Source organism: Thermobia domestica, chromosome 1 (assembly GCF_964235325.1).
Source record: "Thermobia domestica chromosome 1, izTheDome1.hap1.1, whole genome shotgun sequence".
NCBI lineage: Eukaryota > Metazoa > Arthropoda > Insecta > Zygentoma > Lepismatidae > Thermobia > Thermobia domestica.
In genome coordinates, this window is record NC_137454.1 from 96,835,377 (window position 1) to 96,949,497 (window position 114,121).

The 114,121-nt window shown below is 33.4% G+C and overlaps 1 protein-coding gene across 1 annotated transcript; it reads right to left on the reverse strand.

The window, feature by feature from the left end:
- Positions 1-4,358: 4,358 nt before the first annotated feature.
- Positions 4,359-87,591, reverse strand: LOC145687573 (uncharacterized). Its single transcript, XM_081761040.1, has 24 exons — positions 87,441-87,591; positions 68,947-68,994; positions 66,363-66,523; positions 65,134-65,382; positions 63,536-63,708; positions 62,862-63,031; positions 60,035-60,266; positions 58,849-59,014; positions 57,130-57,390; positions 54,338-54,554; positions 50,888-52,537; positions 49,393-49,625; positions 47,652-47,876; positions 45,952-46,515; positions 44,488-44,651; positions 41,203-41,386; positions 23,991-35,116; positions 21,923-22,362; positions 19,305-19,446; positions 17,839-17,998; positions 14,876-16,019; positions 13,492-13,792; positions 6,781-7,348; positions 4,359-5,024 (listed from the first exon to the last, which is right to left on the reverse strand). The coding sequence occupies exons 1-24, from the start codon at positions 87,493-87,495 to the stop codon at positions 4,950-4,952; spliced, it is 18,708 nt and encodes a 6,235-aa protein (XP_081617166.1). The 5' UTR covers positions 87,496-87,591; the 3' UTR covers positions 4,359-4,949.
- Positions 87,592-114,121: the final 26,530 nt, after the last annotated feature.

Sequence of the window (114,121 nt, forward strand, 5' to 3'; positions counted from 1 at the left end):
CTTGTCTCTTCTGCCTTCTGCCATATGGATTCATAAATTCATGGTCTCGTCACTGTCTGGAAGTATGTCATACAGAGGGTCCATGACGCTTTCCTTGAAATAAGCTGCTTTGACTTTGGTATTGGAAGGCACATCGATGAGTAGCAACTTTCCCCAACTGCAATTTCCCGTCTCCATCAGAAATCCCTTAGAAAACTTCTTTTTGCACTACAGCACAAAGTCAGAAAGGCTCTTGTGATCTGTTGTGGGTTGTGTGCTGTCATCTGTAGAAAATAGGTCTAAATCTGTAAGTCTCATCTAGGTAGAGCCAACCATCATCCAGGATACACACCTATTTTCACTTGTCTCCTGCGTTTGTTCAGACAGTGTTCTGACGTTTTGAACTTCCTGGATGTGACGCTCAATGAGGAGTGACTGTGCTCTTAGTGACGCGCTTTCAATGCGAGGTTTAAAATACTGTGTCATATGGCCAAATTTCTCTGGGTTAAAGATTGCCCTGTATCCCTACTTTCCTAATGGTTCACATTGTATTGGAGCTTCGAGTAGGCTGGGGGCGTTTTTTTTTCACAATTTCTGGTCGACCACGTACTACAAAGGTCTGTTGTGCACATCGTCGGATGGTGAGACCCACTCTAACTATGTTGACAATAAAACCCTCTTCTTTGCACCGTTTCACTATTACAAAGGGCTATAGTGGGCGGCGGAAAGCAGAAATGAACCCTTTCCACAAAACTTTTACCTTCATCGTTCCAAGAATCGTGCTTCAGCGATACTGTCATCAACTATAGATACCAGTGTAGCCAGCAATGCATCGGGGCATAAATGCGTTGTTCGGTAGGGCCAGTGAAAGTCGACTATTGTTATTGTGGACAAGCTTCCCTATAACACAGCCAAACTTCGTATCAAGTCAAGTCCTTAAGAAAGTGAAGGTGTGATTGATAAAATCCAATTAATTTCCTCTGAACCGAGAGGCAAAAGAAAACAGCAGTCTTTCCTCGTAGTCAGAAGGTCCTGAGAGAGGTCCTACGGTTGACTGGGCTCACTGAGGATTTTTGTTTAGCTCGCTGGGGTGGCACTTTTAAGTACAGATTCGATACAATTTCCTCTCAAAATCCCTTTTACTTGTTTTGTTGCTGTGTCCGTGTAAGAAGATTTCACAACTACAGTATATATATATATATATATATATCAGGGTGTCTACTGGTCATGAAAGTCATGAAAGTCATGAAAAAGTCATATATTTTGCTTAGTGGTCATGAAAGCCATGAAAAAGTCCTTTATTTACCCAACTGGTCATGAAAATCTGAAATCTCAGAGTATATTTTTATACTTCATACTTTTATACCTCATACTACATGTACTGAAACAGTTGTATCAGGTCAGTAATTGTGAGAATTTCCCCCACCAGTTAGTGCTGGCTAACTGGTACTTTACTGTCTTCCTAGCTGCTCCCCATTTCATCTTCTAGTGTCTGTAATATAGTAACAACTTTTTACTGTCCAACTTTCTGATCTGCTATTTCTTTACTTCTAAGAAATGTAAATTGTGTATTTTTGGGCCTTTAGACTTATGCAAATAATATTATTCGTTTGAGTTTGCAGATTTTAAATTTGATGATCTATTTTTTAAAAACGAATATCTTTTATAATTTGTTTTGTCTTTGGACAGTTCTCTGAGTGCTTAATTTCAGACAAATTTCTGCTAGATGGATAATTATACTCAGAATTAAAACTTCAAATACAGTATAGAGTGATTCACTGGTAAGAGCAGGCCTGTATTTAGGTAAGTGCTATTCTGTGCTCGAGCACAAGGCGGCAGAATTTTAGATTCTTTCTTTAAGATTCACAATAAGTGATATTTAAGACTAGCAACCCGCATAGTTCCGATGCACCACTGATGGTAGGGGTTTATTATTACCAATGGTAAATTTTTATCGCCATGGTCATGAAAATTTGAACAAAAAGGTCATGAAAAGTCATGAAAAAGTCATGAATTTACTTTCTGGTATTCCAGTAGACACCCTGTATATATATATTTGGTCTAGGAATTAATTCGTGCGGTTGGTACGCACACATTGAAGCTGTAGTACAAACACAAAATACATAAATACCTTAAGAAAAATATTGTCCATCACTAGCCACCACTTTCGCCCATCTGTCAGGCAATGTACGGATTCCGTGGCGAAAGAAGTCCTCATCCTTGGAAGCGATCCAGTCAGAGACCCATGTTTCGATATCTTCTGAAGAAGTAAACCGCTGTCCAATCAAATCGTTGTTCATGCAATCGAACAAGTAGTAGTCCGAAGGAGCAACGTCTGGTGAATACGGCGGGTGGGGTAAAACTTCCCATCCGACATTTTCTAAATAGGTTTTGACCGGTTTTGCGACATGTGGGCGAGCGTTATCATGTTGAACAATAAGTTTATCATGTCTGTTCTCCCATTCTGGTCGTGTTCTGGCCAGAGCTTGCTTCAAACGCATTAATTGTCGTCGATAACGTTCTCCATTCATAGTTTCACCCGGTTGCAGCAGCTCATAGTACACCACACCTTTCATATCCCACCATATGCACAGCATAACCTTTGCACAGTGAATATCTCGTTTTGGTTGTGATGGACCTGGTTCACCTGGTTTCACCCAGGCCTTTTTTCGTTTAGGGTTCTCGTAATGGATCCACTTCTCATCACCCGTAATAATTCGATGCAGAAACCCCTTTCTGCTCAGTCGTTGAAGCAGCAATTCGCAAATGGTTTTTCGTCTTTCAACGTCTCTGTCTTTCAATTCATGTGGAACCCAATGTGACATCTTTTGAATCATTCCCATGGCTTTCAAGCGTTTGGAGACTGTTGTTTGATCAACGCCTAATGTTGCTGCAAGTTGTTCCTGCGTTTGACACGAATCCTGCTCGAGCAATGCTGTCAATTTTTCGTCTTGAATTTTTTTTGGCTGTCCAGCTCGCTCTTGGTCTGCCAAGCCGAAATCACCACTTCTAAACCGTGCAAACCACTTCTGACACGTTCGCTCAGCTAGAGCATGGTCACCATACACTTCCACCAAAATACGATGACTTTCAGTCGCACTTTTCTGCATGTTAAAGTAATGCAGCAGGACACCCCGCAAAAACACTTTATCAGGCACAAATTGCGCCATGTTCACTTAACTACAAACTGGTGTTGTTGACGCTTTAATCCACTGCCCTATACTACGAACGATACGCGATGACAGGGGTTTGCAACACATGTGTGGATACACGGAACTGTGGGACGCTCCGTTCGTTGCGCCATCTCTTGTCCACCCGCACGAATTAATTCCTAGACCAAATATATATATATATATGAAAATGTAAATAAAATGAAATAAAAATAGAAAATCAAACGTTTCTATCTTTACTGATTTAAATTTCAAAAAAAAAAATCACAAAGAAAAAGATCACAGAATTGCTTTCGGGATCAACTGCACTAAAGAAACGTTCATAATTACTGTTTCTGAATTCCTCCAAGTCAAATAGAAAATGGCATGTAAGATTGTTGATGGCATTGATTTATGAACAGCGGCGCAAATCTGTCTTCAACATTGGAGGGGACGGATAAGACTGCTCCCAATTTTTTTAAAGCGATGTTCAAATTATTTATGAAGTTGATAAACAATCCTGTGGAGGATCAGGGGAGCAGAATTGTCTTCAACATTGGGAGGTGGGCCAATTTGAGGCTTATTCTGGGAGACATCAATTTCATCTCACTTTCCTTTGTGGCATAAGGCACAAATCATCACATTTCTTCCCAAAAAACACATTTCAAATCGGATCGTTGGGGGGGGGGCAGTCTCCCCAGTTCCAAGATTGGAGGGGTCATGTCCCCCTCATCCCCCCGGGATTTGCGCCAGTGTTTATGAAATGCAAATACATCAAGATCCGTTTTCAAAAATAATACTTTAATATAAGAAAGAAGAGAAGGAAAATATTCAGTCATTAGTTTCGATACATTGAAATCTGTTGAACTCGAATTCGAAGGCTCTTTACCCCTATAGTCGCTCCAAAGTATATTACGTATTTAAAATATTGTTCCACGACGTTTTCATTTCTCTAGTAATTTGTACTCTATAATTTTGTTTTGTTAATTTCTTAGTAGATGAAAGTTTAAAATCTAATTTACACGTTTCAATTTTCAGCTTCAAAGTGGGTAGTACAATACAGTTTACCGAAAAATCTCACTACCGGTAATGAAGATAGTACAATTTTTAATGAAAATTATTGTATGTCAAGCTACGTGAAAATTGTCTAAATTTCTCCCTTGAAAAACAGTTCCTCTATTTTCAAAAAATGTTAAGGAACGATACAAATAAGGAATAAAATTAATAGCATAAAACCACAATATATTTATTTAATATAATTGTTCCCAAACAATATTCCTTATATATATGCTATTTCCCTAACAATTAAACTCCACTGGGTAAATATTCGCCTAGGAAAGAACCCAAAAACAATTATTTGTATTATTTTATTTTTATCCTATTAATACATTAATTATAATTTTAGTATAAGTTATATACACACACAATTACGTGTACAGCACTACAAGACTTTCTACAGTCACAGGACATCATCTTACATTCTAATTTTCTTCTTGAATTTACACAACACAAAATAGTTCATCTATACAAAAAAAGAAAGGGAAAAAAAAGGTTTTCAACAATAGGTAACTTTCATTTGACTGTCAATAAAGATTTTTTATTCGTTTGTATACTCACGGTATAATAAAAAAAAAACATTATCACAAGTTATTGTACTGACTATGATTTGCTTTCCTAGTATACACTCACACTCATAAAGAGAACCAAATAAATAATAATAATATTATATACTAACTACAAAATTCACATTTAATCGTTTTATTTTACAATAAAATTAGGTGGATAATTCATATTTTCTTGTTTCGTAATTCGACGGTATGGTTATACGTCTAACTCTGTAGAATCTTCTAGTAATAGGTAGTCATCATCATCATACCAAGCCATTTCTTCCCATTCCTAACAAAAGTAAAAAAAGAAACATAGTTTAGTGTTTGAATTACAAGCCCTTTTTCGAATATTTCTGTTATTTTATATAATGGTACTTTTAATCGCTATGGCTGATAATTATTATAGCACATCCCTATTGTATTATTAAAGTACGTAGAACAAAAGCTGTTTATTTTGTGAAAGAAATATAATGACTCACGTCATATAACTGAAACTATACATTTTACCCAATAATTTCATCTTTGGTAGTAAGAAAAGAAAATTTTGAGATCAAAATCTGTAGAAAGAGTATAAATCAGTTTAATTTCTTGAATTCGTAAAACCTTTCATAACTTTTTAGTATTTGTGTATATTACAGTACCACTATTATTATTATTTTTTCTTTCGAATCAGATTATAAAACTGATTATTTCTGCGATTCAAAAAGGAAATTTGATCGTAAATTAAGCAAATTTTATTTACGAAAATACTAAAGTGTTTAGTATTGAAGAACAATATTTCGATTGTGACACGCTTTATGAGAACTAATTTTTATGAAAACATAAATGGAGTAAAGTATGCGAACTCCGAGATTATACAAGTTGATTGTACAATTGAAGACTTTATCGAGACAGTTAAGTAACCCATATATATATATTAATACCTATTTTATGAAATTTGGATTGGAATTATAAAATAACAAATGATATATATAACATCTGTTTCTAAGGTTATTTGGCTTTGGTTCAAGATTCATATAGTTTAGTCTTATGTGAACATGAAACTACACAAATTGAACACGAAAATGCTCACCATTCAAATACATACATGCATGCATAGATGCATGTATATATATTTTCATGGAATACGAATAACAATTAGCAAGCAGTGGTAGTAAGTTCTAATTAACTGGAAAGTGTAATATTTATTTATTTATTTTAACTTTGGGAAGATTTTTGAAAATTTGGTTTACTCGAACCTTTAATAAACGGTCTTTCTTTTTAATTAATAACGTACGTATATGGTCAATGTAAACATCAATAAGTTATGAGAAGAGAAAAAGCAATCCAAGATAAGAGTAATAAAGGCGAACTTATTAAGTTGTAAATCTGATGAAGGGTGCATTTTGTCAACAATTTGACGAAGGGTCGTATCTCAAAATCTCACTTTTTCAGACAAAATGAAAGAAATAATAATTACATGGACAGGAAAGCAGTTGAAGATGTAATAACTCGTCACCTATTCCAGATAATTATGTGGAATTATTGATCAATTATTGCATATTTAACTTTATCCTCCTATGTGGAATTATATTTCTTTCTTTATGTCTGAAAAATGAGATTTTGAGATACGATGACCCTTCGTCAAATTGTTGACGATTTGTGCAATTTACGAGCAGATATGTTTAGGACAGCACAGTAGCTTGGTGGTAGAGCGCCTACCTCTAGTGTAAGACATATCTGGTCCGATTCCACGTCATATGAATTGGTGGTGAACAATATCGTGTCGGTGGGTTTTCTCCAGGTTCTCCCGTTTTGTTCCATATTCTCATCCACTAAAATTCTTTCATAATTATTTACTTTCATTAATCATCTTTCTCCTGTAGCCTAAACGGCATAGGCATAGGACGTAAAACTAGGCATTTTTTTTCTTTTCAGAAGAGTAATATGTTTACAATTAATTCAATAGAAAATTCCAATTTCAAAGATAATAATAATAATAATAATAATAATAATAATAATAATAATAATAATAATAATAATAATAATAATAATAAATTACTTACCTTAATGAACATCTCAATGGAAGGTGAAACACAGCGTTGGCATATGAAAGTTCCAACACCGTCTCTCGTCGGGACACAATCACAAGTCTGACATTCTGATGGCGTTGCTGTCAAAGCCACTCTTCGTGAAAACACATCCATGAACTTTTTAACATACTTATACTTCTGCGGTGTCATCTTATTCAAGTTAAACAATGTACCGTTACTTTCCATAGCCAATGGGGTGCAGAAGTCTTTAGGCATGACCATTTGACGCAATAGATCCTTGTTTGGTGTCAGATGTTTGACGTTCTTTGCCGAGTAAATGCCACGAGTATCAAATCCAAATATCTTCTTCTCTTCTTCCTTTCTCTCTCCCCTGAGTTTCAAATCCTTTGGCATTAAAATGTGGAGGGCGATGTCACTCTCGAGAAGCATGCTTAAGGTTTCGGCGAAGCTTTGGCTTTCACTGCACTCGTCACATAACACTAAGACGAATGTTTTGGAAACACCATCTCGGAAGGATAATCTAGATGCATACCAGATTGCATCATTGACACTAGTTTGCCCTACACCGTTATATATTTGGCTGAAAAAAGAAGGAAAGAAATGAGTTGATAATATATTATTAATAAAATAGTCGAACAAATTTAATATTTATACAAATAACATATTTATATTAATATATTCAATATATTATAGTTTCGAAATACACATATATAGTAGAAAAATGCATGTTTACTTTAGTAGTAGACACTTTCTAGTGCAACTTTAATCTTGTGAGGATGAAAAGAAGGAAACTAAACAACATTTTAGAAAAAAAATGTATGAACAAATACTTTTTGTCTAGTATTGACTGAAGGAATCCAAATGACCGCAGTTCTTATTTTTTAAAGTTATTTTTAGAAATAAGAAAATATATAGAAAAGCTTCTGTTTTGTTTTATCTCCTTTGGCAAGCGAAACGATAAGTACGTCTTCTGTTATGTCGTTAGTATGAAAGTAAGTTTTAAGAGCAATTTCCTATTGCCGCCCCACTATTCTTTAATAATATTCTCACTTTCTTGATATTTTCAGATGAAATATAAGTATGTACTTCAGAATTTCAACAAAAATTTGTCTGTTGAGTTTTACATTACAACATCAGCATCTTTTAATTGAAGCTATATCTAATATAGTGTAATATTGAATACTAGCGGACTGCTCGTTCTTTCCGTGGAAGTATAAGTTTTATGGAAAATATTTGAAAAGCATGTACATTTTTCTGGTTTTAAATACTTATCAATATAAGTTTGATTTCGCTGAAATTACGGTCACAAATGCTCACTAAATTGCTTCTAAATAACACTTTATTGTGTTAAGACCGGGTCAAGTTGTTTTCTAGCATTCGGAAAAAGAGTAAGTTCTTAGGCAAATTTTTAACCGATTTCCGCCATCTCCAAATATTAATTTTATGGCGTCTATTTTGTCAAAAACTATGTTGTAAAATCGCTTTGTTACACCCGAAATCGGAAGATTTTTTTCAGTTTTATATAATTTTTATTCGAAAGTTATATCATTCAAACTGAATTTTCCAATATGCAACCTTAAGTCTTTTTCCCAACGTTGATAATTAGCCAAATTGTCTTCTTGTATGAGATATTTATATTGTGTATGTCTAAATATATAGTATACAAATTTCATTGTTGTATGATGGACGTTTCAAAAGAAATTCATATTAATAATAATGTAAAACTTTTCAATAAACCTAAGTACGCCTCGAAGTATTAAAAGTTTTATTGAAAGAAAAAGGAAAGTTATAATAAGCATAGTAAAATTACAATAATACATTGGAAATTCCAAATGTACATAAAAATCTAGAGAGAGTGTAAGTAAACTATAAGAGTATAATGATACGATAATATAATAATAATAATAATAATAATAATAATAATAATAATAATAATAATAATAATAATAATAATAATAATAATAATAATAATAAACAAACCACTTGGTGTAACTGCCCATTTGTGAGCCTAAGTCTGCTCGAACTACGTCCAGTCTAACGGCGAGCACGTGGTCAGCGTGCTGCGACGCCCTGTTCCTAACAGGCGCATCAGGAGCTTTCTAGATCTAGTAGCCATCACGTCTTGTTTTCACTCCCCAGTTTGCCTCACGACACTGAGTGGGGGCCAAAAATTGAGAAGCACCGGCCAGGAATCGAACCCGGAACCGCGCGGACATGAGTCCAACGCTCTAATCACTAGATCACGGTGTTCCCCAATGATACGATAATATTTTTACTAAATAATAATAATAATAATAATAATAATAATAATAATAATAATAATAATAATAATAATAATAATAATAATAATAATAATAATAATAAAAGATTACTCAATGGAAATTGGCTACATACAAATTTTCTTTATTTACATTGTTCTTCATCTTTGTCTAAAGGAAATCGGAATTCCAGCTTTCCTATACTTTCACATACCTGGTATTTCAAGGATGATGGAGATTCGGATTTTCAGAAATCCCATTTTCCGGCCTCGAGCAATGTAACTCACAATATATTAATTAGAATATTTGCCTTTCTGTATAACATTAATGTTCAAATAAGCAGATGTGTGTGTGTGAATTATCAAATTTTGTAGAAAACTTCAACCTCCTAGACAAAGAATATGCCCCTTTTCAGCCTCCTTAGATTTCGAATCTCAGAAATTTCTATCTAGTCTAGAGTCTGAGGAAAACGTTTTTAGAAATTTTCAAGTACGTGGACTAAATGTGTTGGAAAATCTAATGAATGGCAATCCAAGCCCGCTTTCTTCCTTAGGTTTACTTCTCGTAAAACTTCATCCTATTCTTAGCCTAGGATTCAGTGAACAAATTTGTGCAAAATTTCAAGTTCTACGCCCAAGAGTTCTAGAGATCTAGTAAAAGTTGAGGGAAAGGTTTAAGGCACCCTTCTTCTCTATAAGAGTGTCATTTCGTAATATTCTGCATCACGCTAGGCCCTAAGATTCATGGAGAACATTTGTACAAAATTTTAAGTTCTTGTGCCCAATAGTTCCGAAAATCTGGTAAAAGTCGAAGAAAATATTGAAGAAACATTTAGACCTGTAAACCTTTGTCAAATCCTTAGTCTAGGGTACATGGGAAATATACACTACATCTTCAGGCTCTATGCCCAATAGTTTCTGAGATCTGGATAATAACAAAACACTTTTAAGCCTCCCTTTTCCCTCATACAGCCGCATTTCATAAAAAGGAAAGAAAATATTTTTTTAAAAAAAACGTCTCGTTACAGCCTTGTGTGTAAGGAGAACGTTTATGGGAAAAATCAAGATTTTATACCTAAAATTTTCTGAGATCTAGCAAACAACAATATATCATTCGAGCCTACCTATCCCCACTTAGTGGCCTCATTTCGCAAAACAATGTCTTATCTATAGACTAGAGTGTAAAGAGAACATCTATACAAAATTATCTTATACTACTTCTAACAGTTTTGGGTATCTGAGAAACGGCAAAAAATAATTCAAGCTCTTCTTCCTCCCTTAGGAGCGTCATTTCAAAAGGAGATCCTCTTACGTATGGCTTGAAATACGAGAACATTTGTACAAAATTTCAAGCTTCTGTCTAATAGTTTCGAAGATGGATTGATGAATGAATCCAATGAGCCAGTGGATTTACTTTTTGACATGTATATTTAAATAGATGTAGATATAAATATAGATATGGATTAGGTAAGTAAATAAAAAAAAATACGGAAAAATATTTGTGTTTATGTTATTTATTTTTATAATGAATCGAAGCCTTATCTGTGCCTAGTTATGTTTATTGGTATAAGGGCATTTTATAAGGACACTTTGTTATGCTCCAGCATCACAGCTATGCTGTTGTTAATGGTTTTCATTGTTTCTTATTTATTTATTTCAAGTGTTTCTTATTTAGTTCAAGTTTCAATTTATTTGTTCTTTTGTCCATGAATCATCAACCAATATAAATTTGATATTAAGAAACACATGATGTAACCAACATATTATTTATCTGCACCGATAAAAAAAATTCTAATGGAAAACACTAGAGGAACGTGGTCGTTTGTCTGTATCATATTGTAGAAAAAAGAAGAAAATCGATTTGCAGATATAACACTTCTGATTTCAGATGAAATGAATGCTGTAAATTAAATACAGAATAATTTAATGTTGGAATACGTTTGAGTTGTGCTAATTACTCAGTAAATTTATCTCTGAAGAAAATAATAATTAGTGACCTTTTCAAGGTAATATTAAATTTAATTTATATATTGTCTAAAGATATTTATTTTGTGAGTTACGAAGATGGATAAAATGTTTAACTAAGCAAATCTTCGGGAAGCTTTGCTTCCCCTTTTCCTATGCTACTGCATAGCCATGCCACTAATTAAATCCAGAATGCGCAAATACTAACTCCAAATCTTTTCAATAATCCAAAATTGCCAGTTTCTTGTTTTCATATTGGAATTTTACATAAATTGATGTGTTTATTCGTATTTTGCTTGTAATACATGACGATGAAGCACGAATCGAAAGGATATAACAAAATTAATTTCAGACACGTTAATTACCTACTGTGGCATAGCAATATTCACGATAATATTATGTTAATGAGGATCCTGTTCTAAATAATTCTTTTGTAAGCCTGTACTTTAAGCCTTTTCATGACAGTTACCGTAGAATCTGTGTGTAATAACAGGAATAGAGTGTGTATAATTGTTAAATGAAGTTAAATACTGTATTAATAGTTATACAGTTAATGGAATATGTATGGTGTATACATATTTTGAATTAATGCATATGACAAATAATTTAAATAATTATTTAATATAAAGATAAGAATTTTATTTAGAATGCACATTCGCCCGTTATGAAGACGCCAGAATCCAAAATTGCCAGTTTCTTGTTTTCATATTGGAATTTTACATAAATTGATGTGTTTATTCGTATTTTGCTTGTAATACATGACGATGAAGCACGAATCGAAAGGATATAACAAAATTAATTTCAGACACGTTAATTACCTACTGTGGCATAGCAATATTCACGATAATATTATGTTAATGAGGATCCTGTTCTAAATAATTCTTTTGTAAGCCTGTACTTTAAGCCTTTTCATGACAGTTACCGTAGAATCTGTGTGTAATAACAGGAATAGAGTGTGTATAATTGTTAAATGAAGTTAAATACTGTATTAATAGTTATACAGTTAATGGAATATGTATGGTGTATACATATTTTGAATTAATGCATATGACAAATAATTTAAATAATTATTTAATATAAAGATAAGAATTTTATTTAGAATGCACATTCGCCCGTTATGAAGACGCCAGACCTAACTGTATGAAGAAGGATTGGGTTATACTAGGCTTCTGAAGCAAATGATACATGATGACATGTTGCTATCTGAAGGTAGTTGTATTTTATGCCACATCTTCGGTAATCTAACGAACTAACTGCTTTATCTTTGTCTCAACATTATCATGTCTTTATTTGCACAGGATACGAATAACTATACAAAGTTTAATCTAAATTAGAAAATGCATGCAAAAACTGAATAACATTATATCAACTTAACCTAATTTAAACTCTTGAAAGCTTACTACAAAACTTCTGAACTTAACCTAATTTTGCTACATTTCGGAAGTGCACCACAATGATTAAATTTAAACTGTACCATGAAGGCTGCCGATATATGGAATTGTAAAAGAAGACAGTCAGATGTCTACCTTTTATCTCTGTAGTATTTCTTCTGTGAAGTTCAATTGTAATGTCGCTTTTCTGAAAATGTTGATTTCTTATTATGTTTCAATATTTAATGATACATTGCTATTGTTATTAATTATGTAATATCCATTGTACTTCAGCGTTAGAAAAGGGGAAGCAAAGCTTCCCGAAGATTTGCTTAGTTAAACATTTTATCCATCTTCGTAACTCACAAAATAAATATCTTTAGACAATATATAAATTAAATTTAATATTACCTTGAAAAGGTCACTAATTATTATTTTCTTCAGAGATAAATTTACTGAGTAATTAGCACAACTCAAACGTATTCCAACATTAAATTATTCTGTATTTAATTTACAGCATTCATTTCATCTGAAATCAGAAGTGTTATATCTGCAAATCGATTTTCTTCTTTTTTCTACAATATGATACAGACAAACGACCACGTTCCTCTAGTGTTTTCCATTAGAATTTTTTTTATCGGTGCAGATAAATAATATGTTGGTTACATCATGTGTTTCTTAATATCAAATTTATATTGGTTGATGATTCATGGACAAAAGAACAAATAAATTGAAACTTGAACTAAATAAGAAACACTTGAAATAAATAAATAAGAAACAATGAAAACCATTAACAACAGCATAGCTGTGATGCTGGAGCATAACAACTTTTCAGAAAGAAGTAATGAAATGGTCTTAAATCTTACGAAATTTGAGGTCAAATTACTTCAACAATCTATCCAGAACTAAAGTCACTCAACTATAAGCATGAACATGGACTATTGCCTATGAAGCGGAGAGTTGAATATTTTATCTGTTTTTCCACGTTGTCTTCATATTTGTTGATTTAAGCTTGGTACAAGCGGGTTTTCAACTAAAATATTGAGTATTAATTCTAGTTAATTCTAAAAATATTAGTATATGTAAAACCATTTTCGTACTGAAGTTCTAGTATTCTATTCAGGAACTTACCTATTAAATGCTTTCTGTACATTTCTCTTGTTCAACCAAATTTCTCCATCAGCAGTTTGTGTATGTGGTTGAGAGTAGACACCTTCTCCACCAAAGCCAACAACAGCGTAACGATTGCCTTCTAGTCCTGCTTGTCTCAAGCCGTAATCTAGTTTGTAAGCTAAGTCAGACAAATTCACTTCCTCTAAGCAAGGCTTCTGTTCAACCAGAAACACAACGTCAGACGATCGCCAGGCGTCCTTTTCATAGATTTTTACTTCACCAGCATTGAGAACCGTACCATCCATTAAGTTACACTTAACTGAAAGAAAACGAAATTGCTATTTAAAAATTTATCCATACAGGCTGTAAACTTCAGTTTTCTAACGCAGTCTAGAATAGATTTTATGTTTGTATTAATTTTATTCTTGAGTTTTTCATTATTGATTTGTTGATTTCGACAGTACTATACCCACGTGTTAAATGTGAAAAAATAATAATTTTGATCGTTTCCATGTGAAATACAAAAATAATATACAATATAAATGGACAGCTCGTCGGAAGACAATGGTATATCACACTGTCTAACTTCCAAGTAAACTGATGAAAATTTAACATTCCCATTCAATGGAATGCAATGGCACATATCAAACAAGTTTCCCCTGCCATCTACAGGTATATTTCAGAAATTAAAATATCTGCATACTGTTCTGTGCTCCGATCCCAACCTATTCCACCTAATAACTCAATTTCACCCGAAAATGGAACTTATCGTTGTCTTCCCGCGAGCCGCTCAAGTGTTTTCAACAGTAGATAATTAGTTTTATACCATAATCAAAATCTTATCACTTTATTCAGATTCGTCAAATGTCGTATCTAAAGCGAAATATTTTGTCTCTCGTTAACTTTTAGAGCAGAAATCACGAATACACATTTATCTGGATACATGTATTTCTAGAGTAATTTCGGCAACCAATTCTGTTGCCTTCGACGGCTAGTCAGTAATGAAGAAATTCAGCTTCACTTACAGGTGAATGTTAGTTAATCTTATCAAAATGTCCCAGGTGCTATCTGTGTACATTAAGCACTAATCATAACATTATTACATTAAGTAAGCTTTTTTGCCTTAGCTTCTAGGATAACATTTAAATGTTTACCTTTGTGTCTTCCCTCAAGAGGCGCCATTGATATTACTTCAGTGAAATATTGTGCAATATTTTAAAATATATATATCCATTTGTAATAATTCGAATTTAAACATTTGTGCCGAAGACTTTGGTATAGCTTTTCCGAAGACAATTTAAAAAAAAAAAATGCAAACTAGAAAGGTAATATATCATGCATATAAACAAGAACATTTTAAATTCAAATTATTAAAAGAAAGGGAAAAAAATGAACTACTTACCACATGTTTCAGGCATCCAAATATCCATACCGGCCTTCTTACACTCAGCAACATAAGCAGCTGCAGCTAAACATGCTCCTTTGTTTTCGTTTGGACTGTTCTTATAGGCTACCAAATCCAGCATGCACATGGTTCGGAATGGAGTTGGATCAACACGGGAGAAGCATGGATGGAAATTAGAATTGTCATCTGCAAATAGAGAATTGCAAACTTCGAGAGCTCTGTTGTCCGTGGCCTTAATTTCGGAAGCGTAGTTGGTCACAGTGCACTGAGAGCTGCCTACTTTCCAGCTGTTAGCAAAACTCTCAATACTCTTAATTTCTCTGGTTGGAGTAATAAAGTCGTTACTTGGCTCATTATCATACGTTCCGAAGAGACCTCCAGTTTTGCCGAAGTACCATCCAGAAAGCTGCATTGTGCATACATCATAGAAGAGATTGCATTCAACTTCCATACCGTATTTACTAGTAACAGTAATTCTCTCTCCTTCTCTCTTAATAATCGTGTTTCTTAGTTCTGCTGGCATTTCTATCTTCTTTCCATCCAGAGTGATGCCATAATTCATGCCAATGTCGATGCGATGTCCGTCAGTGATTACGGTGAGAGATTTTTTAGCCACACCTCTTTCCTTCGCTTCGTAGTTGACTATCACTGAGAATTTCTTGTTCATAAAATCGCTTGCAAGAAGGTAGCTACAATCTCCAGCAAATTCATAGAATTTCTTGTCGAATGTCATGTAATGTTGTGTTCCAGCAATCATAGCATGGGTGCCAAAAGGTGGGATCAAATCGGAGAGGCTAAAATCTGATGGATAATCATGGAAAGCATCCAGGATGTAATATCTGTATTTACTTACATCAATCTTTTCCATGTCACTTTTAAGTTTCTGAGACTTTCCAAGCAACGAGAATTGGTTGAATTTGGGCATTTCTGTAAAACCTTCCCATTCTACTGGCAATTCGTTCGTGAATTCAATGTAACCTTCTTCTGGTTTGTAAATAAAATTGCTTTCCAAAGATTCTCCTGAAGCTTGGTCTAATTCCATGATAACATCCAAAAGTACATCGTCAAGGTCGCGTAAGATTTCTCTGAGCACCTGTTTCAGCTTCTCTCCAACTTCCAGGTATCTCCATAACCATTCCATCTGAAATTAAAAAATAAAGTACATGTTATTGTTAACAATAATAGTAACCTCTTTCAACAGATTTGAACATAAACGTTATGCTATACTACTATATGGAGTTTGTAGCTAAAAATTGAAGTTCTAATTTTGGTTTTGTATTTGTTGTAAGCTTTCACATATAGAGAGTTTTTCAATTGTTTCCAAATCCAACACAAGCCCTACTATAGATTTACGTGTTATGTAGTGACAGAGACGGTACATCTGCAGTGCACCACAACCACTGCAGCTGCATGGAAAAGCAGCAGTTCCTTCACTGATTTGCATGTCAAATACATAGGAAGCTGTGGTAGCTTCGTGGCCTGTGCCTCCTTCTTTTAAAACAGATTAATCTATATGCTTTTTTGCCTTCCGTGACAATTCTGTCCTCTTAATCATAAGAGGATGAATCTTTGCCATGATTGTTAATAATCATACCAAGTTCTCCTTCATGGTTAGCGTTCTTGGAAGTATCATTATGATACTTTATGATAAAAGTAGTTGTGCCATCCCAAAAAAAGTACTAAAAATATTTCATTAGTAACCTAACATGTCATAATTCATTTGTTCTGAAAATATACCTAAGGGATAGTTTACTCTTGAGATGAGTTTTCCCGAGCGATTTTTTTTAAACAACTGAGGCGATTTTGTTCATATTTCCTAAATAAATTCCATTACTAATCTCACAATGTGGCATAAATAATTTACCTTGAAAAATACTAAAGGAGTAGTTTACTCTTGGGGTGAGTTTTTTCGTGTAATTTTCTCCAAAATGACTAAAACGATTTTGTTCATAATTCATAAATAAATATTTCTAAATATTTCATTACTAACCTAACAATATGACATAAAAAATTTATGCTGAAAAAAACACGCAAGGGGTACGTTATTCTTAAGGGATGAGTTTATCTCAGGCGATTTTTTCAAAAGTAACTTAAGCAATTTTATTCACATTTTGTAAATATATATATCATTAATAACTTGATAATGCGGAATTTTAATTTCTCCTGAAAGAACCCATAAAGAGTAGTTTACTCTTGAGGGTAAGTTTTTTCGGGCTATTTTCTTTCAAAAACGTCTCAGTCAACTATGTTCATATTTCTTAAATAAATGTTTCATTAATAACATCACAATACACTATAAGTCATTTCTCATCTAGTAATCAATAAGAGGTAGTTTACTTCGGGATAAGTTCTTCTAGAACTGTTTTTTTAAAAAAAAAAAACGACTCAAACGATTGTCTTCATATTTCATAAATAAATATTTCATCAATAACCTATAACGTTGCGTAAATTATTTCTTATGAAAATATCCACAAGGGGTAGTGTACTTTTGTGGATGATTTTGCTTCGATTGAAGTTTCCTTCGAAAATGCCTATAATTTTGTTCCTGTTACACTAATAAAGATTTCAGTTATAACTGCAGGATAATGTGATTTAGTTTAAGAAATTGGAGCGAAAAATTGTAGTACGGTGACCCGTATCCTTTATTTATTGTGGGACAAAGGTTACTTAACGGAACATATCTTTCTAGCCAAGGCTCACCAACTTTAATCAAAATATTTTAATTGAATTTCTTTAAAATTATCAAATTTGGCAGAAAAACGTAAAACTTCAATATGCCCAGTGCCATGTGTTGAATTGTAGAACTTTCTAACTACAAGGTAAGGATATACTATAACATACTCTGTCTTTCTTAATGATACTTCAAAGTTTTTTGAGACAGTCACGTATATTGGTACAGATATTTAACAAATTTCTCCTAAGAACAAAACATGGTTTATATCACTAATACACGAACGTACCTTTTGATATACTCTAGTGATGATTTTGTTGGCATAAGCAACTGGAGGCAAATTCATAACACTCTCGTAGTGTCCATGTAGAGCGTCTACTACAGCGTCAATGTATCCTTGGTAATCACCGGTCACTCTTCGGAACTCTTGGACAAACTCTTGAACAATTCTACAAAGAAAAATGCAAAAAAATACATGTTAGTTATAGATCTCTTTTTGCATAACTTTTTCCTTCATTTTAACGCTACAACTAATCGCAAATAAACATATCTTGTTTTATAACAAACGAATACAATTTTCCAAATATATCAATCTTGTAGAATATTAATACGATTTCATTGCTAATATTTTTAAAAAATGATATTTTTAGGTGATATTTTGAATAAAGCCAAAGAAAAAAATAGAATTTATTTCTAGTAGACAGAAAACCAACAAACAATGTTATAACATTTTAAAAAGGAAATGGACATAAATAAAATTGGGTATAGCGTAAATTTAAATTAAAGTAATTTGTAATCTTTATAATACAGCAAAACATTCTCTTTAGAAGCCATTTGAAAGAACCGAATGGGTAAATGTATATTGAAGAAACATAAGAGAAATTTCACGAAGTGAAACATAAATTGCTGAGAATGTATAAAGATCAGAGAAAGGTAATCGGGATACGATAGAAAGGGGAAAAAAAGGAAGTAGATGAAGTTACGAGAACAACTAAAAGATTCTTGTTTATACAACGGAAAACTAGGAAACCATAACTTCATTCATTAATTTGATCCTCAGGTAACCAATTCCCAATTGTCTTTTTAATTTTTCCTTCGAGCTTACTATTGCTGGTTCTCTAGTAGTATTTTATTCTTGAGTTTAGCGTCCCTTTCAGCACCGAGGCCATATGAGATTTGGACCTACAGCTTAAATGAAATGAAATCTTTCAGTTTTACGTCCTACGGTTATGCCGACCAGGCTAAAGAAGACTGTGATGATGAGAAATGAATGCAATGGTGAAATGAGTAAAGTAGGAGGAAACGGGAGAACTCCGAGAAAACCTACGAACACAGTGTTTGTCCACCACAAAGCCCACTTGGAGCGAGCTGGGATCGAACCAGGGACCCTACATACCAGAGGTGAATGCTTTACTATTGAGCCACCGTGCCCCACCTACAAATTTAAGACGAAATCGAACAACCACAATTTGTTCAGATTTTTCCAGAATCCTCTCACTGGGAATTGAAACCGGGCCCCGTGCACCAAAGACGTGTGCTGACCACAAGACCAGACTCAGAATAAATTTAATGATTGGTATATTATAACAATGATTTTATTTGTCATTCATTGGTAGACAATCATTCGATACGCATTATACATTGGATATCACTTTAGAATTGCTTGTTTGAACTATTATCATTTTAAGGTACTTACATTAAGTTAACTAATAAATAACAAATAATAAAGCAAGGAATTATCGTATATAAACTTACCCTGAAAAGCATTCTTTCATATAGTCCAAGTAATCCTGGAAATGAAATTCTTCAAACCAGCTGGCATACTTCTCATAAAATTCCATAATTGCCTTCACTTCTTCGATGCCCATAAGGTTTTCTCCAAGATTTCGTACAAATTCTGGTTTGAGAAAAATATATTATCAGCATATATTTAAAGAATGAAGAATAAAATAAAAATTACATTAAACATGAATATATAATCAGACAATGTTACGTGGTTTAGAAAAAGACCTTGAAATTAATGAATAGTTCATTGAAATGCTTACTTCTGCATAGCAAAATTAGAAGTTCAATCAAGTTGCATCAGAAGGACTTGCCTATAAGACATTTATATTGCAATGTTCTGGTTGAAAAGTCCAAAATAAGGTACTCGGGAATTGAACCCTTTACCCTTTTTATTATAAAATAATGTAATTTTTATTAAAATAATTATTATAATATCAAATTATTTAATAAATAATTTTTATTAAAATAATAAATTGTTCGTTTGAGGAGTGCTGCCAAACAAATGATTGCTCGTTTCTTCAGTTATACCGGACATGAGGCAACCATAGATTTAGAAAATCAAAAAAACTGTGAATGCTGAGTGGTATACAACAATTTGTTTGACAGAAGTCATTAATGAATTGTGTAAAACAAACCCAAGTCGTCGCATCATTCCTCACTACAGCAACGCCAGTTCCCACCCAGCACACCAAACTATTGATGATTTGCTCAGTAAAAATATCAAATTAATGACTCATTGTCCACACTCACCTGCTTTTTTTTTTTTAATCGCCTAATGACTTGTTTTTGTTCCCACATATGAAAAAATGAGATGTGTGTTGAGCAATTTGTGTTACCTGAAGAGCTGTTAACGCATTCCGAACAGCAGCATCAAAGTGGAGAAAATGCTACAAAAATTGGTTTGAGCGTATGCAAAAGTACATCGCTATTAAAGGTGAATACTTTGAAAACCAACAAAACCATTTCCAGAATTTCACATGTCTTTTCTTTTCACACTGATTGCAGATATTTTTCCAGCAGCCCTCGTCTTGTAAACAAACATTTTTTGATTTTACTTCTATTTTAAAGAAAAATCATCTGCCATTGCAATCAATGACCATCTTATATGTACATCTATGCTTTGGGTATAGTCTTCTGACTACGATTTCCGTAATTTCATTCATTCAAATTTTATTCTTATTTATAAACACAATTAAGTTATCTTTGATATTTTGTCATATTCTTGTAAATTTCATTAATTCATCATTAAAAGATACGACTAACTTTATGTGAGTTTACCCTAGCTAAATAATTTCGAGAGCTGCTAATGCTTGTACTTGGAGTGACCGAGGATGAGAGCAGTAGCAACTCTAGAAATGATAAGTTTGTAAAAAATACATTCAAGCTGTAAGGTTAGTCACATCATTTAGTTAAGAAAAGTGTGCTTTACGGTTTCTATATTTCATTAAGCCATCTTAACTCACATAGCAACAGAAAAAAAAAATGGAATTTTCATTCACTTTTTGTCTTCGTTTCGTACCTAGGAATTCTGAAAACAAAAGTATTGAGAATGCATGTGAAACTAAACTGTCTAGTTTAAAATAATAATATATATATAAAACTGAACAGTTTGGTTTAGGCTAATAATCACAATCATTTACTTTCTCTCAAGCCCTGTAGGAGTCTTTTCTGTATTTAAATTTTATATGCAACTAAAATAATTTTCTGTAAAATCTATTTCATGCTCACGAATCAAATAGGTGTAGGTAAAGGACTTCTACAAGAAAGAGAATTTATTATTATTATTATTATTATTATTATTATTATTATTATTATTATTATTATTATTATTATTATTATTATTATTATTAATAATAATAATAATAATAATAATAATAATAATAATAATAATAATAAATTGAGCTCCTTCGTGGTTAAGCGGTTAGCGTACGCGCCTTTGGCGTGGAAGACCCGGGTTCGATGCTCGGCGGGGCTCATGTGGTTCGGATTCCACGTTAATCAGTAGGTCCCGTCTCATATAGCCTCGAAAGGGACGTTAAACTCAAAATCAATTCAACTCAATAAAATTAATAAAAATATTTGTACGAAATTATATTTCATCTCGTGTATCTTGGTTAAGATCCATCAACCAAATTATTAATTATTTTTCTTCTTATTATTACTATTAATAATTAATAATAACAATAATAATAATAATAGATAAACAAAATATCAAGCCTTTTCACGTTATTTCTTATTTATTTAAATGTAATTTTATGTTAGGTTATGTGGCATTTACGAACATTTTGTCTTTAATTTGTGAAATTAAGAAATAATAAAAAAGAAGAAAATACCAGTATTAAGAATATTTTTGGTTGCTCGTCCTGCTGCACATTAGAAAGGAATCGAAAGCACATTTTCGTTTCATTGTTATTTTAGCGTTGCACTCTATTTATTATTTTCTTACTTTTGTTGAATTTTAGTAACATCTCAAGATAATAATAATAATAATAATAATAATAATAATAATAATAATAATAATAATAATAATAATAATAATAATAATAATAATAATAATAAAAGATAATACCATAAGCATATGTATTTACCTTGCACATTTTCCTGTAATTGTCGCACTTGCTCTTCAAATTGTGCAATCTTCATGCTGATTGCAACGATATAAGGCTCCATTAGTCTGGTGCAATGCTTCACATATCTTGCTACCTCTCTTTCCGCATTCTCTACCATCTCCATAACCGTGTTTTCAATGTTACCAGCAATTCGGTTCATTACCTCCATTGCTTGTCTGTACATGTCAATTACAACCCTCTTGATGTGAACACACTGAGCGTAGATCTCTGAAATTGCCGCTTTGACATGTTGACAGTATCGGGACAAGTCGTCAAAGAAGTTGATGTTGAAAATGTCATTCCAAGCAGGAATACTTTCATAGAGATATATCAAGAAATTCTCCGTTATAGTGTACAAAACCTTTACGACTTCCATTAACTGACGACCAATGCATGACAAGGTTTCTTCGGTGTATGTCCTACATTAAAAAAAAGAGAAAACTGTAATAAATGCGGTACGAATTGGGCGCAATATATTAATTTTAACATATCGAATTAACTATTTCTGTAATCTACTACATCAAGTTTGTATTTATATGTACATATTACTAATCTTACATTATTCTCTAAGTCAGAAATGTGTTAATTTTGGCGATGATTCGTGAGGTACAAAATTCAGTAAGGGCATTTTACTGTAATTATGCCTAGGTAATATGTAAGAAAAATAAGTCATCGTTTCAGAAATAATGTTCGAGAATCTCAGCACTTATTCTGTGAGGATTATAATGCACAAGAAAAATAATATCTTGCTATATATATCTTAAATATTCTATTTGGTCTTATCAGTGTTTTATCCAGACATGTTAGTTGGTGGAGTTCCAGCCCCCAAAATTCCTATAATCCCCCCATTTAAAAAAAATATAGATGTAGAATGCAGATGATTAATATGGTTCTCCCTAGAGTTTTAGATTTCCCCCGAAATCGACTGGATAAAACACTGTACTTATGTATGCTTACAACCATCTAAATATTAAAATTGTTAGAAAGACTCAGGCATTACATTTTACTTAATTACATTACCTATATAAAATCAAAGAATTGTTCTATATAAAAGAAACTTACTTTTATTATTAATAGTTATTATCAAGAATGCCTAGCCACTTAAAATACGTTCTTCATATTTAAATATCTACTCAATGCATATATATGAATTTCAATGCATTTCTATTCATTTACATATAAAAGCTAAAGTGCACTCTACTCAGCAATTGATTGATCTATTTGTTACTCAGATTCCCGATCCCAATTTTGTTGAAAAACAATAGGTTGCGATGATAGGAATTACAATCTCCAAATTTTTCTAGTTTGATGAGAAGTAGAAAGCAGAAAGCCTGAAGTAAGGAGATGTAATTTTCATGGTGTTGCTCATCTTTTTCTTTAATTGTTTCTACTCTGTGGTCGTAATCTTAAGTAAATTACTTTCAACCCCTTTCATTGCCTCTATTTAGTTTGTCTGTAGAAATATACATATATATATTGAAATTTTAATTTAAGAATATTCTGAGACTTATATTGATATCTATTACGTTTAAATAGCCCTTTTTTCATTTGTAAGTCCTAGTCACGTTTCAATTATTTTTAATTTAGACATCTAAAAATTAACTTTCAAAACTTAAATTCCTATTCATAACATATGAATGATTTTTTCCACAAGTAACACGCGCAAACATATACAGATGTATTTAAACAGCGATGTATTGTGAAGAAGAGTTTACATTTTAGTCCCTTTTAGAAATAAGTCTACATATTATTTTTTACCCATCATTTGATAATATAATGCTCATTAACGGAACAAAACTATTGTTATTCATTCGATTTACTGACAAACTAACATCATACAAGGAAAAAAATCTCATATTAAGAGGCATTATGAATACAAGCTAAATTAAAACAACTACGAAATTTCTCATATTACCATAAATATTCTTATAAATTTTAGTTGCTTTTCATTTTTTTCTTGTTCCACTAAGAAAATTTTATATAAAGAGTAGCTAATATTAAATATTTGTAACTACATGGAAATGGACTGAAATATATATATACTTACATAACAGAGTTGACATAATTGGCGATATCTCTAATGTAGAAGTCGTTATTTCTGTACATCTTCTTGACAATCCTTGTAATTCCTCGGAAGTCGTTCTGGATCTTTCGGAGCTCTGATTTCGTACTTTTGGCTACTTTTTCAACGATTCCTTCAAGTGCCAGTGAGACCTGATGGAACTTGTGTCCCATATCCTCAGATAAGAATTCACCAATGCTGTCAAGAATGGACGCTAGCACGTGAGAAATTTCACTGTACTCCTCCAATATAGCCTGTTTTAATTCACGGAACATATTGTCATTCCACATAACACGAGTTGAAAGAAGTTTGTTTGTTTTCAGTTTCAAAGAAAGAATACTGTCTAATTCTTCTGTACCGTATATTGTGTGGTAAGCTTTTGCTGTGATTTCTCTCTTGTGAGGCATGCCGGCGTATATGTTGTAATTTCTGCTCATACCATAGTTGGCATCAAATTCAAGCTCAGCTTGTTCTAAGTTCACAGAGAATTTCATAGATAGTGGTTCTTTCTGGTTCATTTGTGTTTCCATGAATAATACGTGTGCGTTTTCTTTGCTTTCAACAGATCCTTTGAGTGTGAGAGAATTTTCATTTGTACTAACTTTGACCTCAATTAGTGGAACGGTTTGGTAAACTTTGCCGAAGATTTCGATCATTTTCTCTTGACCATGCATATCTTGATATTTAATTGATATTTTACGAGATGCTTGATCTGCGTCCCATAAATAGTCATAAACAGTAACTATGTCAAGTGTAGATATTGGATGTTTGACACCTATTTCCATGTGATACTTCTCATTCACTACTTCGAGGGTAGTGGCATACACCGTTACGTGATTTTCTTCATAAGGAGAATATTGTAACTGAATTTGGATTGTGGCCTCTCCACTGGATGCGATTGAGTTATCGCTGCGAAGAACAACATCATGTTCAAGCCCTGAGTGTATAAATCGTAATTCAAACCTTCTAACCTTCTGATTCCAATCAGATAAGTCAGTGCTAAGATACTGCAATCCAATCTTTTTGTTCAAATCATTAGCAGCGTCCCACTTGAACATGGCAAAGCACGATGTCTCTAATGTTGAAGATAGATGGCTAGTTTCATATTCGAATGATCTGAAAGGGAAATCTATTCTGATTACCTTTTTCACATGAGTGTTGGCGCTTGTAGACTGATCCTCCCATTCGACAGTGTAACCAAGTATTTTATCATCTTCCCAAGACAATACAAATGAGTGTTTCTCCTTAGAATCTGTTCTTTCTTTTTCACTTTCAACCTTGATGACACGAGTTGGAAGAACAACTTTGAATAACAAATCATCCTTGGTAGACATTTTCTTCATAAATTGCAGTCCAACTTGTGAATCACTTTTCTGATTCATGTTCCAACACAACTCACCCTCGATATTAATCTCCTCGGGTACGAATTTGTAAGAATAGTACAAGGAAACAGGCTGTATAGGATTCTGAAGTTCAAACTTGAAGTCATTAGTCATTGATAAAATTATGAAATTAAACAAGAGGTTTCCGTTGTAACTCAAACCTGAATTCATCGTCATTTGGTTCTCTGGCTTGTTGAGTAGAATATACGCCTGGATGTTTCTGATAAGTTCCAGTGGTGATTTTAATTCAAATTCTGCAGTCACCTTATCATCAGTGTACATGCAATTAAGGGTAAGTGACGATGTATGTTGATTCAGTTTCATTTCTATTTGACTCTCTAATAAGGTTGGTTTAAGAACGCCATTTGCACTTACTGCCAGTTCGTTTTCGTTAAATTTAGTCTCCAATAATCCTTTGTAGTTTCCATTTTTAAATTGATTTACAACGTTTACTGATAAAGCTTCGAAGTCGTAGAATGGGGTATTCAATTTTGCTTTGCAAATCATGTCAAACCAACTTCTGAAAACATAATCGAATTCAACACCTATCGTTTGCCCTGGGTATTCTAGTTCAGCGTGAACTGTCTTACGTTGGGTGTCCTCAAATCTCAGAGTCAAGGCATACTTTTCGTATCCCTGGAAAGGAGTAATAAGCTTAACAATTGTAGTATATGCATTTCGTTCCATGATGAGTGACGAAGTTAATTCAATCTTTCGTTTGTTCCATTCAAAATTAATATTGGCATCTCCCAAACTTCTGATATTTATATCGCCTCTTAAATTCAGTTCGTAGTGCTCATAGTCCTTAAACGGTGTATTTAGTTCTACAAACAACTCGTATGGTCCAGCATAATTTACTAAAACAGTAAAATCTGCTCGTTTGTTCTTACATTCCGTTACTGCTCGAAGCTCGAATCGTTTATCAGCCTTTATTAATGAACCATATACTCCATATTGCTTTCCTGGTAGATTTAATGTAATTCGTGGCTCTGTTTTCATTATATTGAATGGAATGTTGGCTGTGAAGTCAATGTTCTCATAACCTCTGAACGGCGTTTTGATTGATAAAACCTCCACAAGAGCCTCGTTAGTAATATCATGACTAAATGTCATTCTACTTTCATGCAATGACGGCAGGGAAGTTTGAACTTGGACCTCTACATTAAATCCATTGTCTACTCTATAGTTTCCAAGCAATTTGAAATATGTAAATGGTTCAAATGGAGTGATGATGTTTAAGTGTGCCTCTCCATCCGCAAAAGAAATAAAGCCATCGATTTTGAAGATTGATTTTGGTGTTTCTAGGCTCACTAGTCCTAGTAAAGCATCGTGCTTGTTTTGACCTTGAATATGTACTGTTAAGGTCTTACTTGGTAAGAATGGGCTTTCAACCACAAGTTCACCACCAACATTATCTCGGAAGAGTTTAAGAACTGCGTGGTGTAAAGTGTTTCTAAATCTCACAGAAAGGTCGTAGACATTGCTTCGGTCTGCTGTGTAAAGGCTTCCTGTAATTTCCGTTGAAAAACTAGGAATAGTATCTAATGTTACGTATAATTCGTCCTTATCGTAATTATTGCGAATGTTAACAGAGAGCTTGTGTACTTTGGAAGCAAATTCACAGGATAGTTCACCCACCAAATTGTTTCTTCTCTTTTTGTACAAGCTATAGAGGTTTATCTTGCCATGTGGCAGTAATGGGGATTCAATGCCAGCCGTGATAGATTTGCCGTCTTCATTTCGAGTTCGATAATACAATTTGTGTTCGTTATCACCCGTTTTGATGATAATGGAAGCAACATCGTTATCTCGGCCAAAATTGATATTTAGGCCGTTTGTATTAAATAAAGCAAATTTCAAGTTTTTACTAAGTGTCACGTCAAATTCCTTTTGTCCAAATACTTCACTATCTGTCTTTCCAACAATTTTTAGAGCGTCTGTGTTTTCTACAGAAAGATGAACTGAATGAGTACGATCTCCAACGTAGCTTGCGTCCAGCGAATATTTATTTGTTACTAATTCAACTTCAGCATTGAGACTTTGAGGTTTCACAAATAGTGGTAAGTCGACATCAAGTTGTATTGAGATGTGAGTTCCAGTTTTTTCTACGTGTCCGTATAGTTTGCCAAAGTGATCTGGGTATTTGTATTGGAAAGATACTTTCATTGATGTGTACGATTTGAAAGCACCCAGAATTTCGAAACTTCTTTCTGAGACGTCCCAGTCGGGTATATTAACAACCCCAGTAACTTTAATTGTAGTTGGGTCGATCTTGTAAGTTCCAGATACTTTGTTATCATTGTAGTATACTTCTATTTGAACATCGTTTACGTGGGGTATGCTATAAGATCCTCCAGCAGCGAAATGCGTTTTAAATTGTGGAGTATCTAAGTCAGCACGGACATCAATGCTTCTGTCAGTAATAACATACGTTCCTCCTGCCTGATACATGGATGAAGGAAGTGTTACTGTAATATCTGCATTCAAGTTCTTCCAGTTCTTTGAATCTACTGATGCATCTACCGACAAACGTGAGAGTTCACGGATTGGAAGTTCAGTGTTAATCTTCACTTGAATCTTCTCCAAATTATCGTTATGTATACTGCCACTGATGCTTATTTTCTTGTTAAGTGCTGTCGCAACAAGACTACCTTCCATTTGTCTTCTATCATGGTATTGGAACGTGAGACTTGAACTTAATTCAGGTAACATTTCGAAAGGTGTATTGAGTCGAAGAGTTCCCTGAACTAATCTTCCGTCATTCTGCAGAGTGAAGAACATACTCATTTTTTCAAATTGCTTGAAAGGAGTAATTAGATTGAATTTGCATTCTACGGAATTCATGCCCGTACTTTGTACATATGCATTCAGTTCAACTTTCTTGTCTTCCCACTCAATACCACCATTAACACCATAATTGTTGACTTCATTCCTGATCGATCCGTACAGGATTAAACGATACGCTTCCCATTCAGCTATTGTATTGACTCCATATTTGTATGTATCGTAAGAGTATTGACTTGAAAGCTTGATATTTCTTACATTTACATATGGTGTTTCTAAATAAAGCACGAAATCAGTTGGTCTAAAAGTAGAAGTGAAATAAACTCTCTTTCCAACTGGCCATTCTGCAGATAGTGTGACTAGTAAGTTATCTAAATCAAGATAAGTGTTAAGACTTACTTCTTCCCATGATTTGAGTGGAGTTTTCAGAGTTCCGTTGATCGAATAAACTTGATTCTCAAATTCATAGGCACCTGATATTTCATATTTTTTACCAAGATGATCAAGAACGACATCAATATATCTTGTGCTAAATTTAACACTTACAACTGTTGGTGAAGCATATCTTGGCACAATGCTCAGACGACCATCTCCATAACCACGTTCGTATGAGAAAGATCCCTCTAGTAACTTACGGTCATTGCATTCAAGATTGAGAGAGCCAAGCTTTTTGCTATCAACAAGATTAAGCTCAAAATTAAGTGATGTTCTTGCTTCTTCTATATAAGTTGGTAAGTTTAACATCAAGCTGCCTTTTACGATACTACTCTCTGTAGACCATGAAGCTTCTATTTCATCTTTGTTGTATTTATTTTCAACTGATATATGTGCTGTTTTCGTTGATCCCCGCATATCATAACCCACATGAAAGTTTAATTTTGTAGTTTCTGAAAATGCTGAATCAAATTGCATCTGGAAATATGAGTCTTCGTGTGTATAACGCAATTTGCCTCCAACTTCTATGGATTCTTCCCCATACTTTAGTGTAACTTTTGCGTCGTGACCTGCATTCATATCATATTTGCCAGAAACAGAGAAACCTTTAAGTTCAGTAGATGTGAATTCTAACGCAAATTCTACCTTGTTACCTCTTTCAACAATTTCTCCTGCTAGTTCAGCTTTAGAATCATCCAATTCTACAACAACATTAATTGTCTTTCTAGAACTTTCAAGTTGAATGTTGTATGCTACACTAAGGCCTCGGAAAAACGGTGTTGAGAGATCGAATTTCAGATTCAATGGTAACCATTCTAGAGACATTATGATCTTTTCAGTTTCTTCCCATTGAGCATTTAGCGACGTAGAAATACCTGATTTGTAGTCGTAAGAAGCACTAAATTGCAAGTTTTCAAAATCCCTGTAGGGAGTAACTAGTGACATCTTAATATCTCCTTTCTTGTTCAAGGTTTGCAGGCTGAAAGTAAATTCAGACTTCTCATTTTCCTTCTCGAACGTTAATTCAGCCTGTTTTGAATTTTTGAGGAAATCGTATTTACCATATAGACGAATGTATGTGAAGCCTTCCAACGGCGTATTCAATTCAAATCTCATTTGACTGTTCTCATAGCTGTTTTGCAAGATATTACCAGATAGTTGTACTTTCTGATTTCCATATTCAAAGGCAGTTAAAATTGTTTTTTCAGAAGCAGAAAAGTCATAATTCAAGTTAAATGTGAGAGGTTCTGTAAAAGGAGTAGTAAATTCAATATTTGCCTTGGAGAGTAATCTTTCAAGTGACAAGTGCCCATTTAGATAAACTCGATCCTGTTGCGTCCATTGAACGGCAGTTTGAATGCTGATATCTTTCTTGTAGTTCAGAGTAGAGTCAAAAGAAAGTTCTTCAAAGTTTTGGAAAGGGCTCTTAAATTTTATTTCCATATTAATGTTGTTCTCGTCAAATTGTGCTGAACCATCAAAATCAATCACATTGTTCGCCCAAGTGGCTACGATTCTTGATCCAAACTTGTTGTCTCTCTCGCTATTCCATTTCACTGACAACTGATAATCTTCTGTATGTGGAGCCGAAAATGTCAGTTTGCTGTCAACGTTACTCCAGGAATCCTGTGTCATAACAGCTGATAACTGAGTCTTCTTTTCGTTCCCAGTATCAATAACAAGTTCAGCTTTCTTCTGCGTTTCGGTATTCTCAAGTTGCCAATTGATATCGAAGCGTTCATAACCTTTCATTGTAGACAAAAATGTTAGACGTCCTTGTGAATACTGATGTCTGAGGGTGATTTTGTATTCTAACTCACCGACACGTACAGCACCATCTACTGATTTATAATCTGCTCCAACATTGTAGCTGCAACTAAAATCTACTTTTTCATAATAACTAAGAGGTGTAATAGCTTTAACGTCAATTTTTCCTTTCATGCCAGTATAAACCAATGACACTAAAACATCAACTGTTCGCTGATTGTTGACTTCCAATATAGCACTACTTTGCTTCTCTTCTGTTCGTAAATCATATTTCACTTGTAATTTAATTTGTTGATAGGCCTGCAAAGCTGTTGTAAGCTCGAGAACACCATCCATTGTCAATCTATCCTTGAAAAAGTTGCCTTGTATGAGATAAAAGGAAGAACCTATTTCAATTTTTGCCACAGCAGTCTTCGTAGCATCTCGTAAATCACATTTCCCGTAAACAGTTAGTTTATCGTAAGCAACATAGGGAGTTCGTATTGTACCAGAAATTTCAGCATAACTTGGTACATATTTAAGGATTACGTCCATTTCTGATATGTCATTATTTTTGTTAAATTGTATCTTAACAGTTGTCTGTACCTGGTCTATTTCATATTTGCCTAGGAATGAAACTTTTTCATATCCTTCAATTCGTGTTCCAATGACAGCTTCTACAAAATTTTTGTCATATTGTCCACTGAAAGAGAAGTGTTCGAATTTCCTAATTGGTGTAGTGACTTCAAACTCAAGAGCTTTGTTGCTGAAATTAATACGTCCAGAGAATTCTTTCCTCATATCATTCTTCTCAAAAATGAATGTCCCTATCTTTTCTGCTCCAGAATATCGTAAATCCAAAGATGAGTGGAATTTTTCATAGCCTTCAAATGGTGTGAACAAAGATGCCTTCCATTGAATTAAGCCAGGTCTCGTGATCGTCAGGGATTCTGTGTATTCAATTTTGTCTGAATTTTTCTTAGCTAGCAACTTGTATGAATAAGAATTCGATTGTTTTGAGGCTGATTGGAGATGGAAAGCTAGGTCTTCAAAGCCTTCAAATGGTGTTGTTATGTCCAGTTTTATTTCTAGTCCTTGTTCAGACAACCCATTGCCCAACCTTAGTACTCCTAAGCCAGAAGCTTGAATTCGATCGTTGTTCTTGTGTAAAATAACTGATCCAAGTAACTTAGAATCAGTCAATTCGTAGTGTCCTGAGAAGCCTAACTGGTTATAACCTTCGAAAGGAGTATTGAGGCTGAATAAAACAGATGTTCTGTCGAAGTTTAAGGCCACAGAGAAGTCGCTTCTTTCTCCATTTCTTTCCATGGACATAACAGCTGACTTATGTTGGTCTGAATTTTCGTAGGTACCCTCCATCGACACATCTTCCAAGCCCTCATAAGGGGTCACTACTCGCACTCTGGCTCCATTGTCACTTAGAGCAACACGAGTTTCAAATGATTGTCTCTTTCCATTCTTCTCAAACTCAAATGTTCCTGAATAGTCTGTTTCAAAGTTGTAACTTGCATGGAAAATTAATTTTTCAAGTTCTTTAAATGGTGTAATGATGTTCAGTTTTGCCTCTGAAATGCTTGGGGCAAATCTACCGTTGAAAGAGACTTCAAGGAGGGCTTGGTTCTTTGATGCTGAAAAGTGAATAACATTTTCTTCTTGTCTGAAGTCAAAGCTTCCCTTTAAATGTACCAGTTCCCATTCGTGGACTGGGGTTGTTGCATCGATTTGGAATTCAGAATGAAGTGGGTCAGCCAAAAGCGAAGATATTACTTCAAACTTGTCATCATTTCTCTTGAAAGTCACAGTTCCACGTTTCAATTGTCCACCTAGGTCAGATTGAATATTTAGAGAGAGCTTTTCATAGCCAGGAATAGGTGTAAAGATTTCAGCGGCTATAGTATTCTTTCCTAACGTGAAGACACTGTGAAAGCTGTGTTGAACGCCGTTTTGTTTTACGTTAGCTGATATTGTTTTTTGAGAACCACTGAAATCATATTCTGTTTCTGCAATGACATTTTCCCATCCTCTTAAAGGACTGACTAACGAAAGTTTAATATTTGCCTTTAAATCAGAAACCATAGCCGTAGTCAAGAATTTAGTTACACCCCAAGGTGTGTTAATATCGACACTGATATCTTTCTCATTGCTGCTCAAGTCGTACTTGAAATGTAAACGTACATTATCGTAATTTTCGAATGGTGTTACAATTTGTATGACACCTTCTGATTTCAATGGGTTCTTTTGTTCAAGAAGTCCGGACAATTCTACTTTCTTTTCGTTCCTCTCAAAAGACAACACTAAGGAATGTTGTGTTCCTTTTGTTACGTGTTTACCTTGCAATTTCACGTCTTCAAATCCCTTGAAAGGAGTCTTCATTTGTATAAGTGCTGTTTTAATTTGGTCATCATTATTCATAAAAGCACGCACATCAATGTTTTGACTATTTTTCTGAAGATGAACTTCTACAACGTCACCATCAGATTGAGTGTTGTAGCTTATCTGAAGGCCGACATCTTTGTATTCAGGGAAAGGAGAATTCAACTTAAAATTGATTGTACCTCCATGCTCATCAAAAGAGTTTACCACATTGACTTCAATATTGTCGTTGTTCTTTGTTAACAAAATATTCAATGACTTTTCTGTGCCTAAATTATATTTAGCTGATATTGCCATGAATTCGTAATCATAAATTGGAGTTCTCAAAGTTACTCCTAAGTGTCCATGATACCTTTCCTGCTCGAATTCTGCAATTAATTCTGTCTTGGCATTATTGTGTACAACTGAGACTTCTGCAAGATGATTTGTTCGAGTTCTTACGTAACTGACATATAATGAAATACTCTCTAGATTCTTGATAGGAGTTACAATAGCAACACTGACTTTTACTGTATGATGACTAATCTGGTAAGAGCCTGAGATGTTAATTTCATCGTCGTTTCTTTTCAATTTCAATACCGCCATTTTTGTTTGCTTTGTCAGGTCAAAATCTGCAGAAAGCGACAGTTTCTCGAAGTTACTGAAAGGAGTGCTAACCTGTACATCAGCCTCATATTTCCCATTACCTAATTTTGCAACTCCCCTTACTTCCAATTTTTGGCGAAGATAATTACCAACTAAATGTGCCTTCTTTTCCATGTTTAATATATCATATGATCCTTTTACGTTAAGAACTTCATTAACCTGATCAGAGAGAACCCTCATTTCACCTGATGCCTGGAAGATATTGAAATCTCCTTTCATTCGAATATCAGTTTTTCTCTCCTCCACGTCGAGTAAGATATGGAGAGTTTTCTCTTCTTTAGTAAAGTCATATTCTGCATCGAGAGTTGCAGGCTTGCAGAAAGGTGTTTTCAATTGCAATTGCAATTTACTTGAAAGTGGGTCAAGGTTAAATTCTCCTTCTATTTCGATTCTCTTATTCTGCATGTATTCGACAATTAGTACAGGCTTGTAGATACTTGGTTGTGATTGCAGATCAAATTGTATTCTTACTGGATGTGTCCATGGTGTTGACATATAAACGCTATACAAAATTTCTCCCCCATATTTCTTATAATTACCCATTGCTCTAACTTCTTGTCCGTTAAAGTCAGCAAGTAACTTGTGTTCATGCAATCTGTCTTTGTATGTATGTTCATTAACTATATATGTATTGTGTAATGAACCAATGATTTTAACCTCATTTTTCCAGTTGTATTCATCAGTAATTGAAAGCATATGGGATACTATCAAGTCTGAAACTTCAAATTCAGTTTGGTAATTGTTGAAGTTTCTGGAATGCCTAAAGTTTAACTTAAACTGGTTGGATGTAAATAGTGAACTGACAGCAGTAAGCGAATACTCTAACAAATGACTTTTACTGTTTTTCTCATAATTTCCGACCATAATAACTTCTGTTTTTTCACCATTCCAGTCACCTTCGAAATGACTCTTAATACTATTACCATCAAAATTGTTCTGAAGTTTTCCTATCATTGTATGTTCTGGGATAGTTAATGCTGTTTCAATATTGAAGTTCACGGCATTGCTAATAGATCCTTGAACATGAAGTCGCATTAAATTATTATTCCCGGCCAACACATTTACGATGGCTCGAAGATTTTCTTTCCCTGGATTATAAGTAACCGTCACTTTAAATTCGTCAGTTTCTGGTAGAACTAATCTTGCTACCATGTCTGTCATTGAATGTGTGTTACTGCTATGGATGTCCAGAACGGAAATTTTGCCATTAAAGTTCATCGTGCCGTTAACAAGAAATTCTCCATTGCCAACACTGTATTTACCGTCACATGAAATGTGTCTGTAATCTGTGAATGGAGTTGCGATATTAAGTACTACATCAGCTGAATAGTCGTCCAAGTTACCATTCAAGAAATATATGATTTTCTTATTTTCGTCCCATTGAAATTCGCCAGAGCTTTTAACGCCGTATTGATTTACAGTATGCAAAACCTTACCTGTCACGGTACGAGATGGAGTTGTAATTGATAATTCTCCTTTAATATCTTTTGTCTCTCTATGTTCATTATTGTACCAGCTAGCGTCAAATGTAGCTCTTTCCCCATCCCAAATACCAACAGCATTGGTGTTAATCTGAGGACCATTAATATTGTGTTGGAATTCAAAAGAAATACTTCTAATTCCAGAAATACTAGTCTTTACATCTAGATTTGCCTTAATGGATTGCATATCCTGTACACCAGTGAATTTGATAGTAGCCGATTCCTTTTGCCAAATAGCGTTTAGCTGAAAGAAATTAAACAAAATGATTTCTAGTTACATTGATTCAACTTAGCGTTTATTTTATTTATTTTACATTATAAAGTATTGCATGCATATAATGCATGTATATGTTTAAAATAAGCTTGGTACGATTAAGTTTATTATTTTGAAGTGAGTGATTTCAGAATAGATTTTTCTTTCTCTTGATTTTTTAAAACAATTTTTTGTGACGGTGTGACATTCTTAAAATTAATTATCTTTTTATTTCGACATCATAGTAAAGGAAAGTTTGGAATCGTATAATCATATTGTTACTGTAAAGAACTTGAGGAAGTGCTGTGTTGCATATTGAAATTATAACTCACATTCTCTTACAAACATTTCGAATTATGTGAAGTAAACTTAAAAACTCGAGTTGGAACTTTAATAGTGGCAACGTTAATGTATATTAGCCACGAAACCAACCAGTTCTTCTCGCTTTTACCACACGTTAGTTCTAGTTCAATATCTAACCTATCTTACAGTAAATGGACTCTTCTTTCTAACGCTACGAGACACATGAGTTTCGTGTCAATTAGCGATCTAAATTTGTATAGCCATGACGTTCTCGAAACGAACATTGAAGTTGAATAAAGGTTGAGGTGTCTGCAGCTGTACCACGCGACAGTGTCATCAAGTTCTTTGAGAGGCGTGCGAGAAATTTACGTTGCCTTACGAAACAATAGCACGGTAGGTAAAAGCCTTTAATAAGGGCTGCCAGAGTGTAACAGATACGAGTCGGGTGGCCATACTGTAACTTAAGAGGAAGTGTAGACTATTGACTTGTTTTTGCAGGAGGATCGACCCCAGACGATTCGTGAGTTAGCGTGAGACACAGCATTATCACATATTACTGTGCTTTATACTTTGAAAGATGCCTGGGATGAGAAAAATCTTATTGTGTTTGGTTCCGTAGTATTTGAAAAACAGGCAGAAATTGCCACGATACGAAATTGCTTAAACCCACTTGGAAAAAAAATGAAATAAAATCTTTAAGTTTAACGTCCCAGTTATGTCGGTTAGGCTAAAGGAGACGGTGATAATGAGAAATGAGTGAAATGGTGGAATGAAGAAATTGGGAGGAAACGGGAGAACCCCGAGAAAACCCACGAGCACGGTGTTTGTCCACCACAAACTCCACACGGCGCGATAAACCCACTTGGAGTGCCATGAGTGAAGGATAGGCTTTGATACGCCGTCTCATCGTTTCGTTACATGGGTCAGATTGTACGAACCAAAACTGAAACGCCAATCGAAAAAACACGTTATTACGGGCTACCACAAACATCAAGAAATCATCATAACTTCAGCAATGTAAATACAGTATGATGGTAATTCTCATGATAGCGTTATCTCAATGCATACCACACCTCAGAAACATACTTTCAATGCGCAGTTTACTATTTACATTTGAAACATTACACGAGCGTTATGAAAGAGTCCGTTATACTTCCTGCAGAATAGTCCCATTTTTTTTTTATCAAGAACAACTCGGGCACATGTATTTCAACCTGTGACTGATTTGTGCACTCGATGGGTTTGGAAAGTTTTCTACCATCTATCATACTCCACTTATTAAAGCCTGTGATTATGTTTTGATACCTAAGATTAATGAGCTGATTTGTTTCAGAGATTCTGCAGGCAATAGACCACTTTACTGAGACCATCAAACAGAATATACTCCTACTATAATTTCCATACTGCTGGCAACGGGTGAACAACGCTGATAATTACATCAAAGGGCAATAAAGGTTTCATAGGGATATCAGTTGTGAATAAATAGTTGCCAATATTAAAGTTCAAAACCTAGTTTATATAGTTTTTTCCCCTAAGAAAAAGACAATCTCATCGTATACAAAATAGAGAACTAAGGCTACTTTCATGTTTTGTATATTTTGTCTCGGCCAAAAATTTGCTTTCCTCACATAATTGTAGCACTAGAAATAATTTCTAAGTTTAATGGTTGAAAATCAGCTATATTTTTCGGAAAACCAATTAATAAATTATGCTTTCTATAGATTAAATCTAAAATTCATTCTTTAATAGTAATACCTTTGAGAACTATACTTTACAAATATGTCAAAACACATACTTTAACAGTATTGTTTTCCTCTACAGATCCTCATCAGTTTAATAAAAACACCTGGAGTTGGAAACATGTCAGATGCCTGGGTTGGCAATGATCAGGTGGCGACCGCAGCCCGGGGTGTTGGTGTTGATGTGTTAGAGCAAACTCCATACTATGTGAAAACCAGTAGCACGGCAGTGCAGTGAAGTAAGCAGACGGCGCTCGATTAGGTGGAGCTAGCATGACGATATAGTACATGTGTCGGGTATGTCGCAAGGGACAGTGTCCAAGGTGATGACGGCAAAGTCACATCGGCGAAGAGTAACTTGCGAGAGAAAACTCTTAGACACAGTTCCTGCTGAGCATTAAAGTGGATTGTCACTCAGAACCGTTATAAGACTCGGCGCAAGTGATGGAGGAACTCAATGATTTTCACCGAAGTCAGTATCTGTTCTTGTTCTTCTAGTGCTCTTTTCTAAACCAGTTAATAAATAAGGAAAAAGATTTTCATAGAAAACCTAACCGATTTTAAAACCGATACCGTTTTGATAGAAAACTGATATTTTGAAAGTTTTCAAAAACCAGTTTCGATTGTTCTTTAAAAAAAAAAAAAAAACGAAAAATCTTTTTTTGTGCCTATCACTAATACATACTATAAGTTGTATAAAGTAATTTTGTCGTTAGTGAGCAGCACAGATCAAAATGACTGAATTTATTAAACTAAAAGAGTACTCATTGCGCTTTTCTGGACTCTGTTTTAGTTAAGTTCAAACATCAAATGTCAAATTTTTGCTAAGAGCTGTCAGCATTTATAAGACATAGATATGTAAAGGTTTTAGTGGAAATTGGGTATATGGAAATTACTTAAATAGGAAATAATAAAAAAAATAAAACTATTTATACTATTGAACGTAAACTTTCCAAGGCTATACAGTATACAAATCTTAAGTCTTGTTTACTGTATATATTTTCTTCTTTTGTAATTGATAAAGATGGGAGAGCTGTCAGTGATGCTATTTCAATTTCTGTCTAGTGCCCAGGCCGGAATTTAATTTCAACTCCTTTCCAGTGGAAAAGATCACGTATGCCTGTCTTTCTACAAATTATGATTTTTTTTTATCACTTCCACTTTATCGATGTTATGCTGTTTATCTTTCTGGTGTTTCGAAAGGTCCGATATTGAACCATTGTTGTCTTTGACATTACTAATATGTTCTTTCAGTCTAGCATGTTTGTTCCAGTTTGTCAAACTTATATAATTGTTTTAGCAGGTATATGAGACTTCATAGATAGCTGCTGAATCATTTTAGAAAATAGCTTGAAACGGACAATATTAAAACAAGTTATGATATCTGAAATAGATGGGCATGTCTTTATTTAATTCGGTTTCAAACAAGTTATTTTAACATAGAATTGGTGCTACTAAAGAATATGGAGAGAAATTTAACAGGTTGTAGAAGTTGCTTCAGTAATGTGCTAGATTTCGCAAGTGTATATGAAGTCGCATGTACTTGCTAAAATAATTATTAAGCAAGATAAGAAGAAATAAACACACTAAACCAGAAGAACATATTTATAGTACCAAATACAACGATCACTCAACATCAGGGATTTCGAAACGCCTAAAAGATAAAAAAAATTAGATAAAATAGAAGTGATAAACAAATCTTCATCATTCATAGAAAAACAGATATATGATACCTTTTCCATTCGAAGGGACTATGGATAGAAGTTGTAATAACATCATCAACACCTTCTCCGTCGTTAGCAATCACAAAAGATAAAATTACAAATATTTAATATTTGTATACTGCATAGTCTTGGAAAGCTTTTGTTTACTAGTGTTAATAGCGACGTTTGAAATGGAAAGAGTTTCAGGGTTTAACTCTTCTTCCCCTTTGAGCAAGAAATGGAAAATTAAACATTATAAAATGTATATACATACAAAAATCACACGTATCCTAAAAATACATGAAATAGACTGCTTGAATCCCTTCCTTTGATTAAATTAAGCCTATCCCACGGTGTAAATAGTTTTTTTATTATTTCCTATTTAATTAATTTCCATACATCTTATTTCCACTAGAACCTTTTCTTATTAAAACCGTGTCTTGACAATGGTGACAGTTGTCAGTGAAAATTCTACATTTAGCATGTTTGAACGTAAATACAACAGGATGCAGATAAGAAGATAAGTGCCGTTTGGTTTGAATTTATTGATAAGATTGCTCTTCAAGCGCTTTCCACAATAATAATTGATGTTATTCTATCGTGTTTCCTACATTTTGCTTTAACAGTACATAATTGGAAGGATAGGAGAGTCTTCTTGTGCATATTTGAAACATGGTATGGGCACATACAAAGAATTGTGTTGTTGAGAGACAGGAACTTAAGAGAAACTTTTACGCACATTTATACTGAATATTTACGTTAAACATATGATTACTTCTTACTTGCATTCAACATGTACTTCTTTTTATATACAGAGTAAGCGGTAATTAACTCCCTATTGAATTTTTTTTTTATAACTTTGTTCATAGTTAACTAATGTTCATGAAACAAAAGCAGTTTGTTCCTTACAATGGTAGAATTTATTGCAGTTTATCTCATGCATGTTATTGTAGATATTAGCAGTGGACCATGGCACAACGCCTAACCTTGCGTGAGTAGGCTCAGTTGGCATCCTGGCACGAAGTATTGCAATCCGTTGTATAAGTTTAGAGATGATGGAGAAGTGTGAAAATATCTCGTGCTTCGGTAAATGCAAAAACCGTAAGGAATGTTTCTATATCAAATATTAGGAGACGTGGTCGCCCCTCAACATCCAGGACGGAGGAAAATGTGCAAGTGGGTCAGAAAATGTTCAAAGTCTTCAAAAATCACAAAAAGAGGCAAGTTGTAAAAGTGGCTTAAGCCGACACACAATGCGAACTGTCCTGAAGGAAGAGTTATATTTTCTTTCATGGAAACCACATTACTGTCAGGAATTATGGCTGGAAGATTGTGATTATCGGTTGGAGTATGGGTAGGTGATGTTTGCAGACTGGCTTGATCTATTCGATAATATCCTGTGATCAGATGAAGCCGTGTTTTATGTTGGAGGTTTTTTAACCGGCACAATTGTTATTATTGGGCTGGAGAGAATCTGAGGGTGTTGGTGAAAAATGCCAACATCACCCAAAGACACAGTGTAGTGCGGCATGATATCTATGCAAGTTGTGGGTCCATACGTCATTCGAAACACAATGACTGCAGAACGGTACTTGCTATGCTTGAAGATTATGTCCACGGTATTATATCCACGTGGGATAATTACCATGACCTAATCTTTATGAAAGATGGGATCTCGCCTCATTTCGCACTTCCTGCCCGTGTGTGGCTCGACACCTATTTTCCAGGACGCTGGTTGGAATGTCATGGTCAACTTGAACGGCTAGCAAGGAATCCTAACCTAACGCTCTACGAATTCTCCTCGGGGATGGGCGAAAGAGGAAGTTTATCGCACAAAACCAAAAATTCGCAATGAATTGAAGGAATAAATTAGCCAAATTCTTGTAAGCGTACCGGTGGAGTATCTACAGAAGTCTATCGCGAACTTTCCCAACCATTTACGAAAACTGGTGGATAATGATGATGCTTGTGTAGAATTTTGACAATACATAACAATTCTACCACTGTAAAGGAACAAAATGTTTTTTGTTTGACGAAAATTGATTAAGCATTAAAAAGTTATAAACAATTTTCAATTGGTAATTAATTTCCGCCCTCCCTGTATATTACACATTTCCTATCCTACTCTCCTCTTTGTTCTCAAAATTTGTTTTCACATCTACATGGATCTCTAGCCCTCTTCAAGCATATGAATTCTTTACTCTGATTTGACTCTTACTTTTCTTCACTTTCATTTTTCTTTTCCCTCAGGCTGACGACAACTCTTGTGTTCTTTTTAAACATATAGCTTTGACTTACATAAAATAGTTTTAAATGGATAGATGGCTCTTACCTCTGCATCGATTTGATTGTCGTTAAATTTACAGTTAGCTGTTACTGCCTGCGATTCTAATCCAGGGAATGGTGTAGTCAGTTTCATGTACATGTTGTATTCATATTGTTGTGCATTCCATGTGGTTGCAAAGCTAATTTTCTTAGTTGGATCCCACTCCAAATTGGCAGTGATGCCATTTGATCTAAGGAAATATATATATACATAGCAGCAATAAAATTCTCTTGTTATGAGGTGATTCATACTTATTGATTTCAAATCTATAAAACTAACATACATTTTAAAATTATTTGCTTTCATGTCTTAAAATACAGCTAATATATATTGTACTTTCAATTATTATATTATTTACATGTTTATTATATATTATTATTTACATTATATATTTAAATGAAGATTCAACTGAGTCAGATCTTACAGAAACAAACAAAAGCTATTCTTAGTATGTTTTGGCGTCGCAGAGAAAAATCGACAGCTTGAAAAAGTCATTGTTACAGGACTGAAACATAATAAGAATTGCTTGTTTTTATCATTCCTATGAAACATATGAATAGTTTCAAAGTAATAACTGAGAGACTAAAAAATTTACCAAATTTAACAAATTCTTCTCAAAAATTGCTTCGGCATTCCAAAGCTAACGTACTTTTTAAGAACTGTTTCAACATGGAAAAGACCATCTAAAGTTTTACAGATGGATAATTATTTGAAAAAGGCATTACAGCTAATAATCAACTATTCCCTAAACGAAACACAATGGACACAAGCAAGCCTTCCAGTCCGCCTAGGAGGTCTAAACATACGGAAAGCATCGGACTTGAGCCTACCAGCCTTCCTTTCCTCTTGCCATGGGGTGCGTCCACTTGTCTCCAATATTTTAAATAGTTCAGTTGACAACGTGGATATACATCGCATGGATGAGGCTTTGGAAATTTGGAAGGGGATCTACAACAGTAAAATTCCTGAGACAAAAGAATTACAAAAAAGTTGGGATGCAATATTATTACAGGAAGTAATAGATAATGAAGTAATTCCTGAAAGTATAATTGACACTGTGCGTATGAAAGCTTTACAGAAAAAAGAGACCGGTGCTTGGTTGCAAGCCACGCCATCTAAAACAATTGGAACCTTTTTAGATAACAAAGTTGTTCAAATATGTGTAGCTTTGCGTCTGGGGGTAAATATCTGCCATACATTTACTTGTACATGCCAAAGCAGAATGGATGAAAAAGGGTTACACGCACTAAGTTGTACTAAAAGTGGAGGAAGATTAGTACGCCATGGTGAATTGAACAACATAATAAAACGAACACTGGCGAACATTGATTTTCCAAGCATTTTGGAACCACCAGGAATGTTTCGAGAAGATGGAAAGCGGCCAGATGGAATTACCCTAACTCCATGGAAAATGGGTCAACGGTTGATATGGGATGTCACATGCGTGGATACCTTTGCACCATCTTATTTGCCATCAACACAAAACGAAGCAGGTAGTGCAGCTGAAGTGGCCTGCAAGAGAAAACACTCCAAATATTCTAAACTGAAAGAAGAGCATCTTTTCGTTGCTTTTGCAACTGAAACAATGGGGGTTTTCAGCAAAGAACCTCACAAAGTTTTGAAAGAACTGGGTTCCAATTTGATTACTAAATCAGGCGACGCCAGAAGCCAACAATATTTAGTACAACGCATTAGTCTAGCTATACAAAGAGGCAATGCGATTAGTATCTTAAGCTCCTTCCCTTCACACAAGTTAGAAGAAATCTTTTATCTTAATTAAACATAAATATTCCCTTATAAATTTTCAAAAATAATTCATTTTAGCGGCTCATTCTTGAAAAATATTTGATGTATAGAATATCCATTATTTAACGGATTCATAAGATCATAAAGCATAAATAGCTTATATTTTTTTCATATCTGTAATTTCTTGCTCTGTATCTTCATAATATCATTGTGGCATTGGGGTTTTATATTTCCCATCTAAATGTACTAAAAATATATCCACAATATAATAATAATGTACTTAAATGTTTGTAATTAATACTGCGGAACTAAACGTTTTTTTATTTATTTTTACTTACAATAAAAGCAAAAGGCTAAATTCCTATAAATGTTAATTGAGTGCAACTTGTACAGAAGATGGAAACAAAAAGGAATATTGTACACGTAGGATTGTTTAGAAGTAAAAGCTATGAAAAAATTAATAATTTACATCGGTTTCTCGTACTCAGGAGAACGCATTCTGCAATGTTTTCTTTCAGGCTTATAAGTGAAGAAAACATGAAATATACCTTGACGAAATACATCGCATCACAAGTTATTTAGAACACAAAAAGACATGAAGCTGCCGGTTCCTAACACTTCCGACTTCCCTCCGAAGTATTGGATGTCCATAGTTGTGAAGGTTTACTTCCTGCCTACTTTGGGCCCTCCTTGAAATCAGGGTTTATCAGAAAACTCTATTGAGAGCATATGTGAGAATTACACCCTGTAGGGAATGCCCTGTACACTTATTGAAAATTGACGAAATATGCACTTTTGGATTGTGTATGCATGACTTCCTTTACGCTGCTAATTAGCACCATCCACAGGTCCTGAAATTCGAAGTAGGACCTCTTGAAATTTGGCTTTTGCGCGATTTTGGACAGCCCTAGCTCTGAAATTATGCACTTTTCACCATAGGTCCATATAACTTTTTTTCTTATTTTGATGTGAGGAATCACCTCTTACAGTTTGTCGGTATAGTTCATTAACACCCTGTGTATATATATCTATATCTATCCATCTACACACACACACACACACATATATATATATATATATATATATACATATAATTTATTTTATTTTTATTTCTAGCATTATTTGCACTACTTCTTAGCATTATTTGTAATAAATATGATATACACGGATCCATATATGTAAAGACTATATGTTTTCACAAATTAAAATTACGTTAGTTTCTTTATATTCATTAAACCCTTGAATAAAATAAAAATGAATCAAAATTTGAGAGTTATATAACTTACACTTACTTATCAGTCACTGAATTCAACAATTAGATAGCAAAATTGTGAAGTATTAAGAAAACCTTTCATTTTTATTCTGTAAATATGTAGTTACGTGATTGAAAGTATTTCATATTACTGTGACATTTTTGCTTCATATTAAAATAAGTTTTTTTTTTTTTTTTTTTTTTAAGTCAAATGATTGTTAACTAGTATTTAAGACTGAGTCTCACGTGCACAACCAAAAACAAAGATCAAATATGCATCTTGTTATACTTACAAGAAAGCTACTGTGCCTTGAATATTCTTTCCTGGATACTGTAGAACAACCTCAGCATTATCATCATTACATTGAATCTTCAAATAGACTCGCTTAGCCATATCCACATCTCGATCCCAGAAGAATTGGAACTCTAAGCTTTCGTCATTGTCACCAAGTTTCACCTTGAAAGGAACGAAACATTATTAACGCATTAATGTATTTATATACATAAGTGGGCCAAACTAAAGTTACTACCCTGTGACATTTGTGGTTGATTCTTATGGATTAAGTTTATTAAATTTTAGCATGTGATTCGTCTATTCTTTGTGCTTGTGTGGTACCTATTATGTACAAGGTGTCTAAAAAGACGGATCATTTTGAATCGTGAGCTGACATGTACACCCCGTGAAGTAGGTGGCGCTATCCAATATGCAAAACCGTGCGAAAGATATGTTACTATTTAGTTATCACACATTTATATGAGCGACTTCAATTTGAACATGGACAGCGATTTCATGGACGAGCTGTGGGTGTAAGATAATTTGGAGGCTTCCTTCCACCACTTTAATGACTTCGTCAGTAATCAATGTTTTCGTTATTGAGCTGAAAGAATTCAGCGTCAGTTGCACATCTTTATTAACTAATATGGTAACCGTGTGACTATTTATTTTTTTTAAGATGATGATGGACTCTCGGGTACGGTAACAGTTAATCATTATATTACTGCGCTGGTCATATTAGTTACGGGGAAACTGAATCAATTTCCCACGCATTTAAAACAATTTAAGCAATACGTTTTGTATTGACAAAACCTGCATTATCTTCAGTACGACATGAACGAACTACGTAGCTAAATTGGTGACATTGTATGTTTTGTTCTACCTTGAAAAGCTCCCTCGTGGTTAAGCATTTAATGTTCGCACCTTTAGCGAGGAAGACCCGAGTTCGATTCTCGACGGGAACTCATGTGGTTCGGATTCCATATTAAGCTGTAGGTCCACATCTCATATAGCCTCGTTGCTGAAAGGAACGCTAAACTGAAAATTAATCAATCTTCTACCTTGAAAAAACGATGTACTATTAAGTACAAAGTATAAAGATAATTTTGTTCTTGGGGCATGCTCTAGAAACATCTACCCCTTTAATCTCTTGATGCACAGTTAAATGTTAAAATGATCAACCAAAATAATAATAATAATAATAAATAAATAAATAAATAAATAAATAAATAAATAAATAAATAAATAATCTGAAAGCATAAATAAAAGTAGTCGAACTGGTTAAGAAGAAAGCACACAATGTAACCAGTTTAGCAGCGCAGTTTGATGATTAAGATACATCATTGAAACTGCCTGTAATATTACTTTTTGTAAAGGAAACTTAAGGTTAGATTTTTCTTCTATGTAATACACATTATACACATGTTAAGCAATAGTTGTAATATAGTTATATCTATACGTCTAGAAAGTTTTTGAGGCTTACTCTGGTATCTAGAAGAATGCGTTTTTGAAGATTCAAATCCACTGTTAAGCCTAAGTCATTGTCATCATTGAGAACAATAATTTTTCCTTTGTATTGCTTGTCTGCTAAGACAATATCCCCTTCTATCTGATGTTCTTTCCCCTTTGTGTAATGTATGTTGGTGATGTAAGATGATTCTCCAATCATTAGCTTATTCCTTGTTGTCATGTGCTTGTCACCTGCCGAAATATCTCCTTCGTATGTCATAGGTTCATAGCCAGGAACTCTTGCATCCAGTTGCAGTTGTTTGTCCACTTTTACTTTGTTACTGTTGTCAACGTATGAACCACTCATTTCAACAACTTTATCGTTAGCCCATTGAGCGTTAAGTTTGAGATCATATTTTCTAGGTTCAACCTCATTAAGTTCACCTCGTAGTTTCAGTTCTTGGGTTGGGCTCTTGGCTTCAATCAAAAGAGTTTGTGTTACAGGATCCTCTCTATGAACATATTCTATGTTACTAATGTATTCCTTATTTGTCCTTGTGTGGGCTTCAATACGATTCTTGAAAAGGACGGGAGTTACCTGCAATTAAACATTTCAATAAGTGCTCAAAAGGAATATCGTTTTATCATCAAATTGTGCAACTTCTAGCAATGTTTAGTTTTGTCTTTTATCACTAATTTCAAAGAAATTTAATTTATGAGTATATTATCTTATCTTATCTTGTATAATTGGTTTGAAAAGAATGACCAAATTTAAGTAAGTTTATATTATTTATTTTAAAGTAAATCTTCACTCCTCTATTTATTCTGTTTAAAGAATCACTTACCCTATGAATAAGTAAAATCAATCTAATTGATCTGTAATTATTATACCTAAAGTATCTTAAGCTTATAATATTGAAGAACTACATATTATAAATGGAGTCATTAGGTATTTACTTTTGAAGGGCTTCAATTGAAGGTGGTTTCAGACTATGCCTATTCGGTTATAATGTATCTAAGCATCGGTTCATTTCTAACTATTTTAATAACATTAATAATAATAATAATAATTTTGAATACAAATTATACTCTTTAGTGACAATTCAGAAATTTTGTTCTTTAAGTATCAATAAACGTATTCCACTTAATCTTACACATTATAGTTGGAGAGGAATTTTTCCATTGTGTATGTATACTATTTAGTTCAATAAATGCCCTTAATTACATTTCTTGCTACCAATTAGGATGAGTTTTAATTCTGATTGCAGGAATTTAAAGGTGGCTGGGGACGAATTACTACACTTAACAGTTATAATTCACAGTTATATACCTATGGGTTGGTTATATTGTTCGTGTGTTTGTATGTGTTATAATTATATCGGTAACAACCTACATTAACCAATACATCAGTACAAATTAATTTAATAAGATATCAATTCTTTAAATGTGAAACTGAGAAAATAAAAAGAGTAAATTATTAATATAGCATAGGTAAGAGGTTAACGTTCACGCTTCACAATGGGAACGTCGAAGTGCGAAACTGGATGCGCCCATCTGTGGTTTAATTATTTGCAAATGTTTCTTGTCCTTTCGCGTTCATATTATTATGACCAGCTTAAAATAATCTTTCAATGTATCTAGAACTTTGTTAATAAATAAATAATATAGACAAATTGAATACGCTTCAGTTTTAGCAAAGGAATGTGAGAATATCGAATTTTAATTAAATCCTACCTGATGTTCTACTTGGAACAAGTAGTCTACATCCTTTGTTGGACACTTGAGAGTAGCTCTGAGTAAAAATTCTGTATCCTCTTCATTCGTCACTTTATAGGAATACTTTTGTTCAGTTTCCCACTTAGTTTCACCAACTTGTAACTCTCCGCGACCTTCATAATAACCATCAGTAACTTGCATGTCCCACGACGTCTTCAAATTGTAATCACGATATTGAGAACTCTGAAAAACAAATTAGCGTAACTTAAAACAAACCTCTAATTTATTGCACAAATATTTTCCCTTAGCCATCTTAAAAGTAGCTAACTCTTTTTATCAATACTGACTTAATTATAGAGAGAATTTGTAGTCTGTTACCGCAATTTTCAAATGCGATTCATTTTGTGTACACTATTTAAAAGTTATTGTAGAGTTACTTTCTGAATAGAGTTTTATTTAATACATTTAATTTGTTTTCTGTTTTGGTTGCATGCACTTTACTGCATTTTAAATGGCTTAAAGTGATGAACGTTTGAAAATAATATTTCTTTTTAAATTTAAATTATAAAATAACAAGTTGCATATTTTTATACTATTCATATTTCTTAACCTATTTTCAAATCAATAGATGTACGTAACTAATTATTGTTAATATAACAATATATTTGAAGCTTGATCTAAATTAGCTTCTTTTTTTTTTTTTTTTTTTTTTTTTTTTTTTTTTTTTGTCTGGTGTAAAAGGTTTGTCCTGTCTTTAAGATATGATTGTTCCAAAATATTGTAGCCAAATGTTTGATATGTCTTAAATTTCTTTGGATTTGTTTTATCGACGAATATTTTTTCGTTAATTTACAAATATTATTCTCAGTGTCGCAAAAGGAACAACAATTAAAGATTTTGGATGAGGATAGAAGAATGAATTTGCAGATGTTTTCTTTCTAATAATATTAATTTATAGATACTTGTAATAAATTATACTTAAATGATATATAAGAAATAAAAGCAAGTATAATTACACTGTATTAAACCATACTACTGAATACTTTTATATTGATTTCAATTATACAATACAAGGACGATGACAAATATCTATTTAATTCAAATTTGATGAAAGAATGAGATGTAACGTCGAAAGACTAAATTACTCGATAGTCTCTCATCTAAATTTTGGGATGCACCCATAATAAATTTTATCAATAAATTACTATATTTGAGCAGGATTGTATCTGTTATTTTAAAATAGATTAACTAAATATAGTTTGGACACAAACAAAACCAACTTTTTCTACGAAGTCCAAAACTTACAATTAATAACTGTAATATCACTCAGGGGAAGACCTTGTGCCTCCTCGTAACAAATAAGCTCCCTTTTGTCTATATGGACCCTGATTCAATGTTGGTGGGAGCTTATATGGTTCGGATCCCACATTAAGCGGTAGGTCTACGCCTCATATAACGTCGATGCTGAAGAGGACTCTAAACTCAATCCAACCAACCAAATACTGATAACAAATAAAAGTGACTAACTCTTTGTAATGATTGTAAAATAACCAAAATCATTGATAGTCTGTGGATGGCCACTATTTCTCTTTTGACTATTTTACTGCTGACAAGAAAAGTTGGTTTAGTTTAAAATTCCACCAGAACAACTTAAAGTTGTCATTATGTAACGTAAGAAAACACACAATAAATGTTAATGTTTTGCCTTAAGTAGTGATTACATAAGAATAGTATTATATTAATATATATAAATACTCACTGTGACTGTAAGATAAGAGCTGTGTCTAGAAAGAGCACCTTTCTCCGTATTTTGCCACTTCATTGAAATATCAATTGTCTGATGTGGATTTTGTTGAATGGAATACTGAAGAGTAGCCTTAGAGCTCACGTAGTTTCTTGAATTACGAATGGTTCCTTGTAGGGTTCCATCAAAAACGTAGGACTTAATATTGCATGAGATATCATATTTATCCCCTTCCTTGTTAATGTCACCTGAAGAGAAGAAAAGAGATAGAAATTGATTTTATGTACTAAAGAATTAATTATTATTTATTCTTATTTAAATAAGAATATCTTATGTAGCCACCATTATCTTTAACGATTGTCAAGTATTAGTGTTCTACTGTATTTACACAAGAGATTAATCGTACTACCAACAACCTACTTTTTCTCTTTTGCCCTATTGCTCACTCTCTTTCACTCTTTTTTTGGTTGAAAACAAATATTAAAGATATTATTAAAACCTTGTGTTCTACCGTGGAGTCCTTTTAGGACCCGAGAGATATCTAACGCAGTGTATCTCTTAAATAAACATGAGTATGTAAAAACATGTTCTTGTTTTTTCTCTCCTGTGTATGTTTAATAATATATTGAACACAAAATATCGTTTCCTGTTGTTTTGCTGTTATGTAAAAAATGATTGTTTACCACTGGGGCTCGTAAAAGGACTCCAATATATATATATATATATATTACCCATGTAAGTTATAAATTATTATTATTGTTTGTTTGTGTCTTCTTACGGAGCAAAATTCGTAATTTACATAGTGCTCAATAAAAAAATGAAATATTTAGTTTAACGTCGCACCGAGGTTAAGGTGTTGATGATGAATGAATGAAATGGTGAACTGAAGAAATTGTGAGAAACATAATGCTCAATAGAAACTACTAATATATTGTTCCCGAAAATTACTTCATAATTGAGATAATAAAATAAGTTGGATGTGTAGAAAAAAAAAGTTGTCTTACACTATGCTAAATTGTTTGTGACCTTGTCTCTTTCTTCCTAAGGTTACTGTTTGAAGCAATAGATACTTTGAAACCTTGAAACTTATTACTTCTTTGAAGCAATAGATACTTCGGTGTACATTTTTGAGCAGCTTGTGAATAACAAAGTGGCTAGTTTCAAAGGGCTAAAGCCTGTTACTTCAAGCAACAATCCTAAGATGACATAACTTGACTATTCTAGGTTGTAGTTTCGCCTGTTATCTGGTGATGAGGTCATGAAGTATTTCTTTTCTATTTTGGGTGATGATGATGTCACTGATGTCAAAGATGACAGTCTAAGTTAGAGTGCAATGCAATAAAGTGTTGTTTTGAAATGTATCTGTATAAAATGTCTGTATAAAACACCAATAATTACTTAATTTTAATTGGAGTCTCTAAGGAACCCCACGTTATCTCCTATGGTATATTTTTCATTGTAATATACAAGGGTTAATATATTCTACGAAAATTTAAAAAAATATGCTTACCTGAAATTTTTACAGGGATCTTCGTTACACCGGTCAATACTAAATCTGTGCTGTATTTGGAGCCTTCTACATAGTTGATGCTTCCTCTGAGATCAATCCAAGTCTGCTGGTATACAGTCATTACTAACAACGGTTCATAACGACCAGTTTTACCATTTCGTGTATTTGTTATTTCACCTTTTAGAGCAAATAATTGTTCACCGTCGACAATGGTTGTAATATCAAAAGCTTTTGTTTCATCTGTGTATGTGTATTTTCCATTTGATTCGATTTTCTTCATAGGCGTGATAATATTCAGTTTAATTGAAGGGATTGTTTCATCTAAGATAAGTAAACCTTTCACTTTACGGTCGATACGAGAGCCTGGTGTATCGAAGCCAAATGAAATTGTATTTATGGCTTTGTCATTATCTTCATCTACTTGCCATTTGTACTGGAGTTCGTATGAATTAAAGGTATCTGTCTTCTCTAAATACAGTTTGTAAGCGAATGGTCCTGTCAATGGAAAGAAAGGAGCGTCAAGCTTGTTAGCAGCGTTTGGATATCTTAGCTCTCCACAGAATTTCATTCCAATTATTGTGCTAGTTGTTTCTGAGCTACACTCGTTACTTTCCTCGTAGTTCTCGAGGATGCCTTCTATTTTGTATTCGTTCTTGCGGTGAAGGATAAACAATTCAGAACTGACATCGATGATTTCCATCTTATCTCGTGGCATGTTAAGTTTCATTTCCACTAAATCTTTTCCGTGCATTTTTAGTTTTCCATCCAAATAAGTGTTAGTGTGAAGAGTACTGACCATTTTGAGTCCATTCTTTGCCACAAAAGCATCTACAGACATAATGGTTGATATTTCAACGGCAGCACTTGGCTCAATATGTCCTTCTATATCAAGAATATTTTGCTCGAAGAATTCTTTGGTGTTCATTTTGCCTCCCATTTTGAATCCAACGGTAGCACTACCATTAATATTCAATGATAGAGGGAAACCAATGGCAGTGGGAATTACATAAGATCCATCAAGGAATACGAAGGAGCTTGTGTAATCAATGTCTTGCTCATGTGCTATCTTTAAGAGTAAGTCCAACGGATTTGAAAAGCCAGTCATATCCATCAAGGTATCAATGCCTTTGAACTGTGTATAGTGTAAATCGTTCCCAAACATTCTCATGTAAAGGGAGCCTTGTGGTTCATCTGTAAAAGAACTCTGAACGTCAAAAGTTTCCGCAAGCTTATTAATACTGTTTTGTTCTTCATTGTGTCCCCTAGCTGTTTGAAGGAACTTGTTGATAGACTCATCTGGAAAATATCCGTCTGGTCCAAAGAGTGATTCCACAAAGTTCTCAAATCCTTCCACACGACCTCCTACTTCAAAGAGGTTGATGGATTCCCCAAAGAGATCAAGCGTAAGATTCAACATTGCTGATCGAGGTAGATAAGACTTTGTTGAGAAGATTACATTGCTTTCAAAGGTAGCACCACCATTTACGGATTCAGAATAAATGGATCCTTCATAGTTTCTGGAGAATTTTCTGGCGTCAGTGTTGAATTTATTTCTTAGAAAATCATTTTGTAATAATTCCTTAACCCTTTGCTTTGTCGGGCTGGTTGTTTCCTGAAGATTTGTCAGATGAGTCCATACAAAGGAACCAACTGAAAAGAATAAAAGAAAGTAACGAAATAAATAACATTTAAAATAGAAAATTGTTTATGTGTATACTGAAATTAAAACATTCTATATACTATAAGATATCAAATACTAGGTGATATTGTACTTTATTGATAATAGTAACTTGGGAAACTGGAAAAATCATGACAGGTTCTGACTATGATTCCTTTGAACGACTCTTTTGGATCAAAATTGAAACGGTTTAAATTCATGAAATATTAAAATACGATTTTCTAAAGAATGATGTTCATCTATACTGTTGATAGTAATCAATTAGGCAACAAAGTTGCATAAGTTTACAAACGCTAGAAGCTTTAAACTAATTAGTAATGTAATAACAAAAATAAAAGAATTAATTACTCAGTTATGATCATTAATGCAGAGTAGTCATTTAAGTAAATCGTATCATATCATATTATTTTAGTAAGCTGATTTTTTTCGCTTAGAAATAGTAACAGAAAAGCACGCTCCATGAAATCGGGATGCTATTCACAAAATAATTTCAATATTCTTTGTTGTCCTTCTAAATACTGCTTTTGAATCAACTATGGAGTTATAATATAATTCGCTTTATTTTAATTATCAGAAAGAGGTATAGTAAGTGCCAATTTTCCATTCAGCCACAAGAAACAATTCTTTTTTTTCCTATCTGAAGTTAAATATTTTTTTCTGATCTTTACTGATTGGCCCAAACAAATTTTACTAACATCCAGTTACTAGTTGGAAGTTACTAGCAAAAGAATAGGAAATTACAGAGAGAAGGCGATAATCGGCAACAAACGTTGAATTCCGTTCGTAAAATCATTAAAAAAAGAAAGAAAGAAGAAAGAAAAAAAGAAAGATGTTTAATTTAATTGATTTCTTAAATATCAGGTCAAGGTACATTTTCTAAAATAGTGATAGTCAAGAATCGTTAAAAATAGTGTTCATAAAAGTAAACAACGCCTAATCCAGTAGCAGATTTATTATATCTATACATGTAAACTCAAAAGAAGTAGCCGGGCCGCGGTGGCTCAGTGGTGGTTCTGGTGCATGGGGTTCGATCCCAGCTCGCGCCAAGTGAACTTTGTGGTGGACAAACACCGTGTGCGTGGGTTACCTCGGAGTTCTCCCGTTTCCTCCCACTTTATTCATTCCACCATGTCATTTCTCATTACCACCGTCTCCTTTAGCCTAGCCGGCATAACCGTGGGACGTAAAACTCAAAGATTCCATTTTCATTTTCATGTTTCAAGAAAAGTAGTTTTACTTCTTGAAATGAAATGTTTAAACGAGAATTAAACAAACAATGAATCATTATCATTTTCATTTACTGCTGCGAGAAGAAGAGTTTTAATCCAGAAATGACCGTAACAAGGTAATCCGCATTTTTTCTTGTAGTTAAATTGAAAGATAATATGTTTAGCGGCTTTCAATGTTGTAAATTAATTATTTTGTGGTTGTTCATTTCACTCATACTATTTACTTATTCCTCTCAAATTATTTGAAATCTGTCTAAAATTTTTATATGTTCTTACAAAAATTAAAAGAATTGCTCATACGTGAAATTTTTGAATTATAAGTGTGTAAAACGTCACATCACATTAATTTTACTTGTTAGTAATAGATTCCTGAAAGAGTGTTTTAAGATTTAAAGCTCTATAGAAAAAAGGAAGAAAAATGTTTTCATGTTTTAACAATAACTTTATAGTCAATTGATAATAACAGAAATAGTTTTTCTTCGCACAAAGTTATTCATTTGAGAATTTCTTTGGTTCACTTAAAAGAGTAAGTTTCTTTCTTACCTTGATTAATTTCCTCATTGTACAGGCATTTCTTAACTTGTTCTAGAGTTGTTACAGAAGGGCATTTCATGATAGCCAAATAGGAAGCTATCCTGATTTCAGTGTCTTCTTGTGTATTTTCAAATGTCTCCAATAGATGGTCTCTGTTAACTTTGCACGGGAGACGACGGAATGCCTCAATTGCGGCAAGACGCACATCCATTGAGTTATGGTCGTCCTATAAAATAAATATTGAAAAATATAATCTCAAAGAATACACAAGGGAGAGATATGAAAGCAGTAATTATTCTCACATCTTTCTTCGTAAAACAAATGTTGTTTCATGAACTTGAAGATCTCTACCCTTTCCTTCCAGGACAATAACGATTAAGGAAATATTTTGGATAACATTTGGTAAATATGTAACAATTATGGTCAGACTTGTCTATGATGAGAATTTTATCCTTTTTTGTTTCTGTTGTAGACTTTGTTCTTATCTGAAAGTCATGGAGATTTGATTCCATTCTTAATGTTTCTTATTTATAAAATAAGATGAGAGAGTCTAGAACAAGAAGAGGAACGGATAAAATTCTCCACTTAGAAAATGTTTGTTGTATTCTAACCTAACTGCAACATTAAAATTTTCTATAACTTACATGTAATGCATGGCAAAGGATTTTAATCAAAATTTATAATGTCTACCTTATCAACTTTTTTTTCTTTTAACAAGATAGATTCCCTAATCTACTTTACGTTCACGACTCCAAAGAAAACAGAAGAAAATAAGATTACTCTTTACCTTTATGTATACATAAAAATGTATGTACCCCATAGCACACCTAAGGAGAATTGGAGAAACATATACAAATGATCGAAAACGACCGATATTACTGCAAAATCCATAGTTTTCGGAGTCCAAGAGGTGATTGATGACAGTTTTGATGACCTTTAAGTCTAAGTTCGGCCCCAAGTGAGGGTAAGACCCTCCTAGCACACTTAGGGGGAGGAACAGACACACACAAGAATGTTCGAAAACGACCGATACTAGTGACAGATATTTAGTTTTCGGATTCCATGAGCTGATTGGGGACACTTTCTATGCCCTTTAAGTCCAAGTTCAGCCCAACACTGAGGGTAAGACTTCCTAGCACACCTAGTGGAAAGGGGTGGGGGATACATATAAAAATGATCGAAAAGGTCGATATTAGTGTTGATCCATAGTTCAGGGTCGCTAAGATAAATAGTGACACATCCCGTTGGCGTTTAAGTCGATTTCAGCCCTCAGTGGCACCGGGGGGGGGGGGTGTGAAATGATGGCATGTAAAGATATAGAAAACGACTGATATTAATGTTGAATCATTAGTTTTCAGCGGCTCTAAGTTAATTGGTAGCAGCCCTGATGCCGTTTTACTCTAAATTCAGCCCCTAATAGGGACAAGATTCCCTGAAGAATCCTTTGGGGAAGTGAGAGCGGCAGACATAAAAATGATAAGAAACGATCAATATTAGTATCGAATCCGTAGTTTTCAGGGTGTCGTAGGTAAAGAATGACACTCCAGATGTCATTTAAGTATTAGTTTAGCCCCCATTAGCATTCAGGGAGGGGGAGCAAATGTGATATGTAAAATAATTAAAAATGACCGATATTACTGTCGAATCCATAGTTTTCAGAGTCGCTGAAATGAATAGTGATGCTCCTAATGCCGTAAGTCTAAGTTCATCCCGATTTGCGGAGGGTGGGTGGGATAGGTGAAAAATAAAAGTCAAGAATGATGAGATTTGTGTCAAATTCATAGTTTTCGGGTCGGCGTCTGATTCGTTTGAAATGACTTTTCTAAGATAGATAGTACCCACTTCAAGGTGTCTTTTATTCATATCAATTTGATTACAGGCGTATTCTGTGGAAGTACAGTTTGTCAATATTTATGTCTAGAGTATCTGCTGTATTTTTTTCATTAAACTTCCATTGAAATAAATATTCTAAAGGAAAGGGAATTCAAATATTTCATTGTACAATTACAATGGAGTACAATTATTGTCATGGACACTTGTGCTAGAAGAGACAATAGACGAGACAGGGATTTCTTAGCCTGTGTTGCTCATGCAACAGTAAAAGACTTCGTACTTCGTAAAAAAAAATCAAAAACAAAGTTTTCATCATGGCACGACAAAGAGTCGCATCATACATTGCAGAATGAAAATAAAAAGAGCGTGCAGTTCCAGATGAATATTCTTATAAAAACTTAAAACTTCACAAAAAAAAGTGGAAATGAGTTAGATTTTTTTTCGTAAATTCTATGCATAAACTATTCTAAACATTTTTGATCTCTTACAAGGTTTAGGTCTAAAACTTCTACTAATACCTCTTGTGTCGTTTAATGGAGACTTCACTGCAGAAGGCGACGAAAGAACAGAAATATGTAATGAATTATTTTGCAACGTATACTCCAATGCAAGTACACTGTTCACTTTCCTCCCATTCAGTCTGTTTGCTCATTCACGTTATCTTGTATATTTATCACACCCGCAGAAATTGAATCACCCTTATTGTGCCTCCCACCTGAAAGAGCCTTAGGCTCTGACAACATAAAGACGACCTTCTTGCATTACACAGTATCCATTATTTCTTCTCCCCTTTCGCTTATTTTTAGCAGTTGTTTCATAGAAGGCTATTTTCCGTCCTCTTGGAAAACAGCTCGTGTCATTCCCATCTTTAAATCCAGGCCAAAAGATTATGTGTCATTTTATATTATCCTATAGCTAAGGTATTATGATTTTACTTCTACATGATGATCTTAATTAAGTATACTTACTTGATAACATTTCGTAAGAAGAGCAGGAGTTGACTTAGTAGCAATACCTAGATTTCCAATGCCCTTCAGAGCAACTATAATTTGTCGTTTATGTTCATCATCAGCAACTTGACAGCTTCTACCGATCAGTTTTTCTAAATTATACAATACTTCTTCCACTTCGGCATTCTTTTCGCAATTTCCGTTTCTCTTACAATAACTATGGACCATCGCAGAAATTCCTAGGATAGCCTGTGATCTCGGGTTGTCTTGAAGTAAGGACTGTAAATAAATAAATCAAATTTAAAATAGTGCAATTACAATCAAAAGTAGAAAAAATAATATAAGTTGAATTAATATTATGTTAATATACATTTCAGAATACATATTATCCTAATAGATAGCTTTTGTTATTAGACAAGTTTCTAATTACAGTTTTAAAGTCTTCTGATCAAATCATTTACAAAATGGGAACGTAATGTTAGAACGATTTTGAATAAGCTCAGATTCAAATTCAAAGTTAAAAAAATTACAAATTATATTATTAGTATAGAGTTTGATCAAGTTGCTTGTTATAGAAATATATCAAGAACTCTTGTTCTAGTTATTTTAGTTTATTTCAGCGTACTCAAATTATGAAAATACTGTTTTTCACACAACTGAAATACTCAAATATGTGGTTTATTAGAATTTTAACAGAGCTAGTTTTGATATTTCACATTTATAAAAATGTGTTAAAATATTAAGGAATTGTAATTACATGTACAAACTTGTTTTCCTTTACTTTTCAGCAAAGTTTGATTTAACTTATTCAGGCTAAGGAAGACAATTGATCATTGTGTAATTTTTGTGATGAAAATTATTTTGTGCGAAAATAATCTAGAAACAGTAATGACAAATATGATGAGAATTAATTTATACTAAAAACAATCTAGAAATAGTAATGACAAATATTTTCCATTTTCAACAAAGACTTTTTATACACTATATAGAAGACTTTCTTTATTGTGCTGCAGTGTAATTTAAGGAGCGCTCATGAGGAGAAAATGTCAGCGAATCTAGCAAATACCAACCTTCAAAACGAAGGACATTAGTGAAAATACACTTTTAAAAAAGGCAATTTATCTTGAAATTAGATCTTTCTCGATGAAAAAATGTACAAACAACTAATAATAGCTGAAACGTCAGAACAGTAGTTGAAATAAAAAAAGAAAGGTTACTAAAAGAAAAATTATTTGATGATTATCAATTTATAAATTGATTAATGATTATTTACTTGGTGTGCTTTTTCCGTATTTCACTCCTCTAAATTTTTCTTAGCTTATATAAAATTTTATTTCATATAGTTCTTACATTTCTTGTCTGTACAGTTGTGGCAAAAAGTAAGCGTCAACTTTTATCGATAGGTAATGTTGCATCAAACACACACAAATGCATTTGATTGTTTCTAACATTGTCATGTTAAGCTATCTACTAACTTAAATAAAGAGTTTTCAAGCAAATGGTAGGTATTCAATTATTTCTAAACATGATTACGTCGATATATATCCTGATTTCCCATAATGCATAATGAAAATTTTTCATTTCTTTTCTTTGTTTTTCTTCTTTATGTTGTCGAGGATAAAAAGTGAGACGTACTATCTGAAATATATTCTTTATAAATACATTTAAATTAACGATTCTTTTTTCAAAATTAAATTGAATGAAAGAAAAGAATTTTGTAATCTTTGCCATACTTACAGATACAGCTGAGATCATATTAAGGGTCGGATTCTTCTGGAAGGCTAGGGACGTGAGCCAGTTGTCCATTTCTTTCTCTTTGATCTCACCATCACGGAATAGATCTCTCATTGTAGCCATTCCTTCCGCTGTTCCAACCAAAGGCATAGCATCAAGAAGAAATTTTCTACAAATAATAATAATAATAATAATTCTTAAAATCTAGATCTAATTTCAATGAACATTTTCATATTAATTCACACATTGTATTCGAAAAATACCTGACCATCTATCGTTCTTTAAAAACTCAGAGTCATAGATAAAAATATGTTGATTTTTGATTTAGAATAGAAGTATCAGCTAAGTAAAGAAAAATCGTTTTTATTTGATTTAGTTACACCTATGGGTAAAAAAGTTACAGTTTTATTCAAATAAAGATATGCAGCTAGGATATTTTAATCACATTTACACTTTACCTGGGAAATGAAAAGCAATTAGTTTAAAAATAATCATATTAAAAACTATGAGTTAAAAATACATTTTCCAAACATTATTTGATTGATTTATATGAAAGACTGTTTGCTGTTGATGGTCTTAAGACTGAGAAGAATTTCTTAATTTATTGATTTTTTTATCCTTAATTAACTGTATTTTCCTTTATAAAGCTGAATTAGTAATTAGAAATTATTGTCAAGTAATTGAAGATGACAGAGGTACGTATATATTTACATAAAGGAAGAAAACCTAAGAAACAATAAAAATATGCGAGACGAAAGAATAAGTAAAATTATGTTGTTGTTTTTTTTTAAATTTTTCTGCATTTTTCAACAACAACTAAACCACTTTATTATATAAAGAAGTGAATTCAAAATTAATTGGGTATCATTAGTAGATACTGAAAGCTATATCATAGGATAGTTTTAAGTATCCTATTGCACCTATTAATCATACAATAAAATAATATATGTATAATATAAAGTCAAGAAAATGTAAATCATAGAATATAATATAAAGTGAAAATAAATATATTTATTCTAAAAATAATCATGTATATATTAAAAGAGTGGCTTATCTTGTGCCTCCGTAAGTCACTTCTGTATATGTGCACCATAACTTCTATAAGTAGTATTTAGATATAAATTATTCGAGCTTTCGTTCTACTTAATATGTGTAAAAACAGAATCTAAATAACATTAATATAACTTACCTAGCATGCTTGTCCTTAACTTTTTCAAAAATGGCAGTAAGTTGTCGATATGTAAGACCTCTGAGACTATAAACTAGTTCAGAGAATATTTGAGGAACTTCTCTTTCAACACCGTTTTGTGTCTTCCTAGTAAGAAGATCTAAGAGATTTAGCACCTGTTGTTCTCTAGAAGATTCAACATCTAACGAGTTGGAATGTTCGTATAATAAGGTTGTCTTTGTTGATTTGAAATCTGAAAGATTGAAAAACTTTTAGTTTATAGAGTATTGAGATGAGTATCTTAGTTAACACTACCTAATTAACTATCAAAACAGTAAGATACCAGACATTATTACTTTTTAAAGTATATAACAAGTTAATAGCAGATGAATTATGGTATAGAAGCTTCAGAGCAGTGTCCTCTATGTCTCTTACGAAAATGAATGAATTTTAGTATCTGAATGGATAGAAATTGATATCTTAAGTTTTCTGTTGCGTTTGCTTAATTCTTGGTAGTGGTTTTCTTAAAATATTAAAACTTTGCTCTACTTACGAAGTGCAGCTAATGCCACTTTTTATTTATTTATTTATTTATTACTTTAATTTATTTCATTTTTATTAGTTAATTAATCACTTAACTCATTAACCATTTAAATCGATACTTCTGATTTATAGGTATTGTATCACGATAATTGAAGTCAATTCAGTATATGTTTACAGTCTACTTTTTGATATTTAATTTTCATGTTTGAACATTCCTTATACTTATTTTGTAGTTTAGCTATAAACAATGAGAATATATTTTCTAGATTCGAATAATTTACCACGTCTAAGCATCCACATTTTATTTTCATTTAATTACTAAATAATTTAAATAATTTTATTTTCATTTAGCGTAAGATTAGCTATTCTATATATAAATCCATTGCAACTTGAATTAGATTTTCAATTTTTAGAGAGCATATGAATTTTGCATACAGAAATAGGAACTAATAACAAATTAAACCAAAACAATATATATATATATATATATAATCATAAGAGGTTATTCAGTGTATCATAAGAGGCTTTGAAATGTATGTAAATGACTGATGTAGGTTTTATAACCATTGACTTATATAGGAGTGTAAGGACATGCTGCGTAATTATATTTATAAGGAAAAAAATATATATTTAATATAATATACTGATTTTATAGCTATTTTTAACAATGTTGAATATCTATACAACCTTTATGTTTTAGCTCATTGAATTTTATGGAGAATTACTTTTCTAGTTTCTTTGAAATAATCTAGAATTTTAACGGTTTGATTTTTTAAAATTTCTTCATCAAATCCTATTGAAGTTATCTTACGATGTAAAAATTAAATTTTATGATATAATTTTAATATTTTATAATCAAATTTCATTTAAATATTTTTCAGTTTATATCTAATGCAAATTCATTTTCTAAAAGTATGGGAAATTTAACTAGCCTTGGATAAGAAATCAGTAAAATCACATCATTAAAATTTCAATTCATTTCAAAGAAAACAGAATAAATACTTCCCCATATAAATCATTGGGCTAAAAACAAAAATGACGTAGATATGGAAAACTGTTACGTATTTCTAATTATTATTTAGGGAATGAACATTTAATCCCTGTTCTCCTCAAAGAGAAAAGGAAAAAAAAAGAATGAAAAAAACTGTCTTATTATTATAGAAAGATATTCTGACACAATATCATTGACAACTTTTCGAATTATCAATACAGTGGTTTTTAAAGATTAACTCTTTCGATTCTAGAAGTATTTAAATTGACAAAGTTCTGCGTCCTGGAGAAAATAATGGTTATTTTAAAAAATCGTATCTTCCTAAGTTTTTACTCTGAATGGTTAAAATTTTCAGAAATGAAAGGTTAGAAAATGAATGAAAAAATAAAATATTAATAAATCCTAACCTATTAAGAGATGCCAGTTTCTGTACACGACATATATGAATAACCATGGTAAATAATAACTTTATTTCTTGCAAAGTAATAATGCTTGAGTGTTGTGAATGATAATGATACACCTTCTTTAGTTCTCTTTTTACAATAACTGAAAGGCATTTTTGGAACAGGTTTGAGTTGAGTTGATTTTAGTTTAGCGTCCCTTTCAGCAGCGAGACTATATGAGACGTGGACCTACTGATTAACGTGGAATCCGAACCACATGTGCTCCCGCCGGGTATCGAACCCGGATCTCCCACGCCAAAAGCGCGTACGCTAACCGCTTAGCCACGGAGGAGCTCTTGAAACAGGTTTGCCAGCAGATAACTCACAAAACACTCAAAATTACTTTTTTAAATAAAAGAGCATATAAAATTCATTTTTTGTTTGGTATTTTAAATTTTACATAGCTGTGTCGTTTCCGAACGACACTTGCTTTTAACGTAAGTTTACAGTCTGGCGTTCCGGAACTACAGTAGGATTGAAAGTATTAATGTTTGTTAAACTTGTACCGTAAGTTTGACACAATCTTTTTTCTTTCTTTTACCATAACACAGGTACTGGATTGTCTTAACGCTGCATAAGAATTCATTTAAATTTATTTTTTATATAATTTTATTAATTCTACTTGGAATCTGAACCTGGCTTTTTAAAAACTTTTTACAACGTGTTTTCATGTCATTTTGACTCGATAATAACTGCCATATAAGGCAGTTGAAATTTCGAGAGATCTTTTTTACTGCACATAAAAACTATTTTTAATTTAGATTATGTTCTCCGTTAAATATAATTTATGATAACCTGAAATAAACTTTGGCAAGAGTATAGCCTCTGATAAGAACTGAAAATTAAAGTTAATAAAGCAAAGAAAACCTACCTTTGACAGTCTCTTCAGTTTGGTGTTCAGAATAGTATGTTAAAGTTTGAGTAATTTTTGTTGTTGCTCCGCTATTGTGATTCGAAAATGGCTGGAACAAGTGGCTTTCTGTACATGTAGATTGTTCAATTCGATCTCCACTGAACGTCTGAAGACATTCATGTGTACTCCTGGAATACAATAAATTCGAGAAAATGGAATATATGTATATATCTATATCTATTACAAACCACAAAAATTAAAGAAAATGCTTCATTTTGATACTTGAAAAGCTTCATGTTTCCGAACTATTTATGCATCTATTTTATTATTTTTCAACCAAGTTTCAAGTTTTACGTTGACTAACAATGTTTCCAACACGAGAAATGAAAAATTTTGTAAGAAAATCAACATTATTATGTATTAAAAGTTCTATCTTGTAGGATTACGGAAAACTTTGGAATATGAACCAAGAATGTTTAATCACAAAGTGCAAGTATCAAGTACTTATTTACTCTCATTTTGTTAAATCTAAAATAAAGAATACAGTCTATAGCAATTTTTTAATAACTTTTTTCAGGCATTGATTAAGTACTATAGAATAAAAATTTAATGTTGTAAATAAAATATGTAATTTTAGTAAGCAAAACTTTCCGCAAAGAGTAACGTTTGTGTTTAAAATTAAATGTACTTACTTGATCAGCGGCACAGATTGTACTTTTGATCTGTAAGGAGTTGATTGGAATGAGAGGAAGTGATCTTGTCTGTTTGAGCAGGCAAGAAGGTCTTTGGTTTTTCTAACAGTCACAGTTGTCCATCCTTTGTTAATTACTTCGTACTCTGTTTCACAGTTTCCTGTTACATCAGTCTGGAACATTAAATATATAGAAATTTAACTATATAATCAACAAAATAATATATCAGTATATTTTGCATTAGTGTGGTACAGAATTATCATTTTAATTACGTAATGCAGTACTAAAAATCAGCGATTCTCGTTATGCATAAAATCGAAATGCTGTCGAAATTTTGCTCTATTTTTTTTTTAAACTGAATAAAGTAATGCAAAAGTAAGGGTAACAAGAAAACAAAGCGAAACACAAGGTATATTCTATATCATATATTCCAGATTTCAGCTTCCAAGGTAAGTATTTGTAATTTATCTCTAACGAGATGTAGATTGATGTTGATCTTCTTTTTATAGAAATAAGGACAAAAATAAGAAAAAAGAAGCACACCAGAAGCACCTCTAAGTCACTTGCAGAGAAGTAGGCATCCAGAAGGACATGTGGCAATATCTTTGTATTTTGCATTCTTTCCTTGTTGCCCTTCTTTTGTCCCTCACTTTTGTATCGTATTGACAATACTTTAAGAATTTAGGGGATTCATTCGACTAACACGTTGCGTTTTCCTCAACAATGGTCACGAAAATTTCCAGTACTAGAGTAATATGTATTATTTGCTCTTTAGAGTGTATGATAAACATACATTACGTTATCTTTTGAAAGTGTTCTTCCACTTTAACATTTAGTTCAGCGTGTTTTTACCAGCACTATAAAGTAGAATGTATCCTGATCATTGAAATTCATGCTAATAGATCAGAAATAACATAAGAGGCAATGATAAATGAAATATTAATAAAAGAAGAAACAACTAAAAAGAAAATACTACTGCTAAGTCAGAATCAGCAGTCTAACATGCATATGCTCATTGTTGTTGATAATGCAATGTTTCTGATTGGTTGCATATATTCTGTTTTTTTATATAGTTCATCGGAAAACCAAACAGGATAAATCTCATACTTTGAATAACATATAACAAAATTTAAATTTTGGTCGTGAAGAAAATAGCTGAATCTTGCAATCGGTATATAACATGTTTGCAAGAACTAATTTTGTTTTCTATTACGAAACATCATGAAAATTATTTTATTATTTAAGGAAACATACGGATAAAAAACTAATAAGCTATTTGATTTGACTCATAAGTTTCTACATTTTTAATTAATGTTTTCTTTGTAAATCCGGTATAGTGTCACGTATCTGAAATACAAATTTCAACTAAAAAAGATAAACATGCTATATATTAAACACATTATAAATCACTTTAAATAAATCTCTGTTCTTGTGTAAATGATAAGTTATATGTATAATTTCTAAAGTTGAATTAAGAACATATCTTCTATTGTAAAAATATGCCGTGTTCAAGAAAAAGAATTTAATAGACCAAAGTAAGAATCATAAGAACATTCTCACTTACATATCATTATTACTGACAGATTGAAATTTCTTACCTCATATACTCTCTGTGATTTTTCAAGTTCTTTCATAGTATTTTGGAAAGTGGAGAGAACACCTCTCTTGATGTTAAGAACCCAAACTGGGTCCTTTGCGGCAGCACATAATTCTTCCACTTTTCCATCTTGAAATGAGAAGTGGAGGGGATGCTTTTCCAATGCTTGTGTAAATTCAGAAGATCTTTCAACAGCAGACTTCCGCTGAACATTTTCTGGATCTGAATCTTCCAGCGTGACATCTCTCAACTATAACAATAAAGAAAAAAAGGTCAAATGTTTTATATACTTCATATAGACTTAAAACATTTTGTGACCTAAGGTACCAAAGATTTGCTTGATTATTAGAATTTTGTCGCATTGTTGTTTCTAAGTGGACGCATGACATTCCATCACAAGAAAATAGGAAAGAAAGAAAAAAACACTGTAACTCTCCTTAAATACTAAGGGTTAATCTTGGCACCTAAGGCTGCTTTCGTGCGAGAGTGCAACCGTTTTCATTGAAAGGGTAGCGAATATTTCCAGTTAATAACCTACTTGAGGTCGTCATGCATGAAGAGGGCAAACTTTTAAACTATTCTCGCAGGAAACATAACTCAAAGAGACACATTGATCTGCTTGATTACATGAAGCAGAAAAAACTAAATAATTTAAAATGCTTAAAAGTTTCAAAAATATTTGCAAAATTTTGATCTATAGCTAAATTTTTCGTCAACAATTAGCACCTGTCCATATCAAGATGACTAATAAAGTATTTAGAGTTAACCCAGAACTTTCTGTTAGTGTTCGATTAATAATAACAATGAGTTTTTTGTAAGGTAAAATGATTGCAGTTATATGGAAAATACATTTTTAGCTTATTGGATCCCATTTTTATCTGACTTTTATTAATTATATAACTATTTATAATAGTTTCGTACAGTCCTGCAAAAACCACATGATTTCTGTGATGTTTCAGTGAACTGAGAGTTAGTTGTTCATCTACAAGATGTTAGCATCTCTTTTATTCTGCTTCATCCTGGCTGCTGTATTCTCTATTTAACATTGCAAAAGCTACTTGATATAGTTTTAACTTCTTGTTTGCTATTGCGTACTAATTCGTAATAAATTATCCACATATGTATTTAAAATTTTATAATGCCTATATGTATAAAGGTATTATACATTGATATCTAACACTGAAATCTAACATTGAGATTTTAGTTCTATGCACCATCAATAATACGTACCCTGAGAGAGAAATCGCACTGGGAGAGTACTTGAAATTCAGCGGTCGCCCTAAGATGTAATCGAGATTCTTCGCTTGTTGTACCAACGATAGTTGTTATTGAATTCGCTTCGTAACTATACAAATACGTCGTTCCTACTTCATATTTAAACTTTGATGACTCTGTAAAACAAATGGAGAACATTTAAAATTGAGCGCAGAAACACATTTCAAATCTAAATCTAATGTTTGAATAACTAACCTTATTTGTGATTATCGTCTAAAAATATAACTTAAAACTGAAGTTTCAAACCCCTAACAATATTGCAAAAGTTTTAAGTGGTTTCAAACATTAATTTGTAAACAGAGTTTCATTCTGAAGCATACGAAATAAAATGTGAATGTAATAGCACTTGTATTGGCGTTACCAAACGTAACGTAAAGCCAGAATTATGATGCATATTAGGAACTTAACAGAAGGAAACTTTGTTACATCACATTCTATAAAACCTTTCACATCATCGTACTGTGAAAGAGATACATATTTTATATAAGTTAATTTCACAAATAGGAACAAATGTATTTGAACCTCTCTATATCGGCACAAAAATTCGGAAATTAATATAGACAAAGGAAATTTAGATAAGAATTGAGGTAATATTGCAAAGAACTAATAAAAATTTTGAAAAATAACTTCTCAATTTGTATTTTTTACAAACATAAGTTTATCATTCAAAGAGTTACATACAATTGCATGATTATGCCACATAATTTAGTCAAAAGATATACCAACACTGAAACATTCGAAAACAGGGGAAGCAAAAACGAAACGTTTCTTTTCTTTTCACATGAGTATATAATAAATATAATATCACTAAGTTAGTGTGAAATTCGGAATTGATATTTCAAACAAATCAACAAATGTTGAAATTTGTTTTTATATTAAATGTAACCCTTTTAATCTTCGTGCTATGAACTAAGTCAATTAGAAGTAACGCCCTAAGATGTAATCGAGATTCTTCGCTTGTTGTACCAACGATAGTTGTTATTGAATTCGCTTCGTAATTATACATATTTACGTAATTATACATGTTAATTTAGAAGTTCTCTAACATCTGTAGAAAATTGTACAATAATAAGCTGAAATCATTATGAGTGAATTTTAATGACTGGAACCAAATAAGGGTAATAATTATATTACGATTCAAAATTTTATATGCACTTTTGTGATTTAACTAGTTTTTAATCATTCAACTTAGTTTGTCAAGTTATAAGAAGTTTCTTAAGATAATCACTACCGTATATTTATTTTATTTATTTATTTAATAATCAGTTTTATGTGGATTGCTACAAGTCCCGTGGTAATTAAGAGCTCACAAAAGTAAGCGTTTGTGCGTGATCACAAATTCCTAAACTGATTTTCGGGCGAGTATGTCATATCATCCCGTATATTAAATTAAACTATTGTTTTTTTTATATACTAAAAGATGTACAACTCTGCTTTGTAATACACGGATTACTATTAAATGAAGGTAAATAATAAACTAATTACTTACCATTGAAAATAAACCATGTCGATGAACATTCATCATTTTCTACTTTGAAGCTTACTATATCATAAATATTCTTCTTACGAGTGTGAAGAAAGACATTTGTATATAGATTAAACTTAAGGAACAAACAATTAAGAATATTTGCTGAACTTTGACATGGATTTTATTATACTAATTGCTGTCAATTTTTGTATATCGTATTTCTTATTTTGTAAGCATGAATAATTATAATCAATTTTAATTATTATTATTTAGTTCAATATATTAGGTTTGTCCGTAGGTATTATTTTCCTGAGTCCAAATATTCATCATACATTCTTTCTACACTGATACTTCATTTAATTTCATACATATTCTTACAATACGGTACTATTATATAATTCCATCATTGGAATATACCATTATAACGTGTTAACAAAAACTTCAAATATCACAAATAATCAATCCACAGAACATGCGCTCTTTAAAGAAAAGAGTAATTTTTCATACACAATATTATCATATTGAATTCAAAACATTTCTTAAAGAAAACATTTTGAGTGTGTAGTTGCAAGTTATTGTGGGTTTGAAATAAAAATTATCTTCAATAAATAAATCTCATATTTCGGTCTTCATTTGTTATATTGAACAATATGAGATTATCTTACTAAAAAAAAAAAACCTCTTTTTTTTATTATTTTTTCATGACTTGAATGAAAAAAAAAATATATTTATCATATAGTTCACACGGTAATTCATTTTAAGGAAAATTAAAATATGAACATTGGAAATTAATTACGACAACTTCTTTCCAGTAAAATATTTGTACATAAGTATCATAAAATTCAAATAAAATGTAAGGAAAACTAAGACTTGATATTTTTCTCTATTGAGTTATACAGAAAACTGAATGTGACTAAGAATGAGGATATATTTTCTTTCAGTAATCAGCCAATAACTGAGCTAATTTGCTTTCACATCAACATATGTATAAAGGACTGATTATATAAAGGAATCAACCAGTCATATAAATTACACGTACAATATTGGTGTAATTTTAATAATTATTCTTACCTTTACAGTAGCCCGCACATTGTTTAAAATTTCGGGGCTGCGTTGGACCTAAAATGAAAGAAGAGATCTTTATTATGGTAACCAACCATGGTTTAAAAATCATATTAAATCATAAAAATCATATTAAAAAATCATATTACATCTACTATTTACAGAAAGTTGTTATATTCATTCAACTCTTTCTTAATTTTGAAAACCCCTTGCAGTTACTAGCATACGCGAAAAATACATTATAATTTGTCAAGAAAATTGTTGGTTATCTTACATTTATTTGGTAGTTTTGCCAAAAATAACTGCTGTTTTAGAAGGCTTCTGAACTGATAGCAATATTTCAGATAATGTATATTATAGTTTCTTTTACAGTCGAAGAGGCGGTTAAGAAATGTACGAATATATGTTTTAATAAACACTATTATTATTTAGCGAGAAAGTGCTGAAAATGTATTTGAAAATGTGTTTCGGACTTTATGCTTTTGAAAGATGAAAAAAATGAATTTGCTATATGGATAAAAGAATTTTTATTAATGATTAATGTACTGTCTTATTAGCTAACAAAATATGACAGTTACTGACTTCAACATTAAGTCCATTAATCTTGAAACTGAATCAACATACCTAGCGTAAACAAAACTCATAAGTTGAATAAAAGAGAACAAACTGTATATATCCAATGAAGCCATTGGATATTATCGCGTTAAATGTTACTGATTGAAGTAAAGAAAAGATGTTTTCAGATTGAGTTTTATTTTCTTAATCACTCCTGGATTTGGTTTGTTAAAATTTATTCATAGATGTCACTCTCCGCATTATCATATTCTAATCCTAAGCTATTCTTGAGTGAGAAAAGTTATTGCATATTTATTATAATTAGTCAAACTTCCTATCTTAATCTGAAACATTTGTAGTTTAAGTATTTCATGTTAATCGTCACATAAGTGTACAAATTCAATTCCATTTGTTAAGTTTACGAGAGCATGAAGTTTATACTTATAATTTAATTAACGATTTTATTCTTTTCTAATATCATTACAGTTTTATCCCTATCTTTATCCACAATATTTGGGGTATTTGTTAAATTTTCAGATAGGTATTGTTTCACTTTGATGTATAAGTTTTAATGTTTATATATTATTGGCACGATGTTTGGTCTTCAGTAAGAATACAGGCGCCACGAAACAGTATCGCAAGTAGTATTATTGACATTTACTTGTATCATATGACTTTTTGTGTCAATGTGTTGAGCAATTTCCTGCTCTCTTGTGTAAATAGTTTATTACGTGAACCAACAGATGGCTTGTAGTGGTATAAATCACGTGTTCTGTTGCTGTTACCAATCATCTTTTCTGGTCAGCGCTTCGTCAGCTAACAGATAATTCAGATTTTTTTGTTGTTGTTGTAAGTTTAAAATTGCAGATATGCATTTCTTTGACTATTTTGCTGACGTTGTTTGGAAATTAATAGAAAATAATAACAATAACTGAAATGAAACTCTCACAAAGCTAAACAAGGAAATCCGATGGTAATTTTTATCATTGGATATTTTAACGAATTTGTGTAAGGCTATAAAAGAAGCACTTTTTTTTTGCTTTATAGCACAACGTACCTATTCAGTACTGAAGCTATATGTGACGGAACGTACTGTTAAACCTGAGATTCTAATGATATTTTGGTTCCACTGCAGATTGATTTTGGAAATATAAATGAATAATACTAATGAATTTATAATGCAATGACTCACGCAAATAATAATAATAATAATAATAATAATAATAATAATAATAATAATAATAGTTTTGTAAAAATATTCTAAAATAGAGTAATTTTGCTAAGACATTCTCAATTTAGTCATCATATTTGTTTTTTCATTATCTGTCAAGAAATACGAAAACAACTGTCGCCCTTCTCGCCTGTCTAATGGCTAGCACATCCTTGGGTTCGAATTTCACCTTAAACTCTAGGTGCACGTCCCATATAGCTTCGGTGGTAAATGGGACACTAAAATTCACTCCAATCAACGACCAAAACAGTTGTGATGTACATATGTATATATGAATACATGAATACATGTATGTGTATAATGCGGCGAAAGAAATGGAAAAAGCAAAAAAAAAAAGTTCATCTTAGGGTGTATAAGAGCCCCTTTATTAAGTAAACAATCTTATAAAAGATCAATAAATTATTTTCAAAAGTGTACTAATTTCAAAGTCATATGATCATGACAATTTTTTAAATTTTTGGTAGACGTATCTTAAGATATTTAAAGAGTCATTATTGATTCTACTCATCTCTACAAGGTAAGATAAAAGTCCCTACCAAATGGTGATTCATATTTTCTTTGTGTAGTTTAAGGTAAGGACATTGAATGAGTGAATTAGTTTCCATAAATAAACAAGCAAAACGCTTCACATAAATGATGATTCGTATACGCGTGAGTGAGAACACCACGTGTCACCACGTTTCCTGTATAATGTATCTTGTAATCTGTCTCTTAATACATGGAATTTGCCTCATCCTATACTTGTAAACAAAATTTGTGTTCATCTTGTGACAATAGTGAAGAACTTTATATACTTTTATAACCATAGATGACCATGTACTCTTAATTGACAATCAGAATTAAATTGAAAATGTAATTAAAGAACATAAAGACATCTAAAAAAATATTTGTTTACTTTTCAATGTTGTACGCAAACTTTACTTTTTGTTTTTAACATAGAAAAATTAAGTATTCTAAGAAACATTCACTTTGAAATTTCTTTTATATAATTCAAGTTTTAAAGCGCTAATCATCTATCTTCTTAGTCTAAGAATGATTATAATTTTTAAATCAGATAAAAAAATATGTATACATAGCTCTTTCCTAACTTATCTTAATTAACTATTAAAATCCTTAGCAAATCAAGTTGTAAGGTTCAGGTCATATCAAATTGAATGACCGTAGCACATGGTACCCTGAGTCAGCAACTATCAAGTTCCTTTTTCCTTCAGCTTTTTTGCCTATTGATTATATATATATATATATATATATATATATATATATATATATATATATATATATATATATATATATATATATATATATATATATATATATATAATTCTTTATTATTAGCTTTTAGCGTAGAGAAATAAGTTCGTGAGGTCGACGAAATTTGGTTTTAACTTGTTGCTGTGGTCATACCAGAAGTGAATAAACACATCCCAAGATTACCCAGCAAGTTATCATTTGAACTCTGCTCCAGTCTCATTTCCTCTTGACAAATTCGTTTCTTCTACACATGTTCAGAACGTGTAAGTGTCGTCAACTAAAATCAACAACCGACCAAGAGGATTATCTTACAACAAAGAAGAATATAGAAATAGAATAAATATTTTCTCTTATTTTTTTTTCGAATGTTTATCAAATTAGGTGTAGAGCACGTGACAACAGGTTATTGTGTTCTTCACTGTGAATAAGTGTTTGTTCTGTAGTTTGTCTATTTTATTTTTTGGAAGTATAATTAAATTTAACGCGCATGTCATGATCAATAGTTTTACCAGTGGTAAAATGGCAATTCATATCTTTGGGTATGCACTGGCTTTACAAGATTTCATATGAATATGTCAAGGATGTGTGTTAATTTATGACATTTTTGACAATAGTTTATGGAGTAAGGAGCTCATATCACATATATATATGCTATTAGTAGAAATGATTATGCATTTTAAACGAGTTCATTTTTCTTGGTTTTAACTGAATGATCTGTATCAATTTGTTTTTGTGACCATACGAAAAATAGTAAATATAAACCATAAAAATATATAATAATAGTAGAAATAGCCAATATTATATATTTTTAACCTATTTTCAGATTGAAAGAAAGCTTTCAACCAACTAAATATCAACTATTTTACTTCGTAATCAAAGAAACATGAAACTCTCACATCTCATTCTGACAGTTCTGGCTTTCCAGGATGTTGTTCCATCAAATATTTCAGGTTGAAGACTTAGTGAACCAGAACTAATTTACATATATATACAGGGTGGCCCATTTTACTCTTTCTACGGAAATATTTCAAAAACGGTTGAACAGAAATGAACCTAACAAAAACTCAAATATGAAATGCCATGAGGCACCCCGAATGGTGTTGTCACGGTGCCTCCCAGAGCCGCCTTTCATGGGGGCCCAGGGCCCAACTTTAAAATTTTAAATGGAAACATGGGGCGAGTGATAACTCATTTGATAGATCTTTAAAAAGCGTTGTGGCAAAAGATTTTTCATATCGGTCATCGTATTCAAGATGGCCGCCAAGACATGATGCCTGTATAAGATAAAACGTCCAGTACCACTAATATCAAAACAGTTGTAGATAAATGAACAGAATAAAACTCGTATAGGAAATCACAGAATATATTTATCATTCCACGGCTCGAGAATAATGCAACGGAGAAAAAGATTATTAAAGTAGCCTATAATTAACATATGCAAAAGAGGAAAATTATGTTTCCGATTTCCCTCCGTAAGTGGGTGAAGCGGGAATGAATGGTAAAATCTCAAATGAAAACCCCACTTTTACTCGCAAAAGGTATGGTTTTTCTAAAACACTTGTGTGTACAAGTTACTGGTATTGCAATGAATAAAAATAACGTGAAATTGAAGTTTAATACCCATTTGTATTGCAAAGTGTGATTGGATGGGAAAAGCAAGCAACGGAAATGAGAAGCAAAGGTTTTAATAATAAACTTTTGGAACTTGCAAACATTTTGCCCGCCTCTTCGCCCCTGATAATTTAACGCAATGCGTGCAAGATGTTTGGGGGGCATCTGCATCAGTATGTACTGTTTTGTTACTGAGGATCACAACTGAGATTTCTGCTGAAAGTTATTTGGAATGTAACTGTGGACAACATTTTAGTGAAGCTCATATTCTACCAATGCAAGAAGACATAGAAGGAAAAGAATCGAACCAATATCGTGCAGACGACTGTTGAACAAAACCAACGTTTGTACACGTTGTTCTAAAATTGCATTGTTCGACAAATTTGTTTCGCATTTCAGCTTATTCCTTTTGTGCATCAAATCATTGCCTACAATCAAAATAGAAGGTACTATTTAACAAGAATTTTACAAACTTTATCCTTTTACAGAGGCATCTATCTCTTATAAAAATACATTTCAGATAATTGTGTTCCGTAGATACAATTTGCAAAAAATAAAGTTCTCGTTTGCAATTTCACCGTTCCTTCCCGCTCACCCACTTACAGAGGGAAGTTGGAGCAATAATTTTCTAGGAATTAGATTTCCTCCTTTGCATTATGGCACTTTCACTCTAACCATCTTTTCTTCTGTTGCAACATTCTCGAGCCGTGAAATAATAAATACCCTCTGTGATTTCCTATTCGAATTTTTGGTCTGTCCATTTACCTTTAACCGTTTTCATATTAGTGGTACTGGACGTTTTATCTGATACCGATACCATGTCGTGGTGGTCATTTTGAAAACGGTGACCCACATGAACAATCTTTTGCCACAACGCTTTTTAGTTTTTAAAGATCTATTTCATTCTATCACTCTCCCTTCGTTTCCATTTAAAATTTTAAAGTTGGGCTCCAGGGCCCCCATGAAGTGCGGCCCTGGGTGGCACCGCGACATCACCATTCGATTTGCCCCATGGTACTTCCTATTTGAGGTTTTCGTTTGGTTCATTTATGTTCGAGAGCTCCTCCGTGGGTAAGCGGTTAGCGTACGCGCGTTTGGCGCGGGAGATCCGGGTTCGATTCCCGGCGGAGCTCATGTGGTTCGGATTCCACGTTAATCAGTAGGTCCACGTCTCATATAGCCTCGCTGCTGAAAAGGGACGTTAAACTCAAAATCAACTCCACTCAACTCATTTATGTTCGACTGTTTTCGAGATCTTTCCGTGGAAAGATTAAAATGGGTCACCCTGTATATACAAATTCTCCCACGAATTGAAGATGAAACAAACCGAGGTGAGCCGAACTCAGAAGTTCTCGGAATCCAAAGCTGTAGAATCCTGCCTCTCTTAATGAGCCAAGCTTGGCCACTAAATATAGCAAGCTTTATTCCTTAAACCATTGGCTACTTGCGCACCAAATTTGGTTCAAATGCGAGCAGTAGTTACGCTTACTCGCATTGGATGATTGCTGAAAGAAACCGTAAATTTAAATCTAACTACAATACTTTGTAGTATATATAAAAGACGGATCTTTATCTTGATACACCCCTCTAACTTTTAATTTAATTTATAAAAACTGAGGGTTTTGTGTGGTGCAACGGTCGACAGGGGGACGTTGTGTGAAATATAAACCAACCTAATATAAACTTATTTTGTTTTTAAATAACATTACGTCAGAATATTACATATTTCAAATTTACATGTTAAAAGAAAACTTAATACTACATTTATTATTCAGAGTTGAAAACTATGAACGCTACAATATCAGAAACATCCAAACTTTAGAGGTCTGTACAACACTAACAATGCAAGTGAGAGGGACAGTGCAATGCACATCCAAAATATACTGCATATTTCGAATGAATAGAAACAAAGTTTCAAGGAATTGAAAATTTGACTTTTTCAAAAAGTTTTATTTTGAAAAATTGGTTCTGATAAATATCACGTCTAACCACGTAGATTATTTTCAAAATATATACACATCTTAATGCGTTTACAGGAATTTGATATCTCAAACTATTCTGGAGATATGAAAAACATGCGCACAGGTTGCAATACTGCTTAAAATAAAAAAATATAGCGGAACGTTTTATAATATATGTTGCTTCCATTGGCTTCCATAACATTACAGCAACAGTTTTTTGGTAGTCGTAATTACAATAAGTTATCGCAATTACATTATTTTAAGCAGTGCTGCAAACTTTAACTATGTTCATCATATCTCCATAACGGTTTGAGACATCAAATTGCTGTAAACGCCATTATGGTTCTACGTCCATTGAGAACTTTCTCTGTGGATGGATATGATACTTATCAAATTTTTTTTTTCGAAATTAAACGTTTCAAAGAAAATGTCAAATTTTGAATCCATTTTAACTCCGTATCTATTTATTCGAAATATGTCATATCATCAATATAGTTTGCCACACTAGGGTACTTCGGATGTGCGTTATCCTACCTGTGTTACTAGGGTTGTAGAGACCTCCAAAATTTGTTTGTGGCACTGCATTGTCCTTAATTAATAAGTGTGATATTGTAAATCTTTGTTTAATACGCAGATTTGAAGTGTATAACAATCTGATGTAGAGCTATTTAAAAATATATATATATAATTTTATGTTGAGTTGGCAACACTGTTATTCTAGTGGTATTGCAGATTATGCCAAATAATGTGCCTCTGTTGACAGGGCCGGCGCTAAAAGTTTTGCCTCCCTGGGCGGTACTTTCACATGCCGTCCTTTTATTATTTTCTTTCTCAAATTTTGCCGCTCATCATATTGCCGCCCTGGGCGATGATACGGCTTGACCCCCCTCGCGCCGGCCCTGCCTGTTGATAGTTGCGTCGTTCAAAATTTCAGCGTTTTTTTTTTATTTACTAATTTTAAAGTTACAAGGACGTATCTATCTAAGATAAATATGTCTATTCTGTCTACTCTGTATATTCAAACTTGCAATATGGAGTGCATTTTACCCGTTTTTTCTTGACAAATTTCAATCCCGAACAAGGTAGACTTATTTCCCAAGGTTGGAGGAAAGCATATGCAAAGTTTCATTATAATTGGTTAACTTTTACGAGCTATCCTGGATCAGACACATATAGAGACAGACGGATAGACAGACAAACGCCGGTCAAGTCAAATAGTAGACAATTGTTTATGTTCCTTTAATTAGTTAACTCTGAAATATTGATTTTCAGTTTCAATACATAGAGGTTTTTTTTTTTTTTTTTTTTTTTTTTAAATATGAGCTTTAGTTGTACTAAGTGGTACATTTAAACAAGGGGTATCAATCCCATATGTGTCCCACGGCGCTCTTCAAAACAATTTAACATGTTCCGCCCTCACTTATAGAAGCATACTACTTTTGCTGAAGCCAATTGCATATTTATCACTAAATTTAGTCCAGTTCTCTTGCATATGAGATAATGCTGTAGGGAACGACTTATACTATAAGAGTTGAACTTAAGTGATGGGCTATGCACCTACCAATTGCACCGAATCCAAGCCCCGCTCGTGATTTAGCCCATCCCCCCAATAGTAAGGTTCCATCCTTCATAATCTCGGTGTTGTATAAGGTCGCAAAACACAAAAACTTGAGTTCTTGTATCAAGTACATACTTTTGTGCATTTTTAAAATGCTAACATTAAAATGTTTCAACTATATTTTCTAGGTTTCGTAAAATTAGCATAGATCGTTAGATCAACGTTGCAAAACGGAGAATTCGTTGCAAAATTGTTAGACCAACATCTCTGCTGATTGGAATGATTCTATTTTATGAGTACCTCTATTTTAAAGATATATGTAATTATGTTAAGGGTAACACCTCTAATTACATATTTTATATGTCAGTTATGCTTTAAAGTACGTCTTCCAGCTACTGAGATTCATCTGTTATTGGAATCAACATTTGTGTCACAATGATTTGTATAGTATTTATTATTAATGAAGTTCCAGATTAAACGGCAAGTTTACACTATACACTAGAAACGACAATGAAATACGATAAGAAATTTTTGAAGGAAAACCAAGGCCTACTTATCAAAGATCACATTTCAACATTATCTGGTTCGACTAAACAAAACCATGGAGAAACGTTAGGAAGATGATCGGCAGTAGGACTCAAACCGTTCCGTAACTCATTCAAGGCTGTATCTAGACGAAGTATTAAGTTAGATAACTCAAAAAATCCAGATATACCTTTCTTTCTCCTATAATACACGTATACAACCTTCCTATAATTTACGTATGTCTCTTCAGCAGTAAATTTGTAAATCAATTTTGACATTATATGTTTTATTGATGTTTGTTTCTACAGAGGAAGAAGAATGTTTCCACAACCATTCCATTAGTTGGGTGTTTATTCTTAGCTGTTATGTAAGCCCGCAACACCAATACGTAATGTCAGTTGCATACAGGCCAGGCGTTTTTCGAAATCAACCAAAGATGTTGGTACATTTTCACCTCCCAGAAAATCCCTCCGAGCGAAAATTAAAAAAAGGGGGGGGACTTCGTAGGTAATTAGATCTGTACAAAAGTCTGCATGGCTTTAGGTCACTCCTCTCTACGCGAGAAACTGATGACAGACAGACACACTATTTGAGGTTTGCCCTGGTGCGCAGAACCTCGGGTTCGATTTCTGGCCATTGAGCATATAGTCAACAACAACCGTGAGTCTCCTCAGGGATTTTTCTAATTTCCTTCCACTTTCATTTCAAAAATTGATAATACCATAATCATTCATACCTATTTATTGTCTTCTTTAGCCTATAGGGATGAAAGTGGGAACGTTTAACTAACTACCGATACTTCGTATGACTATTACAGATCTTAATAACAACAGTGAAAATTACGTTGTAAAATTGTTATTTTGCCGTTAAAGTTTTGCATTTCCCCGGTAACAAAGAATATACGATTTGTAGTTTGAAAAATACAATTGACCAATTTAAGAATGTGCTCTATTCGTGTTCTACAATTCGAACTTAGTCTATGAAAATACACGTACATTTTCGAAATGGCATTAGAAAACCTTGGTACAACGGAATATTTTCCTGGTTGTTTCAAACAATGTGCCATATTTATGTTAAAATATACACGTAATTTAAACTCACATTACAGATTATGTGCTGGTTTTCTTGCATGACATATTAAAATAATACCAAAACTTCGAAACGCAATTTAAAACTACTTTCAAAATTTATTGTAACAATGGAAATGTAACTTCTACCAGCGCGCTGTAGTGGTGTAGTCAGCAAATTGTTCCTATGACTTTTACATTGGACTCGAAGCTGAACTTTTTACGTACTAAAAGGAAATCAAAAGTCTTCTTTTAGAATATGAACTAATAATGATTCACCATACATACTATACACATACATGTTTACCAGGGTTGTACCCAGCAAGTTTTTCTTGGGGGGAAGCCAACACATTTTTGAGGAGGGCCGAACTTTTACATACTAAGAGCGAACCAAAAGTACTGTTTCAGAATAACTCACCTGGTGAATGAATGACTCACCATGCATGGACTTTATACATATTACATATCTTATTATTATTATTATTATTATTATTATTATTATTATTATTATTATTATTATTATTATTATTATTATTATTATTATTATTTGCAGTTTGGATTCTGGCATTGCAAAATTAGAATCACAGATTGTAGGAAATGTGCGAATAAATTATTCATAGGGAAAGAAAAATTATGTTAAGAAGTCCATTTGTTTGACTTCGCCTTTATGTGTGCAAATAAAAGATAAGGACCACGGCACTGAACTTCCCTGCTCTAACTTCTTAAACTAAAGTGTGTTGTGCTGGAGTCATTGCTGAAACATTTTTTGATGAAATACGAATAAAATTATATTTTCGGAAAAGTTCGTTCGAAGAAAGCTCAGTTTAAAAGTAAGTTATCGTTTGTGAATTTTTAATGACAAATGACTGACATGTATTTGGACTATTTGTTTATAAGACAAAATTACATGAATCGTATTTGAGGGAATAGTAAATAATAATAATAATAATAATAATAATAATAATAATAATAATAATAATAATAATAATAATAATAATAATAATAATAATAATAATAATAATAGAGAAATTACTCTTGTAAATACTTTCGTGCCAAGTGATTTGCGCAACATTAAAGAGTTATTGATGAAATATGAATGAATCCTCTGAGTTTTTTTTATTTAGAAAAACTCATCTCCAAGAATAAACTAAGCCTTGTGAATTCTTTAAGGAAAATGAGTTATGCCATATTGTTAGGTTATTAACAAAACATCTATTAATGAAATATAAAACCAAGTCGTCTAAGTTGCTTTTGAGAAAATCTTCAGGGAAAAACTCACCCCCAATAACAAACTACCTCTTCTGATTTTTTCAAATGTGAACGAAATCATTTGAGCTGTTTTTGAGAGAACTGCAAATTTTAACTTTAAACTTTCAGTAAACTACTTCTATTTTTAGAGGTAGGAAGAAAATGAACATAAAATAAAAGCTCCTAGGGAACCTTATAAAAACTTTCATTTTCGTTTCAAAAGTTTCAAATTTGGTTTCGATATGCTGAACATTATGGCTTCTAGGCCAGTGAATATCTTTACACTAGGGCGAATGGACAGATAGACAGACATCCAAAAATCCGTTTCTCAGCATGTAGAGGTCATGAAATGTGTAAATCAGCTGAAATCTCTAACTCGATTTTTTTAACGATCAGTATACTTTCTTATCTGCTATCGTTATTCAAAAGTTAAAATAACAAGTCAGTTTCCTTTCATGGTTGAAACTACGATGGTTCCAAACTATGGGAATTCAGTATTCAAACTTGAAGTAGTACATCTATAGCTGCTGGTTGATATAGATTAATAACATCAAAGATAGAACCATTCTCCAGACGCTGAATCCATATCAAAAAGCCATTACTCGTTATGTCTTACTGTTTTTGTTCTATGGTGATAAAAGTTAAAACCGGAAATAGTTAATTTGAATTCCTTCCGGTTCAATAGATGCTTAAGAGAGAAGATAGAACCTACTCTTGGTAAGATAAATCAATTGCAGAAAACCGCTTGTCGTTATCTATTACGAGTTTTCTTGTATAGCGATAAATGTTGAAACCAGAAATAGCTAACTCAAACTATTTCCGGTTTGAATAGAGGGTTAATGGAGAAGCCGGAACTTATTCTTGGGAAGCAAATCAATTGCAAGAAAACTGGATCTTGCTATCTCTGTCCGTTTCTGTTCTATGGAAATCAGTATTGAAACTGGAAGTAGTAATAAATTTCAATCACTTCCGATTTTGTTAAAGTGTTCGGGATAGTCATAGTACCTTGGGCCTTGAGACGCTGAATCGTATGCAAAAATAAGAAAAAAGAAAGAAAAAACTTATCGTATCTGTTACCGTTTTCGCACTTTGTCGATAAACATTTCGCTGCTGAACGGGACATTAAACTCAGAAAGTACTCAAACCAGAAATGGCTAATTTGAACCACTTCCGGGTTTATTAGATGATTAATGGAGAAGATGGAACCTATTCTTAGGACGGACATTGAATCGATTACAGTAAACCGTGTTTCGTTATCTCTGATCGGTTTTGCTCTGTGAAAATCAATATTGAAGGAGGAAGTAATATTAAATTTTAACCACTTCCGGTTTTGTTAGAGTATTCGGGGTAGTCGTGGTTTGTTGAATTGGGAAGCTGAATCGTTTGCAAGAAACCACATCTCGATATCTCTTACTTACGGCTTTGTTCTGATATCTGTCGACAGACAGACGGACGGACGGACCGACAAAACCGTTCTGTAAGACTTCCGACGCTTATGAATAGGATAGTTTGGAAGTCTAAGAACAGAGAAAAATGTAAGAAAAAATGCGTTTATTCTAAAACAGTTAAGCAAGAATATAGATGCTGCAAGATAGTAACTGAATGCATCCAACTAGATAAAGAAGAGCAACAAAGTTGATGATCAATCAGTATCATTGGTGTACTCAGAGCGCAGACTCAGGTCAAGGCTTCCTTCCTTAGTGCAGTGATACCGAAATATATCCTGTTTTTTATGTAACATGTTCCATTTATGACTCTTTTATATAGACAGAGGACGCAATGGTTCAGTGGTAGAACGTTCACCTCTGGTGCGTGGGGTCCCTGGTTTGATCCCAGCTTGCACCCAGTGAGCTTTGTTAGTTGACAAATACCGTACGTGTGTGTTTTCTCTGGGTTCTGCCACTTACTTCATTCTACCGTTTCATTCATTCTTATCATCACTGTCTCCGTTAGCCTACTCGGCATAAACGTGGGTGCAACACTAAAAAAAAATATTTTATTATATATATAATGTTACGACTTTTTTATATAAATGATTTGTTACGAGAAACAAGCTCTACATAGACACGTTTAAAGAAAAAAAACTTACTTCTCAAAAGTTCTATCCTTTACCCTACAGAAGATTTCAGCAGATTAGTTATATATTTTACTCAGGTATATCAAAGTTTCGGCTTCTAAAGTGGACAATTTCCAGTATTAAAATTTTCGATTCTTCATTCAAAAAATGTTTAATGTGGTATTCGCTTAAATTGGAGGCGTGAAATTCGATATATAAACAAGGGCGCCCATGTTGTGGTTTCCAAGGGGGGCAAGTATAAGCGACAGTTCAAATGACATCTCAAATTTTACGGTAACTATTCTAAAAAACCTATTGGGTTTTCAATCTTCCGAAGCACAATTTCCTCTAAGGGCGGAAGGGGGGGCAAGCGCCTCACCTTGTCCCTCTGATGGGCGCCCTTGTATATAAACTCACAATCAAAAATGAATAAACATATATTGCAGCATTTTCGACAATTCTGCTTCTAAATGGGAAGAGAGGGACAATTTTTACAATATTCAAATTTCTGGTTATATATTCACTTAAACCTTATTTCTCTCATATGAATAATGGGAACTTCTATTTGTTTTATTGTAAGCATTCACTATTTGCTTTAGTCAACTTGTTTAAATAGACATCTAAGAGTCGAACTTCATTTGGGGGGAGCAGGAAATCGTTTGGAGGGTCGGGTCCCCACTTGTTTTCCGCCGTGGGTACACTCCTAAGCACCTGATACGCAGATACAGTATTATTATTTAATTTGTAGTATACTACATTCTTGGAACATGTATCTTGAAAGTGTGTGAAGTTAGAAATGTACGATCGAATTATCCATAAAGAAACATTTTTTAAATGGAAATTCATTTGTTTGACTTTGCATTTGTGTGGATATAGATGCTTAAGAAATACTTGAAGGAAAGATCATACTCAGACATTGTTATGGAACAGTATGTTAACTATTTCAGAGCTGTGTGCATCCAGTTAGACAAATGGGAGTAACCAAGTTGATTAATTTCAGTTGTTTTAAATATTTTGAAGTGTCAAAGTGATTTATTTTTTAAAAAATCTTTTTCTTTCATATAAATATTCTTCTTTTACTGAAAGTATTAAACAAGTTGAATAAACACAAAATCAAAGAAATCGCTTGGGGAACCGGGTCCCTATTAGTTCTTTGTGGCTACACCCCGTGGCACTGATTTCTGTATAATTTTTGGGGGTTATTGTTTCGTTGTCAGATGTTTATAAGAAATCAGTGGGAATTTTAATAGAGATACTGGCTTAACCAAATTATAAAAAGTGAAGGGTTTTCAGAATCGGCGCCCGTGGCTACACCCTAGCTTTTACCATTTGGCAGAATATGCATTTTGTTTGTCATCACTCCCGATACCTCATATAGCCTCGCTGCTGAAAGGGACGTTAAACCCAAAATCCAAAATCACTCCCGATGTTTCAAAAAAGGAAATTTGGGGTGAATAAGTTGAAAAATCTTTAAGTTTTACATCCCACGATTATGCCGGCTAGACTAAGGGAGATGATGATGATGAGAAATGAATGAAATGGCGGAATGAAGAAAGTGAGAGGAAACAGAAGAATCCCGAGAAAACCCATGCATATGATGTTCGTCCACCACAAAGCTCACTTGGAGCGACCCAGGATTGAACCAAGGACGCCATGCACCAGAGGCGAACGCTCTATCACTGACGGTCAAGTATAAGGGAATAAATTTTAACCTCTCCTTCAGCGTGCTTCGTTCATTTCTATTGTACAGTTCAACACACAATTATGATCAGTATTTTCCCATCAGAGACAGATCATTCGTTGCAAATTAAGATGTTTCCATAAACTAATATTCTTCCGCTAATTTCTTCGTTTTTGACTTAAGAATTTGATACTGTCCATCATCTATAGTCTTTCTTTTCCATCCTTCTTTTACCTTCCATGCTTTTTTCACATTCGTCATAACAAGACTATTTCTTCTCAAATAGTGAGATAACCAATAACCAGTTTCTTTTTCTCCTTTTATTTTATTTTCCTCCCCTATTATGTTATTTTCTCATTTTTGTTAATACTGTATTTTTGGGTTGGGTTTTCGTTTAACTCAGAAAATTTTCTTCATTATTCCCTGTAGGCCTACTCATATTTCGAACTCATTCACTCGCTTTTCAGTACTCTTTTGTAATATCTATACTTGTGCCTCGTACAGCACAATGTTCGAAACAACGCATTTAATGATTTTTCCATAACTTTTACTTAACAACCCACAAAATACACATACACTTTTCGATTTCGATGACTTATGTGGGAACTTTCATTGGTAAAAATTGCAATTTTACCGCTAGAAGCTAAGGCCAAAAAAAAAAAAAAAAAAAAACTTTGTTAGTGTCTTAATTCTTCTCTCTAAAGGCTTCTTTTGCCATCTCTATCCGTATAATTTATTAAAAGTAAAAGTAAATTAAAATACATATTTCTTATTAGTAAGAAGTAGGAATTATGACGTCATTATGTAGTCGAAGAATAATGAGAAACACTTCGTCTTTAACAAGGGCAATCTTGTTAATTAGTATTTCGAAAATATCAGTATATTGTCCTACAAAATTATTATATGATCCTTTCACGTCCGAAATATTTTGAAAAGTTTCGAAAACTGTTGACCGAGGAATACGAACCTTTATTATTTCTGTCTACATGACACAATTTTTAACCTTGTCAAATACTTTTTTTTTCTCTCGCAACTCACAATACGAAGCGTTAATAAAATTAAATCGTGAATTAGTAATAACGAAGTTAACTCATCTTTGTGATTTTTTGCGTAAATAAGCAGGTTAAATGGAAAATTATATAAAAACAAAAATATATACGTATTCGTAGATGAATTATGAACTTTAACAAAAACATCCGTAAAATTCAATCATATTAATAAAACTGAACGTAATATAATATCTAGACACATACTAATGGATAGATATACATATCTTCTGCATGAAACAAAATGAAGGCCAAGCTTTTAAAATGTACTGTTAAATCACACTTAAGGCTATAGAAAATTATATATATATATATATATATATATATATATATATATATATATATATATATATATATATATATATATATATATATATATATATATATAGTAAGTGTAATTGAATATAAATAACAAGACTCTTCGCTAAGGTCACCCCATTGTTAAAAAATAATGAATATCTTAAAGATAATGAAAAGCATCAAAAATTTAAAGTGTGTCAGATATAGTACCTGCAAAATGCTACTACACAGACTAAAAATTATTTTCAACACCTTTCGGATAGTGTGAAAATTTAGTGTGTTCAACAATTAATGACGTCATAAACTGTGTATCCAAATTTTTAGTCTATAAGATAAGGTTCGGAAACACTTATCAGTTTATTTAACAGCATTTTGTAGATACTATCTGGCTACCTTTTTTCGTGTTTGATACACTTCATTTTTTTCAAATTTTGCACTTTAAAAAAAAGTATAGTGAGTTTAGTGAAGATCATTGGGGACTAGATAAAATACTGAATTTAAACATAATTGCATATATAAACAATATTGTTCAAAAAAATCTTGGCCACCAACTTTTCTTTTAAAAGGTGTATCCTAACAACGGTGTTAGGACAAGTCAATATTTTGGCTTGAAATAACTTTAAATAGCTACAAAAAATATATATAGTATTTACTTTAGCTTATGGGTAAAACTACAGTGCTTTTTTAAAGTGATAAGTGGCCAGATTTCTTGAACAAAACTGTACATATAGATTGTCACTGTCCACAAAATTATTTTGATTCTGTGTGTTCTAATTTCCTCGAAAATCGTCCTAGTAACGTATTCAATTTTCCTTATAAGTGGTCTTTCGTAATACGTACTTTAATGATGTTTTTTAAATGTAACGATATATACATACTGCATGTTTGCCATTTTAATGTAAAACTCTATGATCTGCCATTTTGTTTTATTTTTCATAGTTTACTTTTCGAAGAAAACTTAGCTGGAACTCTTAATTAAATTAAACCTCCTTTCGAAATGTAATAGAAAAGGAATTTAAATTATGTTCTAAAACAACTGTATGTTTTATGTTCTTATGTTCTATATTTTGGTTGGTAATCAAAAACTGAAATTGTCTTATTTAATTCGTTAAATAGGTATTACTATTATTAAAATAATAATTGGATTGAACATATACCAAATGATGATCAAAACGCCATTACAACTATATAACATTTAATTTTTGAAAAAAAGGGATATTTGATTCTAGTCCCCCTGGACTTTAAAAGAGGTGCTACACACTTGGTTGAAAAATAATTGAAATTGAAATTTAATTTGCTTGAACTATCTTAGAACAAAGAGATTCTTAGGTTATTTATTTGTTTAAGTGAAAAGTAATTTATTCTTCAAAATTGTCAAAATATTATGCACACTATATTCACTTTTAAAACATTAAAATTGTTGCTTAAATTTTTAAATTTTTAAATATGTTTTTACATAATTAATATAAACAGTATAAACTGTTACTTTCATTCTAATTTTACTTTAAAAACTGAACTTAAAAAACACATTTCTATGTATTTTTTCAAACTATTTTTAGCTTAAGAAAATATTAATAATACAGGCACAGAAACAAACTGTAGTTTTAATTAAAATGTTTATCTCAGAATTATAGAAATCTAAGACAATTGCCAATTATCTTTGGGTGACAGAGTATGATTAACTAGTTAGCGATTTTAAGTTTTACCTTTTTTTAAAAAAAATATTTAAAAAATGATTTAGTTATTTCTATAAAATGTTTAGTTATTTCATGAAGAATTCATATTGCCATTCGATAATTTGCCAATATTGTCACACTATAAATAATATTTTTAGAAGAACTGTTTTTAAAAGAGATAAAATAAGTATTTTGTTAATTAATTAAAAGTAATTTAATGATTGTATTCGTATTAAAAGTAATAGTTTTATTTGTTTATTTTTTAAGTATATGCACGCATTATACGTACGACAAACAGTTGAAAAAGAAAACTTCGGAGTATAGGTATCACTCCTTTAATTTTGATATTTCACTTCGATTTTGTTTAGCACCCGTGATTTCACATGGAAAATCGTGTCGTAATTGTAAGGCATGGCAGATCAAGTTTCACTATAAAATGGCACAACACTTAGATATTTTGATTTTGGCCGTTGATTTGGTGAAGATTGAACACTTAAATTGACAAAACCATCCATTCTTTAACTTCACTGAAAAAAATCCACAGTTATATGGAGAAGCACACTTCACGTTGAGAGTAATTTCGTCACATTCTTTTTGATGCACATCCAACAAGTGGAATAGTAATGATATTTAAAAAAAAATCACTCTACCAGCACACTTCGCATTGAATTTTCACATAATAATAATAAATAACACATTAAAATATATCACTAGATCGTAGATAGAAGATTTCTTACCGGCTGAGGTAGCTGTTACCAGAGCCGCCACGAGGGCGACCACTGTAAGCTTCATAGTTATTAAGTGGCTCACTCTGACAGAGTCTAGCCACGAATTAAGCTATACAGACCGGCGAACGAACTTATCGAGGGCCGGGGGTGAGGTTGTTTATATACTGGGACGTTTGACCAGAGTCCAGCAGTCCAAGACTTTGTGACTTCGACTTACCGTCCCTTCTCTTCAGAATGCTGATATCTTTTTTTTAAGAAGTGCAAAAGCCAAGTGACGCAGGCCTATTATTTTGCTTTATTTTTTTATATCGCTATGTAGAAACCTTTGACATTTGGATGTGCTATATATGTCAGAATCCTACATGATAAGAAACTAATTCTAGGACGAGTATATCGTGTTTGTAAGAAATGCGCAACTCCTATTTTGAATTGGTTGGACGAATGAAAAATAAACAGTCCGGTAGCTTTCCCGATTTCTTAGAAGAGGCAGAAATTAATAAAGAACAACCTAGAAGTGTTTGTTTATTTATCTATTTACGGAATCTCTAACAGAGCTTTAGATCCTTTTCACCTTACATTCTTTACTACTTACCTTTGAACATACATTTACCTAAAGAAATATCTTTTGTGGTTCGAATCCTACATGCCTATTATGCTGTAGCTCCGCGTCTCATACAGCCTCGATGCTCAAAATGGCGCTAAACTCTATTCAAGCAAGCAACCAACTAAACAAACAAGAGAAGGTCTCAGGGGTGGCTGAAGGTGATCACAGGATGTCCCAAACATTGTGTATTATTTCGATTCAGTTATTCTTCGAAAGTGCATCTGGTTCTATGCCTTTGATGCTTGTCATGGTGCAATAATAGGGTACTTGAGTTGAAAATGTTTCGAATGAGGAAAGACTAATGAGAGATGTTTTGTGCATCCAGTAAGAAGCATACCATTTTACGCACAAAAGAGAAAAATGCTCTAAATTCAATTTAATTGGGTAATTAAAGTAGCAAAAATTTAATTTCTAATTTCGATTCAATTTAAAAGTTGTCCTCAACGGTCTGTATTAGAAGGTAAAAATAATTTATAGCGAGCACTATCCGCTATAACTCCTCCCTGACTATGGCTATGAAAACAAATTATATTACTTTATACTGAATATGAAATTATCTAAATAAAATTTTAACCTTATGAAACAATTTAAATAACGTAAAGATTTGTGATTTTTATTAATATGCACACTAATTAAGAAACTCTGAGGTTTGGATCTGTATGACAAAACGTCAAAATATACAACATAAAATTATCAGAACATTCAAATTGCAGCAGTATAGAGTATCAATATTTACACGTATTCGATGTGTATTTCTAAGGAGTATGGCGTTTATTGGATGTTAGAACACTGACGTACGCGTGCATTTTGGGGCATGAGTAAATGCAGAGCTTTGAGGGGAAAATGTTTATATTAAATTGATCATAACTTATCGTCTCTTAATTAAAGAATATACAATTTTAATCTCGGTATGTTATTTGACAATTTCCTTGTCTTCTTTTCCAATAATATTAACGAAATACCAAATTGCCATTGCAGATTATATTCTTGGCTTTCTCAGTCTCAAATTCTAATCGGTTGGAAAGACATAATAAGGGGACAAGTTACCCCCCCCCAAAAAATGACACTATGATTGCAAAATAACCACAAAATAAATTTTCTTTTGCGCAGAAGGAAATTAAGATTTATGCCTATTCATTTCTACAAATATGTTTCTACTTTGTTGTTAATATTTAGTATTTTTTTAAATTCAATATACCACGATTATGTATGGAGCCTAAGGGAGACAGTGATCATGAGATGGGTTATAATGGTGGAATGAAGAGAGTGGGTGGAAACGAGAGAATTCTGAGAACGGTGTTTGTCCAACATAAAACCTACTTGGCAGGAACTGGGATCGAACCAGGGACTGCAGCGCAAGAGGTGAGTACTCTACCACTGAGCCAGTTTGGCCTCCAGTATTTAGTAGTCTTGAGCGAATATTGAGAACTGATGTGACTGAATGGCGTAGAAACACCCAAACAGTTTCTTCTTTTCCATTTTCAACTCGACTGCTAACTTATATTGATCTTTGTTTCCGTTCGTAAACTCCTGTCTGATACGATAGGAACATGGCTAGAATCAATACCAATTGAAGTCTACTAAATATTCAACATATGTTTAAAGGCTCATATACTGTACCTCAGTGCCAAAATGCCACAAAAATGAAGTGAAAATTTTCAGTTTTACGTCCCTCGATTATGCCCTACAGGCAAAAGGAGACAGATGATGAGTGAAAGTGAATGATTTTGAAAGAAGTTGATGGGGTGAGAATGGGAGGATTTTGAGAAAACCTACGAAAGGAATGTTGCCACCCCTCACACTACCTGGCATCGAGCCAGGGACCCTTTGCATCAGAGGTTAGTGCTCTACCACTGAGACACTATGCCCCCACAAAATATTAGAAACTTATGAGTTCCCCCGGTATACAATAAAATTTCATTTACAAAGATTCATAGTCACTAGGAAAATATTTAATTCCATTTGAAGAAATCAATGCATATTCTACATATGTTAATTAAATATGGCAGAAAAATCTAATTTAAATTTAATTGATGATACAAAATAATAAATAAAGTGATACACTTTAGAAGACTGGCATAATTAGATATTCATAATAGCATTAAATTGAATAAACTCATAATTGAAGTAATAGTCTTAAAATGACTTTGAAGTAAGTTTATCCAATAGTCGACAACTTTTAGAAAGATTTTGGATTGAATAATATAAGTATTTGCTCTATAATGCACGTAGATAGGAAAAACTAGTAAAATCTTGAATAATTAGGATGATGTCGATTAACATTCGGTTTGATTACTTGGCTAATTATTTTCGTAATTTAGAACACCATTATATTAGAAACAGAATATAGTGTATTTAATTTTAATCGAAAATAGATAAGAATGAATAAATGAATTAGAAAAGGTATATATATATAATGTATATTCATTCATTCTTATCTATTTTCGATCAAAATTAAATACAATATATTCTGTTTCTAATATAATGGTGTTCTAAATTACGAAAATAATTAGCAAAGTAATCAAATTGAAAGTTGATCTACACCATCCTAATTATTCAAGATTTTATTACTTTTTCCTATCTTAGAGCATTATAGAGCAAATATATATAATTCCAAATTCCTTTAATTTTTCTTATCTGTGAGCATGATTAGACCAAATCTAGGTAAAAGAAATGTCGGTATTTTGTTAAATATCAATAATTTCCTTTCACTGGGCGTTTAATTGATGATCTCAATGCACTACATTCTATGTATGATGCAATGTGCACGCTTAAGTAGCTAATTTCTTCAATCTTGCAGAATCATGATTCTCCACCATGACCTTTCCTTATTAAAATTTTAGATTTCTTGACAACAATTACTTGTCATCATTTTATGTGTTGCGCAATTATATTAAATATTTTATGTTCAATAAATTACGGGTTGTTTTGATTTGTATTGTTAATCAGGTAGTCAGGGATGAGTAAGATAGTTGAGACATTCTAGTGCTAAAAATGATTGAAACGTGTATCCCAATAACAATAATAATAATAATAATAATAATAATAATAATAATAATAATAATAATAATAATAATAATGACATCTTGAATATTTATATTATCTTACTTCAACTTATAAACAATGAACTGGACAGCCAGCGGAAGTGTATATATCTTGATAATAAATTGAGCAAATCGAAAAGAAATAAAATGTACAGAAGAGGAGAAATAACACTGAACAACAGAAAAAAGACTTGTTGAATGTTTCCTTTCCCAAAGTAGTTGATTCTTACTAATTGTGGGGCAGGAAATACGAATCTGACCTCAGATATCTTTTATTAGCTACTGTTTTTGAGAAATAGCTGTTGTAATGTAGCATTGGGTGTCAATACTTTATATTATGCCTATATATTACATAATATGTATTACCATCTTTATTCAATGCCTTTACAAACTGTTTTGATTTACCTCTGTTTGATATGTAACAGAGTCAGGAGAATGTTCTTCGTATGAACTAAAGAGGGATGTTGTATATTCTTCTCACCAGGCTGGAAATTTCTTCTTGGAGGCCACGTCATTTTGATGTAATGGGAAGACCTGTCCCGACTATCCCATGCACATAAAAAGAGCGGTATTTCGTGAAACCCAATTGCAACCATAACACAATAGCGATGACTTTTAAGTTTGTGCGTAACTGCCATTGATGAACATTGTACTGAACTGCTGCGAAAATGCCTGCGAAACTGCTGTTTCATGTTTCCTTCATATAGATAGCATAACCAATAGGCACTTATAGAAGAGAATTGGAATTGTGGAGCAGGACTGCTTTTATTCTAACCTTAGAGCTGTTTGTGAACAGTCTCCACTCTTGTGGTTTGTATTTGAAATTAAATGTGTTCATCAAACCAATTGCGTCATGAACAAAATACCAGAGTATCCTGCTACGTAAAATAAACCTCAAACTGCTTTTGGCCATCCCTGTATATTGACACTTTCACATCATCTTGTAATAAGTAATATGCTTTAAGTCTTGATGCGGCAAGCTCAGCTTTGTTCTTAGGCAGTTAAAGATCTCGAATGAAATCATTAAGTTCGGTGTGTAAAAGTAGCCGTGGGTCTCTCAATGTTGCACTGTGCGGCACAATTTCCGTATGAAGGTTCTTGTGCTCTCTCCATGTCATTGTGTCCTCTTCGTCTTCTTCGTCTTGCACACTATATTCGTTTGGAGGACTAGGTACAGAAAGATCTTTGTCATGAGAGATCGGTCTGAGGGCTGAAGGGAATTTTTGGGTATTGTATTGATCCTTTCTTCTTTTTGGACACGTTTAATTGGTGGTACCAAACAAAGATAACACTCATTGAAATGATTGGTTGGCTCCCTTCACACCACCGGAATGCCAAACTTCATTGAATGACTCCTGTTTTCTAACCATGCACGTAGATTCACGCAGCAACTTTTGCAGAGTGTATGAGGTACCTGTGGCTTGTACTGGCCCCTACTTTGACACCAAAATATTGAAAAACATGCTGTTCTCATAACTAGCATCAATGGACATTTCCGCTTTGCAAATGTGACTTCACCACACACATGTTTGGACTGCTGACATATTGACAATGCATGTTGCTCTTTCTAATCACTCAGAAACCTTTAACATATCTGGATAGAAACAAGAATACCATCATTATAAATACAATTTATGTGGTAATCACTTTAGTACACTTTACTACATTTTAGTAATCTTAAAACCTTATTTTTTTTCTACTTGCAAATGGAACTAAAAATAATGACATCACCCATATGCGATATCGGAATGGTGTTTCTCAGGAACATTCTCAATATGCCAACATATTAGTGTTCCGTGCTTTCACCCAAAGTCACTCTAGAGGGTCCCAAACAGGTAGAAAGGGATTTTTCAAAGAAATTTCCCGATTTTTAAAAAAAATCCCTTTTCTCGTACGCGATAGCGTCATGGTCGATATAGAATTTGAAAACACACATCATTCTACACAGAATGACGTATTAACCATGATATTCTGGTGAACAGTGTTTCAGCAGTACATATTAGTGCTCTCAACGGGTCGGGTCGGGTTGAAGACCTACCCGATCCGACCCGACAATCCGACCCGAGCTCACCCGATTGACCCGACACGATAACCCGACTCGTTTGAGAGCACTAGGTCATGACACTGGGTGCACTCCTATTGAAAATTAAACCCGGACCACGTGTACCGAAGTCTTACACGTTAACCACTAACTAGATAAAGCAGGGGATTTGTATATGCATCTTAACGAATATTTGGCACTTTTGAGGTTTGGTTATTTCTTTTTATAACTGATACCAGTGTCCGACGTGGGAGAAATTTATTTTTTTCTTGCTTTATTTCTATGTGACGAAATTTTTATTCAAGGTCAGTGTTCTCACCTGCTTGGACGGCAGGGGTCTTCTTGGAAGGCAGTAGCAAGAGTCTCTTGGCGGAGACAAAAGGAAATCGTTTAACTACAATGATAAGGGTTGAGGAAACGGGAGAACACCTGTGATTTTTCCAACTCTTCAACTTTCATTCCAAAATAGGTTCTTATGATTCCGGGACCCACGCCACTTTGATTTTTTCTTTCTCGGTAATTAAAACGTATTTTACAGTATATATAGTTGCAAGTAAGAAGATACATATGAATTTTGTAATTTAAAATTTAAAGTACAGTATGATAATTAATTATAAAGTACTAATTTTATTTCATCACTTTCAGCCCAACAAATGAAATTCAAACAATTCCCACCCTGGATCTTGGTCATCAATACTGCGTCTTATTCTTTGTCTTGCACAGTCAAGTCTTGGTCCTGCATTTCGTAGCCTTGGTGGTCTTTCATACTATACAAGAGCCAAGAATGCTCGCCTCATCGGGACAAATGAAGACCAAGTGTGATTTTGATTATGGTCTTTCATACTATACGGAAAGCAAGAAAATATGCTCATCGCTACTTCGTGATCACCAAAACAAGGCCAAGAGCAAGATTACTATGCACTTCGTCTTGCATATTCAATCTTTATCTTATTCTTCAATCGATGTCCTTGGGCTTGGTGAAATAAAATGAAATATTCAGTTTGAGGTCCCTCGATTGTGCACTGAGGCTAAGGGATATGGTGACCATGAGAAATGAATGAAATGGTGGAATGAAGAAAGTGGGAGGAAACAGGAGAACCTCGAGAAAACCCACTACACGGCGTTTCTCCACCACAAAGCCCACTTAGCACAAGCTGGGATCGAACCATGGACACCATGCACTAGAGATGAATTCTCTACCACTGAGCTACTGCGGTCCTGCTTGGGCTTGGTCGTCCATATCCAATCTTTCTTTTGGCCTTGCTTAAACAACTTCTAGTTTTGTTCTAAATCCAGACTCCATATTGGCGTAGATATTAATATTACAGTCGATTGGTAAAATCAATCTTCCACATTTAAAAATTAAAGTACACACAAGTACAAAAATAAGCATTTACCATAAAAACACTAGCTGCAAGTGTTTAAAATAGATTTATGGCTTCTATAAAATTAATTGAAAATTGCTATTTTTAATTAGGCAGCTAGTGAAAAACAGCAGCTTTCGATTCCAGCCGAGTTTAAGCTCAACCTAAACTCAGTTGACCAAAGTGAACTGACCCGACTGACCCGACCCGACAACCCGACTCGAGTGACCCGACCCGACAACCCGACTCGAGTGACCCGACCCGATAACCCGACATGAGCTGACCCGATTGACCCGACCCGAGCTGACCCGATTGACCCAACCCGACCCGAATAACCCGACTGACCCGACCCGACCCGAATAGCCTGACCCGACAACCCGACCCGAGCTGACCCGACTGACCCGACCCTACAACCCGACCCGAGTTGACCCGACTCGACCCGACCCGTTTGAGAGCACTAGTAAATATCTTATAACAAGGTCTTCACAATTGCTTGAAAACACCCCCATTACTCACTGAAATTGGCTTTTTCTTGAAAACAAGAGGTAACGGTATCATTTCATTGCCCATTTCGTGTTTGTGGGATTTCACTGTTGACCGGTGTAATTGATGGAGGGAATGCTTTTTACGGTTTTAGTTCCATTACTTTATTTTATCTCACTAAAAAAATAATTCAACTTGTTTTGTGCATTTTATAAAAGCATTGTTTTTATTATTTGTATTTGTATATTACGGCCGTTGTTTTCTACATTACATCATAAGATGTTTTTACATTCAATTAATTCTTAAAGTATAGGCCTAGTTTATAGTTCATAGTTTCAGTATGTGAAGCAAAAATAATTCAAGAAGATTTCGGGGACCGCGGGGGTTCAGTAGTAGGATACTTACCTTTGGCGAGCAAAGACCGTGGTTCGATCACAGTTTCCGCCAAGCGGACCTTTGGTAGGCAAATATCGCATATGTGGGTTTTCTCTTGATTGTTCCGTTTTCTCCCACTTCTGTCATTTCGCCATTATCATTCATCTCTTATACAACTTCCTTTAGTGCCGATGCATAATTGTGAAATATTAAACTAAAAAAAGGAAAGAAAAAGATGATATCTTTGGTGTTATACTTTACATGCGAACTCCAGAGCATTTTTAGTTCAGAGCATTGCCTAAGGATAGGATATATACAGGGTAATTGTAAATTCAATACTTATTTTTAATTTAGATTATCCTAGAAACTAGCATCAGCTCTAGCTGGCGTACTGTTTACTAATGTGAGGTTTATTATTTATGATTTCAGAAGTTGATTCAGTGAAAACCGCAAAGTGGCTGGTGTATACAGCGCAGAAGACGGAGCCAAGATTGCCACCAGGTATGAAGTTTGGAGGTCAGTAGTGCAAGTGCAGAGATCGTGGAGGCAAGAGCAAGATAGGGATGCAACGCTTAAGCCTAAAGCAATTAAAAAATGGCATAAGAAATTAATGAGAACTGCTAGCTCCGCTCCACAACGCAATTGCAGTGAGAGCATGGCTTGGTGACCGTTTCTCTGGCAGATGAATTGCCACCGGGGCCAACAGAATGGCCTGCATGGAACCCCGATCTAACCCCATGCAACTTCTTCCTTTAGGGTTGTGTTAAGGGACAAGTGTACAAGTTAAAACCAATGGATATTAACAGTCTTGAACAAAATATCCGTGAAGTGTTTGCAAATGTTCCAGTTGAAATGCTAAGAAGAGCAGTGGTTTTTGTTCCTAAAAGATTCCAGAAGTATGTGGATAATGAGGGTGCATACGTTGAAGTGTTACTTAAGAACTAAATGGTACAACCTAATAATGTATTCAATGGAAATAAAACTGTGATTTTTTACTTTTGAAATATTCATTGTTACAAATACGTACTAACTTCACAACCATTCTGTAGTTAATAGAAAGCAATTAAAAAGACATTTAATTGCTACTACAAGGACATTTGTGTTCAAATATTGTATTATTATCAGGATTACTTATCTACACAAAATTTCAAAGGTATAGTTAATGTGTAACTGCGTGAAATTAAAGTTCCAAGATTGGACTGTAATAATTGAAAAGAAGAGGGACAGTGAATAATAATTTTAAGTAATAAAATAATTTTAAATAGGAGAACAACATAAAGTTGAACCTCGAACTCTCACAGAATAGTTTATGAGAATTATTAATAAAAGGATAAGTAATATGGACTTGGTGTATAACTAGTGCAGCAGTATATGTGATTTTTGAAGTTCCTTCTCACCAACGCTTAAACTATTGCTTATTCTTCTTTAACGTGGAATATTAACCACATCCGTCTAAATCACTCATTAAAATGAAGTCGAGAATGTTCAACATTATGTCGGAAGAAGACATTATTATTATTATTATTATTATTATTATTATTATTATTATTATTATTATTATTATTATTATTATTATTATTATTATAATAGAAGAAAGAAAAGTCTATTCTGTGGGATTTTGAACAAAGAGTTCAGAATAAGACTCCTGAAATACTTTCTGAAACTGAAGGTATGTATGTAATTTCTCCTTAAAAGCAATACTAGCGACAACGGCGGTATACAAACGACATACGCGGAGTACTGTACTGTACTGTTGGGACAGAAACATGGACATTGAGCACAAATGATGGAAAATGACTGGAAGCTTTCGAAATGTGGGTGTGGAGAAGAATGGAGAGATTTAGCCGGGTCGAACGGAAAACGAGTGAGAAGATGTTATAATGGTGGGGGAGAAAAACAATTTTAGATATTATTGAGAAGAGGAAGAGAAACTGGTTGGGATCTGTATCATGAGGGACGAGCTAGAGGGTATGGTTGCAGGAAAGAGAGGAAGGAGGCGAAGAAAGCTAACAGAAAAAATCGTACGTGAAGACAAAGAGATTAGCTGAAGACCGTGGGGCATGGAAGCTTCTCAGTTGCGGCAAGTGATTGGCCAATAATGGCAGAATACCTGTGACAATTATTATTATTATTATTAATTCATTGACACATCAAAGCGTTGTCAGCACACAAGTTCGTAATACAGTTATTTGTGACTTTCTAGAGCAGAGATCTCTAATTCTTAACTCAGGAAGCTCTCAAATTTTCTGATTTTGGGTCAACAGCAAAAAAGACTTTAGCGCATACATAATCCAACCTTAGGCTATGAATAACAAGTAGCACGACCATCCAGCTACATGGAGCACTTTAATAATAATAATAATAATAATAATAATAATAATAATAATAATAATAATAATAATAATAATAATAATAATAATAATAATAATAATAATAATAATAATAATAATAATAATAATAATACTTTTATATTAACTTTTATAATAATTTGAGCGAACTGCAGTTGGCAACATTTGTATCGGGTGGTGGCGCTAGTGTAGGCTCGGCAGTGATTGTAGTGAAGTGTGTTGAATGCAGGTTGGCAAAGCACACTGCTCTAAAGATAATGTTTTCCAAGTTAGAACCAGGCCAGTATCCAGGGGAAGTCTAGGGGGGCCGGGCCCATCTTAAATTTTTACTGGCTCCTCCTAAAATTTTCAGGGTAGGCTTACAAGTGAACTATAATATGACGATGAACTATAATGTGGTTGGATCTTCCCCCCCCCAAAAAAAACTTCCACCCCCCTAAATTTTTGGGCTGGCTACGGGTCTGGTCAGAACAACGTTCATGGACCAAGATCGAAGTGGCCCATGGTAAAAACGCCACGGAATGTCACTCCGGACTATGTGAAGCATGCGGGAATGACGCATTGCCGTATCGGACTGTGGCATGTTGGGTAGCAGCCTTTCGTGCAGGACGTGGCAGTGTGCAACAGGTGGAGGACGCCATGCGGTCGATAACCGAGTCATTGAATTGATGCAATCGTTGCTGCATGTGGACAGGAGATTGACTGCGAGGGAATTGGCGAACGAGGCACTAACATCCCATACCACCGCGTTGAATGTGTTGCACAATGTCCTTGGGTACCGAAAAATTGCATCCCGTTGGGTACCGCACCACCTTACAGACATTCAGAAATGGCTGAGATATGACCTCGCAGGTGATTATTTGGCACAGTACAGGCGGAAAGGTCGCGCGTTCCTGGACAGGGTTATCGCACTTGACGAAACATGGGTGCGCTCGTATGAGCCAGAACTGAAGCGCCAATCGAATGAATGGCACCACCCATCATCTCTCCGACCCAAGAAGCTGCGTCAGGAACCTGGGAATGTGAAGGTAATGCTGATAGTGGCATACGATGTACAGGGTGTCATTTTACGGCATGCAGTTCCTCCGAACCAGACCGTCAATGCAGTGTACTACCGCAGGTTTCTGGAAGAACATCTTCGTCCTGCACTCCGCAGGAAACGACCCAACTTCATCAGGGATCCACGCATTGTTTTGCATCACAACGCAGGTGTTGTGAGAGACCTGTTTGCACGATGGGGGTGGGAGGTTCTAGAGCACCCACCCTATTCACCGGACATGAGTCCATGTGACTTTCATCTGTTCCCTTTGATGAAAGAACCACTACAAGGGATGCGTTTCCGCAGCATAGACGACATACTTCGAGCTATAGGGCGCTCTCTTGCAGACATCAACAAAGAGGGCACCGCTGCTTGTATCCTGCGACTTCCCCACATCTGGTAACGGGTGCAACATGCTGCAGGGGATTACATTGAAGGCCTGTAGAAGTTTCATGATTGTACAATTAAGAGTTCGTGAATGATTTGTCTGTTGCCACTTTTTTCTTTCCAGCCCTCGTAGAATTAGTTGTTTAGCAATTGTATACAAAGCAGCTGCAATAGTGAGTTGCTCTACCATCCTCCTCATCATCATGTTAGGACTACGATTTTAATACTTTACTTCAAATGCAATGAAATTGAAGTAGCTCCAAGCTTATGTCAAAATTTAACAAACTCTGGTAACAGAGAGGTATTGTGTTAAATTGGCATAATTATTTTTTACTATGTAGATACTGCTATCCTCTTGTGCAAATGGTTAGTATTATCGCCTTCAATCCAAGAGACCGAGTGTGTATCGATTTCTGGTGAGAGTAGATGTGATTTACATTGCATGTTAAGTTTTAGATTGACATCACTAATCTGTGTGGTAAAAGTGTCGATAAAAGTGTTCTTTATTGGTTGGATTAGAGTCACTAGCGGATCCAAAAGGATCGTTTAAGAGGGGGGGGGTCAGTTCACTTCCTGGAAAATGAACGTAGCCTCAAGGTGACCAGAATTTTACTTTGCAAGAATCAGACACATATGATGTTCGTACAACGAATTAATCATATTCTCGCTCCTTTGGGGTAATGGCTACCGCCTCACGGAACTAGAGACAGACGTATTCACAATTTAAATATGTCTTTATTAAGTACTATTAAGTACAACACATTTTGATTAGACTCTGCCAGGCTTGTCACACCGATTGAATTGGTCGGGAAAAGACCATATTTGTATTTTCATACGATAAATACTGGAAGTAAAAAGCAGACCTTTTGAGGGAGGGCGGTCGCCCTCTCCGTTCCCCTTGGATCCGCCAGTGATTAGAGTTTTGATTTCCTTTAATCATCAAGACTATGAGACGTAGACCTACAGTTTCGTGGAAATCGAACCATCGTAATGCGTTCACATTTCAAGCTTTTCCCACAGAGAATCGAATCCGGGCCCCATCAAATGGTCTTATACTAGCCACTGCACCAACGAGGAGGGCTAAAATGTTCCTCATGTCTAAATTGTTAGCATCCTTATCTTTCATTAAGGGGGACCGTATTCGATTCGCGATGGGATACATTTGATTCAGAACTTACGTTAAGCTGTAAGTCTACGTTATATATTGCCTCAGTGCTGTAGAAGAGCATTAACTTGTGTCATTTTTTCAAATGTGCCATTTTTTTAAAAAATCCTTACCATTCTACTTTTGCACTTAGTACCACCAAATACTCTAAAAATTCGAATTTCGGTATTATTCTCTATACTCGTACATATGATTATTTTATAAAATTCATTAGTGGTTGTGATTAAGAATCACTTTACTTATTCTAACTGTCGGAGCACAATGTATTGTGAATTGGCAGTTAATAGCGCTAATCCCCCTCCCCTTGACCTCCAATACAATTGGTGCTAGAAGACAAAGGAAGTTGTTAAGATAGTAGCCCCTCAGCGTAATAAAGTAGAACAGTTATGTTCTTTCGCGTCCGTTCTGTGTTCATTTGCATTGGCAGTCGCTTTCGGGTGCCGCCGCTAACTGCACCTTACAATTTTCTCATGGCATTTGAGTGTACCATTTTATCTTCTCTTTTTTCTTTGTAATGTTTATTTATATAAGTTTGAAGTTTGTTTGTTCTATTTTTAGATGTTAGAATTTGAATCCTTAAATAATTTTATTTGTCCACATACTTTACTCAATACTTTCACTCTGTATGTATTTGTTATTGAAATTTCGAGTGCAGTTTGATATGAGAGCACTTTGTGTTGAAAGTGTTAATACCAAAGCCTGATATACACTAGGAGATAAGTCCTAGGAAATATCTTAGAATTTATCTTAGAACAAATATTACGACATATCTCGTAGGAAGTCCTACCCTTTTGTGCCATACACGTAACTACACTGCACACTCTACTGATATTGATACCAGGCGCTTTATTGTTAAATTTCACACTTTTTTTTTTTTTTTTTTAAGCATAAAGATCAGAAGATAAATGAGTAAAACCTACCTCATCAGTCCCTGCACCACTCTTCATTTTGTCGAGTATTTTTGTTCTTTCGCCCACACACGTCTGGTGGGGAGAATACACATTTGTTTTCACTTTATCTTATCTGATGTTGCTTAAATCGAAATCTTACGACTTTTCTTTCCGAAATAGAGTGTGCTTTAAACAAGAGAAATCTCACAGGATCATTCAGAATATAGGAAATGACATGTGATCTGATGCCATACACGTTGAGATTTTAACTCTTGGAAAAATCGTGATTTCCTAGGATCTATCCTACAGTATATTGCGGGATTGAGAGCCTAACAGTTGAAAAGAAATAATGAAATTACATCAACCAGGGACTTTACCTATACTTGAATGATCCATTCTAAAATTTAACCAGTAGAGCCAATGAAATTCCACGAAAATTATCCCATGCAAATTACTGGTATTAGAATTTCAATCTAAGCTAGCCGATAGCTGAGACAATCTATATATATAAAAGAGAACGCACAAAATCCTTTGTCCGCTCATCACGCTAATACGGCTGAACCGATTTCTTTCATTTTTGGGGGGTTGTTAGGATTTGGACCCTAGATGGTTTTTATCATATCACTTTAATTTTCAATTACCAGTGTCTTGAGATAATTGACCAATCAGGTGTCAATACGTACAAAAAATCCTTTGTACGCTCATCACGCTAATACGGCTGAACCGATTTCTTTCATTTTTGGGGGGTTGTTAGGATGTGGACCCTAGATGGTTTTTATCATATCACTTTAATTTTCAATTACCAGTGTCTTGAGATAATTGACCATTCAGGTGTCCATACGTACAAATCCTTTGTTATTAGTTCATCATAGGTATAAAAATAAACGTATTTATATGCAACCCGCATGACCCTGTGACTCGGCGGGTTAACATAACTGACAGGCGCTATAAATCACTTGAAAGCGAAAAAGTAAAAATTATCTAAGTAACAAAGTTTATTGCGTTCCGGGATGACCGCAGCGAAGCGGGGCGGGTTAACATAAATGACAGGCGATATAATGTTAACATTAGTGCAATCTTCTATGGTTTTTATCATATCACTTGAAAGCGAAAAAGTAAAAATTATCTAAGTAACAAAGTTTATTGCGTTCCGGGGTGACCGCAGCGAAGCGGGGTGAACGCTGCTAGTCTATATATATAAAAGAGAACGTACAAATCCTTTGTCCGCTCATCACGCTAATACGGCTGAACCAATTTCTTTTATTTTTGGGGGGTTATTAGGATTTGGACCCTAGATGGTTTTTATCATATCACTTTAATTTTCAATTACCAGTGTCTTGAGATAATTGACCATTCAGGTGTCCATTACGTACAAATCCTTTGTTAGTTCATCATAGGTATAAAAATAAACGTATTTATATGCAACCCGCATGACCGTGTCACTCGGCGGGTTAACATACATGACAGGCGTTATAATGGTTTTTATCATATCACTTGAAAGCGAAAAAGTAAAAATTATCTAAGTAACAAAGTTTATTGCGTTCGGGGGTGACCGCAGCGAAGCGGGGCGGGTTAACATAAATGACAGGCGATATAATGTTAACATTTACTGCAATCTTCTATGGTTTTTATCATATCACTTGAAAGCGAAAAAGTAAAAATTATCTAAGTAACAAAGTTTATTGCGTTCCGGGGTGACCGCAGCGAAGCGGGGTGAACGCTGCTAGTGACTACTAAATTAAAGGGACTGCTAACACCGAACCTGATAATACCCTATTACATTAAAGCTTAGTAGTGACATTAATTTATCAAACACACATATTTCTATTAAAAACTGGAGTGTTCCCTTCGAAATGAAAATAAATATATAATGTTAAGTGAAGGTCTATAAGTTTAGTAAGTGTATTTTCCATAAAGTTTTTAATTAATTATACACAACTATTTATGTTTTAGTATAAAAATATTTTTACTGAAACATAATACAAATTCTAAAAAAAGCTGACCGACTGAAACTAATCTTATTCATTTTGCCGATTTCGTATTCTTAGTACTAAAAAGTAATTAAAGGTAGATCGATATGCCAAAGGTCTTTGACTCCATTGATGTCAAAATACTTCTTTTTAACAAATATTTATCGTTCAGTTTGGGTCAAAAGTAGGCCTTTTCCTTACCAGGTATGCATTGTGCAGTACTATTATTTGTATTTATTACAATCATATTCGGTGGCGGCGATTAGACGTTAAAAGTGGGGAGAAAGACATGATCTGAATATTTATATATCAATGTTAGTTTTCCTGGTTGTTTCTAACACTGATGAAAGGTTGTGTAATTAGTCTAATAGGATACTCTCTTTTTCAGTTTAAATACCGAATTGTATTTCATATTTTATTAAGTACATTGATAAGAACAATGGAAGTAGTTACTAGCTCTTTGTATTCTTAAACAACGAAGGTGTAAGAAGAGATTTGATTTCTTCCTATGAACATCTTAAAATTGTGTCTGGAAAATTGTGTGATCAGATTATTTAATAACATTTACAAAACAAACAAATAGAAAGGATAATTTTAATCATAGTAATGGATAATGAGGCTTGTTTTACAAAAGTTGTATACAAAATTGGGGATTAACGAACAACTTAATTTTTAATTCCAAACATGCTATTAAATGTATGTTAGTACTCTAAGAAAATGAAAGATAGTAAATACTACAAGCATTATGCTACAACATTTAAAGAAATACAGTGAAAACTGTCTTTAGCAGAATCGAGCGGGACTTGCAAAAATCTCCGTTAAAGTCAGGTTTCCGCTTAGTGGAGGTAGATCTTTCTTTTTTTTTAAAAAAAAAAAAAAAATACATGCTTATAAAGGGGCATACTGAGAAAATATATTGCTGTACGTCCATTGTTCGATTACAGTACTTCTTTCTTCTACGAATAAGTACACAAAAAATTTAAAATGAATACAAAATACGCTTCGTAGACGTTTTCTTTATTTTTCTAATAGCCAAGCAGGGTTTTCTGTGTACATTGCTGCTTGGCTGCTTGACTTTCCGCATACACCTCAGCCTGAGAAATTATACTAAGTGAATCAGAATCATTTTTTCGTAAGGCAAATTTTTGCAGTTCCTTTAAACTTCTGAGAGAATCTTGATATGTATTTATTCTACACTCTTCTTGGAACTCGGTATCGTATTCCTCTTCTTCCTCTATCTCGTTTTCTTCTCTCCGACATTCCGTATGATTCTTGATCAAGTTGCGGGGATTAAGAACAATTTGTAGGGGTGAATATGAGTAGTGGTTGGGGAAGGTCAACACTGTCCAGAAATATTTAATAAAAGAACGAACATTTTATCGCAGACAGTGTAATGTATATGTCTCACAGAATGTCCAAACATCTAAACGCTGTAGTCCGGAACTCAGAATTTTCCGTTAAATGTTTATTTTTCTTTCCGTTGTCCGCGTAACACAGTTTCCGCTTAATGAAGGGAGTTTTACACGTTTTGTTCTCCAAAATTCATGGGACCATGAAATATTTCCGTTTAAGACAGTTTTCCGTTTAATAAAGGGTCCGTTGAAGACAGGTTTTTACTGTATTTGCTTTTGCAACTTCCCGAAACATGTTCGTTGCCATTAGGTGCAGTTTTCACTTTATTTGAACACATCAAAACACAACAATACTTAGAATCACTCCATACTCCAGTTATACAAAATAATCCTAAAACCCAGAATTATATTGAATTCACTAAATTTAATTGTATATACACTCGTACTCCCCTAACACATCACTTCACTCGTATATTATTACACTACAAAATAATGGAAAAGGCAGAAGTTGTTTCTTATTACTCCCTTTTTAATCAATATTTCTTACTATTAGAAAAAAGAAAATACATTTTAGGAACTGTCAATTTTTGTGCAATTAAAGAATGACTTGTGAAAGACATTTTTCTTTTTTCTTATCTTTTCTTTCTTTTCTTTTTTTTCTCTTGTTAAATGTTCTCTCAATTAGTTTGTAAGCGGATGACTAACATATCGAGTCCTTGTAAGAAGTTAAAGTATGCTGGAATTGTTGTGCTCCAATAGGTTAATTTTGCGGCCATTTTTCGTGGTCATTAAAACGCAATTCCTGTAGCTTTCTTAATCCCACGGGAGGACAACCAATACGTACTCACTCAACGGCAAATATTATATGGCACCATTTTTTCTATGAACCAGTAATACATACAAAACTTTACATTTCCAAATGAATCTATATACATTAATGGGTTACTTCAAAAAAGTGGGGGGCAACTGGCCCCCTTTGCCCCCCTAATCGCAGCCCATGCTCACATTTCAGTGATATGAGTGTACATTCATGTAACATTTTACTTGCCTTTTTAAATACAATTTAATCTATTAAGTGCTCAAATTGACCTTCAACATTCCTCGGAATTTCCCACAACACTATCGCATAAAACCTTATCTGCATTAATTTCAATTAATGCTTTTATTTCATCCACTATGTGGAGATTTCTCTCGTAAACCTTGTGCTTACTACAGCCCCCAAAAGAAATCCATTGGTGTTAGGTGAGGTGAACGTGGTGGCCATTCGATGCTGCCTCTTCTTCCGAACCAACATTGTGTGAAAGGTTTGGTTAAGGTAGTTCCTTAGTGCCAAGCATAATGGAGAAGTGCTCCATCTTGTTTAAACAACAGTTTGGCGAAATAGCTCTAGTGCTGAGTTGTGGTAGTACCACCTTACGAAGTATTTCTAGCTAATTCGTCCCATCTGCAACTTCATCAAAGAAAACTGGTCCAACAACACCTTCCTTGATAGTACTGTACACCCTACACTGAGATATTAGGCTGGTTCAGTTGAGAAATGGTGGTTGAGATCAAAGCATAAGGATTGTCATCAGCCCAGTACACCCAATTACCTCCATTCATATTAACTTACAATTTGTAGGAAGCCTCATCTGATCAGATGATCTTATTCAGAAACCCTGGCTTCAAACCGAATTGGTCACGAATCAAAGAGAATAAAAATGAAAACCAACATATGAGAAAGAGGAACTAGCTTAATAACATTTCTAAAACATAGATAAAGGATATAGAATAGTGTTTTGGAATTATTGTTAGTTAAAATTAGATCTAAAACTCGAAGCCAATAATGTAAGTCTATTTTTGGCTCATTCAGCATAATACATTAAATGAAAGCTACGTATCAAATAGATCTTCTGATCGTAAAAATTGACAATGTAGTTTCTAGTCAAGATCGAAAGGAATACTCGAATACCTCAAGGATCTCCCCTTGAACCCTCTCTTTTCTATTTATTCACGATTTACCGGAAACAAATAAATATTCAAAATTACTACTACACATAGGAGATAATTGTTTAGAATAGTTAGTAATAAATTTAAAAATTGTCTCTTAGAAAAAGATTTAAATACAGTAAATTAACTATGCAGAGAGATTAACTGTTAAAGAGAAACAATCGGTAGTCATATAAACGACACGGTAAAAGCGACGAGAAAAACAATGCATGTTTATGTTGGATGAATGGTACAGAAACACAAATAACCACAGTACCACTTTTAGGTGTTAATGTTTAACACTACTTTGGAACCTGCAACCCTACTTCATTAACTAACTATAAGACCCGTAACGAGGAGCGGATCCATTGGGGGGCAGTCGGGGCAATCGTCCCCCCTCTCCAGAAGAGGAAACTTTCTTATTTTATATATAAATAAAACCCATCCCAGAGTTTGGAGCTCTTAAGAGTAGCTCTAAGTAGCAGTATTACAACCCATCCACCGCCCCTCCAGAAGTCCGTCCTGGATCTGCCCCTGCCCGTAAATTTGTGAGATAAGTGCATTACATCTAGAATCTAAATATGGACTATGTTATCCAATTCTTTTTTAAAAAATAATAGTTTTTACAGTATATGTATCTACACTTATGTAAGGCATTTGTTGGATGTTAGAATTTTCTTCAGACATATGAAGCAGCACCTCTAATGCACTAATAAGCAAAATAGAAGTGCAAACATGTATTACTCTGTAATAGATAGAAAAGAATAATTATTCACATACTTATAAATATTGGTTAAGTACATGGGAACTACAAACTTCATTTGAAAGAAGGAAATTCATTTGATAAAGTTAGTTCATTCAACTGATATCGGATAACAATTACATAGCGAATATTCTTTTGAAAGTATAGATATATAAATACTAAGTTATAGGATAAGGAATAGATCAACATTAACTGCGTTAAATTCGAAACATGAAACATTAAAAAAAACTTTCAAAATCTTACAAATTTATCACACGAAAAATCAATGATCATTGACAGATTATATTAACTTTATGACAATAAATTACCTGCCAATCTTAGGTTTTATTGCTAATATTTGTTTTTTAGTATGTTTTATCCAATCTACATTGTATCATTTACTGTGTACACTTACTGTGTTACAAATATGACAGCAAAATAATACATTTTTCACATTCTCATTCCACCAATTATTTCACAATTATCCACTTTCATTAATCAATCTTCTCCTGTAGCCTAAAGGATATAAACAATGGAATGAATGGAATTTCTCCTCTTTAATGCCCCCACGATTATGCCTTTTAGACTAAGGGAGAACAAATGATTAAGCCAAGTGAATGATGATAGAAAAATTGGTGGAATGAGAATGTGGGAGGAAACAGGAGTATCCTGAGAAAACCCACGGATACGATGTTGTCAACTTGACAGGGGAACTTACTGACTGGGGATCGAACTAGGGACCTCACACACCAGAGGTAAGCATTCTACCACTGAGTCACCTTGCCTTTCTAATGGACATAAGTATTGGACGTAGAGTAGAAATTTCATTTTATTTCCCTTTCGTTAGTCATTCGACTCCTTTAGCCTAAAGACATATACGTGGATGTTGACTTTTAAAAGAAATTACGGAAATTGTAATTTAAGAAATTGACTGCTTTGATTTGAATCTTATGTTTAAAAATCCGTTTCAATCTTCTGAAAAGAATCATAAACTGCTTGGTTCACAATTATCTTACATTTCATTACCTAGGCATATACCACTTTACTATTACTATTATTTTCTTTTTATTCTACAATACAAAGTTGCATATTGATCTTACAAAATGCTGTACTTTTGCCTTGGAGGTGTCTGACATTTCAATAACATTAATCTCATTTCTCCAAGCTTGGAGAACGGTATATGAAAAGTTAAATAATGAAACACTGAGCATGCAGCTGTATATATATTTTGCTGCTGTTTATGTCAAATTATCCGTTTTTTTTTTTAAAATACCAAACCAGTTTATCTTGAATTACTAACTCTCAAAATATTTTTAAATATTAATTGATACAACGTTATCAGAGAAACAACAGAACTTTATGTTACTACATAGAGAATTCTATATACTGTTTCTCTAGCGACAGTATTTCCACTCAATATCAGTGCAAAATTGTTTTAAAAAAGGGAATTACATAGGGAAATTCGTTACTTCCCTCTTGTATGTAGTACTGGGATAATCTTTATACCACCTGCAAGTCTGTTTCATAAATTTCAAACGAGGTATAATATGTAACATAACCCCAACTATAGGGTGTACTAGAATATTTGAAACGAAAATAGGCAAATGCAAGAGGAAAAAGTTACCCTCACCCTTATCTCCGGAACGAAGGGGAATAGACCCTATGTTCACATAACATTTTTGCTTAGAATGACTTCTCCTATCACCTCCCAAAATCTTTGACTTTCCTCACCGGACAACCTGTGCTAAAAATCCAGAAGTGATCCCTGAAACAAAAATGTAATAATTTTACACAGAATCTGTAAAGTCAACAAATTATTCACTAAAACAATACGTATGGTACATACAATGCAATAAAATTGTTAATTAACGCTTTCAGCTGCATTTTCTTAGAGTATCTGTTTCTTTAATTGATAAAAGCATTTATATTCCTAGGTACTTTACTTATAGTTGATCATTTCTGGATTGTATCCATTCAGTAATATCGTTGGAATAAATAGATTAAAAGAAAAGTCCCACTCACAATGTTGCTTTAAGTCCAAATCTTCAGTGCTCCTTGTATTTGAGTACTAAATATTTTATGTAAGTCACAAAATCTACAGAAAAAGCCACTTCATGCTTTACGGATGTAATATGAAGGTTTTGATAGCGTCTCCTATATTATTATTAACAGCAAATGCAAATCATTTCCATTTTGTTGAAATTACGTTTGGAGAATGCCTCAAAAAAAAAGCTAAACATGGAAGAGAGAAAAAGAGAAAAGAAAGGAAGAAGAAATTATGTCTCTAGGACTAGTGCGGATCTTCTGTTAAATGGTGGATAATGATGGAGAACAATTTGTTCAATACCAGTGATCTTGCATGTCAATTGCACTGAATTCAAGTCCTGGTGTACTTCGAAATATTTATAATGTTGCATCTAGTAGTGACCGGGTTACTTGGGTCACGACTTTTGCGCTCTGGGTCTAGCTTCTCAGATTCCGTCTGAGCCGGCAGACACGGAGATTAAGACAGATCTGGTGAGTCAGTTAGACCCGGTGAGCCGGACAGACCCAAAGACCCAAATAGACCCAGTGAGCGGACAGATCTGGAGACTAATAGACCCGGTGAGCTGGACAGACCCAGAGACCTAAGACAGACCCGGTGAACCGGACAGACCAGGTTACTCAGAAGCAGCCGAAATAATATCTCTACAGCATTACTGCAAAATTTTATAGTTCACTAATGATTTCATTACTGAGCTCGAAGATTTATCTGTTTGATTCTTGTTGTGACTTTTCTTAATCAAGATATTATGTTCTGAATGTTTCATGTTTTCACGAATACAATTTCATGTTTATTCGCTTTCTCATACACGACTCTTGAACATAGCCTATACAAAAGAATTAACAAAACACTGGGCTCAACTGTGTCTTTTATACTCTAAAAGACAAGTTTTACAGGTAGATTAAACTTTGGCAATCTATCATAAGAGAAATACGTAGCTCATCTTTTCTCTACTACTGACGCATTAGCAGTGCCGTTCCGTGGGGGAAAGTGCGGGCGGGCCGACGGTTCTAGGCGCCGAAGTAAAGGGCGAAAAATTCGGGAGAATAAAGAAAAAATATATAAAATGGAAGGAAAAAAGTAATAAAAAGTTCTCAAAGTCAAGGAAAAGCAGGGTTTATTTTTGAAAATTTTCTTACGTTTTCCACCAACCATGGTGACGCTTCGCCGCTAGCCTGTCGACCTCACTCATATGTACGGAACACCGTCTTATACTCTCGCTCAGGGCGCTGATTTTCCACGGCATGGCACTGTTCGTTAGTACTCTGATAAACCTTGTAGTTATCTTTCAGTGCAACACACGACACAGATTAAAACAACAATTTAGCAAGAACATTACATTTAGCGAAAAGACAATGAGAGAGGAGAGAATCATGTTTGTTAGAATTGCGTTAATAGTCTCACACATACTCTCCATGTACATGACGACGCTTCGTCTCAAGTCATTAGGTCAGATCTGATCATGAGTCTATCCGGGTCTGTTAAAGTCAGACTGAATCACTCCGGGCAGGCTTGTGTCTGTCCACGTCCCTGGATCTGTTGGGTCATGGGTATGACTGCCTCCGGGCTTTGCGGGTCATGGGTTTGAAAAAAAAACACTTTGTGACCCATTCCGTCACTGGTATCTAGTACTTGTGATTACTTATCTTGCGATTGACCATTTCCAACTATTTATTACTAATATTACTCTTATTGCTTTTACTTAATCTTATACTGTTTATTTGTTTTAACTTTGCTTCTTTTATTAATATTTTTGTGACGTTTCACTGAGTTTCTTATGTTACTTTCTATTTTTACCATTTATTTGTGTTTTTATGTCAACCTTTGTCCCTAATTTTTATCTTGGCAGTTCTTCTTGAACAACAAATTTAAGGCCGCTAATCTGCCAAGCGCTGATTTTTTTCTACCTTCACGTTTTCAAAAATCTTTCTTATTTTGAGCGTAATTATTTAATATTTAGTAAATAATAGTAAATTAGTTTTCTTTAGCAATTCCTTAATTTTCTTTTCAATTTTATTGAACAAACATTTTTCAGCCTTTCTTTGTTTATTGTTGCGAATAAACAAAATACTGACCAAAAGGAAAATTAAAATATAAATTATGTATTGAGTTTTCAGCTTCATGTACGTGTAATGGTTTTCGTTTCATGTTACTAGAACTGATAGTAATGAAAAACTTCATTTTCAATGATTACTTGACATTATAACCATGATAATGCAGAATCCACCATTTTGAACTTATTCAGATACTTGGTCTCGCAGAATTTTCAGGAGACATACAACTAATTCTGAAACTAGTTTGACCTTATATAACCTAAAGTGAGCTCTCTGATAAGAATACCCGAAATATTTCCTAATCATCTGTATCACACATTTTAATTGAAAATAAGATTGATGATATTTGAAATTCAAGATTAAAAAAAAACAAAAACGATTGTTTAATTGGCAGTTGATAACGCTCTTAAAAAATTAATTCTATTCATTATTCGGTTAACGAGAAACTCAGTGAAAGCTGGACTCACAAGAAATATGCGTTGTTTCTCAAGAACTGATAGGCCATGATTGCTCTACGGATCAGAGTCCAGTTTCAGCGGTTGACCTCCACAAGTATTTTTCCGATAGCGGCTTCTTCATAATGGATGTTTGTTAACTGCAAGTTGATATTTTCTACCGTTAAATTATACTTTCAGTGTATTTGCATCCACCATATAGGGACATCTAGTACTACTACGTATTTGCACAGTAGAAACTAAAATAAAAGTTTATATTTTACTTGGAATGGAGTTCGGATTTCTAATATGGTATTGGAACAAGATAGAAAGATCAAAGTTTAATGAAAGTGATCTCAACTCGCGGTTCCCAGTTGAAGTCTGCAGTATCATTTGGTTGTAAAACTAAAATAAGCAATAGGAAATATAATCATGTTATAATACTTCATCATAAAATATCCGTTTTACCCTGTCAAGTTTCCACCATAATTTGAAAGTAAGAGTCTACATATCTTGATAGGTATAACATTTATACTTAGGACATATTATATTTTTTCGTAATAATTTGTACATTTTATAATTCGGATAGAATATTCATTAGAATAGGCGTTCCACATGTAGCCGAATTATCTTTATGTGTAGCTGCGGTAACCGTGGTTCTCGTTTTGACTAGTTACGGAGAATGAAAGAAATGGTATTGAGGCAATTACAGAGCTGCTTCAATTAAGATAATGAGGCACCTTCGTGAGGCAATTAGGAAATTATTTGAATTAAATTAAATTTTAGTTTAACGTCCCACAATTATGCTCTTCAGGCTAAATAAGACCGATGAATAATGAATGTGAATGATAATGATATTTTTTTGTGCTTTCTCACCGGTATTGGAACCCGGGAACACACGCACCAAAGATATACAAGTTAGCCAATTAAGATATAGCGAAAAGCGCTTCCCTGCAATTGATTATCGTCCCAAGAACAAGGTTCTATCTCAAGGAATTTACGATACCTTTCCATTCTTGCTAAACTTTGTTGAGGACTTTAAATGTGTTGTTTTTATCGTTACCATGGCAACAAAAATTGGTCAGTTAAAAACAACCCTTGAAAATATACACAATTTGATAAGCAATTCGATCCTTAGCCAGGTTTCATTTGTTTTTAATCGATTAATCGTCCCAAAAATAGGTCCTCTCACCTCTATCAACCCCTACTCAAACCAGAAGTGATAAAATCAACCGTTTCCGGTTTTAGCATTTATCGGCATTGAGCGAAACGATAGTAAATAGGTGAGAATACTTAATATTTCTACTTATACCAGAAGCTATAGAAATTTACTATCACTTTCGGATTAAACGTTAATTTTCGTATTACTAAAACGGTAAGAGACGGCGAGGAGCGTTTTTTTTTTTCAAGAAAATTAAAATAACTCGGTCTTTATCCTTCTATTTAAGTGTTGAAAATCTGTGATTTCCAGTTTCAAGACTGGTTGCCATAGTGGAAAAATTGTAATAGAAAGCGAGAATGCATCTTAATTATTATTCAAACAAGTTACATAGAACTAAAGAAAGATTACACAGTAATAATTATAGGAATTATAATTGATAACAAATTAAGCCTGTCACGGAAGAAGACCTCCATGCACTAAACTTCTTATGTGTCGCCACTTTAACATAATTAATGGAAGGACTTACGAGTAAATTAATTGCATAGGCTGAGGTCCATCCTGACTAGGTTCCAATTCTAGTGGTCGACTAACTATGTTGTTCTGACTGACAGATCGACTGTCAAAATGACTGATCGACTGACTGCCAAAATGACTGACCAAATAACTAACCCTTTGTTTACTATTTTTGTTTAGTTTAAATACCCCTGGTTTTGGCTTTCCATCTGTATGTTTCTTATTTTGTTTTTATATTTTGTCATTTTCACTTTCATTTTTAGATTTCACTTCCTTAAAAGTAAATTTATTTATGAAACCTCAGCCTTTTCCTTTTTATTTATAATATATGAAGGAATTTTGATAAACAAAACTTAGTAAAAATATATAATTTGCAAAATGTTAGCAGCATAAGTACAAACATGTACTTTGTCAGTCATAATGAAACATAATGTAACGATAACGCTTATGTGTGATTATATATTATAATCTATTTAGGGTAAAAATTGCTTCTAAATGTTGCATTAATCAGAAGAGAAGAAAATAGTTTAAAATATACTGATTTGTTTGTTGATTATTTCAAGATTTTATGTTGACTGTAATTTACTTGTTATAACAAGGAATCGATATTGATTTCGGTTGCTAAGAGATGGTATGGGGTCTATGTACGTGTTGATTGATATAATGAAGATATAACAGATTAGAACGCTGAACCATAAGGGCATATGTAAG

Bases quoted from the DNA above. Each gene is read 5' to 3' on its own strand.
- LOC145687573 (XM_081761040.1), bottom strand. From the start codon at position 87,495: ATGAAGCTTACAGTGGTCGCCCTCGTGGCGGCTCTGGTAACAGCTACC. The intron at 59,015-60,034 runs GTAAGTTATATT...TATTATTTGTAG, and splicing joins GTTAAGGACAAGCATGCTAG to AAAATTTCTTCTTGATGCTA. The intron at 49,626-50,887 runs GTAAGCATATTT...TCTTCTCTTCAG, and splicing joins GATCCCTGTAAAAATTTCAG to GTGACATTAACAAGGAAGGG.